Here is a 138941-nt window from a genome sequence, read left to right as displayed (position 1 = left end):
CTCACAACTTTCAACAAATGAACCTAAAAAATAAAAGAAAGAAAAACAATGAAAACAAAAACTAAGCAAACAACTAGAACAGGAACAGAATCAGAGAAATAGACATCACATGGAGGGATTTCAGTGGGGAGGGGGAGGAGAGGAATGGGGAAAGGTACAGGAAAGAAGCAGCATAATTAGTAGGCATAAAATAGATGGGGGGAGGTCAAAAATGGCATAGGAAACAGAGAACTGAAAGAACTTATATGTACAACTCATGGTCATGAACTAAGGAGGGGAATGCTGGAGGGTTAGGGGATACAGGCTGGAGGGGGGATAAAGGGAGAAAAATTGGGAAAACCGTAATAGCACATCAATAAAATATATTTAAAAAAAATACAACTCCCATGTCCCAAGAGCCTGTGTTTTGCCACAGCAGAAAAAAATACAGATTGACATACTTTTAAAAGATGATGAAGACATCTGGCCTAGTTGACACCAGGGTGTGACTTCCACTCATGGGAACAGCAGGCACCAAGGAAGTCCCCATTCAACCTACAACTTCTAAGGCACAGGAAGGTGACGTGACTTGCCCAAGGATAACAATCTGATCTCTTGACTCCAGTTTCCCATGGCTGAATTTTTATAGCACTCCTTTGCCTTTAAATGATATATCTTTATTCTATTTCATTATAACTGTTACCTTATACAATTCAAAGGTACGATATTTTGCGTATTCCAAATGCACCTCTTGTCGGATAATAGCAGTAACTATCGAGCACTTTACTATAAACAAGACACTGTATAAAGCAATTTATGTGCATCATCCTATTTCATCTCATCACAACCCCGCTGGAGTCAATAGTATCATTATCCCCATTTAACAGAGGAGCAAACTGAGGCTCAGAGAGAAAGGTCTGCCCAGAATCATGCACCAAGAACTCAAACCTGGGTCTGTGTGATGCCAAACCCTTTGCTCGTAGCCACTCTGCTACACCGGCATGGTCTTTAGGGTAGATATTCCTCGGAACTGCTCAGAATACAGCTCGCTCTGGAATGGGAGGTGGCCACCCTTCTGAGTCCAGCCCGTCATCAGCTCAGTAAACTTCACACATATTTTTAACTCCTTTTTGAAAGAAAAACTAGCGCACTTGTAGCCCCCTGTGTGGAGGCATTATTTTCAAAAGACTCCTACCCATAAGCGTGGTTCCTATAGTAAAAGCATCCTTCCGGGAGGCAGAAGCTTTGGGAGCTTCTGCAGCAGCGGGCCTGGGAAGAGCATTGCCCGCTGCAAAGGAACCGCAGCCTGGTGAGCTCCTGAGGAGGGCAAGAACCTGCAACGGTGCCCCCCAGACAAAGAAGCAGCTTTAGATAGCATCGAGCCAGGAAAACATGAAGCCATCTGACGAGAGTTCTCCACAAGGAAGCTTCTTGCTCTGCTTTCCTTTATTCCTCCCTGCCTGCAACCCCAGAGGTATTAAAACATGTAGCTAGCCAGAGGCAGAAAGAGGAAGAAGGAAGAACAGAGCATTCAACCCTCGACAACATTCAGCATTCTGATTACTACCTGGACTGGCCAATTTTCATTACTACGTCAGAATTGAGTTTAAAGGTTAAAGCGGCTTCAGGATTCTGTTACCCAAAAGAAAGGCTGACGATGAGAATAAGGACTGGACAGCACGGAGAGCAGGGCCGTCTGGAGCACACTGGCCAGATGCCAGCCCCGCCAAGGGTTACCTGCCACCCCCGTGTTTTCACCCAGCGGCTGGAGAGAAACTATCAGCCCGAGTAGACTTCAAAGAACAATAAGTTCATACAGCTAATAATGAACCATCAAATATATGATGGAAAAAATGGGTAGAATTGAAGGTAGAAATAGGCATTTCTGTTGTAATAATTGGAGGCTTCAATACCCAGCTCTCAGCAACGGATAGAACAAGCAGACAGAGGTAAGGAAACAGTGGACATGCCCAACACAGTGGTCTGCCCGCCCAGACCTAACAGGCACATACAGGACACTCTGCCCGGCAGCGACAGAGCGCCTGCTCTTCTCAAGTGCCCGTGGGACGTTGCCCAGGATAGAACGTGTTTTAGGTCCCAGATTAAGTCTCAAGAGTTTACACATACAGACATTATTCAAAGTGTCTTCTTGACCACAACACGATGAAGTCAAAAATCAAAAACAAAAGGAAAATTCACAAAATTGTGGAGACAACATGCTCTTAAAATTCCGATGGGTCAACGAATCTGTCACAAGGGAGGTTGAAAGGAAAGACTTAGAGATGCGTGAAAACGAAAGCACAACATCCCAAAACCCATGGACTCAGCAAAAGCAGTGTTAATGGGGAAATCGATAGGTACACACATATCGAAAAGTAAGCAAGATCTCAAAACAACAACCTAATTTTACAACTTGAAGGACTAAAAAATGAAGAACCTCGTGAGGGATCCTGAGCCAGAGGACTCAGCTAGGCCGCACCCAGATTTCTGGCATAAAGAAACTATAAGATAATATGCCCTGGCTGGTGTGGCTCAGTGGATTGAGTGCCAGCCTGCAAGCCAACGGGTCACTGGTTCGATTCTGGGTCAGGACATGTGCCTGGGTTGTGGGCTGGGACTCCATTTGGGGGCGTGTGAGAGGCAACCAATGTATCTCTCCCGCATCTTGATGCTTCTCTCCCTTGCTTTTGTCTCTCTAAAAATAAATAAAATCTTAAAAAAAAAAAAAGAAACCATGAGATAATAAATGTTTCTGGTTTAAGCTGCTAAGTTTTGGGATACATTGTTATGCATAAATAAAGAATACAGCTGTTGCTATTTTTATAAAAATGGTTTAATATTGAATATACAATTATATCATCTGCTTACTTGGCAATATATTTCAACATTTATCTATAACAAAATGTACTTTTCTGGAAAAAAAAACCTTGATTTTTTTAAAGCCATAATATGGATGCGTAATTTAGTTATGGGGGCGTGCCTTTTGTGTACATGCATTTATTCCACCAACTCATCAGTATGGTTGAATGAACTGCATACATTCAGTCAAAAGAATGGACTGGCACGTGGGCAGCCAGCTATAAAGGCATCTTCTACGGCATTTCCGGAAGGAAAGCCCCTGTGTACAGGCCCTGTAACTCTTACGTGTCTGATCCTTGGAAAGAAAGGGAGAGAGGGAGGACTCGGGCTCCTTACCCCAGGTAAGGGCTGCCAATGGGAAGACCTTGAGCCACAGGATTTGCGGCACTTGTGGGCCCCAGGGCCTCACTCATGGAGCCGGCTGCCATAGGACTGTTAGATGCCTCAGTTGCTCTCTACTTCATTTCTACTAGAGTGTAGGGACATGTAAGCAAATGTGGCACCTCCTGGCCCAGGCGAGGGAGGCCCTTGCTCTGGGCTCCGCAACTGAGGGCACCCTCCATCACAACTACACGTAAGATAACTTTATTGAATAAGGGATAAAAGTGCAATATCCATCAAATTATAAAAAATAATCATTAAGAATGAAATATGCAACCAGGTGATTTTCATCCCGTCTAGAAATGAATGAATCCAGGAGTGAAAAGCAGACCGTCTCAACAAACCTAATTCAGCCCGCCACGGCCGTTGAGGGATGGTCACATGGGTTGCTCTGCATGCCGAGAACACGGGGGCACTTCCGACACTCGGTGCTGGCACATCACAATCCACTCTTCCCACGGACACTGTTCGGACCCCACGGAAATGCTTCCCCACATCCCTTGCCCCCACGACCTCGAGGCAGACGGCCACTGTATCCAAACGCTGTGAAAGTCTGCAGTTGCTCTTGTCGTTATGAGTGCACATTTGACAAAGAAGAAAAACAGACAGAACATCTCTTATTTAAATGTTTGTTAGTTTGTTCCGTTTAAGTATTTACACAAATGATATGTGGGTAGGTCTTCATTTGTACCACAAGCCTCAGCAAATATAATGATAGGTTGAAAAAGAGGATCCGTCTTTATTTTACTTCTTTTTTCCCAAATTATTTATCTGTTTATCGTGGTGAAATACACATAGCACAAAGTTTAACAGGGTAACCATTTGTAAGTGCGCAGGGTGGTGATTCAGTTCACTCGCACTGCTGTGCCACCGTCGCCACTGCCCGTCTCCAGAACTCTTTTCTTCTCGCAAAACAGAAACTCTGCCCCTTAAACAACCACCCATTCCCCTCCCCCACCCCAGGCACCCACCATCCTGTTTTCTGTTTCTAGGATTCTGATTACTCGAGGAACTTCATGAAATCATTCAATATTTGTCTTTTTGTGACTGGCTGGTTTCACTTAGCATGTTTCATCCATATCTCAGCCTATGTCAAAACCTTCTTTCTTTTTAAGGCTGAATAGTATTCCACTGTGTGCACACGCCACATTTTGCTTATCCATTTACTCAGTGATGGACACTGGATTGCTTCCATGTTTTAGCTATTTTGAATAATGCCACTGTGAACATGAGTGAGTATTCTTGCTCAAAACCCTACTTTAAAGGTTTTAAATTCCTCAGAACCCCCTTTTCAGCAAGTGGGAGCATTACTAGAGAGAAACTCATCAAAGATATAGAATATCTGAATAATACAGCCTAAAGTGGAATTGCAGGGTCGTACGGTAACTCTATTTTTAATTTTCAAGAAACACCACACTGTTTCCCACAGTGGCTGCACCAGTCTCCGTTCCCAGCAACAGTGCACAGGGCTCCGGCTCCTTCACACCCTTGCCAACGATCCTTATTCTCTATTTTTTGCATGGCAGCCATTCTAAGGGGTGTGCGTGAGCCACTAGGTATCGCACTGTGGTTTGGATTTGCTTTTCCCTAGTGATTAGTGACGATGAGCACTTTTTCATGTGCTTATTGGCCATTTGCATATCGCCTTTGGAGAAACGGTTATTGAAGTCCTTTGCCCATTTTTTGAATTGGGTTATTTGGGGGTTTTGTTGGTGGTGGTGGGCTTTAGGAGTTATTTGTTTTTTTCTGCATATTATTCCCTTATCAGATATATAGTCTGTATATATGTTTTTCCATTCCACAGGTCACCTTGTCATTCTATTGATAGTGTCCTCTGATGCACAGAACATTTTCATTTTCATGAAGTCCCGTTGTGCGTTTTGTCTTTTGTTGCCTACCCTTTGGGGTCATAATCCAGCAAATCATCACCAAACCGAATGTGGTGGAGCTTTTGGTCCACATTTTCCTTTTAAAAGTCTTGGCTCCTTCATTTAGGTCTCAGACCCACTTGGGGTTGTTATGGTAAAGGATGGGAGTCCAGCTTCATTCTTTGGCGTGGGGATATCCGGTTTCCTCAGCACCATTTGTTGGAAAGACTCCCCTTTCCCCACAGTCCCGGCACTCTTGTGGAAAACCATCTGACCCTATACGTGAGGGTTTATTTCTGGTCCCTCCACTCCACTGGCCTGTGTATATATATCTTTATGCCAATATTACATTGTTCTGATTACTGTAGGCCTGTAGCAAGTTTTGAAATGTGAGATCTCCAACTTCGTTCTTCTGTTTTCAGGACTGTTTTGGCTACTTGGGGTCCCCAACATCCCGTCACTTTGCTACATTCTGTTTAAACAGTTGGAAGCTGGTCATTGAGTCCAGCCCACAGTCAGGACGAGATTACACCAAGGGCATGAACGCCAGGAGGCAGGGATTACTGAGAGCCAATGGAAGGGCCGCCTACCACCAGCAGCTAACAAACACTTACTGAGGACTCAATGCACTAAACCACTAAATATACACTAAGTGAGTGTGTATACACTCATTTAACACTGACAATAAACTTAGGAGTCTGTGACTACTATTGTACTGAGTTAGTAATAGAGGGAACTGAGGTTTAAAGACACGGCCCCAGCTACTAGATGGCAGAGCTGGGATTCAGACGCAGCCTGCCCAGCTCCAAAGCTGTGTCTGTAATCACTGTGCTAGTGCACACGCTTGGCTGCTTCAGTATTTCGCATGAATATGAAATGCTACTGGTTATAATTAGAGCTTAGCTTTACGGTTGGCAAAAGTCTCAGGTGACTGCTCATGAATGGAAGAATGAGTTTTTTTCAGCTGTGTTTAGCCCTAGTCAAATAAACTTGAGAAATCCCATTTTGGTTCAATGTCAGCTTGTTATAGAAGTTTGCTAGTCACTGTGGAAAAGGGAAAGACAGGCACTAAACACGAACACGTGGAAGAATTCCCCTTCTTGCTACACTGGACACCAGGTTCTCCAGGGCCTAAGAAGGACCTCAGCTCTAGGGAAGCTCCCGGACCCGATTTCACGGGCAGCTGCCTCACAACATCAGACGTCTCTGGAACTTCCCCAGGGTTTCTGGGGAAGGTCACGCACAAGAGAACTTTGTGAAAACAAGTTGGCACAGAACCTCTTGGCCTGTGAGAGTTCTGCTTTCAAACAATCCCGGCCCTGCCTCCTCCCCAGTCAGACTCTGACACTTGTAACGGAAGGCCTCCTTCCCACCCCAGACGGACCGCGTCAGGGAGCATCCGACGGAGTCAAGACTCTGCTTCTCTCCCCGCTCCTTCTGCGACCGCATCTGCGGACTCTCACAAAGAAAAATGCTGGGCTGAGTTTGCAAGGCCCAGGATAGAAAGCTCGGTTTCGAAGTGTTTCAGGGATGCTGAAAATGTTTTTAAATGTGCTTTTTAAAGGTGTCCTTGTTTTCAGTACATTTTTATCAGCAGATATAACTGTCTTAGGGCTTCAGCCACATTCTTCTTTTCTCGGAGCCGTAATTTAGTCCTTGAAGCTGGGTGGGATGCGCTGCAGGTGCAGAGGTGAATTAAGATGTGGATCTCATCGTTAAGGAGCTTGGGCAGTGGGACCCAGACCCATGAGCATCTGGGGACGCTATAATGCAGAACAGGCAGGTGCCACAGGGGAGGTGTAAGTCATAGAGAGGTGGCCCCACCTTTGTGCACAGCACTACTGCCCTTTCACTTACTTTCACAAACTCTCCTCAGCTTTCATGCCACCCGGCTGGGTCAGCACTGTGATAAGAGCACAAGCTCCGGAGCCAGATGGCCTGGCTTTGAACCCCAGCCCTGCCACTCCCACAATGCACAGCTCTAGGCAAGTTACTTAATGTCTCTGGGTCAGTTCACTTATTGACATAATAATATTCTGTGTTTCACAGTGGGTGGTGGGTGAGGATTAAGGGAAGTGGTGTGTTTAAAAGGCTTAGATTACAGAGTGTATAATAAATGTCCGCGGTTATGGCATTTCTGTCTTATAAGTGAGGAGGCTGAGGTTTAGAGAGTCCAACTGACTTGCCCAGAATCTTTCAACTAGTGAGCAGTGGGGCAGGGCCTGAACCCAAGACTCCAAGCCAACAGTCTCTCTGTTGCTCAGCAGCCTGCAAGCTGTGGGAGTTCAGAATCTGATCCAGGGGCTGGGAAAAGCGGGGCAAAGAGGGGGTGGGTAGTGGAGATCCAGGAAGGTTTCTTAAGACAGTGGGGAATGGAAATTCTCCTTGAGCTCCGGAAAGTTTTCATCTGTACATTACTTTCAAGGACAACTCAATCTGATAGTGTATTCTCTTAGGCGTATTAGTACTTTCTTTCTTCATGTAGTAGCATAGGCAACTACCTTTATTTATTTATTTATTTTTAAAGAGAGGGGAAGGCAAGGAGAAAAAGAGGGAGAGAAACATCAGTGTGTGGTTGCCTCTCATGTGGCCCCTACTGGGGACCTGGCCCACAACCCAGGCATGTGCCCTGACTGGGAATCGAACCAGCGACCCTTTGGCTCGAAGTCCATGCTCAATCCACTGAGCTACACTGGCCAGGGTTTATTCAACTACTTTTAATGGCTCTTTCTTCTGTGTTTCAAACACCCAGTATGAAGTTCTATTATAGTGCCCATTGTACGGTATTTGTGTTACCTGCTGTTCCAGTTACTGTTGCTACACAATAAATCCCCCCAAAGCGTAGGGTTTAAAGCAAGAGCAATCATTTTATTATCTCTCAAGGTTTCTGCAGGTCAGGAATTCAGGCTGGTCTGACTTGGGGCCCCTCACGTGGTTGCTGGTGCAAGAAGGCGGTTGGAGCTGGAACAGCTGGGAGCTGGCTGGGCACCCCTCGGTCTTCATGGACTCTCACAGCCTCTCCCTGTGGTCACTCCGCAGGCAAGTGGAGGCTGCCTCAAAGCACGGCAACCTCGGGGCAGGCAGACTCCTTACGTGGTAACTGGAGGCTTCAAGAGCAAGTCTTCCTGGCTTGGAAAGTCACGTATGTCACTTCTGGCATACTCTTTCGGTTGAAATCATCACGAAGTCTTCCTAATTTTAAGGGGAGGTGGCAAAAAGACCTCACCTCTCAATGGGAGAAGCCATATGGAAGGGAGACTTTGTTGAAGTCGTGTTTGGAAAATACAATCTCAGACTTGATTTTGTGTCCACCTTCCCTGCCAGCACACTCATTCATTCACCAGCACGTAGGCATTTGTTCACTCACCAGACATCTGTGGAGTTCCTACAACGCATGCCAAGCGCTAGGCTAGGCCCCCACATGTTCACCTAATTTACTTCACCGATTTTCATGTCAAGCCTTTGAAGTAAATGCATTATCTCCGCTCAACAAGTAAGGAATCTGATAAGGCTCTAATGGTGCAGTATTTCTCAAAGTCACACAGTGGGTAGAGAAGCTGTGATTCGAACCCAGGGCCTATGCCATTCCTTACACCAGGCTACACTTCCAGCTTCCACATCACCTGGTCACCTCTAGGCCCTTTTGGTCTGTACCTTGGTGAACCTCCTTACCCTCCATTCCTCCAGGGCAGGTCAGTGGCGGGGGAAACACTGTCTGGGGCCAATGGGAAGGAACCCCAAGTCCCACACCAGCCACGGGACTTCCATCTGTGGTCCCAGAGGCTCTGGTTGCCCGGTGTGGGTCAGAATTCATGCCAGGTGAATTCAGCTGTTCACGCACGTGGACCCAGACTCGCCTCCACCGTTGCTTCCTCGTCCATCAGGCATCCCCACAGCCCCTCGCTTGTGGGCCGTTTGCTGTGCACTCTCACGGGCCCTGCAGCTACTTGTCAGAGGGAAAATTACTCACGACTGTTGTTGAAGACAGTAAGGGAGACTATAAGGACTGTCTCAGTGTGGTTTTGCAGTGGGAGAGAGATCGGACCCAGTTCTGAATACAGCACAGGCAAGTGGGAAATTACAGCCCAGGAGCCGGGTGGGGGTCAGAGGATGGAAAATTACTGAGGAAACATCCGGAGTTAAGGGGGATTCTGGCCAAACTGACCTACCAGGATTCCTGCTGAGGGCAGGTCATCCCCTGGGGGCAAGGAGAGGGGGACGCTGAGAAACTCAGGTTAGATACCGATGGTGATCAGATATTGAGGATGGGGGATTCCGGCTAAACCAACCCAGCAGGACGTTTTGTTAAAACTAGTCAATGCAGAGATACACATGCAAATCCAAAAATCAAGGCCTGATGGAAAAGCCCCAGGCGGCCTGAGTAGAGTGGCTAAAGAGAAAAGCTTTGTTGTTCCTCAGTTTACAATTTAAAACCATGCAATAAAGTAAACAAATGAATGAAAGAAAAATAAATAAATACAAACATGACACAAGGGATGAAATGTATAGCACGGGGAATATAGTTAATAATGCCGAAATAACTTTGCATAGTAACAGATGATTGATCGACTTAGCGGGTGATCAGCTGTAAGGTATATAAACATCAAATCACTATCTTGTACACCTGAAACTAATATAATATCATACGTCAACTTTACTTAGTTAAAATAAATAAACTAGCCCTGCTGGCTGGGTAGCTCAGTTGGTTAGAGCATCATCCTGATACACCAAGGTTGCAGGTTCGATCCCTAGCCAGAACACTTCGAAGACGCAACCAGTGACCCTGACTGTTGTGGCTCAGTGGGCTGGGTGTCATTCTGCCAACCGAAAGGTCCCCAGTTCAATTCCTGGTCAGGGCACATGCTTGGGTTGCATGCCAGGTCCACAGTTGGGGGCATGTGACAGGCAACCAATCCATGTTCCTTTCACACATAAAAGTTTCTCTCCCTTTTTCTCCCCCGCTTCCCCTCTCTCTAAAAACAAATAAATATTCTAAAAAACAAATAAAATAACTTCAAAAATAAATACAACCATGTAATAGTTCAGTCAGCTGTCTTTTTTGAAGGGGTCACGGTAAACCCAGCCCCAGTTTCTGGGGTCAGGAGTGTCTGGGTCAGGCACGCGCAGCCAGGCGGACCCGCCCAGAGAGGAAGCTGCAGCTGCGGCCCGGCCCCAGAGTGGCTCGCTCACCGGGGACCCAGCCAGTTAGGCGGCAGGAAGCGCCGCCCTCTGACCCGTTTCCCTTGACCCCCGATCTGGAGCCTTGGAAGGCAGCTCGCCTTTGTTTAGGGGTAGTTCTTCCTGCCTCTCCCCTGCTCTTGGCTCGTTTTGCCCTCAGCCCTCACTGGCTCCGCCCTGCCCGCTCTTCCCTGTGTGCTTTCCGCTGGGGAGTGGAGGCTGTGTCACCCCCTCGGCTGCCTTTTCAGGCTCCTTGCTCCCTGCGTCTGGCCGGCCGATCACTCCAGCTCAGCGCCCAGTCCCGGAATGTGTCTTGTGCCTTTTTGACTTTTCCGTTGTCCCAAGCCCCGTTCTACACACATAAGTCTAGACAAATACCCACCAGCTAATTGACAGACGTGGCCATTTAAGGGGGAAAAAAACAGATTGAGAAGTGGGACCTAACAAAGCAGCAGGGACGAATTCCTGTAGGAGAAAGGATTTTAGGAAGCCGAGAAACAGACGAGATCTAGCAGATAAGCAGGAGGAAGAGAGGGCTGCAGCCCTGGAGAACTAACTGCGGAACCGAGAGTGCGGAGGCAGACTGTGCGGGCAGACTGGAATTCCAGACCTAGACAGGAGGCTCTCTAACTAGTGTTTTCACATTTCAGTTTGTGACCCATCAGTGGGCGATAAAAATTATTTCTTTGGCTACAAATATCATTGTTTTAAATTTGTCAATCTTTTTCTCTTGCAGTTTCTAGGGGGTTTTTTTATTTACTTATTGAGAGAGAGGGGAAAGGAGGGAGAAAGAAAGGGAGAGAAACATCAGTGTCTGAGAGATACATTGATCTGTCGCCTCTTGCACCCCCAGAGGGGTACCTGGCCCACGACCCAGGTGTGTGCCCTGACTGAGAATCAAAACAGCAACCTTTTGGTTCACAGGCCAGTACTCAATCCACTGAGCCACACCAGCCAAGGCTACAAATAGCATTTTTTAAAATGAAGTAGAATAGATTAGGAGCATATCTATACAGTAAGGATTATCACTGTTTCATTAAATTGATGTTACAATCTTAAGTGAAGCATGTATCACAAATATACTGGCTCATGATGTAAAATGAATTTGTCACGAATTGCAGTTTTTTAAAAAAGTGTTTTTTTAATCTCCTATCAAACCCAGCCCGTCCATTTCGCAGATGAGGAGACCGGGGCTCACGGGGGGTGGGGGGATACTAGGGCAGAGTGGGAGACCGAACACCCAGCTCCTGACTCCCGGAGCTCCTCTGCAAACAACCCACCTTCCCAAGCTGAGGAGACAGCTGGAACTCAGCTCCTAAACACTGTGGCCCCTGTTATTTTTACCGTCAGAAGGACACTCCATATTTATTGATTCAACAAATGCTTGTTGAGAGCCGACCCTGGGTGTAACATTCGTGCCAAGTACCAGGGGTCTCATGGAGTTCACAACAGGAGTGCGGGATTTACTGCCTGATACTGGTTCCTCTTGGGTTAATGTTGACACTTTTTGTCCAGATCGAGGATGTTAAAGAAGAAGTATTCTGACGCTTGTCAAAACAGTAAGAAAGACTTTATTCAAGAATATTGCAATAGCGGGGAGCGGTGGGGCTCGACGCCCTGCACAGCGAAGACAGCTGGGGGTTCACGGCCAAGGAGCAGGCGGAGGGCGTCTGCCGGTGGGAAGTTACTGAGAAGAGACATCGGGGGTAGGGGAATTCTCGGCGAAGCAACCCAACAGGACTCTCGCTAAAAGCAGGCCAAGGACTTAGACATGGCAAGTGGAGGATCAGGATTTGACCAGATATCAGGAGTGGGAGGAGGACTTAGCCAGGTCCTTCGCTAAGACTGGCCTTGGCAGTTCTAGGGCAGAACAGAGGCCAAGATCAAGGCCTAGTTCAGAAGAGAGTGCAGAAGGGGCCACCTATGGTTTGGGGAGAATTTTTGTCGGTGATGCATCTGCATCTCCCTTATTTACACTTATTTACTCTCTTGTGTTCACACTTTTTCCTGTGTACATGGTGCCTTCAATTTTTTCACACTTAACTTGCTAAGTAGTATTAGTACAAGGAAAAACTGAGGTTCAAGGCTATTAAGGGACTTACCATGATCACATAGCTATTCAATGGCAGGCCTGGGAACAAAGGACCAGGTCCATCTGTCTCCAGAGCCGGGACACTTAACCACTGTGCTGAGCTGAGCCGCTCTGCGTGGCCAGAACCCAGCCTGGAAATCCAAATCCAACCTACTGCGGCTGCGCTGCCCGTTTTGGAGCCTGGACGCTGCTTGTCTTTGCTTGCATGGCTGTCTGAGCTCGAGGGTGAGAGCCAAGGCTATTATTAAACGCTCTCCGGTGCCTGAGTCTGGCAGGCTCGGATGTGCCCTCGGCCCCTGCCCACACTGTTATTTGTAGAGTTGATTGTTTACCGCTGCAGCTGGGCCGTGGCACAGGCGCAAAGACCAGGTCAAAAAACGCACGTGCTTGGCCTGGGCACCAGAGCCCCGGGTTTGGCTCCAAAGTCACATTCTGTTGATCCACCTTCTAATTCATCTCTTCAGCCGTCCCTCTTCCCCATGGCCCCCACAGGCATTTCGGGGGCTAAGAAAGTGAAACTCTTTTGTCCACTCTCTAAGTTCTTCTAGCTGGGCTAATAACCAAATTAACAGACAGATGAACTGGAGAAAATCTAATTTTAATACGTGTGCATGGGGAATTCATGTAAGTGTGAAAATGTCAAGGACAGTGAGGTAAAATGGGTATATATGCTATTTTGGACGAAGGAGAAAGCAGGGTGGGGGTTGACATTTTAAAGGAAATAGGCAACTTACAGGTAGTTGAGGAGGAGGGAGCATGTTTATTGCTGGTGGAAGTAGGGTTCTTCCCCAGAGTCACAATACACAGAAAGATGAAGCGCAGCCGTTAAGATTTATTGGAGCAAGAACAAAGGACTGCTCCGTTGTTCCCTGCTCTTTTGTTAGCATCTAACTAGCTGACAGCCTACCTAATAGATTCACTGATCTAACGAGCTTCTTTTCCCGCCCTTTTTCCCACCCTACCCCACCCACCCCACCCCCACCGCAGCCACAACAGGTAACCCCTCCAGGGCACCTCTTGGATCACTAAGTAACCTTGACTTTAAATGTATCCTTGTCAAATATGCCGTACTGTTCTGTGTTTAGGTATTTCCTAATGTACAAAAATAGTAGTGTGTTAAGTACAAACTGGCAATTACTAATATTCGTAGGGAATAGTCATAGTACACCCTAGGGAATATAGTCGGTATTGCAATATCTTGTACGGTGCCAGGGGGTGGAAACCTCAGGGGGGTCATTTTGTTAGGTATTGTCTTTGTCTAACCACTATGCTGCACCCCTGAAACCACTACAAAACAATATGGAAAGTAAACTGTAATTAAAAAGAAAAATGATAAAATAATAAAATAAAGTGTGCTTCATGTTAATGTTAAAAAATTCTATCTTGACGAAAAAATCCTGGCTTGCTGTCTTCTTCCTCTCTTTTTTTAACTTGGCACACACGTGGCCATTGTTACTTCTGTTTACTTTCCTAATCAGAAAAACATGTCAAACAAATAGCAAAGGTTGGGTCCGATGGATTTCAAGGGTAGCTGTGAGTGAAGTCACTGTTCCCTTCTTTTGAAATACAAAGGTGTTCTTTGGAAAAAGGCGGAATAGGTACCCTTGGGGAAGCACTGTACCGGAGAAGTTTTATTTCGGTAACCCTATCCAGCAGGGGCCGGAGAGGGAGAGAGAGGGACAACTCGGAAATAATGCCGGAACCAGAAGGGTCCTTAGGCAAAGGCCGAGAACTGGAGGCCTACAGGATCCACCCAGCCTGTAGACACGTGTTGTTTGTTCCTCGTAGTGTTTGATTAAAACATCAAATCCAGATTTTTGGCTTTTCTTGAACACTCATGGGGTTTGGCCACTTAAGCTTGTTTCCACAAGGAGCATCAGCAGCGCTGAGAGACAGCGCCCCCTTTAGGCAGGGCACGGGCTCTCTGATGTTGCACACCTAGTTCTTGACCTGTCCCCACACAGTGCTGTTTGCAGTTGCCTTCAGTTTCATCAGTTTTCTTAAAGGGGACCATGACCCCTCCAAGCTTTAAGAACGATATTCCAAGGCTGCCGAAACCTTGCACACAAACCGCTACGGCCCCCCCTCCACCACAGCAGGCCTCACTAATCGACCAGGACACTTTTTCCTACCGAGGTTAGACTCGGCTTCAGAATCCTTCTCAACACTGTTCTCTGTCGACAGTCACCAGAATAGCAGACTCAGCGATCAGGGAAAAAAATTTATCTGCCATTCCTGGAAACCCAATGGTCTCGTTTTTTCAGAGGAGGCGCCTAAGGCCCAGAGAGGGGAAGTGACTTATCCAAGGTCTGCCCAGCTTGATGATGCCATGGCCTGAGGATGACTGTTAGTGCTCATCAAGTCTCCTAATTCCAATTTATCTCCCAAATAAAACTTGAGTGACCTCACCGAACATTTTGGCTTCAGTAGGGCCAGAATGAAGGCCACGTCCCAGAGTTTCTGCTCCATGTTAAAGTACAGCCCAGCACCCGGCGAGCTCAGTGTGTGTTCCAGCTGCAGCCCATTGCTGTGCTGTGGCGTTCAGGTTCCCTCCCAGGGCCTGCGTGCGGAGTCCCCATGGCCGTGGGCCATGTGGCTGCTTAAGGCCACATGGTTATGAAGAGAGGACGTGCAAGTGCATGGAGAGAGTGCAGGTCTTGAATGAGAGACAGAGAGAGAGAGCTCGCAGAAGTGCTTTTCCTTCCTCTGGGGTTATAACCAGGAGTTTGAATTTAGGATGGACCAGGTGCTTTCTCAAAATGACCAGTCAGCTCCCAAGTTTTTGTGGACTTTGGATGGGTCCACACCCTCTAGTGAGACTGACAGGCCTCTATGGTCCAGCACCTCCCCCTGCGGCCCCCAGCAATGCGGTAGCCTACCGGAGGGGAGGAAGGGAGGAGTGTGAATGCCCTTGGAGGAGCAACGCTGTGACCCCCTGGGCTGTACAGCTGTACCTTCCTGGTGAAGCAATGGGCTCATGCTCCCCATTTTATTAAACTCAATGTCTAGTCCCCTCTGCTCCCCTTTCCTATTAGTACTTAGTTAAATACCAATGGTAACAAAGGGATTAAGAAGCGCAAATTGGTAGTTACAGAACAGTCACGAGGATGTAAAACCGCACAGGAAGCAGAGTCAGCAATATTGTAACAACTGTGCGGTGGAGGACCAACATTCTGCCACCCGAAGCTGTTTTGGGGGATATTGATCCCCAAAAGTTCCCCTTAAAGACTCAGCAAGAACTTTGGACCATCCCACCTCTCCTGCCCCAGGATTCGGAGAACACTGCTTCGGGAAGGAGAGTTCAGGGTGCCGCCTCAGCCCAGCCTGAATTAATCACGGTCCAGGAGAGGGCTTCGGCAGTGCCTGCTGGCCAGACCCCTCCGGTCCCATGGTTTCTGAGTCGCCCAGCAGGACCTTGCCTGCCTTGTGTCCTTCCTCAACTGCGAGTGACTCGCCCGGTCTCACGTCTGAACCGTCACACCCGGCTCCCCGCTTTCTCCTTTGTCCGAGATGTCTCACATGCCCCGTGTTGCCTCCCTGTGTTTGGACCTTTCACGGAAGGACCACGCCTCTGTGAATCCCTCATGCACCTGTTTGAAACTGATTTTTCCTGTTAGCCTGTCTCTGTGAATTCGGTTATTGGCCCAGCTTAGAACAACTCAGAAGGTGGGAAGAAAACTATTGATCTTTTACTAGCACCCACGGCGGTGTCAGATGGATACTAGGTTTATCGGGGAGATCATTTCATAAGACACATAAATGTCTAATCACAAGTTGTTTGCCAGGAACAAATATAACATTGCATGTCAACTGTAATTGAAAAATTTAAAAAGTATTTTAAAAAAAGCCTTTCAACTGTGGGAGTTAGGGTTTTTAACAACTCCCATGAAGTGTATAAAAAGTATGTCTATTTCATCATATGCCAACATCACTGTGGTTTTTTTTTGGTTTTGGCCTAATTTGATAAGTGAATTGTCATTTTTTAAAACAAAGCATATCACAGCATCTAAAAAGGGTGCCTACAGTAAAAATTTGTAAAGATATATAAATCCCCTTCCATAAAATATCACCACCGACTTTTGAATTTAGTTAATTATGACTATGTGAGGTTTTTAAAAGCAGAAAACAGCAACGACCTGGTGAAAGGAGGTCACCCCACCTGCGTGCAGGGGCCTTCCTTTCCCCAGTCCCGGGTTGATTCAGGTGCCAGTATCCACAGTGAAGACTGAGTCATCTCAAGGGGTTAGATGGCCTGACCTTACAAAAGCTGCTTCCCTGGAGGTCTGATTGGAAAGACCACCCAGGAATGTTCTTCCTTCAATGAGCCCCTAATCACGGCCTTGCTCTGGGCCCAGCACGGAGTAGATGCATCCAGCAGATGGCAGTGTCTCACAGGCCAAGGGCTGGCGAGGCCGGCTGACGGCGTGAAATGCAGAAAACCAGCCCCGGGACCTCCGGGGCCCCCGCTGCAGATGCGCCTAGCCCTCCCCAGAGAAAAAGACAACAGACTTCCTGTGTGGTGGCCCTATCAGTCCTGCCAGGGTACCCAGGGGACTCGAAGATCCTGGGCCAACAGAGCAGGAAGGGCCCTTAGCCATCACCTTGTCCAGTGCTACCCAAGGTGTGTCCAGGGACAAAGAGCGTCACTGGGGAACTTGTTAAGGATGCATATTCAGCCTGACTTCTGGTCATGATCACAGCAGGGGCAGACATGGCCCACCTCCTCACACAACCACATCAGAATTACAACTAAAATACAGACCAACCATCACTCAGAACCGTCAGAAATTAAATTGAATGGAAATCTGACAACTATGAAGTGGAGTTGAATGGAAGTCTGATAACTACAGAATTAAAGAAACCACATCCATCCAGACTGGTAGGAGGGGCGCAGACACAGAACAGGCTGGCCCCACACCCATGTGTGGTGAATACAAATTCGGGAGGAATATCTTGGAAGCAAGGAGTCCCAGCCCCACACCAGGCCCCCCAGCCCAGGGCTCCAGTGCCAGGAAGATAGGTCCCCACAATTCCTGGCTGCGAAAACCAGTGGGGATTGGTCAGTGGAAGAAATAGCTGGAGCCACAAGCGGTTCCTCTTAAGAGCCCACACCCACACTCACCTGCTCAGACTCACTCCCTCTGAGCTCCAGCACCAGGGCAGCAGCTTGAAAGGCACCAGTGGTGCACAGGGAGGGACTGAAGGATCTGGCATCAAGGTGAGCAGAGGCCATGGTCTCCTTTCCAAACCCTCCCCCCACAGAGCCCTCAAGCTGCTACCATATCCAACACTCCATCAACCTGGCTAACACTGTTTGTCCCACCTTGGAGATGCCCAAAAACTCTGCTGCACCCAATCTACAGGCCCACCCAAGCTGCTTTTCCATAGGAATAGTTGGTTTTGGTTCTGAATTCACAACTTCCTAAATCCTCTCAAACAAGCAACAACTGGCCTCAGTGAGCCCCAGGCCCAGCACTAGTAGCAGCAAGCCTAGATTCACAGCTTGGCATCACTTGGGAATCTCTAAGCTGAGCATGAGTAGCAGCCACCTCAGATTGCTTTGTAGCTCAGGCAGCGTGTCCCAGGCAAAACATAGGTGGGGGCTGACCTTGGCCTGCACCACCCAGGAAACCCCAGGGCCAGCACACCCAGTGGACAGCTACAGACCATGTTGGAGCACCACCACCCTGCCCCTGAACAGCTGATCTCCCACGGAAGGCAGAGGGTTGTGGTCAGTGGTCACAGCCAGTCCTTGCAGCTGACTGGCCTGGGTAAATCCTTCCCATTGACCTGCCAACAGCAACCAAGGCCCAACTCCAAGAGGAGGGTGTACTCAGCCCATGTAAAGGGCACATCTGCAGTACCCAGCTTGGGTGATAGGGGAAGCTGTGCCACTGAACCCTACAGGACACCTACTACCACATTAGGCCACACTACCAAAACAGAATCAAGAGTCAAAGCAGCTCTAGGGGCAAGGAGCTCAGCGCTACTGGCAGGTAGAAACAAGGTGCTGGCTGGATAAAACAAGGCGGAGGGCCGGATTCGGCCCAAGGGCCTGGTGTTTGCCACCTGTGCTCTAGGACACTCAAGGAAGAATAACCCTGCCACCCTCCGCCAGGCCAGCCCGCTCCTAGGCTGCGCCTGGAGTTCTTTCCCATCCAGAATGCCATCCATCGTCCATTGGGAAATGCAGGCGGCCGCAGCACGCTCACCCAGCATCCCAGGAAGACAGCCCAAGAGAGCTCGTTCTCTTTTTACTTCCATGCGCTCTGGAGGCCTGCAGCTTCTCAGCCAATCCCGTCCTAGACTGTGTATGGTCGCCTTGGCAAACTCCTCCCGTGGCCCCTCCCCACTTCTCTCCAGTGATCTGATCAGATCTCTGCATCACTTTGGCTGGGTCGTGCGCTCCCCAGGCCCCAAAGTGCCCACCACTCCCGCTGGCCCTACACCAGCATCCTTCAGCCGTTCACGCCATCCGCCCGGCACCCGCAGTCGTCTGGATTCCGAAGCTCTGGTCTGGCGGGGAAGAGGCGGTGGAGTGGAATGTCCTCTCAGGTGATCTGCATACGGCTGGCACGGCGTCCCCATTTCACACACGCAGAAAGTAAGGTTTAGGGAGCTTCAGTGACCTGCTTGAGGGCATTACATCTGGGCTGGACTGGAGCCCAAATCGCTGGACTCCAGGGCGCACAGCCCAGCCCCACCCTCAGAGTTCCTCCTGAGAAACAGCTCCACTGCCCTGGCAAGAACCTTGTGGCCATGGGGACCCAGAGGGGAAGTGGTGACAGGGACGGAAGACCAGACCTCCCCCAGGCTCACTCATCCGTGATGTGAGAGAGAACAAAAGCAAGAGAAAGCTGGTTGAGGGGCAGCAGCCGACAGCTCTGATTGGGACCCAGGGCCGCATCTCAAACACCAGGTCACCGGGTCTCCTCGGCTCCTGGCAGGCTCGGGCGCTCAGCCGCAGAATCTGTGAGTAGTTCTTTTGTTCTTTTATTTGGGGCTTCTTTATTGTTCCAGCAAACCTGTGTAGTTACCGTACCCCTTCCCTTCTGGGATGCAAGAAGCTGGGTGGGCCTGCCTGGGGTGAGGGACCGATGTCACGTGACGACTCCTGGGGCTTCTAAGGACCCGTCACAGGAAGGGTTAGGGCTGGTGTGGTCCTCGCCGGTGGACACGACAAGAGCCCTGTCCACCAAGGTCAGGGGACAGAAGGTGGTAATCACCAACCCACAGACGGCTTTACTGTGTGCCAGGCACTGCTCCGGGGCATTTCATCGACCGTTGACTGAATCCGCACAACCACCGCGTACAAGTACTATTATTACTCCTCGCTGTACAGAAGGGTGCTAGGCAGCTCACCTGAAGTCGCGCGGGCACTAAATGGCAGTGCTGGGCTTGCACGCAGGCACTCTGGCTCCGTGGTTTGCCCTGTAACCACCAGACACTTCTGCCTTTCAAGGCAGAGGCTCTAATAGCAGATGGGGGCCAGGAAAGATCCCCAAAAGAAGAGGGCTGGGAGAAGACTGAGATCATCTAGTGAGTCCAAGCGCCCTCATTTTACAGGTGGAGAAACTGAGGCACAGAAGGACTTGCACTCCCGACTGGGGCAGCTCAGAAGTGTAGGGTAGCCTAGTGCGCCCGAGACCCAGGAGACCAGGGGTTCCTTCTTGGAGGTTCCGTTCATGGGACAGTGGCATTTATGAGTACGCCCTGGGGTCGGCGCCCTGTGGGGGCAGACCCTGGCGCTGTCTCCCCAACCCCACGGCCTTGGGTAAGCCGCTCACTTCTCTCCCCCTCAGCTTGCGCCTCCGAGAAATTCTGCCCCAAAACATCACAGTGAGGCTTGTGGGTTGACTCAGTGACGTGGGCGCCGGGATGGGGACCTGCGCTGGGCTCAGGACGGCTGTGGTAGAGATTTGGGTCTTCACCCCACCTGTCCTTGCTGTGGGTGAGAGATGAGATGAGGCCACGGCCGCTTTTCCCTCGAATGCGTGGCATGTGGACACCTGGAGCCCCAGGGCTGAGTCGGGGGAGGGACTGGGGAGACCCTGGGAGGTGGCGCCCCAGCAACTCTGGCCCCAGCTCTGAAACCACTTTGCGGCTCCCCCGGAGGGGGCCCCCTCACCTGCCCTGGGGCCCAGCATCGATTTCTGCCAACAAAGCACATCCTCTGCCCTTTGGCTGGCTACGGATATGGAGGTGGTTGAGGGGGCACACTGGCAGCCCAGCTCGGCAGAGCAGAGCCCTTCAGTGCCAGCCTCCCCGCTCCTCACCTGGTTCCACCGCTTCATCTCACTGCCTGCTCTCAGATGTGCGTAGAAATGCTCTTTGATTCATTCTTATTGTGGCACATTTGATAGAACTCTGAGCCCTCATCTTACTGGGCTGGTGGGTGATTAAACCTCAGTGTGCGCTGAGCACCCCCCGCCCCCACCCGCACTTTCCGGCACGGAATGCTGCCTCTGAGGGTCGCACACAGAGCACAGTGTGAGCGAGGCCCCCGGTCTTCGTGGCACGCCAGCTCCTCCTAGGGTGGATGCCCTTTGTCCAAAGGGCCTTGGTCCCCTGAAGTCCAACCCGATCCACTTTCTTGGCTTGCCTGGAGTCCAGATTCTTTGTCAAGATTCAAATTCACTGTGTCTTCGGTCCAACCTCCAAGGGGTGCCACCCTGGCAACCTCCCCAGAGGACCGCCATCTCCTCAAGGCCCTTCCAGGCAACAGAGCCCAGGTCCCCAACTCTCATGGCACCGTGACCTCTGGCCCCTTACCTCTCTGGGCCATCTCTCCTCTCCCCGGCTTTGGCTCATACACGCGGGCTCCTCTCTCTCCGCCTGCCTGGGACACCAGCCTAACCTTCTCGCTGAGCTCAGGTTTTTACAAAGGACAGGAAGAAAGGCTGTCTTCGAATGGCTTCTGCTTTCTACTCTCACCCCCGCAAAAAGTCCCTGAGCCAGGAGATACGTAGGGCGCTCTTTGAAGGGAGGCGCAGCCCTAGCTCCCAGTGAAAAAAACTGAGGCCAGCAGGCGGTGGTGATTTGTGTGGAGCCCAGCTCTGTGGGCGCCCAAACCTGTGCTCTCTCCCCCGAACCCCGCAGAAGACCTAAGCCCCCTCACCAAGTAGGCAGGCAACTTTGGAAGAGTTATATCTCCTTTTCAAAACTCAGTTTCTCCAGTTCTTAAAAATGAAGCTGTAAATAGCATTACCAACCTGCCCCAAACGGGTGCTTCTTTATTTTCATAAATTAACATTTATGGAGCATTCACTACACGCCAGGGCTCTGCCAGCACCGAGAATCCCCTGGTTCAATCGGCGCTACAGCCCTCGAGGGAGATGCTGTCACTGCCCCCACTTGAGAGGTGAGAAACTGAAGCTCACACGGGCGTGCATCCGTGTGAAAGTTCACATGGCTCGCGGTGCACCGCAAAGCCAGCACACAGACCCCGGTGAGCCTGAATCCACAGTGGTGCTCTGTGGCAAGAAAGTGCTAGCATGAGATAGATGCAGGCTCGAAAAATGGCCAGCTCTCTTCCAGCAGAGCTCAGGAAAGGGTAAAACCACTCCCCCTTCCCTCCATCTCCTGAGAAGGGGGGACATCCGCAGAGCATGGTGTGTCCTGCCCCCAACCCCATGCCACAGGAAAGGAGAGCCCGAAGGCCAAGGAAAGAAAACGGCAGACAAAGGCAGATCCTCGGGGTACATGGACCAGATGGGGAGGAGCCCCCAGGCGTGGAAGGGAAGGCTGCTGGAATCCCACCCCAATGGGGAGGATGTTGGCAAGACCTCGGGGCAGAAGTAGGTTGGGTTGGGTGTCCTGTGGGTTTTGCTGTTTCCCTCCTCCCCAGCTGGCTCCCACCCCTACAGGGGAGGCCCCCAATTTTCTGCTCACAAAGCAATTAGAGGTAGCCTGCCCACCAAAGCCCCCCACCCGCCTCTCTCTGGGGATTGGAGCCACCCCGAAGTTCCTCTTTGAGAGCCACAGCTGCGTTCGTGGCGTTGCCTCTGCCAGAATTCAGTGCGTCTGCTTCGGTGCATCTCGTGGACCTGTCTGGGTCCCGGGGGACCCGGCGGAGCTGGAAGCAGGGACGGGTGTCTGCATGGGGCCATTCTTAATAATACTCACTTAATAGGTGAGGCTGCCAAGGTTCAGACACGGCAGGTCAATGGCAGCGACTAGAGTCAAATTCAGGTGTGTCCTTCCACTACTTCACCAGCTTTTCCCAACAGGTAAAGAGGTATTCCAGAAGGTTCACATCATGAGAGGATCATGGTGCCTGTTTCCATTTTTTTTTTAAGATTTTGTTTATTTATTCTCAGAGACAGGATAAGGAAGGAGAAAGAGAGGGAGAGAAACATTGATCAGTTACTTCTCACACGCCCCCAACTGAGAACCTGGCCCGTAACCCAGGCATGTGCCTTGACATGTGAACCGGTGACCTTTTGGTTCGCAAATCGGCACTCAATCCACTGAGCCACACCACCTAGGGCTCTGTTTTTTAATTGATGAATAATTATTTTACTATTTAAAAGCTATTTTTCCCAGCGTGAGAGTTTCTTAGGGTAAATAGAAGGACCAAAAGCAGCAGTTAGGGTATTATTCTAAGGGAAACCAGTCAGACAGAAAAAGGTAAATGCCATATCATTTCACTTACATGTGGAATGTGGAAAAATAAAACAGAGGAGAAACAGATCCACAGACATGGAGCACGAGCTGAGGGTTGCCTAAAGGGAGTGGACAGAGGGGGTGGGTGAAATAAAAAGTATTATTTATGTTAAGGGGAAAATATATATATTAAAAACTTGTGCATTGTGGGAGCTACTGCAGGCCCACTCAAGGTCAGTAATCCATTCCGCTCCATCTATTGAACACCCCCCACCCAGTGTACAAAGTTGGGATGGAAGGCTCCGAGGGCGTGGGGAGGACAAGACAAGGCCCCCTCCTGGGAAGGAGGGAGAACAGACCAATAAACCCACACAGGCAGCAGTGAGAAGTGACCAAGCCAATAACGGTCTCATGGCTCCTGACCTGGCTGCTTAACATTTGGCCCCTGGAGTGGCTTTGGGGGACATGTGGTCTTATCTGGGGGACATGTAATTTATACCCTTAATAAACCAATGATTGAAGACAGGAAGGAAAAGAAACTCTGCCACCCACACCGTGTATTCCCCACAACAGCCCTGGTGGAGACACTGTCACCGTTCCCATTTTACAGATGAAGACACTGAGGCTCAGGGAGGGGTGTCATCTGCCCAAGAGGCTACAGATTTAATGAGGAGCAGAGTCAGAACTCACAACTGGGACCTAGGGCTGCATCTTAAACCTGTGCAAGCGTTTCCTCCTTATCCTTCCCCGTTAGCCGCCTCTCTTCGCCGACGCAGGCGATAGAAATCCAGTCACCCTGCACGTTGGGTGGGATCGGCACGGCCACTGCAGGTCCACCACCAAACCCAGGCCAGAAGGGGTGATGTGCTTTCTTCCTCACAGCCCTACGGCCCAAGAGCCAAACAAATCCACAAATGCATGCAAATTCATTCTACTCTAGTCGGGTAGGTGGAGCGGCCATGAGGATTAGCTCCGCCGACGTCAGCCCCTTCTCCGCCTCTCCTCATGCCTCCGTGGCCTGAGTGCCCACTTATCATCAGCCTCTGTCCAGCGGTCCCTGTGACCCTGCAGCCACTTTGTCACCACTCACAGATCCTGGTGGCCTGGAGCCCCGTGAGTCAGCCACTGGCTTGTGCCAGTTTGCTCCATTACAAAGTGGGAGCGGTAGCAGCCCCTCGTCGGCTTGTCAGGAAGGGTATATGACTCAGCGTGCGGAGCGCGCGGAATGGTGCCGGACGCAGCATGCAGTGAGCACTCACTCAAACCGGCCTGCTGTCATTGTCACGGTCACCAGTGTGTTTCCAGAGCTGAGCCTCCAGGGCTCTTCACACCATCCTCGCCCATCACCCCACCTCTGCTCGGGGAACCCGCTGCATTCCGACCCCCACCCCTCTGCTGCAATGCTAGAAACAACCAGAATCAAGTTTAGAGCAGGGGTGTGGCCAAGCCAGGAGAAGGTGGAACAACCTGGAGGAGGAAAACCACAGGTGATTCAGAATATCCACCCAGAGATGAACCCTTTCTTACTCTCTGCTGTGTAGAGGAGTCACCCTGAAAAGTCCTTGTCATCGTTCAAAAGGCCTCTGTGTCCCCGTGGTTATAAAGCCTTGCTTGTCCTACAGAGAACACTGCATGGGCAGGAGAGGTGCCTACCACTTCCAGGTGTAATTTTAACAGTGTTCCCCAAACCCAACCTCACACACACAGACACACACACACACACACACACTCACACCACACACTTCCGGTGGCCAGTGGCCGAGCTGTCAGCATAGCAAGCTGCCCCGGGTAAGGGAGATCCAGACACTCTTATCAGTCATTCATACTTTAATATGACTGAGTGTCCAAAATTTTCTGTGCTGGGTTTTATTTTTTTCTAAGAGAGGAGCAGGCCTTTTTGTTGCTATTACAACAATAAAAATAAAGGGCAGAGAAATCAGAGCGATGTTCCCTGAATCGCAAAGGACTGAGCACCCTTAAGCCCCTGAACGCTGGGATCTGGTGAAGCAGGAAACAAGGGAATTTGTGTTACTTATAGTAACTATTTCAAGAGGTGCCCCAGACGGGACAGAGGTCCCCAGGAGAAGGTCACAGGAGCCACCTGAGTAGCTGGGAGCAGGAAGTGTGATGATTATGGCCTGGGCCTGGGGTCCAATGGGCTCTGCCCCTTTGTCTGACCTTGGGCAAGTCACTCATCTGCGTGCTCCTGTCTCCCTGTCTGCAAAACTGAGGCCACGGTGATAGCACTGCCCTCCCCGGCTTATTGTGGGGATAAACTGAGTTTACACGCAAGCCATTGGTATTCAGGTACCCTCCCCCCGGGCCCCTCTCCCCCAACCCCCCACATTTACCGAGGGGCAAGTTAGGCTCTAAAAATCTGTTCCTAAGCCCTTGCACCACAGGTCCTTTGAGAGGCCCTTTTGAAATAAATAAGTGTCAGACCGGCCATGCCCTTCTTGCTGCTGTGTTCCCAGCAAGCCCCCTCTCCCCCCATAAATAAGGTCAGTTGTGTCCACTCTGAAAGTCCTGAAGAGCATAACTGTCTTTGAGGATTTTTACAAACATCAGGGAGAACCCCTTCAACCAATTCATTCCACACATGCTGACGTGGCAGCTGCCCTGTGCAGCCAGAGTTCTGGGCCCTAGGGACGCAGCAGTGGGCGGCAAGGCTCTCCCTTAGAGCGGACATTTGAGAGTCCTAGCGGCCACGAGTGGTGCTGGAGGCCTTGGCTGGAAAACTGGGCCAGGGAGGAAAGGATGGCGAGCAGAGACCAGGGCAGAGATAGTTGCTCAGAGTGTTAAAGACCCCTGTGCGCCCCCCCATCTTCCATGGGCAATGTCTGGCACCAGGTGTCCCAGCAGCCTGGGTTGGAGCTCTGACCCTGCCACCTACAAGCCGTGGGACACTGGGCCAGTCCATCCATCTGAGCCTCACCCTCCTCATCTATGAGACGGTGAAACCAAGACATCCACCTGCAAAGGGCAGCGTGGAGGACAAAGGAGACAATGCAGGTAAAAAGCCCTTCAGGGTGCCTGCCACAAAGGAAGCACGAGGGCACAGTGACACATTCATTTTCTTCACATACTGTAACCACAACGATGTGTCACAACAGGTTGGGTACAGAGATGGGTGCAAACCCAGCTGCCAGACAATCAAGAGATTTGCACCCCCCCAAAGTTATTTTTATTGAAAGTGCATTGTTTCTATTAACATGTTTTAGATTTATTAAAGACATTTTTAAGTTGAGAGTTTTATCTTCTAATACAGTAATGACTGGTGGGTGTAACCCCCACCAACCGACACCCGTCAGGGCCTGAGTAACTTTGCGCTGCGGGTTGTGCAGAAACGCTGAGAGCGCCAAGTCTGAGCCGCCGCTCAGGGCTTCCTGAGCTGCTTTTCTCACGCCAGCTCTCGGGCGGCCTGGCAGCACCCACCCCCCGCCTCGTGTGGGTGGCTCATTGCGCAACTTCCAGGTTGAAAGGACCCCCTGAGATCTCGCCAAAAACCCCCTGCAGATGCTGATTTGTCTGAGGTTACCCAGCCTCCAGTTCCACCCAAAACTGGGACTGGAATCCAGATGCCCATCTCCTCGGTCCAGGGCTCTTGCCATGATGGCAGACGGACAGACAGGTGCTGACCTCCTCGCCCCCCGCTGGTGGACAAGCCATCGGGCCCCCCACACGCACACGGCTTCCCGTTCACTCAGCTCTAAAATCCCAAATGGCAACAGGATCCCCTCCCTCTGTTCTGCCAGCTCTGCCCTCCCTCCTGCCTCTCGCCTCCCTCCTCGGCCTCCCTCCTCGGCCACCCCCTCCTCCAGCCCAAAGCACAACAGAGACGACGTTGTCATTCCCATTTGTCACCAACTAGCAAGGAAGCTGGGAAGATGAGGAGAAAGGCATTATAGGTGTATGTATTCTACATGGTCTGCCTACACATACAGTCTGCCATCAATGGAGGGCTTACTGTGTGCCAGGTACTATATTAAGCATGATGCAATTCCATTCATCCTGGTGCCTCGCTCCACTGATGAGATAGTTACAACTCGTTGTTCCCATTTTACAGATGAGGAAACTGAGGAAAAGAAGCGAAGTACTTTATCTGAGGGCACAAAGCTAACACTTTGCTGAGCCAGGACTGGAACTCAGGTCTGTCTGATTCCTAAGCCCACCAGCCGGAATGGTAAATCCTTGGGGGTGAGGAAGTCAGGACTCCATCAGGTTGGGGGCAGGACTAAACTCTAGTCCAGCCAATGGTGGCCATGGCGGCAGTGGTGAGTGCAGCCAATCAGAAGAGTGGAAAAGCCAAAAGGAGAGAGAAAAGAGATGTGATTCCCCCCCACCCCGGGACTAAAGACAAAAGGTTGTGTCCACTGTTCGGGCCCCGCATCCCGCTCAGGGTCACCAAACAGCTCCTGGCCCTAGACCAACCTGACCCTATCCCAGCCCGAGGCCTCGAGTCCTGCCCCTGGCTGTGGAATTTGAGGAAAGTGACCGGCCCTCTCCAAACCTGTTTGCTCAGGGGATGCTGACCCGCCTCAGCGAATAGCCAGGAACCTTCTGTGCAAACGATCAAGTGTGAAAAAATGTGGGCATCGTTAGCACACTCTTTAACAGGGAAGTTGTAGGGGGCATGCGGTCATGGAAAAGAGGAAGAAGGTATCTGAATGCATTCAACAAAACTGCCCTGTGGGCAGATTTCAGGTCAGTGGGATAGTGTGCCGAGTGTTTGCCCGAGGTGGGAACGCCAGTGCAGGGGGAGAGGATGGATGGGGCCCGGTCTTCAGAGCCACGGACAGGAGCACAGGTTCCCAGTGCCCACGGCCAGTCTCTTCACATCCCTGGGCTCCAGTTTCCTCACCCGTGAAAGATGGAAGATAATAATACTAGCCTCACAGGGTGGTTTGGAGGCTTAAATGAGAGAACAATGCCTAGCATGCACTGTCGTTATCGGCCAATCTTTTTTTCATGTGGCAATAAGGGGCTGGAGGAGAGCAAGTGACTTCTCCATAGAACTAACTGGTGCCAGAGCGGGGGCTCATACCCTGCGTACCAGCTTCCCAACTTGGGGCCCTTTTCTTTCCACACCCTGCACACACGTTCTGCAGTTCGACCAGGCAGCCAAGCCACTGCTTAGGTTGCTTTAAATAATGATTTAATGGGCACATCAAGAATGCGAGGATTAGCTTCCCTAGTCACAGAAGAAGCAACTGAGGCTCAGAGAGTTTAAGCAACTTGCTCCAAGGTCACACAGCCTACCAGTGGCAGAGCTGGGATTTGAACCCAAGGGTTAGCGTTTCATTCCTAACCCTTGGTACTTACCCTGCCTACAGTGGAAAGAGGCCTCAGACACCAGCTGGCCCTGTTCCTCCTAGGAGGGAGGCTGGAGGTGATACAGCAGCTGAGGATGGAAGGTCCAGGGAAAATGTGAATCCAGACATCAGGCGGTGACCCTCCAGGCCTCTGGGTGGTGAATGGCCGTGAGAAGCAGGCTTGGGATGGGATCCTTCAGCCCCACGGGGCAGACCCATGGGGACGGGGTTTCAGTGACGACCAACAGACATTTGAGAGAGGAATTATAGAGGAACTTTAGTGATAATCTTTTGCCCTAATTCTGTAAATTATTCACTCTTTCCTGAAAGGAGTGGAGGTAGCCTATAGTATGAATTAGGAAGTTGAAATAAAAGCAAAGCATTTTATTTCAGAAGCCACTAAAAGGAGCAATAAGTGAACCAACCTTCAGTGACCCTGCATTGCATTGAGCTCTGAGCTTCCTGGCAGCAGAGGAAAAAGGAAACAGAAATGTGTCTGAAGAAGCTTCCTTTTTTCCCTGAGAGATGTTTGTTCATTCATTCAATAAGACAATTTTATTTATTTATTTTTAAAGATTGTATGTATTTATTTTTAGAGAGAAGGGAAAGGAGGAAGAAAGAGAGGGAGAGAAACATCCGTGCGTGAGATATTCACAGACCGGTTGTCTCTCGCATGTCCCCAGCTGGGGACCTGGCCCACAACCCAGGCATGTGCCCTGACCAACCAGAGACCTTTCAGTTCACAGGCCGGCACTCAATCCACTGAGCCATACCAGCCGAGGCTCAGGAAGGCAATTTTAAAATATTGAATTTTTCCTGATTGGTGCCAGGCCCCGTGCTCAAGGGCTGGAGATCCCAGGAGTGCATTAAAGAACCAGTTTGGAAAAACCCCCTTTGGCAGCCCTTTGCATGTCTCCCCATAGTTCTCCTGACATCAACAAACTTCTCCTGCGATTGTTATCACCAGAGAGACTTTGAGTCGCTTTCCCCACATGCTGTCCTACCTGCCAAATCCATTTCAGGTAGGACTGTCCTGGTGGTCTGTTCACAAGGTCAAAGAGCCTGGATGTGTGTGCCAGCCTCCTAGGCCATGCCTTAGCTGTGCCGCGGTGGTCCCCATCTTTTTCTGCAAGTCTGGTTGCTTGGGTCAGGAGCAGTCTGGTGAGAAGCTCACGGTCAAGCTTAGTGTGAAGGAGGACTGGGACCGATGAGCAATGTCTGCCCTGGACTTGGGAATGAGGAGTGGTGGCTCGGGGGCCATCCAATGGCCTCACTTTTCTGGGCTGAGTTGCATTTCCATAAGGTCTGCTTTGCTTAGCTCAGGCCCCCCTCACGAAAAGATCTTCACCAACGATCTCATGTGGGCTATTTTTGGTATAAAGGACAGTAGAATACAAAGAGGTGTCCACTCCCTGACCCAGATTCTAGTCTCAAAATTAGAATCTCACAGTCCAGGAAGCAAAATGAGAAATGGGCACAAATAATAGAAGGTAGATAGTGATCTGTGTAGTAGGACTCAGTGAATTTCATCCACCTGGAGAGGTAAGAACAAACCAGAGAATGCTTCCTGGAGGAGGTGGCTTTTCACATAGGCCCTGAAAAAAAAGTAGCTAAGATTTGGGCAAAGGAACATAGTCTACAACTCCAAACTCCAGCAAACTTCCTTGCAACTGCAACCAAGTGCTACCAAGCACAGAAGGCGACTAGGAAAAGAAATGTAGAATGAAGGCCCTGTGACACACCTCTCATGGCTGGACATAGTGCCAAGAGCCCAGCCTTCTAGGAAGCAGGTCAGGAGGGTCACCTTGGTCTATTACTGATGGACTGTTCATGCAGGTCAAATGGGTTTTTTTACTTTTTAATTTTTTTAGATTTTTATTTATTTATTTTTAGAGAAAGGGGAAGGGAGGGAAAAAGAGAAGGAGAGAAACATCAATGTGTGGTTGCCTCTCACATGCCCCAAACTGGGGACCTGGTCTGCAACTCAGACATGTGCCCTGACTGGGAATCAAACCAGCAACCCTTTGGTTCCCAGGCTGGGACTTAATCCACTGAGTCACACCAGCCAGGGCAAACAGGTTTTTTTTAAATGTGATGGTTCAGCCTTCATGGAGGTTAAATGTCCACCGAGGATAAGTGGAGATCTTTCCATCTCTCTGAGCTCTCAGGCAAAGGTCAGACAAGACTCAAGCACAGAATCCTGTAAGAATCCTATAAACTGACTGTTGAGGATTTCCTGCCTTTCATTAGACATGTACTATAAGCCAGGCAGAATGCCATGAATTCAGCAAACATGTAGCACTTTATCTGCACGACACTGTGATATGGGTAGCATTTCTCCAGGTTCACAGATGAATGAAACAGGTGAAGTAACTTGCCCACCGTCATACTTCCCATAAAGTACAGACCTGATTTGAATCCAGAGAGGTCTGGTTGCAAAGCCATTGGAATCCAACACAGTGAGATTCCTGGAGGAGACCTAAGAAATCACTCAGTCAACCCACCTGCTTTAAACTGCTTTAAAAAGAGAGACTTCTAGTCAAGATGGAGGTATAGGTAGATACACATGCCTTCTTGTACAACCAAAAGAAGGACAACAACAAATTTAAAAACAAAAAATAACCAGAACTGCCAGAAAATCGAACTGTATGGAAGTATGACAACCAAGGAGTTACAGAGGAAACTTTTATCCAGACCAGTAGGAGGGGCAGAGATGGGCACCCGGGGTGGAGAGGACCCACAGCAAGGCAGCAGTTGGTGGACCGGGCAAGACAGCAGCTGGCGGAGTGAGTGGTCCCACATTTAGTTGCAGATAAACTGGGAGGAACAACAGGGGAGCTAGACAGACCGTGCAATCCAGGTTTCCGGCATGGGGAAATAAAGCCTCAAAACCTCTGCCTGTAAAAATATGTGGGGGTTGAAGCAGCAGGAGAAACTCCCAGCCTCACAGGGGAGTTTGTTGGAGAGACCCAGAGGGTCCTACAACGTACACAAACCAACTCACCTGGTAATCAGCACCAGAAGAGCCCAATTTGCTTGCGGGTAGCAGAGGAAGTGACTAAAAGCTGGCAGACAGCTGAACAAGCAGCATTATTCCCTCTCGGACCCCTCCCCCCACATATAGCACCACAACACAGTGATGTGGGTTTCCCCACCCTGGGGAATACTTAAGACTCTGCCCTTACTAGGTAACAGGCGAGCCAAGACAAAGAAATATGGCCCAAGTGAAAGAACGGATCAAACTCCAGAAAAAATACAACTAAGTGATGAAGAGATAACCAGCCTATCAGATGCAGAGTTCAAAACACTGGTAATCAGGATGCTCACAGAAATGGTGGTGTGTGGTCACAAAATAGAGGGAAAAAGTGAAGGCTATGCAAAGTGAAATAAAGGAAAATGTACAGGGAACTGACAGTGAAGGGCAGGAAACCAGGACTCAAATCAACAGTTTGGAGCAGAAGGAAGAAATAAACATTCAGAACAGAATGAAGAAATAAGAATTCAAAAAAATGAGGAGAGGCTTAAAAACCTCCAGGACATCTTTAAATGTTCCAACATCCGAATCATAGGGGTGTCAGAAGGGGAAGAACAGTAGCAAGAAGTTGAAAACTTATTTAAAAACAAAATGAAGGAGAATTTCCCCAATCTGGTAAAGGAAACAGACTTCCAGGAAGTCCAGGAAGCTCAGAGAGTCCCAAAGAAGTTGGACCCAAGGAGGAACACACCAAGACACATCATAATTACATTACCTAAGATTAAAGATAAAGAAAGAATCTTTTTTCTAAAGATTTTATTTATTTATTTTTAGACAGAAGGGAAGGGAAGGAGAAAGAGAGGAAGAGAAACATCAGCGTGTGGTTGCCTCTCACGTGGCCCCCACTGGGGACCTGGCCCACAACCCAGGCACGTGCCCTGACTAGGAATCGAAATGGTGACCCTTTGGTTTGCAGCCCATGCTCAATCCACTGAGCTACACTAGCCAGGGCTAAAGAAAGAATCTTAAAAGCAGCAAGAGCAAAGGAGACAGTTAACTACAAAGGAGTTCCCATTAGACTATCAGCTGATTTCTCAAAAGAAATCTTGCAGGCAAGAAGGTGCTGGAAAGAAGTATTCCAAGTCATGAAAGGCAAGGACCTACATCCAAGATTACTCTATCCAGCAAAGCTATCATTTTGAATGGAAGGGCAAATAAAATACTTCCCAGAAAAGGTCAAGTTAAAGGAGTTCATCATTATCAAGCCCTTATTATATGAAATGTTAAAGGGGCTTATCTAAAAAAAAAGAAGATCAAAAATACAAACAATAAAATGACAACAAACTCACAACTATCAACAACTGAACCTAAAATTAAAAAAATATAAACTAAGCAAACAACTAGAACATGAACAGAATCACAGAAATGGAGATCACATGGAGGGTTGTCAGCGGGGAGGGGGAGTAGTGAGAATGCAGGAAAAGGTACAGGGAATAAGAAAAACAAATGGTAGGTGCAAAATAGACAGGGGGAGGGTAAGAACAGTATGGGAAATGGAGAAGCCAAATAACTTATATGTATGACCCATGGACATGAACTAAGGTGGGGGAGGTGGGGTACAGGGCCGAGGGGAATAAAGCAGAGAAAAAAAACAGGACAACTGTAATAACATGATCAATAAAATGTATTTAAAAATTTTTTAAAATAAACAGGAGAAAAGAAAGACCCAGAGAGGTGAAGGGACCTGCCCAAAGTCACTCCGTAGCAGAACAGGGACTGAAAAGCCGGCCTCCGCATTCACCGTCAGAGGTAAAAATAATGGCTCTTGGCCTTGAACCTCAGCTTCCTGTTGCAGCTGTATAGTAGCCTCCAGGGAAGGGACATGTTCCTTCTCACCTAACATGTCCCCGGTGCCTTCAGGCTTTAAACATAGTAGTAATGGTGGGGCCACCTGTGAGTGCGGCGTTGTTTTACTTCACAGTTTCACTTCAGGTCAGAAAAAACCCCAGTGCCCCTTTCTCTGAGCGGTTTCCACAGCCCTCCAAGTTCCCTTCGCAGACACCCAGCCCGAGTCAGGTCTCCGGGCGACGTCCCTGAACACCCATAGCAGTGTGGACCCCTTGTCTGGGAGAGGAGCGTCCGGTAGAACTGTGGCATTTTTCTTAGGTGGGGAAAGCGCTTGGTTGGTAAGTTGGTTGATTCTCTCTGAATCTTACACTTGTAGGGTATCAGGTCACAGAATGTTCCTGCATGCCTCAGTGGCTCTTAATATTTGGCCCTGCAGTGCCGTGGCACACTGATGAAAATGCCTGAGCCCTTTCCACCTAACAAATGCACGGAAATAAAGTCTTACATGCACTTTGGAAGAGACTGCCGTCCCGTCGCAGCCTACCTGTGCACTGGGTTACAAAGCCTTGGTGGAAGAACAGGACAGGTATTGTCATTGTCATTTCACAAATGAGAAAGGGGACTGAGAAAGTTGAAGGGACTTGCCCAAAGTCACGTGACAAGGCCGAGGCGGAACGAGAGCAACCGCGCAGGGCAGCACACAGCCAGTCCCTCTCCGTGCTGGGCATTCAGAGGGGGCTTTGCCCTGAGGAAGACTCTGTCTAGAAGCCAGATGCTCTGACCCCAGAAGCATGTCTGTCTGTCTGCCCAGAGGCAAGGCAGGCAGGGAGCTGGTTTTCTTGTGGCTCTGTGCATTCTGTTGTTGTCTGATGTTGTCTTTTTAGGACCTCCATCCAAATGCCCGGATTTTGTGCCCTGACCTCATTTGGACAATAGCCACAGATTGGTGGCCATGCCAGGGCTGGGGGAGGCACAAACATGGCCGCCCCCACCCCAGGCATCCCTGTTCTAGGCTGGACTCTGCACGAGTAAGCCATTCTCTGATGGGGGGAGGGGCTGTTTTCTAAGGGGAATATGAGAAGAGGGTTGGGGCAGAGGAGGGCAGCAGGGGTGCGGGGAGGAAGCTTCCAGAAGTGTCGGGGTGAAAGTGTGGGAGCTGAGAAAGGCTTACAAGCCTGTCACTCATCCGTGACCAGGGCTGAGAACTCAGTAGCTGTGTTTCCTGTGTCAGGTCAGGTGTGATCTTGCCAGCATTTAGCAAAGAACTTTCGTCTCAGGGAAATGGGCCCTGTCAGCTTGTCTGGGTAAGGTCATCTCCGCGCTTCCTGCGCAAGAGTTCTGTCTTGTGACTTAGGGGCTGTGGAATCTGGTTCCAGCTCTGCCGCTAATTCATCCCCATCGTTGGACTGTTTTCTCAGTGGTACAGTGATGGAGTTGGATTAAATCAGAGGTTTTCCATCTGTTTCTTGGAGCCTGAGAGCTCCACAAAGAAACCTGCCTGGGCTGCCTTCAAGACAGCACAGAGGTGACATGGACTCAGATGTCACCTGATTCATAAACTGGGGTTCCACCAAGTGTAAAAAGCATTCTGCTCTTGCCGTGGTCAATGTGGCTCAGTTGGTTGGAGCATCATCCCATAGACCAAAAGGTTGTGGGTTCAATTCCTGGACAGGGCACATTCCCAGGTTGCTGGTTCCATCCCCAGCCGGGGTGCGTACAAGGGGCAGCTGATTGATATCTCTCTCTCTCTCTCTCTCTCTCAGCAATGAACACATGTCCTTGCTAAGGATAAAATTTTTTTCTAGTTTTAAAAAAGCTCTCTCTAAAATTAAAAAAGCAAACAAGCTGGGTTATAATAAGGGCTGCTGTTTAGCCAGCACTTTGATGCACCAGGTATGTCATTCTTAAGCTCACGGAGAAGGTGCACTATCCCATTTAAAGATGTTCCTGTTAAAAATAATAGGTGCTTCTATGTATTATATTAATTTACTTACATTTTCACAAAAACCCATTTTACAGGTGAGAAATGGGGGAAAACAAGGCATTCGGTGTATGTTGAACAAGGCCACCCGGCTGAGATGTGAGCCTGCAGTGTGCTCCCAGCCCCATACGTGCTCACTCGGGGTCTGCTCCATTTGAGACAGCCCCTTCCAGCTAAATGGTTGCCGCGCATTGCACAGTTACTGCGCGCGCACTGTGCAGCGGGGTTTGTACAGGGCTCCGAAGACCCAGACACAGCGAAGGCTCAGTCCCCGACCTTGGCAAGCTGCGTGGCCTCTGCCAAGCGGTTTAACACCTCTCAGCCTCTGTTATGAAACGACAGTAACCACAGTTCTTATGTCACAGAGTTGTGTGGATGGTGTTTGACTGTGGCTGTGAGAAAATAGTCTGTAGAATTTAAATTACGTACACATGTTGGTCAGTGCAATCATCAGTCTGGTTGGAGACGAGACTAATTGATACAGAACCAGCTACGAGATATGCAGATAAGGCTGGGAGCTTGTGGTGTGACCGGGATCAGGAAAGACTTCCCTGGACAAAAGAGGGGCCCAGAAGGAAGGTGGGGAAGGAAGGTGAGTGCGGGAAAGGAACCTTGGGGCAAAGGTGCAGGAAAGCAGACTACCTGGGGACTGGCAAGGCGCCAGGCGAGCGGACTGCGGCTGCCCGCAGCGGCTGCGGAGGGATTTGTTCTGCCCCGGCTGTCGGTGGCGGCGATGTCCTATAAAGATGGAACACGAGACCATGTCATTTAAGGTTTTCCAGTAACCGCATTAAAAAATAAATAAAAAGAAACAGGCAAGATAAATATTTAGCCCAGTGTATCCAAAATATCATCACTGTGACTTGTAATCAATATAAAACATTATGAATGAGATATTTTACACTGCCTTTTCCATACTGTCTTTGAGATCTGATGTGTATTTTACGCTTAAGGCACATCTCATTGCAGACCGGCCACCTTGACAGCGGTGGCTACAGACAGAACTGGAGTCGAATCCCAGCGTCCAGGCTGAAATAACCAGGCCATCCTGGGCCAGGTCCAAGCGAGGACTAGCTGTCCCCAGGGTCAGGCTCTCATCTAAATATATTTTGTCTATTCATTCACTTAATCCTCCTGAACTGTCTGTAAAAGCGGGTTATCCCCATCTTACAGAGAGGGGGCCCATAGAGCTCCCTGTTCCGGAGCCGCCTTCCTCCCTAGGATGAGGGTAAGCACACCCCGGAGGCCCGAGTGAGGGGAGACTTGAAAACGCTGTGAAGGTCCCCTCACCACACACACCATGAAGCCACCATTGAGGAAGCCACAGGTCTCTCCGGCCCCAACTTCCCCTCCCTGAGCACTCGAGCCAGACAAGGTACAAAATTTAAGTGGGCACCAAAGTAATTACAATAAATTCTGGTTTGCGTGTCAATAAAAGATTCAAACTTTATTAAATAAAGTTGTGAGGTTTTCAAAAATATTTTATTTACTTACTCTTTAGAGAAGGGAAAGGAGGGAGAGGGGGAGAAAATCATCGATGTGCAAGAGATACACATCGATTGATTGCCTCTCACGCGTCCCCAGCTGAGGATCTGGCCTGCAACCCAGGCAGGTGCTCTGACTGGGAATCGAACTAGTGACCTTTCAGTTCACAGGCCAGCACTCAGCCCAGCCCACTGAGCCACACCAGCCAGGGCAAATGTTCAAATTTTATACATCCTGTTAATTAGTATAATGCCTGCTTAATCTGTCAACTTCTGAGGATGGAATGCTAAAATTACTCAAAATTCAGTTTCACTGCAGTTCGACTTCACAAACATTTATCGAGTTGCTGTTGTGTACCAGGTACTATTCTAAGCCCTTATATCCGTGGAGAAGGAGTCAGCTCGTTCACCTTATAGAACTTAAATTCCAGGGGAACAAACAGACAATGAACAATAAACATAATAAATAGGTAAATTATGTAGGGTAAATTATATATTAGAAAGTGATAAATGCTATGAAAAAAAAAAAGAGTGAAGGGGACCACAGGAGCAGGAGGGTGGTAAGCTGCAGTATTTAATAGTGCGGTAGGGTAGATCAGAGAGGTAAACCTTGAGCCCCAACTGAAGAAGGGAAGAGACTGACCTGAGCACGTGTCTAGGGAAAGAGTCCAGGCAGAGGGAACAGCCAGTGCAAGGGCTCTGCGGTAGGAGTTTGGATCCGTCAGAAGGCCAGCGTGGCTCACCTGCCTGACCAGGGGAAACGTGGTAGCACGGGGATCAGAGAGGTGATGGGGCCAGAACACATGAAACCTTCTAGACCACTGTGAGTACTTTGGATTTTACCCTGAATGGAATGGGACCTGTGCAGGGTTGGGACAGTGGTAGGATCTGACCCATTTTTAAAGGATCACTTTGGCTATTGTGTGAAATTAGGCTCAAGATGGGTCTGGCCAAAGGCAGGGAGCCCAGTTAATATGGCAGGCAACTGGGTAAGAGACAATGCCTGATTTTGAAAAGCCTGAATTAGATCAACACCTTGATTCACTTCCTAAATAAAGCCTCAACTCTGTTCATCTCTCTCTCGGCTTGTGTTACTGTCATTCACAATTTTACTCCCACTTTGTTTTTTTTTTAAAGATTTTATTTATTTATTTTTAGAGAGAGGGGAAGGGAGGGAGAAAGAAAGGGAGAGAAACATTGATGTGTGAGAGATACCTCCATCAGTTGCCTCTCATATGCCCCCTGCCGGGGACCTGGCCCACAACCCAGGCACGTGCCCTGACCGGGAATCAAACCTGCAACCTTTTCGTCCGTAGGGTGGCGCTCAACTCACTGAGCCACTCAGTGAGCCAGGGCTCCACTTTGTTTTTATACCCTCCAAATCAGTCAGTTATTATTATTATGGCCTTATACACACATTTTTAAATTTCCTTATATATTTATCAACTTACTTGTTCACAATTTGTTCTTGCCTTTCTGTTCTTCCCTCTGTGAAGAATTTCCCTCTCCTGATGACGTATCTTATAGATAGTCCTTCAGCTAAGGCCTCTTAGTGGACAATTCTATTTCTTTTTTTAAATATAGAATCTATATTATATTTTTTCCATTACCATGTAGTCCCCAATTCTATTTCTATTCCTTTATTCTGAGTGATAGTTTAGGTTTTTTCCCCTTATCTTCTGGCAACTATTGTTGCTATTGGGAAATCTGCTTCTAAATGTAATTATGATTCCTTTGCAGGTATGGCATCTTTCTGATTGCCTTTAATTTTTTCTCTTTGTCTTTGGTACTCTGGAGTTTTATTATGATATCTGTAAGTGATCTGTAAGTGTAGAATTACTTTGTTTTCAAAATTCTGCTTGGAGTTAACTGGTTGCTGAATCTGAAGAGTCACATCCAGGAGAATTCTGGACAATGCTCCACAACCGTCTCTTTGATTACTGCCTCCCCAGTGCCCGCCGCCAGTTCTGTGATTCCCTTTTGAAACTCCAGCTGGATCTATTTAAACTTTTCATTCAATCCTTCATTTCAAGTTTTCCCTCTCTTCACCTCTTTGTGCTGCATCCTGAGAAATCCCTTTGGATCTGCCTTCCAGATCAATGCCTTTCAACCAACGTTTGGTGCTCTTTAACCTGCCCTTAAGGGTTTCCTTTTTCAATGACTTTGTTTTTCACTTCCAACGTTAAACTTGATTCTTTTTCACGTCTGCCCAGTCACTCATTATGTATTCAAGTTTTTGATTCCTTACTGTTTAATAATATTAAACATTTTTAAAAGATTTTATTTATTTAGGCCCTGGATGGTGTGACTCAGTGGATTGGGTGCCGGCCTATGAACTGAAAGATTTTATTTGTTTTTAGAGATGGAGAGAGGGAGACATCCATGTGTGAGTGCCTCTCGCACGCCCCCTACTGGGCACCTGGCCTGCAAGCAGGCATGTGCTCTGACTGGGAATCCAACTGCAAACCCTTTGGTTTGCAGGTCAGCACTCAATCCACTGAGCCACACCGGCCAGGTCTAATATTAAACATTTTGATAACCTATACCCAAGAATTATATGAAGTTCCTGGGAGTCTAATTCTACTGTCTGATATTTCTGCTAATTCTCGTTCATGTTTCCTTATGCGTTTTGTAATTTTGCATTGTGAGCTCAAATTCCATAGGCCTTTATATAGGGTCTTTATGTATATATTGTGGAAATCTTGTGTGACCTGGATAGAAATTATATTCCTCTAGAGAAATGTCGAGTTTGTTTTGTAATAATGATATCTAATAATGTCCCATATAATATTTGGGTGATTTATTTTTTCTCAATATTTAGAATATACTTATACTAAAAAATGACTCATTACCTAACATTCAAATTTATCCGGACTCCTGTACTTTATCTGGCAACCCTACTGGTGCGAAGCCAAAGTCTTGTCTCCCATCTCTAAATAGTCGTTTAAACTTTAGCCACTTACTTACCAAAAGTGGCAAACAAAAAAACAAAACACCAGTGCAAAAAAGCAACAACAAAACCCCTCCACCGTATCCTTCTAGAGTTCATTTTTTCTTGGTTTTGATTTCCTCTTGATTTTTGACCATTGGAAATTTACCTTACTTTCAGAGGGAAGTCTGAGGATTAGTCTTTTTGAAAACAAAAGGCCGAAAAGTTTGCAGGCCACTTCTGCTTCTTGAGTTCCCACACACCTCTCCTAAGGCAACCAGTACAGACCTAGTGCCCCGTTAGAATGGAGAAAAGGCGAGACAGAGAGGAACAAAATACAAATTGCTATTTTAACACATCCATCTCCACAGATAAAAGGTTGGCTAGGGTCAGTGATCCTGTGAGGTCCTAATTGTGCCGGCTGAAAAAAACTCATTTCTTCTTCTTGTTGTACCCCAGTAAAGACTCCTTGGCAAGCCCAGCAGAATCTGAAGGACTCGCTCCATGGAGAGCTGCTCAGCGACGAAGGCAGCCAACAGCTCCAAGAACGGCTCGGACTTCAACCCCATGAAGGATTACATGATTCTGAGCAGACAGCAACAGATCGCCGTCGCGGTGCTGTGCACCCCCCTGGGCCTGCTGAGCGCCCTGGAGAACCTGGCTGTGCTCTACCTGATCCTGTCCTCCCGCCGGCTCCGCAGGAAGCCCTCATACCTGTTCATTAGCAGTTTGGCTGGGGCTGACTTCCTGGCCAGTGTGGTCTTTGCCTGTAACTTTGTGAATTTCCACGTCTTTCAAGGCATGGATTCCAAGGCTGTCTTTCTGCTGAAGATCGGGAGCGTGACCATGACCTTCACAGCCTCTGTAGGCAGCCTGCTGCTGACCGCCATTGACCGCTACTTCTGTCTGCATGACCCACCTGCATACAAAGCCCTAGTCACCCGTGGGAGGGCACTGGTGACCCTGGGCATCATGTGGGTCTTCTCAGCACTGGTCTCCTACCTGCCCCTCATGGGGTGGACTTGCTGTCCCAGTCCCTGCTCTGAGCTTTTCCCTCTGATCCCCAATAACTATCTGCTGGGCTGGCTCCTGTTCATCGCCTTCCTCTTCTCTGGCATCTTCTATACCTATGGGCACGTCCTCTGGAAGGCCCATCATCACGTAGCCAGCCTGGCTGAGCACCAGGATAGGCAGGGGTCAAGAATGGATGGGATGAGGCTGGATATGAGATTGGCCAAGACGCTGGGGGTGGTGCTGGCCGTTCTTTTCATATGCTGGTTCCCAGCACTAACCCTCATGGCCTACAGTCTGGCCAGCACTCTAAGTGACGAGGTCAAGAAGGTCTTTGCCTTTTGTTCCTTGCTTTGCCTTGTCAACTCCCTGGTCAACCCCATCATCTATGCCCTGCGGAGTAAGGAGATCCGTTCCTCTGCCTGCCACTGCCTGGCCTACTGGAAGAAGCACCTGACAGGCCACAGGATGGAAGAAAAAGAGGTCTCAAGGTACTCAGTCACTGACACAGAGGCTGATATGAAAAACACCCCGTGGTCAGATTCTAGGGTTCTGTCTTCTCTGGTTGCTGATGAGGCCTCTTTCATAGTTTTGAACAAATCAGGTCAGAAATCATTTCACTCCCTGGAAGAGAGAGAGCAGTCTTAACCCTCTCATCTCACTGGAACCAGTCCCAGAGGCCTGAACACTTAAACTTCTTTGCTGGTGAGTGTTGGCACCAACCCCTGGAGGGTAGCCTGGTCATGCCTGTCTGTGCACAGTCTGCTGGACAGCTATGTCCTGTGAGGAGTGGCTCGGTGGACAGGAGGACAGACGCCTGGTACAGGCTCAGTGCACATCAGGTCAGGAAAGTCTTCTCAACAAGATGGCCGAGTGCCCACATTCTCCAGAGACCACAAGACCCAGAGGGAGCCTTGAAGCTCAGCAATGAGGGGCTCGGAGAAAATTTGAGAAGAATGGCTTATTCTCCTGGGATCTCAGGGTATGGATGGATGGATGGCCAGCTCTTGTTCCTGCTTAGTTGTCGGGGCCTTCTTGGTTGTGGGTCACCCTTGTCCACCGGGGACCTTTTTAGGTCACCCTACCCTACTGAGGACCAAAAACCGTGATGTGATGAAAACTACGGGTGTTGGTCCACCTCGTTCAGAAGTAACCGATAGCCCTCCAGTTAAAGGCGTCTTGTTATTAGGGTGATCGCCCTTCTCGACCACTGATAATCCCCACTCACAGCTGTGTGACCCCTTAGGTCTCTGGGGAATATGGAGGCTGGGATCACTGTAGACAGAATCTTCAGAGAATGTTATTGGCCATGTGAAGTGCTATTTGGTGGCACCACTGGAAGCAGGCAATGTCCCAGTCTAACCCACCTCCAAGAAAAGGAAGACATTCACAAAGATTTTATACATCCCTCAACTCACTCTCATTTCAAGCCTTTTGTCTCCTCCATGCCTCTAGGACAAATAAGAAACAGAGCAAGGAGGAAGGGGGGGAGTTCCTTTACTATGTGCTAAGCACAGGGCTGACAGCCCATGCTCCATTATCTCCAGAAAGATTACAGCCCCAGTGCTTTTGAAGATCCCAGGACACTGTATTTTACATATCAGGGAGGCCTCAAAACAGTAGGCAAGAGAAATTGTTGGTGGCGGCCAGATTGCGGGAATTCTAATGCAATTATTTGGGACCAAAGACAGAATAAAAAGAAAGAAATGATTAAATACATCTTCATTTAATACTTTGTAAGACAAGGTGTCCACTATTCATTCACTCTTTCCCCCATCTCCTAAATGCACGCCAGGGTGTGTGCCAGGTCCTGGGTGTTCATGAATAAGACTCTGCCCCTGTCTCATGGGGTTGACGTTCTCCATTCTGGTGGGGAGAGAGCCAATAAATGAATAAGTAATTGCGGGCAGTACAATGAAAGGTATCGCGTCAGCATCAAGTGATAGGGATTAATTGAGGCAGGAAAGACCTACTAGGTGCTCTTGAGTCTTTACTATGTGCCAGGCACTGGGCTAAGTGCTATTTTTTTTAAAGAAATATTTTATTTATTTGTTCTTAAAGAGAGGGGAAGAGAGGAAGAAAGAGAGGGAGAGAAACATCGATATGAGAGAATCATCGATCAGTTGTCTCCCACATGCACCCAGGCACTGAACCTGCACCCCAGGCATGTGCCGGACCAGGAATCAAACCAGTGACCTTTCACTTTGTGGAGTGACACCCAACCCACTGATCCACACCGGTCAGAGCATGGGCTATGTACTTTTAAGTGAGGCATTTCACTTGGTCTTTACAATAACCTGACGAAGGTGGTTTGGTAGCCTCATTTTACAGACGAGGAAACCGCTAAGAGGCAAAATCACTTGCCTGAGGCCACATTGCTAATACGCACCCAAAGCTGGGGTTTCTGTCTGACTCCAAAGCCTACCCTCCTGACCACTAACCTCTTGACCTCGCTCAGTCAAATTCGATTTGATTAGAAGTAATGTTCAACTCTGTAACCTCACATTTACAGATTGCACCCTGGCTGGTCTGGCTCACTGGGTTGAGTGCCGGCCTGTGAACCAAAGGGTCACTGGATTGATTCCCAGTCAGGGCACATGCCTGGGTTGAGGACCAGGTCCCCAGTAGGGGATGTGCCAGAGGCAACCACACACTGATGTTTCTCTCCCTCTCTTTCTCCTTCCCTTCCCCACTCTCTAAAAATAATAAATAAAATATTTTTAAAAGGTTATAGATTGCTGCAACCTTAAATCATCATTATTTCTCAATATACTGCTTTTTATGCCCTGTATTACTTTCCTGTAACCATTTTCCATAAACTGAGTGCCTTAAAGCAACAGAAGTTTATTCTTTACAGTTCTAGAGACTAGAAGTCCAAAATCAAGGTGTTCACAGGACCATCCTCCCTCCAGAGGTTCAAGGGGAGGATCTTCTCTTGTCTCTTCCAACTTCTGGCAGCTCCTGGTGTTCCTTGGTTTGTGGCAACATAACTCTGACCTCTGCCTTCATCTTCTCATGGCCTCCGTACCCCCTTTGTCTCTTGGGTCTTCTTCTTTTTTTATATAAAGATTTTATTTACTTATTTTTAGAGAGAGGGGAAAGGAAGGAGAAAGAAAGGGAGAGAAACATCAATGTATGGTTGCCTCTCACACGTCCCCTATGGGGGACCTGGCCTGCAACCCAGGCATGTGCCCCAAGTGGGAATCGAACTGGTGACCCTTTGGTTTGCAGCCCATGCTCAATACACTGAGCTACACCAGCCCAGGCACTTGGGTCTTCTTTTAAGGACACCAATCATTGGATTAAGGCACTTCCTAATCCAGTATGATCTCATTTAATTAAGCAAATTGCATCTACGAAGACTTTGTTTCCAAATAAGGCAACATTCACACGTTCTGGGTGAACATGAAGTTCTAGGGGACACTATTGAACATAGTTGAAATGGCATAATTTTTTAAAGGTAAATTTTTGGTTATTTAAATTTGGGGCATGTGTTTCTTTATTCATTGGTGGGTTCTTTTTTTTTTTTATTTTAGCAAAGGAAATTCCCAAATGCATGGCATAAATTGATACTCAGTTAATATTTCTTTAATAAACACAGAATTTACAGTCCTGGCTGGTGTGGTTCAGTGGATTGAGTGCCAGCCTATGAACCAAAAGGTCATCAGTTCGATTCCCAGTCAGGGCACATGCCTGGGTTGTGGGCCAGGTCGCTGGTTGGGGGTGGCATGCGAGAGGCAACCGATCGATGTTTCTCTCACACATCAGTGTTTCTCTCTCCCTCTTAAAAAGAAAGAAAAAGAATTTAGGAATCATTGAATTAAATGCACTTTCACACTTTCTACCCCTCTCCTGTCCACACTTTCTACCTTTCTCCTTTCATACTGTCTTATCTCGGCTCTAAGTAAAGCACTAGAGTTTATGAAGGAGGAGAGCAAGGGAGCAAGCGACCTTGGATGTCACTGAGAACTACCCGCATTGCTTAGATGAGGAAACCGGCCAAGGCTGTGGACAAGACTTGCCCAAAGAAACGCCACATGGTAGTGTCTGGTGCTAGAAATCCAGGTCTCCCAACTTCAATATTGTCTGCTCTAGCATGCCTTTCACCTGCTCCTGCAGATTTGCATTTTGTTTGCGAGGTTGTTGAGCTTTAACAAATAGACAGCCAGATATTTCTCCAGCAAAATGGGTTTATTCAGGAACAACAAAGAATTGCAATTCAGGACCTGTGGCCTAACGGTAAACCATGCTCAAGTCCAGAGAAACAAAGGAGAGGGCTACTCTTTGATGGACTTCAGAGGGCCTGTTGTAAATGAAGTGTCCACTGGAGGAAACTAGAAGTTTGGAGTACAGTGACTTTTCACTGGCTGAGTTATGGCAGTCTCCCATTGGCTGAGCTGTAACAGGGCAAGGAGGAATCTTTCCTTTCTCATGCTCAGGTAGTAATGTACAATAGTATCACTTCTTATTGTAGATGCAAGGTATGTCTCTTCCTATTGGGGTTAATAGTCTGTGTTCAATGATATGTGAGTAAGAGTTCTCTCTTCTGGCCTCCTATTCCATTTTAAAAGAAGTTTCTCTTTATTAATTTTCACAAGCTTAAGGAGAAATGAAAGTCACAGTGTCCCATTACATCTTCCCTAGTTTCTTTGGGCAAGTCTTGTCCACAGCCTAGGCCCGTTTCCTCATCTAAGCAATGCGGGTAGTTCTCAGTGACATCCAAGGTCGCTTGCTCCCTTTGTATTATCAAAGACCATTATTCTGATCGTTAGAGAGTGTGTGAAGGTGGGGCTTTTTTTTTCTTAAGTGTCTGTGCTTACTGTTTCAGACAATATTTCAGCATAATCTTGCAGAGGGAGGGAGAAGCACAGAAGATTAGAAAAATAGCTGTTTATTCAGCAACTGCCACTGTATTTCCTCACCACTGCTAGGATGAGGAAGTGCTTGCCTCTGTCAACACAGGTTCTGATCCCTCCTGGGGTGCAAGAAGGAAGCAGCATGTAGAGAGGTACAGACTCCACCTCTGAAGACCTGTGTTCTGGTCCCACTTCTGACCGCAACTAGCTGCATGATCTTGAGCACCTGCCATCTCCTCTCTGGGTCTCAGTTTCCTCCTCCCTAAAATGTAAAGAGTAGGAAAGAGGATTGTGTAGAGGATTTCCAAAGTCCCTTTCAACTTGGACGTGCCGCAGTTCTCTCACTGATATGTGGGCACTGGCTATGCCACTTGGGGTCATTATACTTCCCACACCTGATGGCCTCATTTCCTGTCTGACCATGCACAGCACCTATGGATTGTGGGGGATTTGGTGACCAACCACCCTGCCAGACGAGGTTCACACAGGTAGTGCTAGACCCTGGGGCTCTTTGTTTTGTTTTAACTTTTTTTTCCAATTACAGTTGACATTAAATATCATTGCATATTATTTTCAGCAGTATAGCATAGTGGTTAGACAATTATATAATTTACAAAGTAGTCCCCCAATCATTTCAGTACCCACCTGAGGACCATACATAGTTGTTACAATATTATTGACTATATTCCTATGCTGTAGGGCATGGGGCTCCTAATTTTTCTTGCCCTACTACTCTAAAAACGTTCCTTTGTGGTGGCTTGTATGTACATGGGTCTTGTTTTTCCAATTAGATATTAAACTCTTTGAATGGCTCCAGAATTCCCAAAGCAAGTATTAGACAGGCAAAGTGGTCACACCTGCTCTTTCTCTTTCAGCACCCACTGTTCTCCCTCCCCTTCCTTCATAATGCATGTACCATCATTATTCTACTTCGTTATTTCTACATGGACGGCTACAAAGTCATTGCATCTGGTATTCCTGCCTCCAGGCTTACTCTTTTGTACTACAGCTTAAAAAGTGCCCTACGGCTCCCAACAGCAAAATACACTACTCCCAGTTCTCTGCACACACACACATCGGGCCTTCCACAGCCCCACGATTTAACCCCGCCAAAAAGTCTTTTCTGAAGTTTCTCTGAGACCATCAGTGGACCACTGTCAACGCTTCCTTGCGTCTTTCTCTCTTTAAGCGCCGGAGGGCTCGACGGGGACGACGAACTAGAGGCCCGGGGGCGGGGAGGGGGCGGGGGCGGTGAAGGGACTCAGTAGCGGAAAAGGCCAGGGCTGACCCGCCCCTTTTTCCTTCCAAGCCAATCATTAGTTAGAGTGGGCGGGGCCTCGCGCCGGCACTTGCGCATTAAGAGGGGCTGGTGGAGGCGGAGAGGTGGAGAGGCGGAGATGCCGTCTCCCGAAATGAAGTCGCGGGCGGTGGAGACCCAGATTCTGCTGTTGTTGGTTCTCCGAGTGGCCAAGTCGGCGCTCGGGGCTCAGCGCCTCTACACTCCGGACTGGTCGAGTCTGGACTCCCGGCCACTGCCGGATTGGTTCGACAAGGCCAAGTTCGGGGTGTTCGTGCACTGGGGCGTGTTCTCGGTGCCGGCCTGGGGCAGCGAGTGGTTCTGGTGGCACTGGAAGGGTGAGGGATCGTTGCAGTACCAGCTTTTCATGAAAGAAAACTACCCTCCCGGCTTCAGCTACGCTGACTTCGGGCCGCAGTTCACTGCGCGCTTCTTCGACCCAGACGACTGGGCCAACCTCTTCCAGGCCGCCGGGGCCAAGTGAGTGCCGCTGCGGGTGCCGTCGGAGCGCCTCCTCCCGGGATCGGAGCAATGGGACGGGGGTTCGGCGGGTGGGAGCCTAGCTGGGGCGACTTGCCCAGGCTCACACAGCCATCTGTCAGACTTAAGATACCCCCAGGTCATGTGTTTTGTCCCCTGAAGGATGCAGAATTGAATGTGGCATGCCTGATCATAAGGAGAAGGTGCGTCTGGGTTGAGGACTAGAAGAAAATAAAATTTTCAGGGAGGTGGTGGGTGGGAAAGCCTTCAATATCAACGCCTGTGTGTTGAGAGGATGGAGCTAGGTGATGCCCCATTGTCCATTCCAAGCTGACAACACAATCAGGATTTTAAGCAAGTGGTAGGGAGTGTGGTCCTAGTTTATCTGTGAACTTCAACACGTCATTTCACCTCCCTGTGGCCCCCTTCCAAGGCTACAGAAAGGGATTGTGTTAGTTCCTTTCAGTTTTAGTATCTGTGAGCAGGGGAAGGGAAGGGAGTCCTGGTGAGCAGTATTTGGGGCCACAGCACAGATTCTCCTTCATCCGCTCTTCTTATGAAGGGTCCTTGTACATGAAAGCGCTCAAGAGATGTCTGAATTGTCTTGGGAACTATTGGAGCTCTCGTGTGAACGGATGGAGAACTGAAAGTGGAACGAGCTGAGGTGGGGAGGACGGCGACCAGGAGCCCTGAGGTTGTTGAAGGCTGAGGCCAATCTTGAAGAAGTGATCCCTGAGGGCAGTATGTGTCCAGGTGTTAAGCCAGGGAATGGTTACCCTTAGCTTCTAGGAGGAGGATTAGTTTGGTTGCTGGGAGGGTGGTGGGTTGGAGAAGAGGAAGAATGGAGACGGTCAGGTCTTCCAGCTCCTGGCTTAGAGGAGCCTTTGATCCTTGTCTCTTCAGTCATCTTCCAGGTTTCAGTTCCTCTTGGACTTTAAGATTTCTTGTACTAAGCAATTACAGTGACAGTGTATGGGACTATAAGGCTGGAATAAACAGAGGAGGTGTTCTCTATCTTCTAGGAGCCTTAGAGATCCATAATTCAAAATCAGAAAAAAATTAAAATGTGGGAAACATTCTTTGTCCAGGCCTCTTTTCAGGGACCAGGTGACTGGCCTAGGTAGAGGAAGGGAACTGATGTCCCAGACTCCAAACCTCACCGCTCCAAGGTGAAGGTTCTTTCCCCAAACCAGAGGATTTAGACATGGCCAGAGGGATTGGTCCTCTGCCTGTTTTTTGTAAGTTCCATGAGATGAGAATGATTTTTACATTTTTAAGATTTTATTTGTTTATTTTTAGAGAGAGGGGAAAAGAGGGAGAAAGAGAGGGAACGAAACATCCGATGTGTGAGAAATACATGGCTCAGTTGCCCCTCACACTGGGGACTGGGAATAAAACTGGCGACCTTCTGGTTCACAGGCCAATTCGCAGGCTGGCACTCAACCACTGAGCCACACCAGCCAGGGAGATTTTTACATTTTAAAAGAGTTAGGGCCCACAAAGCCTGAAATACTTTCTGGCCCTTAAAGTCTTAGAGCTCCTCCCTCTAGCCAGTGATTAAATTATCTCTGGGATTCCACCCCCCACCCCCTGCCCCCAGCCATAAAAGCAAATGAAATATTGAGTAATTTGGCAGTTATTTCAACCCTTGCCTTTACCCCCAGCTCATTTAGACTTTTGTCGCCTCTGTAAATGAGAGGCAATTCATGTGGGCTTGGTAAAACAAACAGCTTACTTTTTTTATCATCTGCTATTTCCTGTAGAGGTTTCTTTCTTCTTTAGAGCAAAGACTTCAGAAAAGCTAAACAGCTCTGACTGGTGTGGCTGAGTAGGTTAACCGTCATTCACACAAACCAAAAGTGGCAGGTTCGATTCTTAGTCAGGACACATGCCTGGGTTGCAGGCCAGGTCCCTGGTTGGGGGCGTGTGAGAGGCAACCAATGGATGTTTCTCTCCGTTCCATGTTCAGAGAGCCAGTTCCAACCATTTCCAAGGCCTCGGTCATGCTGGGTAGGTTCATGTTCATGGCCCACTGCCCACTTCCTCTCCTCATATGGTTTTGATGTCCACAGGTATGTAGTCCTGACAACGAAGCATCACGAAGGCTTCACAAACTGGCCAAGTCCTGTGTCCTGGAACTGGAACTCTAAGGATGTGGGGCCCCACCGAGATCTGGTTGGTGAGCTGGGAACCGCCATCCGGAAGAGGTGTGTGTCTGCAGACGGGTGATCCGTCATTGCTTCTGATCTAGCAGCCATCCGCTGTGCCCTGCCTTCTCCACTCTTGGGTATTTTTGAAATTTCCATTGAGCACGGAACCTGAGGGGCCTCTGGCCTTGGAATTAGCAGAGTTTGATGCTTGGCAGTTTTTATGTGACCAAACGGGACGGCATTAGAGAAACTCCTGGCTCTGGCTCTGTCTAGCTGGGGGAAGAATGCCCAGCGTAGACCAGAAGGGCCCATTTGTACTCTGAGAAGGATGCTTTTTGGAAAGCCTTCCAATCCAGGCCCTTTTCCAGTGTCTGATGAACTCCAGGGCCTGAGTCTGTCATCTTTGTGTCCCACGGAGTCATCAGCACAGACCCTTGCAGGCACCCAGCGGGGGTTTGGGTAAATGATAGATCGAGAGGGAGCTGAAAGCAGCAAAAAGTAAGGTAAGGAGCCACTGGGTTGATTCTGGTTAATGCTCCCCAATATTTGCCACTAAGGAACTTGCCAAGATAGGAAGTGGCAGCAGCAGGATTTAAAACCAGGGTTTCCGGTTTTGGCCCCCACAGTTCTGAGTGTGTCTGCCTGTAAGGAGGAGAAGTGGTATTTGCCCAGTCTCGGCTCTGTTGTGATTTGGTCAACTCGGTGTCCTGTTTAAGGGGTGGGCCCACTGCCTGTGTGCGTAAATGAAGTTTGATCAGAACATGGCTGTGCCCATTCACTTACGTGCTGTCTATGGCTACCTTCATGTTAACGTTTCGGAGTTAGGACAGAGACCACAGGCCTGCAAAGCCTGAAATACTTCCTGGCCCTTTAGGAAAGCGTGTGCTGACTCCTGCCCCCTGTTCAGTCTTCAGTTTCCCAATGATGTGCGTTGACCATTGTCCTGCTGTAAACCTCTGAGGGGTTGATTAGGTTCAGACTTTAGGGTACTTGATTTTTATCTTCTTTGTATCTCTTTGGTTCCGGAGTCACGTGGTGAAATAACTAACGCCAGCTCTCTCTGCCTTGCCTGTGTCGCAATGCACCTTGCTGCTTACTTGCCTCCCAGGGTTTCCGTTCCTCTCACTAGCCTTAACTCCAGCAAGCTGTACTGTGTATGAAAACAGGTCACTTCAACCACGTTTTGCTTTGGGTATATGGAAAACTCATAGTCAATAGTAGATAAATGAAACAATAAACCTATAATCATTCATTTCAACTACGTGGAAAATGTTACTAATGATTTTTTTTTCTGAGGGATAAGATTTTGGATATGTTATTCTTTATACTTTTCTCTATTTTTCAATGTCTCTATAATATGTATTATAATTGATAGAGAAAATATTTTTTTAGTGGACTCTATATTATTATTGAGATAATTGACTTAAAAGTTAAAAGATGGTTTAAATGACATTTGATGTTAACATATTTGTGTATAGCCCTGGCCAGGTAGCTCTCAGTTGGTTAGAGCATCATCCCAGTATGCCAAGGCTGTGGGTCTGATCTCTGGTCAAGGCACGTACAAGAATCAGCCAATGACATAGAGAGCAGGCTGACAGCTGTGGGGGTGAGGCGGGGAGGTTAGGGGGTGGAGGGATCAAGCAAAAAGGAAAAGACTCATGGACGTGGATACCAGTGTGGGATTGTAGGGGGAGAGGGTATAAGGGGGCTAAATGGTAATGAAAAAATACAATAAAATGTATAAATAAATAAATAACCTCAGGGAAGTGGGGGAAATCAACCAGCAAATGCATAAATAAGTGGAACAACAAATTGATGTTTCTGTCTCAAGTCAATAAATAAAAAGTTTTAAAAAGTACTTATGTATAAAATGTAGTTACGCATACTATCAAAAACACAGTAAACCAATCGTTGTGATTGACTGATCAGAGATAATTGAATGGTTTGGGACCCGCCCCCCCATGCCACGTGCCCTCATGTGGGTGTGTCTCACTGAGGTGTAAAAATGCTGCCGCTGATTTTTCGTAAGATAGACTGTTTTCGCCACGTTACAGCCACTGTCCTGTTCTTCTGTTGCAGGAACATACGCTACGGGCTCTATCACTCGCTCTTCGAATGGTTCCATCCACTCTACCTGCTTGATAAGAAAAATGGCTTCAAAACACAGTATTTTGTCACTGCAAAAACAATGCCAGAGCTGTACGACCTGGTTAACAGGTAAAACACGGGAATATTTGGGGGCTAGGACTTTTGTAAATGAAGTCAGAGCTTTCTGTAGGGTACTGTGCTGTCAGGGGGAGAGGAGCAAAGGTGGAGTACGAGGAAAATCTAGAGGACATCGGAACAGTGAAAGTGGTGGTTGTATTGAGATGACATGTGTTTTTCCTCCCACTCTTCTGAACTTCTGTAATGCGGTCATATTACCTTTATAAATTGAAACAGTCAAACGGAACCCAGGATGGTAGTAAGTCAGATTCCCCAATCAGGTCCCTCCGCACTTGCCATTCTCTTTGTCAGGATCTTAGAGAGGCAATAGCATCTGGTGGGCCCTAAGCCCTGAGTGGGAGTTGGCCTTGGACAGATTTACATTTGAATCCTGACTCCTGTTGCTTAAAAAGCCTTGAGCAATCCCTGGCTGGTGTAGCTCAGTGGATTGAGCGCAGCCTGCGAACCAAAGTATCGCAGGTTCAATTCCCAGTCAGGGCACATGCCTGGGTTGCAGGCCATGACCCCCAGCAACTGCACATTGATGTTTCTCTCTCTCTCTCTCTTTCTCCCTCCCTTCCCTCTCTAAAAATAAATAAATAAATCTTTTTTAAAAAAGCCTTAAGCAGATCACCCTTCTGAGCCCCAGATTCTCACTGTGCAGTGGGGATAATAATGCCTTCTGATAGGGCTCAGAGTAATATGTGAAAAATATCTGTCACTGTGCCTCCTACAGAGTGTTGTTATTATTATCAATATCACTTAAAGTGATCAGTTTTACTTTGGGATTCGTCTCGCCTTGTTTTATTCCTTGCTGGCCCCTCTCACGCCTGGGGGCGGCTAGAGGACAAGGAGCAGCCGTCTCTGCCTGGGCTCTCGCTTAGAGAGGTGCCCGGACCTGGACTTGGACCTGCCTTGCATCCACGTGGTGTCTCTAGGGAAACCGTACGGTTGTAAGAGACCAGCCAAGGCCTGGAGTCAGACAGAACAGGATCTGGAATCCAGTTCCTTTTCCTGCTGGCTGTGTGGCCTTGACCAAACGACTTCATCTTCCCAGACCTCTGTTTTTTACCTGCAAAATGGGGATGATTTACACCATAGGGTCACTGTAAGAACTAATGAGGCAATGAATATAAAATGCCTAGTACAGTTTCTCACACGGAGTGAAATGCAGATGATGTTATATTTTGCCTCTGAAACAGGCAGTCTTTTTCCTGGACATATTTGCTGTCCTGGTTATGGGTACATACAGCATAGGAATTGGCCGGCAGGCAGATTTACATTCGAATTCCAGCTCTTGTTTAGTGACAAGCTTTTTCACCTAAAACAAATTGCCCTGCTGAGCATCAGATTCTCGCTCTCTAAGGTGGGACTAATGATGCGTACCTTACAGGTACACACTCACACTCACACCTCCTAGGACTCAGAGTAATAAGACATGAAAGGTGCAGCTGTGGCTCAGGCGGTTCTACAAATCCTTCGTGGCTGAAGCTCTGGGTAGCTGTCCAAAGGTATGCATTGGACAGAATAGTTCAAGCTCTTCATACATCTCAAAAGTAAAAACCTTAATCCTATAGTTCTGGAGCACCATTTCTTAAAAAAGATTTTACTTATTTACTTTTAGAGAGAGAAAGGAAGGGAGGGACAAAGAGAGGGAGAGAAACATGGATGTGTGAGAGATACATCCATCAGTTGCCTCTTGCATGTCCCTCCAACCAGGGACCTGGCCCACAACCCAGGCATGTGCCCTGACGGGGAATCAAACCAGTGACTCTTTGGTTCACAGGCTGGCACTCAATCCACCGAGCCACACACCAGCCAGGGCTGGAGCAGCATTCTTTTAGTTGGAATTAGTTGCTGGTGGGAGACCAAACTGTATAATACTGATTACAACTCTACTTTTTAAAAAGTCATTCAAAGAAAAAGATGAGGGGGAAAATTTCCAAAATGCTGTGTATTTAACAGTGGTTATGAGAGCAGAGGCTTTTTTGTGTGTAAGTGGTGGTTTTGGTCTCTCGTTTTCCACAATCTCTGCCCTGTGGTAAGTTACGGCACTTCCAAAGTGGAAGAAAGTTAATCTTTAATTATTCTTTGCAGTCCTGACCGCATTGTAAAGAAGGATTCATAAGACGTCACCGCAAATGGGTTCAGGCAGTGACCTTTGTGCTGCTGCGTGTTTTTCAGGTATAAGCCTGACCTGATCTGGTCCGATGGGGACTGGGAAGCTCCCGACGGCTACTGGAACTCAACGGGTTTCCTGTCCTGGCTCTACAATGACAGCCCAGTCAAGGCACGTGGTTGTATGGCTTCTCTCTTACTTATCTGTTGTGATTTTAAAAAATGTAAAGAGGCAAGCTCTGGAGTAACAACAACAGTGACAGCAGCAGCCACAATACAGCGAGTTTCTCTGGGGGCTACAGGGACCCGGGGACTTCACGGATGGTCAAGTCCTTTCACCTTTAATTCTTTCCCCTTCCTCTAAGTAGAGGGACTTCCTTTTCTCCTTTAATTCTTGACTTTGACCACACAGGTTTAAATCTTGTTAAAATTAATATACCAAACCAATAGCATTAAATGATAGGAGTAAAATGCAAATGTCTACAACTTCACCTACTCTTTGTTGATTATGTAGTTTACCTCTCAAGGGGAAGTTTTATTTCCTTTATATCCAGATTCTTGAGGGAACTTTGTCCTCCTCCCCCACCGCCCCCCACCCCCAGTCAACACGGCCACGCCGCACAGGAGTGGTCCGTTCACGGCGTGTGCTGTGGTGCATGTGCAGAGCGGCAGCAGCCTTGGTCCTCACTGTAGGAAGTTTCAGAAATGTTACATGTCCTGGATTCGTTGTGGATCTAGAAAAATCTATGTATAAGAACAGTTTGAATTAAGCTGTCTTGGTAGATTCATAAACCAGAAAGTGGGAAGAAAGGAAAAGAGACCCTATGTGACAAATAGGGACGAAGTGAGAGTGCTTTTCTGGGACTTGACAAATGCGCGGGGACTTTCAGTGGCACGGCATCGTGGTTCCCCGCCAAGGGTCCTCACACAGGGCGGCCTGGCTGTGCACCCTTGGGTGGGATGCCGTGGACCCTGGTTTCCCACTCTTGTTCTGAATGCTTTCTTTTCTTTAAAAAATATTTTTATTGATTGATTGATTCTAAAAGAAAGAGGCAGGATTTGTTGTTCTACTTATTTATGCTTTCATTGGTTGATTCGTGTATGTGCCCTGACCGGGGATTGAACTTCAACCTTCACTTATTCAGACAATGCTCTAAGCAACTGAGCTACCCAGCCAGGACTCTGAATGCTTTCCCATGCATCAGGAAAGACTGTTATTGTGGAGCAATAGTCACTTTAGGAAAGTATTTTTAGGAGAAATAGACCCTTCTCCTTACCATCCCCTCCGTCTGTAGTTCCTGTGCAGTCTGCTTGTCTTCTCTCAGCAGCCCTCAGTGCAGTGCAGCCGCCTCTCCCGCCGCCCCCTCTAGGGTTGCAGCGCGCCCCGGTCGCACTGCACGTCTTTCCCTGCCTTCTCCTTCTGTCAGCGCTCACCTGGTCTAACATATTCCAGATATCATTTACATTGCTTATTATCTGTCTCTCTCACCGAAGTGTCAGCTTTATACTTTATAAGGGCAAGGGTTTGGGGCAGTCCTTGCTATCCCCAACCCTGAGAACAGCTTTGACTTAGTTAGGCACATAATTCATGTCAGTCAAACGTAAACTAAATCTGGCTGCTGACGATTTATATTCTCTCCTAGAAGTGTTAGGAAACATCCTGAGTCAGGTTCTTCCATTTATGTGAATCCCTAGGTAATGAACTCTGATGTAATGTCATAATTGTTCACACACCTGTCTCCTCAGCTACTTTCTGCTGGATCTCGGAGGGCCAGAACGGTGTTTTATTCACCTTAGGTGCCCCAGCATGAGCCTCCTAGTGGGAGGAAACATTTGCATTTATATATTCTGTGTAATGATTTCTCATAGTTCAGCTAAACCTCGAAGGAAGGAAAAGAATGCTTGATTTGTTTACCTGGGTCATGCAGTGGGAAGAGTCCTGGGCTGGGCCCAGATACCTGATTCATAGTCTCAGCTGTCCGAAACTACCTGGGGTTATTACCTCGGGCAGGTCTTCTCTCCATTTCTCCTCTGATGAAATAAGTGGTTTACAAGCTAATCTTTGAAACAGGCTGTGCCAGTTCTATTGTGACAGATCGCTGGAGCAGGGTTCCTCCGCCTCGGCACTGTTGACATTTAGGGCTGCGTATTTATGTCTTTGTTGTGACGAAGCTGTCCTTGACGGTGTAAAAAGTTTAACACATCCCTGGCCTTCCCCCACTAGATGGCAGTAGTACCACCCCCGTCGCCACAGCCCAAAGTCTCCCTTAGGCTTTGCCAAACTCCTCTGGGGCCAAATGGACCCAGCTGAGAACTACAGCTCTCTGGGAGACCAGCAGTTTTCAGCCGGCGGTGCGCTGCAAGAATGTTTAAGCATGCCGTTCCTGACTACTTAGGCAGGGGCACTGACCTCTATTCTCTTAGAGTGTCAAATTTAAAAATGACAACAGCCCACACAACAATAATCATAGGATGTGAATGAACCAAAAGTATACCTATTTTTGTCAGATTGGCAAAAAATATATTTTGTGGCGTGCCGCAGAGTTTTAGTAATTAGCTTATGTGTGCCACGAGATGGAAGAAGTTGAAAACGCTGCTCTAGGCTAAGTCTGCGCCTTGTGTCCCAATAGACTCTTAATGTGTCACGCTGTCTTATGCAGGGAAGGCAAGGCGTCTTACAATGGATGACCCAGTACGCTTCCCTCCTTTAGGATGAGGTGGTAGTGAACGACCGGTGGGGTTTTAACTGTTCCTGTCACCACGGAGGATACTACAACTGTGCAGATAAGTTCCAGCCGTCGAGTTTGCCGGACCACAAGTGGGAGATGTGCACCTCCGTCGACAAGTGGTCCTGGGGCTACCGTCGCACCATGTCCATATCCGACACCTCGAGCGAATCTGAAATCATCGCGGTAAGGCCCCCGTGAGTTAGGTGACCGCTGTCTCAAACGCGCCTTCTAACCGAGCGTGGCGGAAACGCTCTGGGTGAGCGCGCAGGTGGGTGGGACCTTTGGGTTGTCAGACGTACTCGGAGAAACCTGTCCCGAGGGAATCGCTGTAACCGCAGAGGAAAGTTTTATGTACAGAAATGTTCTCCCCAGGGTTATTTTCAGCTGGACGCGTGGGTTGTTTCCATTTCCTGCAACCGTAAAGGGGTGGTTAAGTAGATTCGGGGTTGTCTTTAATCATTAAAATATTTATTAATGTAATACGGGTAAATTCTTAGAGGGTTGAGTGAAAAAATCACTTATACTCACAACTGTATAAAATTAACTACATAGAAAAAAGACTGAAAGGAAACATAAAAAGTTAATGGTGTGGTGTCTTTGGGGTACAGTAACAAATTCTCCTTTTTAGAATTTTCTGTATACAGCCTTCATCTTTCTGGGTTGCCCCAAAGTGCACCTGTTCGAGGTCACAATAAACAAGCAAACACACACACATCCCACTAGAAGCCTTGAAGAATGTACCTTAGTTCCTCCTTATTCTCAGGGACATGATCCAAGACCCGCAGTGGATGCCTGCAGCTAAGGATAGTACCGGACACTCCCTCTCTCCCTCCCCCTCCCCTCCCCCTCCCCCTCCCCCCCCCCCTCTCTCTCTATATATATTTTTTACCCTATACTATACATACCTATGACAAAGTTCAATTTATAAATTAGGCACAGTAAGAGATTAAAAACAATAAATAATAAAATAGGACAATTATAACAATATACTGTAATAAAAGTTACGTGAATTTGGTCTCCCAAAATACCTGGCTGCACATACTCACCCTTCTTCTTGTGATGATGGGAGATGACACAGTGCTTACTTCACGAGATGAGATGAGGGACTTAAAACTGATGAATGGTTGATTTCTGGAATTTTCCACTTAATATTTTTAGACTGCAGTTGACCCTGGATAACCGGAACAGTGGGAAGTAAACCCGCGGATGAGCGGATCTCTTTACAGCCTGTTTCCCGGTGGGGCAGCATACACGATAACACAGCCCCGCACACACAGAGCACCCTGAAAGTCTTCAGATCTCTTCTGTCTCCCCAAAGCCTCCACAGCACCCCCTCAAATCTCTTCTCCCTGATCCCCATAGTCTCTCTGTATGACTCCATGCAATCCTTTCATGGCCAAGTGCTTTGTTCTAGCTTTCCTGCGTGTACTTTGTGGCTTCTGCACATGACCCTTTCCTCCCAGGGGAATGCCCATGACCACTCCCTGGAACTGGAGTTAACATATTTCTCCATCTCATAGCAGGATTTTTCAGTGTGCTTCTTTAATCCTGTCTTGCTTTTATAATGACAAAAATATGTAGTATTTTCAAAAGGGTAAAGGGCATTCACAAAGCAGGGAGAGAAGGTGCCCTAGATTCTTTTTCTTCTCTGAGTACCTGTGTGTTCTAGGCATTATGCCAGGCTTAGAATTCCTAACTGGGTTTCCTTGTTTCTGCTCTCTCCAGGAACTGGTTCAGACAGTCAGTTTGGGAGGAAACTATCTTCTCAACATCGGGCCGACTAAAGACGGACTGATTGTTCCCATCTTCCAAGAAAGGCTGCTTGCCGTTGGGAAGTGGCTGCGCATCAACGGGGAGGCTATCTATTCCTCTAAGCCGTGGAGGGTTCAACTGGAAAAGAACGAATCCGTATGGTGAGCCTTGTCTCCGGTCGTGTGCAGGAACCGGACCGTGGCCCGTCTTGAGCTGGCCGCTCCGCGGGTCCATGATGTTAGAAGCCACACCGGAAGTCATCTTGAAGGATCCCCAAAGCTGTTCTTTCGCTATTAATTTGTACCCCAGTTTATGGTTTAAGCCACCAGGATGTCTGTGACTAGTGAGGGCAGTGATAGGCTTGGTGCAAAAAGCATCGGTCAATTTACTTGACACTTTACCTTGTCTTCCTGAAATTAGTAATAGCTAATGGTTGTGTAGCACCTACAACATGCAAGGCTCCATTCTAACTTCTTTCCACCCATTTAATCCCCTCAACAGGCCCACCAAATAGATACTGTTATTACCCCCACATTACAAGTGAGAAAGGGTCCCAAAGCGGTAACACCACTTGCCTAGGAGCACAAAGCTAGGAAATGGAGAAGTCACGGTTCACACTTGGAATTATGGATCTAGTTACCTGATCCTGGACCTGAGTTTTTGCAACTGCAGCGTGGGGTGATGATGCTTTACTCCCTAAAGCTGCTGTGAGGGTTCACTGAGATAATGGGTGTGAAGCTTCCAGCAGGGTGTCAGGCGCATATGGCACGTTTGATAAGAGACGTCTGCTCGCGTTGTGCCATACAGCACAGGCCCCTGGATCAGGGCGAACACGCCCACCCCTCAGTTCTGGAGGAGCTTCCATTTAGTGGTTTTCGTCCTCTTCCCTAAGCATGGTGAAATCTCAGAATAACAAATTTGTCTTCATTGCACATCTTGCCCTTGTGATATCCTCTGATGTTTTCACATGGATTTGGAGTTGAAAAAATATTGGAATAATAAGGCAGCTGGCTTCAGTGGGAAATAACTAGTATATAAGAGTTAAAAATTTTTTAAGAAAACATAACCCAATAGAGAAGAAAAATAGAAGATATATCAGGAAAAGGCTGCTTTCTTCCCACAGACTTTACCTGGTAACGAGTTATTGTGTCTGTCACTGATGTCAGTGACAGACACAAGGTCTTGGAATTGGTGGTTAATAGAAAGGGAAATGTATGAGGTCACGTGTAATCACCTTAGGGGTCAGGGTAACAAGCCCGTTATCTCTGGTAACGATGCCCTTCTCCCCCAGGTACACCTCGGAAGGAGCAGCTGTGTACGCCATTTTCCTGAAATGGCCAGAAAATGGAGTCTTGAGTCTTAAATCCCCCAAAACTACCTCCAGTACACAGGTGAGGAGCCTCAGTCGGTCCTTGCAGAGATGTGACAGTTTTGAAAGGAACTGGCAGGTCTTCTCCACTTCTCTTTTCCTCCCCAGGCTCCCCCGTGTTTATTCCCCTTTGGACTGTCTTCCCTGCCCTGGCCCGGCTTGGTGGTTTCCTGCCATTTTCAGGCCGTATTCTGTACTCCCTGATGCATTCATGTTTTCTCCATTGCCCTTTTCTTTCCTCAGATAATTATGCTGGGAATTCAAAAAGATCTGGAGTGGTCCAAAAGCCCCCATGAAGATCTCCTCATTCATCTGCCCCAGTTACCACCCTCTGCTCTCCCATCGGAGTTTGCTTGGACCATAAAGATGACGGGAGTGGAGTGATCGTCGGCGTTCAAGAGGAAAGGGACGCCATCTATTGTTCACTGTTTTGATTTTCTTCTTCCAGTACCGTTGTTGCAATAAACTCCTCTTTCCTACCCAGCGATGGCTTTCCAACATATTTTAATCACAGGAACTGAATGCCTTACTCTGCTGTCTCCGTGGCTCAGAGATCTGAGACGCCTCACCAGCATGTCTCTCTCTCTCTCATCAGCAGAAGAAAGAACCGTACAGTTAAGCTTCGAGTTCTTCCTTTCCAACTTTGGAAATTATCTACAGTGCAACCTTCCCTCCATTCCCTGTTTGATGACTGGCTTACTCAATGACTTCAGATAAAGAATAAGCCAATTCACCATGTTGCCTATGGGAGGAGATTTAAAGTTTGTCAAGCTCAACCACCTGCTCTATTGATTTGGCATCAGCTGTCACCAGCACCCCTCACAGAGCGGGAGAGAAAGAGGCTTTCGAGGCTAACGGTCAGCTCTTCAGAACTCTTCAAAGGCAGCTAAGGGCTCTGAAATTCAGTCTGTGTACAATGATACTATGAAGAAAATGGATGTGATTCTGCCCTGCTTTTTAAAATAGAATCAAATAAATTTTAATGTCAGATCATTTCTACCAAAAAATGTGTGATAGCTCTCTTTTCCCAGTTGCCGTATGGACTGCTCACTGCAGCATTGCGTTTCTGTGTTTGAGAAGGGCCGGGCGCGTCTCTTTAAGGCAGAACAAATGAAGTATCTTTGTTTTTCTGTTCCTCACTTCTAGTACCATTCTCCTTTTTTCTTTTTCTTTTTTTAGCATCAAGCAAAAAAAAAAGGGAACTTTATATGGAAAAGCTTTAAAAAACATTTAATCAAAGAAAAAGCATTTACCATGAAGAACTAAGTACATGCAAACACTTCGGTCATGGGTTTTATTTTAGGTCTGGGGAAATGTGGGAATAATTGGTAACAATCATTTCATACATACCACAGGTAAAGAACAGAGAGATGGCTTCTTACATCACAAACATCTTCTTAAGGAAGAAATAAATGACCCATTGTATTGTTTTTACAAGTCACTCTTCACTAAGTGTGACTCATTTTTATACCCATTGCACTTATAAACACATTTTCTATTTGAACAGGGTAAATAAGTAATTTCAGAAGTTCATAGTATGTAATTCCAGGCATTATCGTGGAAAAGTCTACAGGACAGAGAGGAATTTGACATCAAGGCTGGAAGGGCTACCCTGACTGGTGTGGCTTTAGGGGGTTGGTCACTGTCCCACAAACAGAAGGGTCGCTGTTTCCATTTGGGTCAGAGCACATGCCTGGGTTTTGGGCCAGGTGCCCCACTGGGGCATGTGAGAAAACCAATTGATGTTTCTCTCCCTCTCTTTCTCCCCCACTTCCCCTCTCTCTAGAAACAAATAATGGCCCTGGCTGGTGTGGCTCAGTGGGTTGAGTGCCAGCCTGTGAACCAAAGGGTCTCTGGTTCGACTCCCAATCAGGTCACATACCTGGGTTGTGGGCAAGGTTCCCAGCAGGGGGCACATGAGAAGCAACCACACATTGATGTATCTCTCCCGCTCTTTCTCCATCCCTTCCCCTCTCTCTAAAAATAAATAAAATCTTTTTTAAAAATAAAAACAAATAAAAATTTTAAAAAGCTGCAAGGGCCCAGACTTACACTCTCATCCTAGAGAAGGGAAACTGAGGGATATGGTGGGGAAATGGTTTGTCCATTGTCATATAGCTGGACTCCAGCCAAATTTAGTACCATTCTTTTGAGTTAACTACCAGTTCAGCCTCTTAAATTGTGATAGATCTAATCAAATGTTCTACGACTTCTATTTAATAGATGTATTTAGAAATCTCTGCCCAACACTTAAGGAATATTTTTCTGGAATGCATACGGGACATTTACAAATGTAAATACCACAGAAGCAGCATCACGTGGGCTGTATAGTATGTCTGCAACATAATTAAAAGATCATAAAAACCTGAAGAAAACCTGTATGTTTGGAAATGTTAAAACACATTCATAAGTAACTCAATGATCAAAGAAGGCACCTGCTTAAAACCCTTCCAATGTATTACTGTGAAGATAACTTTTATTAATATATCTCTGAAGCCCTGTAGTCTGGTCCCTGCCAATCTCTCCCATCTTAGTGGGAAGGCCCCTTCCTACTCCCTCCCTGCTCTCTCATCATGCTGGCCTTCTTTTCATATTTCCAAAACAATGTTTTACAAACATTTCTAAGTACTGCCTACAGTAAGAAATTTATTTTACATTGCAACCTGGTTGACATTATATATGTGTAACAAACAAAAGTTTTGCAAGTACCTAGTACTTACACAATGCACTCTGATATTTTGTGGGGTTTTTTCTTAAAGTTTATATCCACTAAGTTGATATTATGACCACAACATACATTTTGAAAAATACTGCTCTAAGCATTGAATTTCATTGCCTCAGGATCTTTGCACATGCTGTGCCATCTAAAAAGCTTTCCTTGTATCCTCTTTACCTGGATAGAGCTCACTCATTCTCCCAGGTGTGAAATCAGAGGATGCTTCTCTCTCTGGGGTCAACTGCCTGCATCTGAATCCAGAAGATGGTGATGAAGAAGTTAATATGTGCAAAGAACTCAGAACAGCGTGTGGCAAGTAGCAATGCTCCATCTTACTGTGAAAGGTAGTAATTATACCAGTTTGTGTGATTGTTGTGGACGAAAGGGGGACTACATACTAACCCTGAAAAGCTGGGGGAGGGAGGGGCACGTGGCAGGCCTCACAAACTGGTGACTGAAAGTAACCATTCCCCATGGTCTGCTTTCTAAGGAAAGCAGATCATGGTGGTGAGTGCATCCTAGGCCGGTAGCTTCCTTGAGGAAGGTCAATTTGTGTGTTAATGAGCCTGTACATTGTCTTTGTGTATCTAGGATAACATACCTTTGACTTGTCACAGTAATTTTCTTTCCCAGACCCTCTCCAAGGCACAACTTCCAGCCCCAGAGAACGAGACCACAGAATCCCCCATTGTTATTGTGGGCATACGATCGCCACGTACTGTACATGTTCTTAACTGCCCCCGCCAATGTAAAAGAACTGTCTCTCCGTTTTGCTTTTTATCCAGGACTAGAGATTTTCTCCTGTTCGGCTGTCTCCTGCCCCCTTAATCTACCAACAGATTTCATGTAAACCTCCTTAGAGCTTCTCCTTTGCTTGTAACGTATAAAACAAGCTGCAGAACTGCCATTCTCCAGAGCATTTACTCAACCCATTGAGATTTTGCTTCCTGGCTTGTCCTCAAAATTTGGCTCAAATAAACTCCTATAAGGCTTTTCTATAGACCGGCCATTCTTCCATCGATAGTAATATGTGTCTTCCCACACCTCCCTGACTCTAAACCTATGAAGACAGAAACTTTCGTTAGTTTTTGATCCTCTGTATAGCCCAAGTGTCTCACTTCTCCTGGCAATGAAACGGTGCTCATAAGCACCCCATAATGAGTACGGAAGTACAGGGCGGAGAGAAGGTAAGCTGAGCTGCTGGGGGCGGGGCCATCGTAGGGCGTCACCACGTCGCTGCAGAGGCCCGCCCCACAGGCGAGGCCCTGCCCACCTGGAGGTGGGCAGTCACGTGGGACTCAGTGGGGCCTCCCCCGGGTTAGCCGGACCAAGATGGCGACAGTGAGGGTGCCGCTGCGGCAGAGACTGGTGGGCTTGGCTTCCGTCAGGGCTGTAAGTGCCACGGCCGGCGAGGGGTGGCCATGCAGGCACCGTGACGCTCGGGGTCGGAGTCCCGACTCGTTCGGCTCCTTTGAAAGGCGAAGCCAGAGAGCTGTTCAGTCCCGAGTCAGGTGGACCTTGAAGGCTTAACGTGTGCCTGAGATCCCTTGAGGATTATAGGGAAAACAGTCCCGGAGAGGGGGAGCGACTTGCCCGGGTCATGGAAACCTGGGACGCCATCTCGGGTGTCCTAATTTCCTGTTCAAGGCTCTTTCTGGTGACCCTGGCACCTTTCTCCGTCCAGTTGAGCTTCAGACCTCTCCAAGCTCTTCCTTAGCGAAAAATCAGAAATACCCCTCCAGTTCCCAGCGGGAAAAGCAAAGTCATTCCCCTCTCTTTCCCTAAATGCTCAACTGTTGCGCAGTTGGAAACGAGTTCGGACTTCAGGGAGTTGGAAATGGGCCTGCACTGGGAACAGGAATCTCTTGTTTATTCCTGTTTCTAAGTGGAATATTCTCTCTGCTCTTAATTCTAAAGGAGACCAAATGTGAAGAATTATTATTCTTATGCATTGATTGATTTTTAGAAAGAGGAAGGGGGAGAAAGAGAGAAACATCAATTTGTTGTTCCCTTTATCTGTGTATGTATTTATTGGTTGATTCTTGTGTGTACCCTGACCTGATCAACCTGTAACCTTGGCGTATTAGGACAACCTTGTAACCAACCAACGGAGCTATGGAGGGCCAGGGCCAAATGTGAATTAAGTGGTGAGAACTACTGCTTGTGGTCCCAGCATTAGTGAGGATGGGTCCATTTCTTCAGATCAGCCCCCTGGGGATTTGTGTTTCACATTTCATGGAGCTTATTTGATTTCATTATGTAGTATCTACAGTTCACACACAGAAAGGAATAAAAGAGGAGCGTAAGTTAGGTGTTTAAATTCGTTCAAGTATGACAACAATGAAGTTCCACAATTTACTCCCACAAAGTATGGTAAAGCACCACTATAATAACACAACAAGCTCCATTAGTCACTGTGGGAAATCAAAGTGCTTTAATTCCTTCCAGGGTGTTGGGAAGACGGAGGGGTGGAGCAGTTGAAAGTGCCTTTGTGACAAATGTTACTGTTAACCCATCCAGAAATAAAGGTGGTGCTGGGCTGCGGGGTGGGGGGGGGGGCATTAAAAAGAACAGTTTCTTTGTAACCCTTCCCAACTAGGCCACTGGATGAGTTTCCTACGGCTGCTGTAGCAAATTCTAACAAATTTGGGGGCTTAAAATAACATTCATTTCCTTTCCCACAATTCTGGAGGTCAGAAATCCAAAGTCATTTTCACTGGGCTGATGTCAGTGTTTTAGAAAAGAATCCATTTCTTGTCTCTTGCAGCCTCTGGGCACTGTGGGTATTTCTGTGGCTGGGGCAGCATCACCCCAGTCTCTGCCTCCCTGGTCACATTGCCACCTCCTCTGTGTGTGAATGTGTGTGCACCCCCTGGGGGACTGGGACGATCTGTTCCTGTTACTTTTTGTTTTCTCTTTTAAATCAAAGGTCAGCACCTCATCCTTGAGTACTTTCCCAAAGCAGGTGAAAATTGTGGAAGTTGGTCCCCGAGATGGACTACAAAATGAAAAGGTAAGCCTGGAAATCAACCAAAAAAAAGTTCTTTTGAGCCCTGAGAGTTCCATGTGGTAGACGCAGCAGGGACAGACAGAGCTATGCAAGACATGATCTCTCTGCCCACTGCAGGTCTGGGTCGGGGGGCCAGGTGGGTGCCTGTGACAGTGAGGCGATCTAAGATGGCAGTGCATCGGATGCAGTATCCCCACATGCACTTCAAGGCCGTGGGGTGGCTGGGGTGTGCTGCGGGGCTGGAGCGTGACCGTGAGGGCATGCCTTTGCGTCCAGCAATTCCGTGCAAGGGGTTTTATGTAAACTAAGGCGGCCATGAAGGCCATATGCAAAGATTCAGCCTTGGGGGTGTTCTCACAACCAGTGGTCATAACAGAAAATTGGAATAGCGCTGTCCAGTAGAACTTTCTATGAAGATAGAAATGTTCTAGACTTGGGCTGTCCCATGGGGTAGCCAGTAGACAGATACATGTGGCTATGGAGCACTTGAAGTGTGGCTGAGGAATTTTTATTTTTTTTGTAATCTTGGTTAAAATGTATATGACCACATATGGCTAGCATCTGACATACCAGACTTCACAGACCTGAAGGTTACATATCAGGGAGGTTTTAAGGGTGGTTTTCTTTTGTTTCTGGTGTGTGTTTCGGAAATAATCATGTATTAATTTTTTTTCATTAAAAACGCTTTAAAAAAAAACGCGACAAGCCTAATTTTAATATTGAGCACTTGCTTGGAAGAATAAACCGTGAGCTCCAGGAGGGCAGCATCGTGTCTGTCTTGCTCCCTGTGGTCCCCCCAGCACCGAGCACACTCCCTGGAACATGGAGGGCCCTCAAAAACCATTTGTGTAATGTAACAGATTACATTAAAGCAGTGCAAGAGAAATCGTGGGGGAGCGTATGGAAGGACTTGAAGTTCTTAGGATTTTTTACCTGATCTTATAGGTACTAGGGAGCCATGGAAGGCATTTGAGCAGTGGAGTGAGATAGTGGAAGCTGTTTTAGGAGGATTCCTGTGGGGTGGACTGGCGGAGTGAGGCTGTGTCATAACGTCCCTGGGGAAAATGATGCCAGATTTAGAAAGAGAAATCCATAGAGTCTGCTTGGCAACTGGACATTGTGGGGGAGGGAGAGAAACACTAGGCTGAACAGGTGAGGATGAGACCCTCTGCCACTTGGGAGATGGAAGAGGAGGGTGTAATACTTTGGGGGCCCGGTCTCATAAGACCCAGAGGGTTAGTCATCCCTGCCCTCTCAGGCCATGATCCGTGGCCCTCAGTTTGCTTATGACCAGATCATAAATTAATAAACATTTAGTTAAGAAAAAGCCTATATGGCAGAAAAATACTGTTTCTATGTAGATATTAACTCCTTTTCAGATAATAAGCTGCCTCCAATGCACCACCTTGTGTGCAGAGCCTGAAGACACCTTGTACCCTAACTGTCAGCGGGGGTTACACATTAACTCACATTAGTGAGATAGTGAAGTGTTTGCTGTAGCAAATGCTTAGAACTGACAGCCACTGCTTTCTGAGGCCATTTGCTTCCCAACTTGGCTGACCTGTCTGTTCTGGTGTTCGTCCCTCCATTGCAGAAGATTGTACCTACTGCAGTGAAAATCAGGATGATAGACATGCTTTCTGAAGCAGGACTCCCCGTCATAGAAGCCACCAGCTTTGTGTCTCCCAAGTGGGTCCCTCAGGTGAGCCCCAGCCGTCAGTGAGACGTGTTTTTCAGAAGAGAGGGACGGAAAAGTTTGCATTCGTCCTGGAAGTAAGTAGGCATCAAGAGCATAGGTTTCCGGGTCTCTGACTTGCAGGGGTCTTAGGTGATTCAGAGCAGCATTACTCAGCAAAAAAAAAAAAAAAAAAAGTAACATCACAGGTGGGAGGCTTGGATTCAGCCGGGCTCTGCCTCCGAACTGCTTGGCGACCTTGCTGAGACCGCGCAGAGCTGAGCCCAGGGACCGTGCTCTCCGTGTGTTCTCTGTGAACTGCCGGTAGTGTTGGCACCGCTGTCGCTGCTATGTAAAGCCGACAGTGTTCTCCATGTGGAGAAACGGGCTGTCGCCCACACCCAGGGGCCTTCTGGCCCGTTGGCCGTCACAGGTAGGAACGGCGCCAGGGAGACAGCTCTGCAGAAGAACTCGTTCATTCACCAAGGGTTCTGGAGAACAGAGGTCATGTGATAAAAAGGTTTTCTCTGCCTGAGCTCTCTGCTTGCCCTTGCTGATGACTCCGCAATGTCTCCTCTGGTTCCCAGATGGCTGACCACACCGAAGTCTTGAAGGGCATCCAGAAGTTTCCTGGCATCAACTACCCAGTGCTGACCCCAAATTTCAAAGGCTACCAGGCAGCGGTAAGCTTGTTGGTGGGGGCCCTGCAATGAGACTGATGGCTCTGGTCCCTGCCTTCTCCCTGGGCCTCAGGCCCTGTCCCGGGATGTCTGTCTGAAAGGCTGTCTCCAATGGTGAGGAGCACCGTCAGCCAGACAGATGATAGGCTCGGGCAGTGCTGGCCTGGCCACTCCCAGCTCCCTGGTCTTGACAGGGTTCAGGTCTTGCCCATGTAGTAGGGCTAGTGATAGGGTAATGTTCTGAGGATTTTAGAAGATAAAATGCATATAAATTGCTTAGGGGATAAGTGCTTAATAAATTATAGCTTTTTTGTTCTTACCCATTTCCTCTGTAAAGAAAGATAAGCAAGATCTCAAGAATTTCAACGGGCCCTGGCTGATGTGGCTCAGTGGACTGAGAGCCAGCCTATGAACCAAAGGGTTGCCGGTTTGATTCCCAGTCAGGGCACATGCCAGGGTTGCAGGCCAGGTCCCCAGTAGGGAGGTGTGTGACAGGCAACTGATTGACGTATCTCTCACACATCGATGTTTCTCTCCCTCTCTTTATCCCTCCCTTCCTCTCTCTAAAAATAAATCTTTTTTAAAAAATAAAAGAGTGACCAGCTTCCAGGGCAATGGCAGTGGCAATATTGGTCCCTGGGGGAAAGCCAAGGTTCTTTCTTAATTGAGATATAATCCACTGTATTAATTTTATGGGGTTGCCATAACAAAATAACCACAAATGTCAGAAATGTACCCTCTCATAGGCTGGGGGGCCAGAAGTCCAAGATCAAGGTGTCAGCAGGGCTGGTGCCTTCTGTGTGTTCTGGGGGTGACTCTGGTCCGTGCTTCTGCCCTGGTTCCCAGTGCCAGCCCACAGTCATGGGCATGCCTTGGCGTGTAGGTGTGTGACTGTAATCTCCGCTTCTGCCTTCACTGGCCTCCCCTCCGTGTCTCTGTCTTCACATGGCCGCTGTCTCGTGAGGACACCAGTCACATTAGAGAGAAACCAGTGTGGCCTCGACTTAATAAATTATATCTACGATGATCCTATTTCCAAATAAGAACACAGGCTGAGGCACTCGGGGTTAGGACTTAAACATAACTTTTTCTGGGGGGGACACAGTTTAACCCATAACATTCATAGATCCTAAAATTGACTGTGGGACCAGGGGTTTTTGTTGTTCTGGTGTCCCTCGAGGAGCCAAAGGCTCAAAGGAGTTCCTCTGGCTGTTGGCAGGTGGCTGCTGGAGCCAAGGAGGTGAGCGTCTTTGGAGCTGCCTCCGAGCTCTTCACCAGGAAGAACATCAACTGCTCCATGGACGAAAGTATCCAGCGGTTCAGCCAGGTCTTGCAGGCAGCCCGGGCAGCCAGCATCCCTGTGCGGGGGTGAGTCCAACCACGTCGCAGCTGCCCATCTTTTCCGCACTGCCGTTCTGGACCAGTACCTAACTCTGACCCAGTGACCATCCCCCACAAACTCCTTATCCTGGGGGCAGGCAGCCTAAGCTCCAGACTGCGACATCTTTTCCCAAGTAAAGGTAGTCAGAAGAAACCCTAGCAAGTGCTTTCTCCAAACCTGATTTTGGGGTCGGTTCACCAGAGGCAATCTTAGCAGGATGGGACATGAGGCAGGGTTTGTGGCAGTCGCTTTACTCTTGGCTCCACCACCAGCTCTTCACACGTCCCGGAAGAATCCCCTAAGCCTCTTAAACCTCCAAGACCAACCACACGGTCAATAGCAATAGTGCCGGGGATCATCTTATGTAGCTTCACAACCGGCCAGCAAGGAGGGGAGGAGCCCCACGTACAGACGACAGCACTGAGGCTCAGGAGGGTGGATCGTCCGCTGTAAGGTCCAGGTTGCAGCCAGAGTGCTTTCAGAGGCGTACTCTGACCACATCCCTCCTGGTCAAGAAGCTTACGGTGACTTCCCCACTCCAGACTTTCCCAGTGGGTCAGAAGGCCCTGTGTGATTCAGGCCCTGCCCTCCGTGCAGCCTCAGTGGTCACTGCTCCCTTCCAGCCCAACTGGGACTTCTTTCCCTTTGTCACGTGGTCCCACTCTCTTGCCTCTGGGCCTCTGCACCTGCTTTCCCAAGATGCAGAACTCACTTCCTTCTACATCCTACTTGTCAGGACTAACCGCTGTTCATCCTCCAGGTCCCCTCATGGCTGCCAGTTTGTCCAAGAAGCTTTCTCTGTCCCTCAGCTGGAGTTAGCGCCACCCCCACCCCCACCCCGGCCTCCCTTAGTCCATTACATGTCCTCTAACTTAGCACTCAGCTGCTTGGTCAACTGTCCCTTGCCTCCCACCCCCACTAGACTGAGCCCACATCTCTCTCTTCCTGGTGTACCCCTCTGCCAGCTCAAGGCCCAGCACACAGTAGGTGCCCAGGATCTGATCGGCAGATGGATGCATGGATGGATAGAAGGATGGACGGATGCACGCATGGATGGATGGATGGATGGACAGACGGACGGATGCATGGATGAATAGAAGGATGGACGGACGGACGGACGGATGGACGGATGCATGGATGGATAAAAGGATGGACGGATGCACGCATGGATGGATGGATGGATGGATGGATGGATGGGGAAGCAGGGGCTTATCAGGTCTGCCTGACTCCCAAGCCTGGTCTCCTAACTTTCCCTTGCTCAGCAACAATTGGAAAATAAGAGGGAGAATTAAAATGGAAAAATACACTGAGATCTTTAAGGCTGAAGCAACCGTTTGTCATGCGCAGAATAGTTTGCTAGACTCTGAGAGGTTCCAGTGGAGCCTCGGCTCCAGTGGTGTGGGTGGGAACAGGGGCCACCTACATCCGCGATCCAAACTCCTTACCGTAGGTCGTAGGTCACAGGACCTGTGATGAGGCCCATGCCCGCCTCTCCAGCCTCGGGTCGGGTCGTACTTCTTTGCCCGTCGCTCCCCGTGCCTCAGCTGCTCGGCCTTTGCTCTCTGTCTCAAACACGCCCACTCTCCCAACTCGGGGCCTCTGCACTGGCTCTTCTCTGCCCGAATGCTCTTCCTGTGGCTGCCCCCGCCTCAGCTGCAGCGTATGTGTTCACACGTCTGTCCTGGGCCACCCCAGCCACTCTTGGCCTCCTCTGGTTGCTCCTGTCACACTCCCCAGCCTTTTCTTCACAGCACGTCACCTTCTGAGGTTTCTCCTGGACTTGTCTGATTGCCCTTTAATCAGCTGTCTCCTAATGGCAAATAAGCACCATGGTAGGGGGACATGTCAGCCTTGCTCACGGAGCTACCCTAGTGCCTGGCCTGGAGTGGCCAACTCCGTGAGTATCAGTTGGATAAATGAATCGTCTGACAGCTCACCGGAGCAGGCCAGCCCGGCTCTTAGTCCTGCCTTTGGTTTCATGGGTCCCTGGTCCCGTCCTGAAAGAATGGGCCCCAGCTACCCTGGCCCATGTTCTGCCTTACCACACCTCTGTACGGCTCAGGCACCTGCTCCTGTTACCTTCTCCAGCTCCTCCCTGGCTGGTCTCTGGCTGCCTGTCCAGAGACCTGTGCGACTCCTGCTTCCTGAACTACAGGACTGTTAGTCCCCTTACTTGCCGTGGCTCTCCACTGCCCCCTCCCGGCACTATGCGGCACTGCCTACATTTTGGCTCTGTGTCATTGACTTAGCCTTTCACCCAGATGCTTGGCCTCCTGCCCAGCTCAGGTTGATTGCGAGCTAACCAGGGATGTGTGTCAAAGAGCCCCCCTTGCCTCAGCCTGCTGGCCAAAACTCAGGGGCACTGACTCCCTTCCTCCCCGTCTTCCCACAGGTATGTCTCCTGTGTGCTTGGATGCCCCTATGAAGGGAAGATCTCCCCGGCCAAAGTAGCTGAGGTGTGTGTGAGCATCAGGGCGGGGCTTTTGCGAGGGCTGGCTGCCTTGCCTGCCCCTGCATGCAGAGGTTCCCCTCGCTGCCCTGTCCTGGAGAGTCACTGATTTCCTTCGTTCACACCCCGGCCCTCCAGCCCAGGGTGAACGCCTCCTCTGGAGTTCCCGGTCTGGTCAGTGGGCAGATGGTAATTGAGGCGATAATCCTTTGTGCAGAGGCTCCTCACCCAAGGGTCTCCGAGGTCCCTTGTAGTGGTCAGAGAGGCCACAGGACACCCTCTGAACAACAACCAAGTCTAAGAATAACACACAGCGGGAACTCAGTTTCAGCAACACAAGAGCTCATGGCACTTAGTCCTCAAAACCAGCCTGCAAAGTCGGTGTTGTTTTTGTTAGCCCATTTTCCAGCAGAGGAAACCGAGACTGACTCACTTGCCACGCAGGTTGCCCATGGTGCGACCACATCTCAACCCCCATCTCGTTTACCTCCGGATTCCACTTGCTCTTCCCTCAGCACCATGGCCAAGTCCAAAAGGAGTGGTAACAGTCTTGTCTGCTGACTGAAAGGGAGTGCTACGCTCCAGGTCTCGGCTTCCTGTTGCCGCCACGGCCCTTCAAAGTTCCGTCACCATTTTTTAGAAGCAGAAGCTGAAGCTCAGAAAAGTCACATCCCTTGCCAAGGCCCCACAGCTGGTGAGCAGCAGGACTGGGATTTTAATCCAGCATCACGTCACTCCAGAGCTGCTCCTTCGGCTGCACCCTCCGCCCCTGCAGGCTGCTAGGTGCTGGTCACTGCTCTCAGCACTCTTCTTGTCCGCAAACCATGGCCAAGTGCTGTCCAGTTCCCTGGCCCCAGCACATCCTCCCTCAGCTGCACAGCGTACGGAAGCGTCTCCCTGGGTCGAGCATATACTCTGGTTTTGCAGTGATTTTAGGGGTCTGCCAGTGGGCTTCTAAAAGTTTAAATAGTTTTGTACTTCTGTGAAAAATACAAAGCTAGCACTTCAGACCCAAGATTTCACTGATCAAGGATAAAGCTACAGGAAAGGGGTCCATTTCACTGCTTCTAGTACCTGGGTCTGACGCAGTGTGAGGAGGTGGAAGCTCAGGTGGGAGGAAAGCCCGGGGTTGCAGCCCCAGGGTCTGCCCTGTGGCAGCTCCCTACGCCCTCGTCTCCTGACAAGGAGCATGGGGGCTGGTCCACTCAGAGTTGTCAGGAGCCAGCACCCCTATCCGTGGAGTGCCTGGTTGTGGAGGTGTTCTGCACAGGCCATGGACCCCGCTTCTGAGCTCTAGGCCACTTGGCTTGGGAGCCTGTGTCCTCCAAGCGCCGGCTTGTTTCCCCAGGTCAGTAAGAAGATGTATGCCATGGGCTGCTACGAGATCTCCCTGGGGGACACCATCGGCGTGGGCACCCCTGGACTCATGAAGGAGATGCTGTCTGCTGTCATGCACGAGGTGCCGGTGTCTGCCCTCGCCGTCCACTGTCATGACACCTACGGCCAGGCCCTGGCCAACACCTTGATGGCCCTGCAGGTAATCCGGGCATGTCCTAGGAGAAAGGCACGTGTCCATTCTCATGATGGATACAGACATGTGGTCCTGCCCCAGAAGTTCTTACATCTGTGTGTTAGGGGCAACCGTGAAGGGGTTAGGTGGTCATCCTAACGCATTATGACAGATGCCACGAAGGGAGGAAGCACGGGGCGGAGGGAGGTGCCTGTCCCGGTTGGGAGGGTAGGGGAGTGCTGCCAGAAGAGGCCTGAGCGAGGCCTGAAGATCACGGAGGAGTTCAGGAGCTGAGCAGGGGAAGCAGAAAGGCGGCTCGGCAGCACTGCCCGGCAAGGCCGAGGCAGGGCTCAGGGAGGACTCGTGGGCCCTGGCCCTGGGGTAGCTAGCGTGCCAGGTAGGGAGTGTGCAAACACGTCTCTGTGCGGAGCAGCAGGCCGGGCCAGGCAGTCGGGCGCCAGCAGTGGGCACTCAGAGGGCGAGGCTTTACTGCCACTTCCCGGAGGCTGGACTGAGACCTGAGATCGGGCTCCCCTTGAGGTTTGCTTCTCCTGGGCTGGCTGCCTGCCCCGAAGAAGGGAAGCTCTCAGGATCTCTCCACCGCTGCCTTGCAGTAGCATTAGTCTGATTCCAGCCTGTTGTCTTCAGGTTCTAGAGCAATCTCAGGCCACTTCTTTCTCCCCACTCTCAAGTTACCTCCTGTAGGCCAGTGTCTCAGGTGATTCTATTACTTTCTGGGTCTATTTTCTCAAGGGTGGCGGTTGTCAAGGGTGAGGTCTGTTAGAGCTCTAAGAAGAGACAAGAAAGTCAAACGTAACAAAACACCAAACACAAACCATCCAGGAGAGTGGGAGGTGCCTGACCTAGGGAAGTGGCTGGGTCCCTGGGGTCAGACAGCAGCCCTGGGGGGGGGGGGGGGCAGTGCACAACTGAACAGCAGTAAACAACAGGGGTGTGAGATCTCAACAGTGGGCGGGGCTTGCTTTAGGTCAGTGATCGGGAAGGGCCTCTGAGGAGGTGGCTGGTAGGCTGAGGCCTTCAGGGTGAGGAGGAACCTTGAAACCACTGCAGGGCCCGAGGGTCCTAATCCTGCAGAGCGAACAGTGTCTGCCCGGAGACTCGCGCTGCTCCTGGAGCTGAAGAGAAACACTTTCAGTGGGGCTTTCACTCGAACAGACCACAAACCCGAGGAATGGATGACTGGCAGTGGCATTTCAGGCAGCAGACAACTGGGGGGTTTCTAAGGACCAGCTTGGTAGGCTCTGGTCCCACAGTCAGAGCCATGTGTCACCATCCTCATGTTTCCAGATGGGAGTGAGCGTCGTGGACTCTTCCGTGGCGGGACTCGGAGGCTGTCCCTATGCACAGGGGGCGTCGGGAAACCTGGCCACCGAGGACTTGGTCTATATGCTGGCGGGCTTGGGCATTCACACGGTAAGCCTGTCCGTCCCCTGTCATGACAGCCCTGAACTAACTAGGCTCTGCCTGAAGCCAGGGGACAGAAGCTGCCGGGATCGTTTAGGGTTGTTATTTCGGGGGGAAGGGGAGCAGTTAATAGGGGAAGGGTGCCAGGGGGTTATTGTGTGTTTTTGAGAGAGCAGAGTGTGGGTGATGGAGGCCTTGAGAAGGCCAGGCTCTCCCTCGATTCCCTGCTTTACTTTAGAGAGGCACCAGGAAGTAAGGGGAGTGCCCCAAAAGGGGCGAGGTGCATAACCTGACACGAGTCAGTCCTCTAGACTTTGTTCCCTGTCAGATGAGGGCAGTGGGATGCGGTGGCCCCCAGGGCACTCAGAGTCAGTAGGGGCACTCTGTAAATTGGAAGCATAGCGCCTGTGCTTTAGGCTCAGAAGTCACTGGGTTTAAAACCTGGTTCTGCCACTCACAGGCTGTGTGACCTGACAAAACACTTTACCTCTCAGGGCCTAAGAAATGGGGTAGCAACAACACCTGTCTCATAGGCCGGTATGCGGATGAACTAGGGAAATGTAGGATGCTTAGCCCAGAGCTGAGCACATAGTGCACGTGAGTGAACAGGAGCTGCTGTTGCGAACAGCGGGTTTCCGGAGTGGCCCTTCCAGGTGGTGCTCACGTCCCTCTGCCTCCCAGTTCATCGCTGCGGTGTGCCATGTTTGACCCTGCAGGCCAGGCCCTGGAGATGGAGCACCGGACAAGACTGATGGGGTCCCTTTTGTGGTGGGGGCACTACTAACCATTACACGGGCTGAGGCATCCTGTATCAGGGGAGTCAGAGGGGGACCCAGGGGCCAGAAGGACACGGCCTCAGAGACAGCTAGCTGGTGTCCCCCCACCCCCCGTCGCAGGAACAAGCCCTTTGTCTTCACCCTGACTCTTTCAGTGCCACAGCTGTCCATCAGTGTGCCGTATCCCGGGTGTGGGGGTGCATATCATGACTTCCTTCTTCCTCCTTGTTTCTCAAAGGGCGTGAACCTCCAGAAGCTCCTGGAAGCTGGAACCTTTATATGTCAAGTCCTTAACAGAAAAACCGGTTCCAAAGTGGCTCAGGCTACCTGTAAACTGTGAGCCCCTTGCCCACCAGAAGCTCGGGGACTGTGTGGGACGGGGGCACGCCTGGATGATTCACTGACGGGCTCGTGGAAATGGGAACAAAATGGACAGGAATGGGCACCTCACCACCAGCCCTGCACACAGCTCTCTCCTGGTAGAAGGGCGAGGGACAGGAGTTCCTTGGCCTCAGGCCCTCCCTGCCAGACCTGAGTAGGACTAAGAGGCTTGGGGGCCTCGGGGCCTCCCTTTACCGTGGACCCAACAGCCCAGGAGTTGAATCCCTGGGGCCACTTGGGAACCCAGTTCCCTGGCTTGGGCTGATCCTCAGGTCTTTTCTCTGGATGAAATCTGACAGGTGACTGCACAGCTCAACCCAGCTGTGGCCTTGGTGCCACTGCTGTCTGACTTCAGAGGGCAAAAGGGCATGGAGGGGTTTTTCCCCAAGCTGGCAGAGGGCATTTGCTGAAGGGGTGAAGGCTCAGTTCTGTGTTGGCCACCTGCCAACCCTAGCCTCTATGGAAAACCACTCTGAACATGATTTTTTAAAACAGCTGTGTAATTAAAAGTTTAATGATGCTGAACCATTCCAGGATCCTGCAGATATGTGTATATTTGAGGGGGCGTGGGGGATAAAACGTCTTTATTTGCACTCTGAGAGGTAAACGCAGACTATTCATCTCTGGATTCATTCTCCGTTTCCCCACCTGACCCCCAAATCTACAGTGACTGGAAACTGGTGGCTTTGGGCTTGCTCAGGGCTGGCCAGAATGCCCTGAGAAGGCTGTTTCTGAGGCCCTTGGCTCTGACCAGGGCTGCTGCACAGGCTCTCTCGCAGGCAGCAGGGGCCATCTGCTCCTCTGGGTCTGGGCTGGAGCCGGTGTGCTTGGCTCTTTGTATGTCAGGCTCTGCCAGCCGTCAGTCGTCCTTGGCCATTCCAGGTTTGGGGAAACACTTGTGCATTTATTTACTGGCTCTGGTTTCATCACACAGTATGACATGCCTTTTTATACACATCATTCCCTAGCCATACCTTTATATTAAACTGAAACATGACCATTTTCTAATCCACTGTGGTAGGCAGGGTGCAGGCAAACCATTCTCAGCTCTGTGTGAAGGCTGAGCGCAATCGGCACGGAGTTCCTACTTTAGCTTCCAGTTCTTGGGTAGGTTTTGGAGCTAGACTCCCCAGCACCTGCCGCTTCTAAGGCAACGCACACCGTTCCCTTCGATCAGCGCCGCCCCTTAAAACTGCCTTCGTTCCACACGGTTGTGTGTTCATGCAAGGCTCACCCTGAAGAAAGGGTTTAGCAGATACAAAAAGCTTGAAAAACCTGCGGGTGAGCTAGGAGCCCCATCTCCCGGGGCGCTGCTCTCTGCCTGTTTCCAGGGGTCGGTACGAGCGCTCGATCGTGGCGCGGAAACCCGGAGCACTCTCCATTAGAACGGATCGCCGCCTCTCGGCTCCGGCTCCGAGGCCCGAGTCTGTCCGCGTCTTCTTTCTGCGGGCTACCTTGGCACTGGACTGTGCTGCCCACTGCTGGTCTTTGTAGGGGCGCGCTCTTCAATCCCCAGCTCGTTTTGTCCTCCCGGCGCCCCGTACTGCCGTCTCCCCGAGTGACGCGTCCCCTGAGGGCGTGAGAGGGCGGTACCTTGCGGGCTGTCTGCTCTTAAAGGGACCGAGGCGCCGGAGGCGGCAACGCTAGAGGCAGCGTGGGACGGGCAGTCCCTATCAGGTTCGGGAAGGGAATGTGGGGCCGGACTGTCGGGCTAGCGAGGGGCCGGGTGGTCTACTGGGAGCGGGCGAGAGTTTTGGGGGCCGGGCTGTGTTCTGGGCAGAGTATCGCCAGGGCGGACTGCTCCAGCTGCCACGGCTGGGGCGGCCCGGGGTCATTCATTCCAAGTCCAGGGACGCGTTGCGCGGCCCCCTTCTAGCCACGACCCGAGACCCAGCGCCCCCTCCCACCCATTATGCAGACTGGAAAAACCGAGGAGGCGACAGCTGGGGCCCGGGGCGGGTTCGCTTCACCAACCTTCCTGCCTCGCAGGGCACCCTCGGCGACCACTTTCTGGAGATCCGCACAGTGCGTGGACCTCAGAGGGATGGGGGTAGGAGAGGCTTCGACATCCGGAGCAGAGTCCAGCGGGAAGCAGCTGGGGGAAGGGTGAACCGCTTGGGTTAGGGGCGGGCCTGGGAGCCTGGAGGTCCTGATTCTAGTCCACATATCACTAACTGTGTGACAGCAGGCAAATTACTTTAGTCTAACTTTAGTACTCTGGTCTGTAAAGTGCCAGTGATAATACCTGCCTCATCAGGATACTGGGAGAATTCAGGAAAATAATGCAAAAGTGCCCGGTACACCGAGGGCGCTCCGCCAAATTGGTTGGAGCTGGATGAACCCTGGAGGCAATTGAGGCAGCCTGGAGGAGAGCAGCTTCTAGCAGGGCCGCCCCGAATGAAAGAACTCAGTGTTTGGGGCTTCCACCCCCTCCCCCCACTGCCCGCGGAGTTTGTTCAAGGCGGGGTGCACACCTGGCAGTGGACTAGGCGCCAGGGCCACGTCTACACCGGCCAGCTCAGTGCTGCCTAAAGTTGGGCGGTATCCTAAGCTCCAAACTGCGAGTGCTCCTACTGGGCCAGGCAGGGGCAGAGGCTTGGCCAGCCTGGCTGACCTGGGTCGGGTGGGGCCAATGCCAGGAAAGCAGCGCTGCAGCCTCAGAGCTGGGCTCAGCCTGCCTGGCAAAGGACCCCACCCTGAGGCTGGCTGGTAAGTTTCCTGCTTCCTCCCATTTGACCCTGAAGGGAGAGTAAGGCAGGGGTGTTGTGTACAGCTGGAGCCCAGGAGCCGGTTTATACCTAGTGGCAGAGGGACTGGGAAGGCCTGAGTCTGAGCAGGCAGAATCCCTTCCTGGGCGCTTCGAGTTCCAGTGCTGCTGCCATATCGGCTTCTGCCCAGACTGTTCAGTTCGCAGACTCCTTGGGGAAGAACTGTGGAGCCTTAGATTCCACCTTCCCAACCCAGGGCCAGTTAGGTCTAGAAAACACAGCACGTATGTCAGTCTCCCCACCTGTACCATGTGACAGGCCTTTAAAATCACCTCATTTAACTCTTACACTATCACATGGCATTTGTACAGTAAGTCCCATGTTATAGAGATGGAAACTGAGGCAAAGAGAAGGTAAGTGATCTCTAAGGCCAGAAAGTGATGGTATCCAAGCTTGGACCAGGGCTGACCTCAGAGCCGCCCTGTTAACTGGGACACACCACTGCCTCCCTCCGAGGCCAGATTTCTGTTGGGGGGAGGCCCTGAGTGGCCAGTGCGAGCCACCTCTGAGACTCTGTGTCCTGGACCAGGTGCGATGGCAGAGAAGGTGCTGGTAACGGGTGGGGCTGGCTACATTGGCAGCCACACAGTGTTGGAGCTGCTGGAGGCGGGCTATTCGCCTGTGGTCATCGACAACTTCCATAATGCCATCCGTGGTGAGTGCGGGGGTGGGCCTGGGGCTTCTGGGAGGGTCGGAAGGAAAACCTTGGGTTCCACCTTCAGGGGGTGTGTATCTTGGCTAGTCCCCAGGACCCCACCTCCTCTGACTGTGATGGCCTCCGTGTGCCCAACCAGGAGGGGGTTCCATGCCTGAGAGCCTGCAGAGAGTTCAGGAGCTGACAGGCCGCTCTTTGGAGTTTGAGGAGATGGACATCTTGGACCAGGCAGCCCTGGAACGTCTCTTCAAGAAGGTGGGGAGCTGGCAGGCAGGCATAGGGCACTGCCATGGGCCAGGGCCTGTGCAGCAGCGTCTGACCCGGTTTTGTGCCTGCAGCACAGCTTTACGGCAGTCATCCACTTTGCGGGACTCAAGGCTGTGGGCGAGTCAGTGCAGAAGCCTCTGGACTATTACAGAGTTAACCTGACAGGAACCATCCAGCTCCTGGAGGTGAGATGTGGGGCAAGGACACAGGCACTGGGAGGGCCCCTTGCCAGGTGGGCAGTGCCAAACACAGTGAGTAAGGGGGTCAGGTCAGGCAGGGCCCAAAGTTGTATCACCTTGGACACATGTCTTTCTTTACCTCTCAGCCTCGGTCTCCCCATCTGTAAATGGGAGTGCCCGTACCTCGGCCCCACCCACCGGTGAAGGAGTAAGGGGCTGGGAATAACACGGGAGGCAGAGGCCACTGACACCTCCCCCCCACGGCCAGATCATGAGAGCCCACGGAGTGAAGAGCCTGGTATTCAGCAGCTCAGCCACTGTGTATGGGAACCCCCAGTACCTGCCCCTGGACGAGGCCCACCCCACGGGTGGCTGTACCAACCCCTACGGCAAATCCAAGTTCTTCATCGAGGAAATGATCCGGGACCTGTGCCAGGCAGACAAGGTGAGGGAACCCAGCCCTGGCTCTGCCCCCATGAATCCGAGGATGGGATCCGAGGCAACCCCCACGGAGGAAGCTAGGGTTCAGGAAGCTGCAGCAACTGCCCAAGGTCACAGCGCCTGGGGGAGGACCCAGTCCTCTGGCCCTGTTGTAGGGATAGACAACAGGCATGGGGACGAGAGGTAAAGGGCTCCGGGTTGAGTTGGGACACAGCCTGCACCCTCGCCCCGCCCCCTGACCTGTGTCCCACAGACCTGGAACGCGGTGCTGCTGCGCTACTTCAACCCCACAGGCGCCCACGCCTCGGGCCGCATTGGTGAGGATCCTCAGGGCATCCCCAACAACCTCATGCCCTATGTCTCCCAGGTAAGGAAGAAGGGGAGGGACGGGGGTTGCCCTAGGTTTTAAGGGTACAGCTGGTGCTGAGGGCCTGGGAAGAGCTGACCTGACCTCCACCCCAGGTGGCGATTGGGCGACGGGAAGCACTGAATGTCTTTGGCAATGACTATGACACAGAGGATGGCACAGGTGAGCCTAGGATGAGGGTCCAGGAGTGGGAGCCGCGAGGGAGACTGAGGTGGCATAGACTATACTGAGCCCTCCCACCCAACCAACAACTCTTCCGCAGGCGTCCGGGATTACATCCACGTGGTGGATCTGGCCAAGGGCCACATCGCGGCCCTGAGGAAACTGAAAGAGCAGTGTGGCTGCCGGGTAGGGAGAGAAAGGAGAGCGAGGGAAGGGAGGTGGAGTTCTGGGAAAATGGGGCCCAAAGCAGTGGTTAGGTCAGCCCCTTCCACAGCACCTGTTCTCTCCCGGGCAGATCTACAACCTGGGAACGGGCACGGGCTATTCGGTGCTGCAGATGGTCCACGCCATGGAGAAGGCCTCCGGGAGGAAGGTGGGCGTCTGTGCTGTTCCGCGTTGTCCCACTCCCCTGACTCCCGGCAAGGAGACCGGGCCCCTCCCACTAGCCTACCTGAGGGGGCGCTGCCACTGCTACTCAGCCTGCCTTAGCGCCGTGTGCCTGCACGAGATCCGGCCCTGGTCTCCATGCCTTGAGGGTCTAGTCAGAAGCTGGCTGGGTGAGGCCACAGCTGGCTCAGCCAAGCTACGACTGTCCCCTCTCTTGCAGATCCCATACAAGGTGGTGGCACGGCGGGAAGGGGACGTGGCTGCCTGTTACGCCGACCCGAGCCTGGCCCTCCGGGAGCTGGGCTGGACAGCAGCCTTAGGGCTGGACAGGATGTGTGAGTGCTAGCCCGACCCCCGGGAGACAGCCAGGGGCCAGGAGGGAATGGCTGGGCCTGGATGTGCCCCGAGGTGGTGGCGGCCCTGCATTCGTATGCATCCTGACCACACGCCTCACCCTATCACAGGTGAGGATCTATGGCGCTGGCAGAAGCAGAACCCCTCAGGCTTCAGCACGCAGGTCTGACACCCTCTCCTACCACAAACCAGAAAACAGAAACAACTGCCTGCTCGCCAGCATCTGGCAAGAACGCAGGGGCCTCAGCGCCTGCCCTACCTCAAACCCCAGCAGGCCTGTTCAGCCCACAGGCATGAGGCCACGGGCTCCACGGATCAGGAGGCAGGGGTCTCTGACTCTTCGCCTCTGCAGGGTCTGGGAACACAGGGCCCACCAACATCACCGAGAAGCGAGTGGGGGAGGTGGGGCCCTGAGACGACAACACCCTGCTCCCAGGCACTAATTTATACTGTTACGAAGGCACTCTCCAAAATATTTAAAATAAAAGGTTTTCTTATGCTAGAGCATTTCCTCACACGTGGTCTCTCCCTACCCCTTGGATAGAACCAGCCAGGCCTGAGAGTTGAAGCAATTTCTTTAATTTTATCGGAATCCAGGACACGACAAGAAAAACACCCAAACCCACATGGAGACAGAAGACGAGACACAACTCCTCCCCCACCTCCCCTGGCCCTAGAGTGGGGACAACGTGAGGGCGACACCACTGGGGGAGACCTTGAGCCTCGGTCCAGCCCTGCAGGCTCCAGGCCTGCGGGGAAGGCGGCAGGGAGACAGGGTCCAGCCCCCGAGTCAGAAAGGGCTGAAGGACGGCCCCCTCCTCGGACTCTGCCCCCTCGCCAACACTGCCCAGGGGCAGGCAGCCCACAGCAGCGAGGGGGCCTGGGGTCACAGACACATTCATGATTGAGAAGCAGCTGGAGTGGAGGCGGGAGAGACATACGATTATCTTGGGCAGAATCAGCTGGGAGGGGGTAGATGGGGCCTGGGAGGGCCCCTTGGGCCAAACCCTGAGGTCACAGGAGGGGGCCCAAAGCGGGGCTAGTGAGTGAGGTCCTGAGTGAGTGGGTCAGCGGCTGGGCCCCTTCTCCCGCTGCCTACAACCCCTCCAATACTGCTGCCGGGGGCCCACCTCCAGGGCAATGGAGAAGAAAGCAGCCCAACCCCTACTGCAGGCAGCCAGGCGACTACAGCCAGGAAGGACGGCCTGGCTAGGCCTCGGCCTACCTGCCCCAGAGGCCTGTGGGAAGAGGATAGGTCAGGGAAGGTGGGGACAGGGGCTCGACCGGCTCAGATCCAAGATGGTGCCACGCGTGCTAGGTCCCCTATGAGCTGGGGGAACTGCGCTGGGGGCCAGCAACTCTGGTTAGACGGGAGGCAGGAGCTTCTCAAGGAACTCCTTCACAGCTGCCATCTCCTGGAAGAAGGGGGGACTGTGAGAGGCTCCTGGTTGGAGGGAGGAAGAAGAGGGGCAGGAGCAGGAAGGGGTCTTTCACCACTGACCTGAGGACAGGAGCCGTGCATGACACCTGGGTAAGTCTTGAACTGGACCCTTGCAGGTGTGACAACGGACCGGAGCTTCTCGGCCGTCAGAGCCCCAAACCGTACGGGAACCATGGGGTCCAGCTCCCCGTGGCACTGAAGGATGGCCAGGTCCTTGGCACTGCCGTTGGCTGCCTGCGGGTCAGACACGACTCAGAGGGCAACACCAGTGCGTGAGCACACAATTCCCAGGCCACAAGGAGACTCAAAGGGCAGGAGAGGGGTCACGGAGATGCTCACCTGGGGGAAGGCCCGGTGCAGAGGCAGCCAACAGCTCAACGCCACGATGCCAGCCAGAGGGTGGGGGCAGGTGAGGGCGGTGTAGAGGGACAGGGCCCCACCCTGGAGGGCGGGGACGATGAGAAGTCAGTCAAGAGGGCACAGCTCACCTACCCACCCCCCACCGCCCTCTCTCCCCCCTCACCTGGGAAAAGCCTCCCAGGACAATCCGATTGGCAGGGATCCCATTCTTCATTTCGTGCTCAATCAAGGCCTTTACTGGAGGGGAGGGGGGAGAATGGGTGGGGGAAGCTGCTAGAGGGGCCCCAGGAAGAGAGCAGAGGAAGGTACCGCCCAACGTTTTCCTGGAGGGTGGGGGCGGGAGGAGGGAGCACGCTGAGGAGGAGCTGGGGCCTTACTATTCTCTGCTGCTTTCTTGATGCCAGCCTCGTCCTCAGGGGCATCCGGACTCAGCCCCATCAGGTCAAACCTGGGAGACAGAGGCACTGGCAGCTACAGGAAGACCCCAGCCAGCCCCCTAGAGCTCCCTCAGCTCCCATTCCACCACTCCCCAAACTCACCAGGAGGGCATCACCATCTTCATGTTGAGTGTCACGGGGATCCGAGGCCTGGGGAAGACAGCAACAAGGGCCATCATGCTCCAGAGGGACGAGGAAGCCATAGCAGTGAGCCCAGGAGGGGGCAGAGCAGCCCCTAGGGGCCCCTCCCTCCTCTGCCCCCTCCAGGCAGGCAGTGACTGTGTTTAAGGTGTTGCCAGGCAACCTGCCACGTGGGGCTGGAAGCTGTGGTTAAAGCATCAGCAGTAGAGATAAGAGAAGCACAGCCTAGCACTCAGCTCGCCAGGATTCCAGCTCAGCCGGTGAGTATTTGGGGAAGGGGAACAGGGGGTCCTGGTTCTAGAAGGACTCAGGTCTAGGAGACTTTGGGCTGGGGCTGGACCCCATTCCTGGGGGCTCCACAGGAGTAAAGGCTGAAAATGACACTTCTGACTGCCCTGGGCCCAGGCCCCAGGATGCAGCTGGCAGGAGAGAATAGACATGGGACCACCAGATCACCACCCCCACATCTGATTCCCATCCTCAGCCCCTCCGTCGCTAGGGTGACACTCACGCATGGGGACAGATGTACTTGACGTGAGGGAGCCGGATGGTGGAGAGGGCGTCAGCCCAACTGTGCCTGTAGGAGGGAAGGGAGAAAAGGCACCCTTGTGGAGAGGAAGAAAAGGCGGGCACAGGCCTCGCCAGCCCTGCCCACTGGGCCAGGCCCCACCTCCCAGGGAACACCCACTCCCCAGCTCACTCACCCTGTGTCTCCAAGTCCATGTAAAAAAATAACCTTGGAGAGAACGAAAGATGGAGAAATGGAGAAGAGGGCCACCATCACCATCTTGCTGTAATTTCCCACTGTCCTCTAACTTCTGGCCACCCCTCTCTGTTCCCCACGGATGGACGTGGGGGGAACTCAGGTAGCAGGCGAACAGGTCATTATCCACCCCCCACCCGCTGGCTCTAGGCCGCTCCCTTCTCATCACTACCACAACCATTTTTCCCATACTCCTCTGGCCAGTTCCCCCGCTGGCCTGGGGGCCTCTGTGGGTGGGCGAGGACCCTTACCGCAGCCGTTTCCCGCTCAGCTCCAGACACAGTGGCAGCATCGGTGAGCAGGGGCACAGACATGGTGTTACCACACATACACTGCAGGGCTCCAGGCTGGGGCCTGTGCAAGTTCAGGGGACTGGTCAAGGGCAAGCCGGGGCAGGGGAGAGGCTCCTGACACAAGGGCAGAGCCTCAAACCCAGGGCCCTCGCAGCACCCCAGGTTTTGTCCCGGGCACACAGAAAAGGAAGACAAGAAATCCCCAGCTACAGCAAGTAGAAAGTTTGCCTCTGTTCTAGAGATGAGAAGCAGAGGCTCCCCCTCTAGTGCCCCTGGTACTGGTCACCACACAGCCTGAACTTGCTGGAAATGGGCAAAAGGCAGGGTTTAGGGGCTGTGGGGGAAGGGAGCCAGGACGTCCCCTGCAGCCTTCCCCTCACCTAAGCAGGCAGCTGCCTCCTGCCAGCTCTCTAATCTCGCCCCTTCTCTTGAGCCTCCGGGTCCCTTCCTCCCCAAATCCCAGCCCTACCGGGAAATGAAGGGGAGAAAAATGGCAGAGAAATAAGCTTCCAGCTTCTACTCCCCCATCCCCACCCCACACACATTTTCTCCAACTTCTCACCCATCCAGCCCCCACCCAGCCTTCATAGCAGTCTCTGGCCCAGCCATTCCCAGAGCCCCTGGGCTGCCCGTGTCCGCCTCAGTGGGACTTCAAATGGGTCCCCCAGCTTGACCACACTCTGGGACACCCAAACACACAAAAGAATGTCAGGCTGGCTGGCTCCTCACCATCCTTAGCATCCTTCAAACTACCCAGAAGCTTCTGCTACCTGCCAGTAAGTGCCTACCCTTCCCAGCAGCTCCCACCCTCCCAACTAGCTTCCTCTTTCCATTTCTGATCCCGAGTGCACCTCTCCACAGTGGGACCCCTCACCTCTGACCCTAGGGTCCCTCTTCCTGCAAGAGAATACACTTTTCTTTCTAAGCTGGGATTCCTTTCCTTCCCTACTGAGCGATTTCCACCTCTCACCCGAGTTCCCCACTTCACGGGGAGTGGAACCCCACCCTGACCTAGGGTCTCCCTCCTCATCACAAAAACTTTCCACCCGACCCAGGGTCTCCCACTCCCTATAATGGAAACTTCTGTTCTAAGGGCCGCCCCTCCCTACGGTGACATTTTCTACCTTGACCCAGGACCCGCTCCTGCCCACCGAGTGGCAGTCTACCTTCGACCCTGGGGAGCCCCCGCCCCACAATGAGATCTTCCAGTTTCGATCCAAAAAGTCCCTCTCATCACATCCGGACCCCCACTTCTTACCCCTCTTTACGCCCAAAGTCCCCAAGACTGGCCAGCGCCTCCTTACACCTCACTCCCCACCCCCCCCCCACCTCTCACAATTGCGGTTCCCCCTCCCCATTCGCCGGGACCCTCGTTGTGGTCCAGTCTCTCCCAGGGCCCTTGCTCTGCCTGCGGGTGGGGAACCACGGTACCTTCACTCCGTGCGGCTTTCGAGACCTCTCGGGCGATTCTCCTCTTTCTCCGGCACAGACACACTCTTCCCCCTCCACCGCCCCCGCCGGAACTTCCGTTCGAGTCCCGGGAACCCAGCCATCGCGCTACCGGAAGTGGCCTGGCCAGCGGTACGGAACCCGGAAGGGGGCTTCGGGCTCTCACCAGATAGGAGTTGCCATGTTGGATACTGTGGGGCCACTCCCCATAATTAAGCCCCAGAGTCACCTGCAAAATTCAGACAGTGCATCCGAGATTCCCATTTGCTGCCACCGCCCACGCCCCTCCTGGAGAAAGGCTATCCGGAGCGAGAGGCATTACTCACAAGAGCATGAAGTTTCCCACCTTCCCATCCTCATGATTAGGGTCTTGGGTATCCACCATTGGCTTTCATGCCCTAACCCAGGGTCATGGATGGAATCCTTAAAGATCCCTAGAGACCATCTACTCCTCCAGCCTTATTTTAAAGTTGAGGAAACAGGCCCAGGGAGGGGAAGTAAACAGCAATCTCAGGATTACACTGTAATGCTACCTCTCTGGACCTGCTTTCTGGGCTATAAAATGGTGATAATAACCACCATGCCTACTTCACAGCTTTGCTGGTAGGCGCAAATGAGGTCATGCGGAAATGCTTAATACACATAAAATCAGTGTGAGGCCTTAATGACTCTTAAAAAGAACCCTGGGAAAATAACACAAGCCACGTGGCAGGACAGCTGGACAGGCCTGGGCAGTGTTGTTTCAGCTCTGCCCCGGACAAGCAACGCCAGGAAGGCAGTGCACAAAATACCACTATCGATGAGCTTCAGTTACTGAGAACAAAAAGGGCTTCTGCTGGGCACCAGAGGCACCCTCTGCTCCTTGCTGCACTGGTCAAGTGGAAATGCGGATCGGGGTCCACGGAGAGGCCGAAAGGGGAAGCAGAGTGAGTTGAAGTACCACGTCCCTGGGAGAATGAGTACGTGGGCATCTGCCAACAGGAAATGAATCATGCTCTTCTCCTAGCAGCTCAGGACCCATTCTTTCAGCATAACCTGTACTAGTTTGTCTTCTAGCAGCAGTAAACTTTGAAGTTCAACAGAGCACTTTTTCCCAGGGTAAGAGGCAGTTTGGTGTTAAGTGCTCAACAGGTCAGAGACAAAGGATTCTGAGCAGGAAAGCTTCAGGTCCAGGGGACCACAGCAAGCCAAGGACCCAGGACCCAGGACCCAGGACCAGAAAGGGGATGAGCGGGTGGAGACCACACAGCTGTTCCCACTCTCAACAGAATCCCTGCTGGATCTCTCATGGAAAAATGAACCAGCCCTTCTGCTCATCACCTGACACTTTCAGCAAAGTCTTCAGGGGCTGCCTGTGGTTACTGCTTCAATTAGAAGAATTAAAGAAGGAATATTCTGCTCTGATGTTTTAATTTTTTATTTATTGACTTTTGAGAGAGGAATAGAAACATCGATTTGTTATTCCACTTATGTTTCCCCCCACTCCAAATCAAAAGTTAATCTTTTTATTCTTATCTCAAATAGACCCAATAGAAATAAAGAGGCCGAGAAGTAGGACCCTGAGTGCATCGAGAACTGCATTTACATTCTGGTTGGTTTCAGACCTGAATTTTAGAAAGGCTGAGGCTCCACAAAGCTTGGTGGCGGCAGGCTTTACCTAGGACAGGCTGGACAAAAGTGGGTGGATCCTCCCAACAATGTGGGCCAGACCCTGACGAGTTCTCCCAAGAGGATTAGATTCAAAACTAATGCCTATTACCAACTACTATTTTCTTCGAGGGAGAGAATACCGACTATTTGAAATCCTCTTTGTGGATAACTTATATTCTCTCCAATTTCTGTCCTGACTCCAAATTCAAGCCCAAAGTCTTCAGTCTACCCTCAGACTACAGGTGCTGCTCACTTACTCTCCTCGCTCTCATTTCTTCTGATGAGATCCCAAACCTGTTCCCCCTTATTTACATTTACTGTCTACCTGGTCTAAAACAACAAATTTCAAAGTTACATACAGTTCCCAGTAAAGTAAAAGTCTCACCAGCACTATCAAGAACTCAAAAGAATACACAAATATTAAGTCTGGCAAGGATTTATTAGGAAGCGTATTAATCACAGTGAATAAAAAGCCATGGACAGAAGAACTGAGGTCTCCAGATTCTGGCACTGGGCTTACAAAACTAGAAGCTAATAAACACTGAGGATCTTACCTTGACCAGATACCCACAAACACAGAAATGAGGTGGCCATGTTCTCCCTGGGCTGCTTACCTAGGCAGTAGGAAAAAAGACCTTCTCTTCAAGCTATTAATTAAGCATCATCAGTCCCACTCTTCCAGCTGTAACCATGCGACACTAGTGCATGACAGACAACTCCAAGCTGGGCACCCTGACAAGAGTGCTGAATGACGACAGGGAGAAGAACAAGCAGGGACAAGTATTTCTAGTTGGAGACCCCCTGGTGGCTAATATGAACATAATCTTGAGGCTTCACAGTTTGCTGCAGCCCAGGAGTAGTTTCCATTAAAAAAAAGTCACACAAAAATCCTGCCACAAAACAAGACACCTGGAACCCCATGGCCACACTGACTGGAAAGGCAGGCATTATCCATGACTGCCAGATGCTGAGCAAACCAAGACCCAGTTCCTACAGGGCCCTAGAGAACCATGATTGTCCCTTGGCACCCACACAACCTTCCCGCTGGTGTGGTGTCTTCCACAGGCCAAGTTTCCACAGCAAGCCTCAAAGGCAAAGCTTGGCAAAGGCTGAGGAGCCCCATCTCTTTGTCTTTCCCCACAGGTTGGCATACATCTTCACTGACTCTGGGCCTCGGTGGGAGCCTTGGCCAGCCCTTAGGAAATGAAGTGTGTCTGTGGGGTAACCTGATGGACTTTGTGGTCTGCTGGGTTGGCCGATGCTTCATAATTGCAGATGGTCACCTCGTGTCGGCGAAACTGCAAGAAAATTGAAGGGCTAGGTCAGCTGGCCATTTTCCAGAAGACACACTGGAGTTGTCCTTATTGGGGTCCATTTCTAGAAGTCATCACCTAATCTCTTCCTCCTTCTGACACTTTCAATCTGAGAAGGCTGCAAAGATCATTACCGATCATTCACCCCACAACTTAGAAGACCCACTCCCTCACTACACTGGAGGCACCGTGAGAGGACCTCGTGCATCTTGTCTGTCATTTTATCTCTGATGCCTGCAATAAGACAGGTTATCAAAAATGTTGAGTGAAAAAAAACGTTGACCGAGGACACAATTTTAAAGTGAAAAACTGAACTGATATCACCTGTATTATTTCAAACTCCCTTAAAAAATACTTACAGCCTCTGAAGTGAGAGTTTACAGTGATAAAACCAAAAAAAAGTGTAAGCAGACTGAGAGCAGTTAAGGGCTCAACTCGCTCCTCTTCCTGTCCTCAGAGCCCCCCCCCCCACCACATGCAGATGCACACGCACCCTCACTGAGAGGGCACGGGCGTCTCCAACCCCGTCTCACCTCAGTCCATTCTCCTCTCAGGCCAATATAAAAGACCTTTGTGGTATCTGCTCCAAAGTTTTTTGAAATATGAATCGAGAGATGATAGACATTTGTAAAACGAGATATCCTAGAGGACAAAAAGAGTGGAGAGAGAAGACATAGGTTAGAGTTCAATGAACATCTCACCGTAACGTCAAAAACAACAATTCCTGCTCCAGCTTGTGGTAAAACCCAGGTAAATGTCAGAGGACATTCTTGGGGCATTACTTCTCATTCTTCTCCTTTGAACAAGCAATGGAGTCCATGAACATTTACCAAGCATTTGCCAGATCCTGTCCAAGGCGACAGGGACAGAAAAATGAGTCAACACTGCCCCTGTCCTCAAGGAGCTGGGTTAAGAAATGCTGTATGACCAAGGAGAGATTCTCTGTTGACCTCCCTTAGGAAAAAGAGAAAACTAGTGAAGAAATAAGGGGGTCACATGTAACTTGGCCTGCTATAAGCCAACTATGCACACAGGAATTCTGAAAACATCTTTCCTAAGACCATCCCAGAGGTCATTCAGATCTGCCAACTGCTTACAAGTTAACAAATCTATGGCTTGCATCCAATCTCCGTCTAAAATTGACCAAGCCAAGGATCAAGCTTCCTGCACTGTTTTAACTTGTTTCTGACGCCGAGAGAGCAGGAGACGGCCAAAAATAAATGGCAAGCCCAGCAAGTGCTAATGCACATACTCTGCAAATGAGGGACGACCTGCTCTTCCTCAGGAGTCACGGAACATCTAAAACCTACAAAATTTTATTAACCAATGTCATCCCAATAAATTCAGTTAAAAAATAAATAAATCCTGAAATAAAAACAAAAACAAAAACAAGTCACAGAGCGTGGAAGACAGGCCCAGCGCTTACTTTGTAGCATATTCTAATTCTCCTGTGAGATCTCGGTTCAGACTAAAGGTCTGATCTGGCTCCCTGTCTGTATCATCAAAGGACATCTGTGGAATGTTCTTGTACCTGAGAAAAGGGAAGAAAATAAAGAAACGTGCATATCACATTATTTAGTTTTTCAAACTTCCCACTGACTCAACTGCCTCCACTTCTATCAAAAAGGGATCAAATTTCGGAAATGGCATTTTACTGGCTTTTAAAGACAAATATCTTTAATCCAAGAAGGACTGAAAATTGCAACATAAGCCAATGGCATCTCTGAGTGGGTTAGGATCACATGAGCAGCAATACACAAAGAGAGAGCTCAAACTAGGTCGCACGCAGCCAAAGCATGGAGAAAATAAGCAACTCAGCACATTCAGACCAAGCTGAGGATGTTTAAATAAAGCAGCTTACTCTTGGCAGGAACATATTAAACAGAGTTAAGAGATAAGATTAGGTAACCCCTCACTCAAACATTTTTTTGTGTTCAAAATTATTCCATATACTGAATCATCTTACAATTCTTTAAAAAATACCATTTGGGGAATTTCTGCTTTAAAAAGAGCACAAAAGGCTGCAAACTCACAAAAGGCTTTCGGAAACTCAAGTAAAACTGCTAGTGAAGAAAAAATTGTTCAAAGAAACCACCACCTCCTCTATCTAACCCTAACTCACAAATTCTAAAGGACTGAGCCGCAGCCCTCCCCACAACAATCTCTAGAGTATTTTATTAACACACGCATGTAGGAGGGAGCCTAGAACTTAACTGCAACAAAATGATTTAAGAACTCGAATGTTTGCTTCAAAATGTTTCTAAGAATGAGGCACAGAATAATAATAGTGAACGTTTACGAGCAGCATTCTGAGAAGCAGTACAGCACTGTACAGGGTCCAGCAGAAGTAAGGCCTGCTCGAGTGTGGTTGGTAGGGTAATAATATGGGTGCAATAATTTATAGTTTTAATTTGAACATTTCACCTAAAATGTCACATGGTGTGCTTGAATGTGATATTGTTATGTTACAGAATTACATGCTTATGATTTTGTGATAAAGATTTGTAACAAAAAGGGGGTGTGCTATTTGCGCCGGGCCCTGCAGTTAAAAAGCAGTGTCTCTGGAACCAGACTTCCTAGGTTTAAAGACTGACTCTGTCACTTACCAGCTGTATAATTTTGGGGAAGTGATTTAACCTCTCTGTGTCTGTTTCCTCATCTGTAAAATGGGCACAGTGATGTACATATTCCATATAGTTAATGTAGAGATAAAAACCTAATCAACTCTGAGAAAGGCATCTTTCCAAAAAAATTTTACTGTAAAAAATTTCAAACAATTTCAAAATGTGAAGCATTGGTAATACAGTGGTGGGCATAGCTGCCTTTTAAACACACACCAAAGCAGCCAGAAGAATATAATGAATTTCCATATACTTACTACTCAGCTTCAATAATTCACATTATGCCCATTTTGCCTACCACCCCCATTTTGTTTGTGCTTGATATTTTATTTTATTTTTTAAGATTTTTATTTATTTATTTTGAGAGAGAGAGGGCAAGAGACATCAGTATGTGGTTGCCCCTCGTGGGCCCTCTACTGGGGACCTGGCCCACAATCCAGACATGTGCCCTGACTGGGAATCAAACTGGCGACCATTCCACTCACAGGCTGGCACTCAATCCACTGAGCCACTCCAGCCCGGGTGTGTGCTTGACATTTTAAAGCAATCCCAACATCATTTCTTCATAAATATGTCAGTATGTATCTCTAGAAAAGACTTCTTTTTTAAAAAAAAAGATTTGGCTGCCTCTCATGCGCCCCCTACTGGGGACCTGGCCCACAATCCAAGCATGTGCCCTGACGGGGAATGGAACAGGTGACCCTTTGGTTCACAGGCTGCACTCAATCCACTGAGCTACACCAGCCAGGAAAAAAGACTTCTTAAAAAAATACCTATCTTACCATTTCACAAAAATTAACAAGAATTCTTTAATATCATGTAACATGTAGTCTGTGTTCAAATTTCACTATTTTAATTCTCAGTTTAACTTTTCTAGGTGTTTCAGTGGCATGTCATAGTTAAACAGGCAATATTTTTTCCTTTATTAATGGTAGATAAAATAACAGTGCATTTCACAATCCATGACATCTTAGATTCAAAAAGTATGTGTAAGGTACTTCAAACTGAAGGCTATGTAAGTATTTGCACCTGCTCTCCAAAAATTGGACACTTACTGTGTTCTAGACTCATTCTAAGCTCTTTACATGTTTTTTTTTTTAAGATTTTACTTATTTACTTTTAGAGAGAGGGAAGAGAGGAAGAAAAGGAGAAAAATACCAGTGTGCAACAGATACATGATAGAATGCCTCGCGCACACCACCAACTGGGGCCCTGGCCCGCAACCCAGGCATGTGCCCTGACTGGGAGTCAAAGGGGCAACCTTTGGTTCATAGGCAGGCACTCAATCCACTGAGCCACACCAGCCAGGGCTCTTTACATGTTTTATCTCCTTTAATTCTCTACACAGTCTTTGAGGTTCACACTATTACTATTGCCATTTAACAAGAGAAAATTGAGGTACAGAGAAGACAAAGTCAGCCTCAAAGTCACGCAAGTGGTACAGAGAGAATTTGAACCCAAGCAGTTTATTCAAGAGCCCACTCTTTAAAATGTTTTTAAAGATTTTATTTTTTATTTTTAGAGAGAGGGGAAAGGAGAGATAAAGAGAGGGAGAGAAACATCAATGTGTGGTTGCCTCTTATAGGCCCCCAACTAGGGACCTAGCCTGCAACCCAGGCACATGCCCTGACTGGGAATTGAACCGGTAACCTTTTGGTTAATAGGCCGGCGCTCAATCCACTCAGCCACGCCAGCCAAGGCCCAGAGCCCACTCTTAACCACAAAATTGATGTTCCTAACATTCAAAAAATAATGTCAATTCCTTAAATCTGTTTTATATTGATCAATTTTTCAGAGGAAAAATTTTTATATAAAGTTTTGCTGAGCCCTGGCTGGTGTGGCTCAGTAGATTGAGTGCGGGCCTGTAAACCAAAGGGTCGCTGGTTCAATTCCCAGTGAGGGCACATGCCTGGGTTGTGAGCAAGGTCCCCAGTAAGGGAGCGCATGAGAAGCAACTAATCCATGTATCTCTCTCTCTCCCCCACATTAATGTTTCTCTCCCTCTCTTTCTGCCTGCCTTCCCCCCTCAAAATAAATAAATAAATACAATAAAATCTCTTAAAAAGTAAATAAATAATAGTGGTTTTCCCTTCTTTTAGGCAAATTGTTAAAAAGGGAGCACTAGCCTTGGTGGCAACAAACCCAATGTTGCAAGAGGTATACAGAATTTTGCTAACTAAAGGCCACACAAGCTCAAGCACAATAATTCCATGCCAGCAGAACACACGCAGAGATTAAAACCATATGAAACAGCAAGGGGAAATTTTGATGCTAACCCCAAGACCAGAATCATTTGAGATCTGCAGGTGGGTTCTTAAGAAAACTGCAAAGTCATCAACAAGTGGCAGTTATAGGATGCCCTCTGAATGACTGGTACCACAGAAGCACTTTGAAAAAAGACAAGCTGTTGGTCTCAAAGATACTTAATCTTAAAAACTCGATAATTCAGGAAAGGATAAGTGTATTCTGATGAAGAACAAGGCTGACATTTTTTCAGTGGGGGGGGGGATATTAAGGCCAGTAGAAAGAAAATATTGTGTTATCCTGGAATAAGAAGAAGAGAGAAAGAACTAGCTGCGTCTTGAGGGCACAAGCCCTGGACACTTACAGTCTCATCTCAGAGGGGTGTGAGTCATCATCTTCTCCCATTATAATGATGCCTTTGAGCTTGACGTTGCCTGTAAATCTGCCAGAATGCAAAAGAGATGGCTGTCACCTGGGCATGAACCTCTGCGGACTCTGGGAAAGACCCTTCCCCTTTCTGGGCTCCAGTTTATTCAAGTGTCAACTTATCCTCGATCATTTCTAAGATCTTTTCTGCCTCTGGCATTCTGCAGTTCGAAGAAATTTACTTGAGTTTTCAGTTATCCTTCAACAAATATATCGTTCTTGTCTGCGCCAAGAAATCTCTGATGCTTTCTTCCTCAAACCCACCACAGTAATTTACCTGGTTTCTAGAACAGATGGTTCTTGACACAACCAAGGAATGAGTTCTGATACAGCAACTGGGTACAGTCTATTTAGCCTGAGGCAAGCGCCAAGAAGATACTTACGGAATATTAAACAGAAGCTCTTCATCTGCATCACTTTCAACAAACTGGAGGGGACGGGGAGGAGGGAGGAGAAAGCAACAAATATTTGCTGAGAGCCTACAATTTCAGGTATCTTCTATCCCTGCTCTACAACTGGAGTGCAATGCAAGTAAGAAGTCAACCTCCCTCGGTTTTTAGCACTTACTAACTTGATGTTGGTAAGCTGAGAGCCACCGACCATCCAGACCCAGAGGGTTCTTGATGGGGACCTCATGAACGAACTTCCAGGGCCGACTAAGCCCCTGAAACTGCGTGCAAAGATCTGAGCCTGTGAGGTCCAAAACTTTCACATGGCTCTGCGACCCCGCAATGGTGAATGCTCTAGCTTGGACAAGCTTCATCTCCCTAGGCCGGTGTCCAGGAGATACGATCGGGCAGCCATCGGCACTAGTGGTGAAAAGGTAGGAAAGACGCCCTCATGGCCATCCTCCCCCACTACCCACAGAAGCCCCGGAACAGAACGTTGGCCGTACCCCTTTCCCTCTCTGGGCCTCAGTTCCTTTATCTGCAAAATGAGGAGATTCGATCCTGTTCGGCTCCCGAAGGACGGGCAGGAGATGGGCACGGGAAAGCGCTCGGCAACCGGGCTGTCATTTTTAACTCCAGGAATGAGGTTGTCAGAGCAGACCGGTGGCCCGAGGCCCCGCGCGGATCCCCGCCTCGCCCGCCCCAGGCCCGGGAAGGCCCACCTTGGAGCGGTCGGTCCGCTCCTCCCACGGCTTGAAGACGCCGCGGCCGCTGCCCTCACGGCTCTCGTTGAGGCACTGCAGCCGCTCCAGGTCGATGCGCAGGTACAGGCCGTAGGCCAGGCCGCGCTGCTCCGGTGGCTCCTCACGTTCCGCCGCGCAGCGGCAGCCGCCCCCGCCGTGACTGTGGCCGTGCGACATGGCGCCGCCGACGCCCGCGCGTCTTCTCAGTCCCGTCGCCGCCGCCCGCACCGCGCTCCCTCCGTTCTGGCCGCCAAGCGCACCTTGGCCGACGCGTCGTAAAAGGCGCCCCGATGCGGCGCATGCGTCCAGGGCGGAGGGGGCGGGGCTCGGAGGGGACTGTCGTTTGACGAGTCTTTCCAGTTCCCATGGAATTTGTGTTGACTCTTTCAGCCCTAGAGACACATGCTGCCACCAGCCCAGTTTAAACTGAGAGGGCGGGGAGGTTCAGCCGCTTCTCCGAGTAAGTGGTGGCGCTGGGTTTTGAATTCTCCTCCCGCTTAGGCTCAAGTCTGTGCTCTCCTTTTACAGCCGCCGTTTTGCGGAGCTGGCGGAGGAAAGGGTGCGCAAAGATAAGGGCCTGAAGAGCAGAGAGCAAGACGTTATCACTGCCTCGCAGGTGCACGTTTAGGCGCTTGCACCTTACAAACCCACTTTCATAACCGCTTTCTTCACAGTGGGCTCAGCGGTCACGAGCGTGGGTTTCCTGGACGGCCGGGTCTGAAGACAAGTCCTGGGTCTGCTACTGACGATGTGACACTCTGAATAAGTCATTTCCCCCATCCTGAGACTTCATTTCCTCATCTGCTAAGTGGGAATGATGATATCTGCTTCATAGGATCGCAGTGAGTATTCAATGAAATAATGCACTTAAGGAACTCAACGCAGACTGACACACCGTGAGAATTCAATGGCTGAGTCAGATCTTGATTCGAGTCAAGCGCTGCCACTCACTAGCTGTGCGGCCTTGAGCTCAGTCTCACGTTACCCCAGTAAAGTGGACCAGATGAACTTTCAGTCCCCTCCCCGTGAGCTGTTTCAGAACAGGTTTTTCAAAGGGGCTGGTTTTGTCTTGAAGTCCATTCAGAGGGATATGACCAGCATTCAAAAAATAAAGTAGACTATAATGAGAAATTCAGAGTGTATCACACATTTGAAGTCTCAATTTATGGAACTTCCATTTCAGTTTTGCGTCTGTGTACCTAGGTACAACCTAACATGTTTTTAGAGAGTTGTGGCATGTCCTGAGTTTTCCCTGCCCCTCACTTTTGGCTCTGGAGTGTTCAGACAAGATGAGACTGGTGACATACAATCCAAAATACCATGTGGTCAAGTTTCACTTAGAAATATTTTGATGTCCTTGTTCAATTCTTTGCAAAACAAGCAGACTTCGTTCTGGTTCTGGTATAGAGCTCAGTGTCATGAATTATTACAGCTTTCACATCACAGTTTCAGGCAAGAGGCTTGACGTGTGGTAGAAGCCAGTAAATGTTTAATTGAATGATACACTCAGCAGCCTTTCTTTGAGGAGACCGGGCCGCACGCCAGGACCTGCACAGGCCTTACTCGGGACTTCTGTTCACTTTTGGCTTCTTCATCATTTTCGTCATTGTCATCCTTTACTGATTTATTGAGCACTGTGTGCCAGGCATTGTGTTTAGCACGTTCAATGCAGTTCATGTCAATTATCTGTCACATGAACATTAAGAGATAGATAGTGTTACCATTATCATCTCCAATTTGAAGATGAGAAAAACTGAGGCTGAAACAGGTGAATTAACTTGCCCCAAATCAGATGGACTTAGAACCCAACCAGATTTTGAGCACATCTTATATTCCTGAAGTAAAAGGTGCACGTGAAGTAAATATGTTGTAACAGTTAGCTTATGCTGTGTAACAAATAACCCCAAAACTTAAAAGCTTTAAACAGCAACCATTTATTATTTCTCATGATTTGTAGATTGCCCAAAAAGCTCTTTTCTGGGCCATTTGGCTTGGGCTAAATAGTGGGGAGTGGCCTCACTCACATTTCCAGTTGATGATACCTGAGGTGATGGGCCACATGTTTCCAGCAGGCTACCTGAGCTTAATCACATGCAAGCAGTTGCAGAGTTCCAGGAGCAAAAGAGAAGGGAAGGGAATTGGCGGGAAGATCCAATTACACAAGCACTTTTTGACTCTCGGCTTCTATAACTTTTGCTAATGTCTCTTCAGCCAAAACAAGTTTCTTTTGAAATTCAAATTCAAGGGTGGGTAGACATCCTCTTTTGATTGGAAGAATTGCAAAACACTGTTTCCCCCCACCCAATATACCCGAGTTAGTTAACTTTTGTTGTGTAACAAATTACTCCCAAATTTAATGGCTTATCACATTTATCTCACAATTTCTGGTTTAGCTGGCTGATTCTGGCTCGGTTCTCTCATGAGCCTGAAGGCCTCTGAAAGTTGCTTCCAGGATGGTGCACTCACATGGCTGGCAAGATGCAGGCTGTTGGCAGGAGGCCTCAGTTCCTTGCTAAGTGGACCTCACCATAGGACTGCTTGAGTGTCCTCATGACGTGGTCCCTGGCTTTCAACAGAGCAAGGGACATAAGAGAGAACAAGGGGGAAACCACAATGTCTTTTATGACCTAGCCTTAGAAGTCACATATCATCAGTTCTGCAATATCCCATGGTCCCATAGGTCAGCCACATTCAAGGTGGGAGGGCACCACAGAGAGGTGTGAATACCAGGAGGTAGAACCCGTTAGAGGCAGCTACCGCACCACCATACATTATTAAGTAAATACTAAAAATGTCTATATTCTCTTATGTGAGTATTTATTTGGTTATTTGGCTGAGGCTTGAATTTTCTCCGAAGTTTGAAGATATTTCCCTATGTTCTTCTAGCTTGGAGAAGTACATTGTCATTCTGATTCCTGCTTCTTTCTCTGGGTTTTCCCCCCAGTCCCTTCCTAGAAGGAGCTCTTAAGATCTTCTCTTGGTCCCTTGTGTTACGAAGTGTGATGATGTCATGGCTCTTCTGTCATTTTGTGCTGGATACCTGACGGGCCCTTTCAGTTCAGAAACTCTAGAACAGAACGTGGGCATACAGGTTAGGACATCCGCATACTTGGGCAAAGGCCCCTTGCAGGGAAACATACTTAGGGCTATGAAGAGAAGAGGGGTGGGCAAGGGTCCCGTTCTACCCTCACCCACCACCTTCTAGTGCCGAGTCCGAAGAGACTCAGAAATTTGAATGTGGCTTTCAGGTCATTGTGAAGGTTTACTTGTCAAGGTAGCAGAATAGGCTGTATTTTATTTAATATTTTATTAGCTCCATTTATAACTTAAGTGTGCGTCCTTTTATACTCTCCATCCAGTCCCACAAGTATTAGGAATGGCCTGCTGGGCAAGTTGCTTAGCTTCTCTAAGCCTCAGATTTGTCATATATAAAATGGGAATAAGAGTACCTACTTTTTAGGGTTTTATTATGAGGGTGATATGAGATAATGCAGGAAAAATGTTTGGGTCTATGGGAAAAGGTTCAAGTTCTTCATTGCTATTGCCAAGAGCAAGACTTAAAGCTCAGCGCCCCCGTGTGGTTGGACGGGAAACTGCAATTACTTAGAGGCCTGAAGTTAGAACAAACAGGAGCTTAGCTGGTTTGGGAATGAGCCTCTGCTTAGTCTGGCTGCGCCTTGTCTTGCACCCCTGTATTTGTGTGAGGAAAACTAGGAGAGCTCACTGACTTCTGGGACTACTCTGGGGCAGGTAGGAAAAGCTTTCAATATTTTTTTCTTTCTACTACTACCAGGCACCATCTGTAAACATTTCTGTAGCTCAAGAACTGATGAATTTGTATCTGTTTTCCTTTATCTCCTGTCCAAACTAGGCCATTTCATTTCTCTGTTACTTTTGAATGTTTTCTTTGTGGCAAACTGAGAGTATAGTAACAATAACAACTAACAAGCATATGGCACTAATAATGTGCAAGTACTATCCCAAAGACTTACTTACATTATTATTAAGAGTTTTTTAAAATTTATTTTTACACAGAGGGGAAGGGAGAGAGAAAAAGGAAGGAAACATCAATGTATGGTTGCCTCTTGCCCACCCCCCCACTGGGGACGTGGCCCACAACCTAGGCATGCGCCCTGACCGGGGAATCAAACCAGCGACCTTTCAATTTGCAGGCTGGCACTCAGTCCACTGAGCCACACCAGCCAGGGCTATTTTTTAACCTTTATAACTACAAGTTTCTTATTATTATCTTCATTTTGTAGATGATAAAACGGGCACAGGATGGCTAAATAACTCGCTGGTTAGCAGTGGAGCTAGGATTTGAGCCCAGGCAGTGGGCCTCCAGAGCCTGTGCTCTTACCACATTGAGCTTTCTCCACCTGTTAGCATTTATTGAGTACTTGCTCTGTGCCAAGCTGAGACCCCAGAGTTCAGGCTCTTAACCACCACACTGCGCTTACCAGCTGGGTTACCTTGGACAAGTCTTTTTGCTCAGAGTTTCGGTTCTAACAACAATCCTTTACTAAATGCCCATTCCGTGTTAGGTACTGCAGCTAACTCATCACCAGCATCCTGGCTAACATGTCCTGAGCTCTTTTTATGTGCCACTTTTTAAGCACTTCACATGTTTCATTTAACTCATTAAATCATTACAGGGCAGCTTTATAAGGTTGATGTATTTTTCTCATTTTTGAAGGAAGAAACTGAGACATAGAGACGTTAAATGACTGGTTCAAGGACACACATCTAGGAAGTGTGGGATTCCAGGCTAAGTGGCCTTGTAGATTACCTTGGGCACCATGCTTGCCTTTGGAGTCTTTGGTGCTGTTAGCAAGTATTTCCAGCTCTGTGTCCAGGCACACGGATAAACTGTACTTCCCTGTTCCCTTAAATTTAGGTGCAGCCAATGAAATATGATTGAAATGATGGATGTCACTTCTGGACATAGCTTAGGGGCAACCTGAGATCCTGTGTTTGAGAAACACGGATGAAGCTACATAAAAGTTCAGTGGCCAGCCCTGGCTGGCATAGCTCAGTGGATTGAGTGCGGGCTGCAAACCAAAGCATCGCAGGTTTGATTCCCAGTCAGGGCACGTGCCTGGGTTGCAGGCCACAGCCCCCAGCAACCACACATTGATGTTTCTCTCTCTTTCTTCCTCCTTTCCCTTTCTAAAATGAATAAATAAAATCTTTTTTAAAAATAAGCAAACTTTAGGAAATTATTTTTTCAAAAAGTTCAATGGCCTGAACCGAAAGTGTTGAAACAGTAGGCATCTGTCCTGTGAGGACAAACTGCCTGTTTCACCATTTTGCCAATAACCAGGAGACGCACACGTGGATGCGGAACACTAGCGGAGAAACCCTGTGAAGGGGGCATCTGTCAGGGTAATAAGCCAGGGAGGGGATTCTTCTGGGCATCAGTTACATGCAGCAGAGAAAAAAATCATTCTTAGAAATGATTAGGGCCTTGGCCCGGGCATCTCCGTGTCGGAGTCAGTTTTGCTGCAGAAGTCTAACACTGGGTATGTGTTCCTTTATGAGCTAGTTAAACCTGACTGGGAATGTGTGCTTGGGAGTCAGGCCAACACAGAGCACCACTGCTCAGTGACTGTGTGACCTCAGGCAAGTTCTAGTTCCTCTGTGCTTCAGTTGCTCACTTTTAAAGTGGGGCCATGACCACCTGCTTTGTAGGATCATTGGGATAATGAAGACAAAGTACATGAGACAGAATGGTGCATGGCACATAGTAGGTGCATAACCTGCGGGGCCAGTTACTCTTACCTGAAGGTGAGAGCCAGATCTGACTGTGTTAGTCTGTAGTCCAGGGTCTAATACAGATCCTGGTTCAGCAAGTTGAATTAATAAGGGACAAAGAACTAACAAAACAAACTCTGGGTAAAGTCATCCATCAGATAGCATGTTCCATAATTAACTTCAATGCATAGTAATTTCTAACAGTGAGAATTAGATCCAATAAACACCTGGGAGAAGTAAATCCAGACTGTGTACCAAAAATGCCCTCATTAGGAAAGAAGGGGTAGCACGACTGTGTTGCTCTGAGATGTGGGTTTACAGTAAGCTCCAACCCACTGGCTGTGTGCAGGGGCTGAAACCAAGCCCTCGGCTCCATTGGCAGCTGCTGAAACTCCAGCTGATGAGCCAACACAGCAGGTTCTCATTAATTCCTTGCTGACATGACCTGTCTGCATTGGTGTTCATTATGCTCTCATTAGGAAGCCATTGGAACACGGAGGGACCTACCAGTGTCTTTCACACCCCTCAAGAAGTGACTGAAGGGTGGAGTAGCATCCCTTGCAGTCAGAGAATCTGAGTTTCCTTTGCCACTTACTAGCTGTGTGACTTTGGGCACATTATTTCACTGCCTGGGCCTCAGCTTCTGTCAGTGGATTAACAGCTCAGTCCCAGGGTTCCCAGGAGAACAAAGGACAGTGCCTGGTCCCCACTAGGTGCTCACTTTTATCCCAGTTCCTCCCTTTGCTTACAGGGCTCTTTCCCCTCCCCAAGTCCTGCTGGGCCACAGACAGAACTCCAGCCTCCTCTATGGCCCAGCCCAGGGACTCAGATCTCCGCCTCACAGCCCGGGAACCAGACATTTTGTGACCGACTTCCATTCTGGGACCCAATAAGGAAGAAAAACAACAGTAGTAGGATTTTTGGTTTTTTTTTTATTTAGACATGGAATTTTCTTCCTTTTCATATAACTTATCTAATTAAAATATTCATCTTGGTAGTTACCACAAAAAAGTAACATAGAAAATTGTATTTACATTTTGGGACCAAAATACAAATGAAGAGCAGGAAGATATCTTGCTCCTTTCCCTCCCACTTCCCGGAAAGAGAAAGCCCTAAGGAAACTGCTCATCATACCATCAATCACAAAGGGTTAATTTGTAATTTGGTGATTTGTATATAGTGTTGCACAGAAAACAAAATTGCACAAGTTTTCACAAATGAGACCAAAGGTTCAACATCATCCTATGCCTGCCCTGCAGCCATTTCCATAACCCAGGTGAAGAGGTCGTTTAGAAACTCAGTTTCTCCTCTTCCCTCCTTACAGTCCTCACCAAGTCACATCCCCGACACAGACATGCTTGGGAGGGGCGGGGGAGGTCTGGCTCTGTGTGAACAGAGGTGATTGCAGATCTCCATGGTAGTGATGTTGGGATGAATGTGTACGTGTCTTTTTCCCCCTCCCTGCCTAAGGACTCCTAATAAAGGAAATTAAATCATACACAACTGAATGTGAAATACGAAGAACTGGTTTCAATGACAAAGACTTGAATTCAGAGCTAAGAGACAAATTCAAGGTGGTAGGCACCTTGAGGAAGCTACGGTAGGCACCTGGCCCAGGTGTTCACTTGGCTTTAGGAGGGAGGCTCCTAATGTTAGACTTGGGGATGGGGTGGAATGGCAATACAGTCAATCAAGAGAAATAATGCTTTACCCAATTAAAAAATACAGTATATTAAAACAGAACAATACTTATGCCCCATCGCAGCAGGCACCCCGTACAGCAGTGTGCACTGAACAGCCACTGCTCTGGGTCTTCGACGTTGGCGGAACTGGGTCTCCAGGATGGTTATAAGCAATGGGCTTCCCTATTCTGAGCTTTGAGTGCGCTTATTGAAGGGACAGACTGCCACGGTCCTCAGTCTGCTTAACAGGTTTCTTAAGGACAGGCCCCTCGGTTTATGGCATCTGCTTCCACCAGGGCCACAACCAAGTGGACCAAGTGGGGTCCTCCTAGATTGGTGTTCCTCAGCAGCCAAAAGGGCACTGACACTGCCCTCCCCATTCTGACCTTACCCCCAGGTCACCTCAAAAGTGAGACTCTCCCTTCCCAAACTCATGGATACCCCTGTGGTTCTCCCCCATCTTGACACTACAGCTCAGACACTTTTGCTAAGTTGGCCCTTCCCTCCAAGTTCTGGCTTAAACACTTGAAAGTAGAGAGAGCTTCAGCTGCAAAGCTCTCTACAAAACACAGCAACTTATGGTGCTCTTCCAATCACATGATCGTACCTTTTAAAGAAAGCAAAACCAAACCAATTTCCAGCATAGCATTACAGCTTTTAAAACTATTCACTTCTAGTACTAATTCACAGGGATCAAGAAGTTAAAGTGCTGGCTTTTAAAACTCTAAAGTTGTATTGGGGGTGGGGTGGGGTGCGATAAAAAGCCCTGCCGAGTATTTGTGTTTCCCCCATGCTAATGGGAGCAGGAAAAAGAACCCTAAAGTTTAGAATCAGACACTGGAAATTGGTTCTGTGCAAATTGACTTTCAAGGTTCTGTGTCCTCTAATGAGCCTCAAAAAAAAAAAAGTGGGACCTGGCAAAAAGGATGGGGGAAAGATTCTAGACCTTCACAAATAACCTCCCTTAATAATAAATACTATTTAGTGAATAAAAGAGAGAGTTCCTCCTGCACAGGAACCCAAAGCAACACTGGGGAGGACCTCAGTGGCGGGGCGTCTAACCTGAACGCTTCCTGTCCGCACGGTGAGGGCCCCCTCTAGACAGGTGGCCCCGGACCCACTCCTCGCCCTGTGGAGCAGGCACCACACAGGCTCTGGGGATGCCCAGTCCCCGCTCTGGACCAGAGTCCATTCAGGAGAGCCCAACTGGGATGGGGAATGGCTTTCATTAGGCTGTTGTCTAAGCTGATTAATAAAGGACCCTGAAAATAAAAGGCTAAGTGTATGGTAGAGGACAAAAAACACAAAAACAAAAAACCTGGGGGTAATATAAATACAATCTGGGCAATATTTATTAATTAAAACTATCTTATAGTTTACAAAGAAGCTAAATAACAACAAAAGTATAATTGACCTTAAAACGCTCAGTGAGACTGAGGCTTCACATCTTCTTCAGAACTCTGAAGTATTCTCCAGGCGGGGAGGCAGTGGCTGCGGCACGTGGGTTCACAGATGCGACCCCTGCGGACTGTGCAGGACTCAGAGACCGAAGCTTCCACGACGCAAAAGACTCAGGTCTCCTTTGGAAGTTCCATTCCCCAGCCCCCACTGTCCTTATCTTCCTCACCCCTAAATTCCACCTCCAAGGCAAGTCCTCAGTTTATCGTCGGGAGAATCTGTTCTTGAAAGCTTTAATTGTCTTAGCCATCATGGGGGCAATTTCTGTGAAAAGAAAAATAAGGCCATTGTTTCAAATCCGTGGCACTTCACACGCACACCAACAGTGCTTTACAATCAAAGCCAAAGTCTCGTCACTCTTGGTTCTGCACCACCAGACAAACCGATGCAAGTAGCAGCGGTCTGCTAACAGTGCGGTAAAAGCATCGGCTCAGCACTAACACCTGCTGAACACCCGCAGAGCACCTGCCAGGCCCAGAACAGTCACTATCTCTGAGTCTGACAACCTCACCAAGACTCAGAGAGACTGGCCAACTTGCCCCTGGTTATACATAAGTGACGAACTGGAATTCAGTCCAGACTTTAAAGGCCATGCTGAGCCATAACTTAACTCTGCCTCACCAACATCCAAACAAGCAGAAAGCACTCCCTTCCCAGCCCATCTGTCCACTGTAGCAATCTGTCTGACACGAGCTAAATGCACATACCACCAGAGGGCTGGTTAACCGTAGCTCAGCCAAAGCTTAAGCCAGGGCTCCTACCCTCCAGCGGGCCCTGAAGTGAGTGCAGAATAATGCTTTTAAGTTAGGGCATCTCCTTACAATCCTGGGCATAGCCTAGTAATCAAGTTAATAAAATACAAAACAGACCCAACTAGATATAACAAATAAATATTTGGAAGCTTGGGTTTTAAAGTTATAAAACCTCAGTTAAGACAGACTATCATGTAGCTGTCAATGATAGTGATGAGCCCTATGTTAGTGGTTTGCATTTGGGTAAAATAAAGCAGAGTGCTAAAATGAATATTCACTATGCATTATAGAAGAGATACACATGCTCTGGCTGGTGTGGCTCAGTGGCTTGAGGGCTGGCCTGTGAACTGAAAGGTCGTGGGTTCAATTCCCAGTCAAAACACATGCCTGAGTTGTGGGCCAGGTCCCTGGTTGGGGGTGTGTGAGAGGCCAACTGGTTGATGTTTCACTCCGTCTCTTTCTCCCACCTCTCCCCCTCTCTAAAAGTAGATAAATAAAATCTTTAAAAAGGAAAAAGCCCTGGCTGGTATGGTTCAGTGTATTGAATGCCAGCCTGTGAACCAAAAGGTCGCCGGTTCAATTCCCAGACAGGGCACGTGCCTGGGTTGTGGGCCAAGTCCCCGGTTGAGGGGTGTGCAGGGGCAACCTATCAATGTATCTATCGCACATTAATGTTTCCGCTCCCTCTCTTTATCCTTCCCTTCTCTAAAAATAAATAAAATCTTTAAAAAATAAAGATACACGAGCAGCCCTGACCAGTGTGACTCAGATGGCTGGATGTAGTCCTGCAAAGGGAAAAGGTCACCAGTTCAATTCAGGGCACAGAGCCTGGGTTACAGGTTCGGTCCCCAGTTAGGGTACATCCAAGAGGTAACTGATCGATGTTTCTCTCTCACGTCAGTGTTTCTCACTCTTTCTTCCTCCCTCCCTTCCCCTCTCTCTAAAAACAAAATCTTTAAAAATAAATAAAAGATACATGTGCATTATGCACAAGCAGGGGAAAGGAGGCACTGACATGTAAACGAGCTATATGCATGGCCTCACACGTGTGCTACTCCCAGTACACAAATGATGCAGGGGTAATGACATCAAAGGGGCCCAAATACTAGTTTTGAAATATCTGAGCAGAAACTCCCAAATCACTCACTCTTCACAGGCGGTTTCCTAGGATCGTAGGAAACAGCACTGCTGACGACGGGCATGTAGTGGGCACTTTTGGTGCTCGGGCCATCATAGGCTGACTTCTCAGGGCTGGCGTTAAAGCTGCTGCTGCCACTGCTGGAGGGAGCATGACTGCTTCCTGTGGGGTAAGGGGCTGGCTTAATCCTGCAACACAGAGCAGAGCTGGTCAGTCATCAGCCTGAGAAATGCACCTGCAGCGCCAGCAATCTGAAGCTGGTCTTTTTAAGGAAGACTCAGCTGCATGGATTTGACCAGTGAACACTAGCATCCTAGATTCTGGAAATGAGTCTCAGACGGCCCTTCAGAATGAATGATAACCTCGACTAACTTCACTGTTTAAGTGTAAACCTGCATTTTGAAAATGCTAGTTGATTTAGATTAAATAATTTAGTCATACAGTAAATCCCATTTCTGTTTAAATGGGGAAAGGAAAAGCATAAGTGACAATGTTTCCCAGAAGCCGGGGCCTGTTTTCCACTTAATCTCAATCTCTCTGAGAGGCAGGAATAACTATCCAGGCTGCACTGCAGTCAAGGAAGCTGGGGCTCCAGAACCCACTCTGCATTGTTGTGCTTTCACCCCCAAAATGAACTGCTTCTAGTGCTTGAGCTGCTTTCTCGAGGTGAGTGACAAGCTCTTAGACTCCCTTCCTTGAGCTTGCAGAAACCACAGAGGAGCGGAGATCTTACTTGATTTTCTCGGGCACAGCTGCTCCTCCTGTTCCAAACTTCTCCTGCCTCCTTCGAACATCACGAGGTGGCTTGACCTCAGAGTCGACATAGGCCATTTGTGCTTGTCGGCCTGTGAGAAATATGGAGATTAATACCTGCCTTCTTGAACAGAGACGCCACTGTTATTTCAACAACCTACAGCATTACCAGATAAAGGCTTTTCAAGTGCTCGCAAAGCTGAGGGTTTACCAACCCTGGAAACCACTGTGTAGGGTAGCATGAGCAGTGGCAGGAAAAACCCCACCTCTGCCCCACTTCTGCAAATGCAAGAGATTTAGGGGCCAGAGGCTGGACCCGCCAAGACCCTGCCGTGGACCAGAGCACAGGGCTCAATGATTTGATTTGCCAGGCCCCAGCCCACCCTGCTGCCTGGCCCACCTGCTTACCTTTGGGCTTATTGGCATGTGCAGATTTGATATTCTTTGTCAGTAATTGTAGCCGCTGCTCTCGGGCATCCTGAAGCCGCAGGTACATCTCCCGCCATGACTCATACTCTTCTGGCCTTTCCTCCTTAAAGTCTCGGTGACAATGAACTTTCCATAATTGATCTGTTTCTTCAATTAATACCTAAAACCAGAACCAGGACATCATTTATACACAAACCTTCTTACATATCTCCTTTCCACCCTTAATCACCTAGGCTCTCCTAATGATTTTTTGGTCTGTATAGAATTATATTAAAATACCATGGTTCTTGAAAAAAAATCAAATCACTAAATTAGCCCTGATCGGGTAGCTCAGTTGGCTGGAGCATTGTCTCGATATGCCAAGACTGTGAGTTCAGTCCCTGGTCAGGGTACGTACAAGAACCATCCCATGAATGCACAAATAAGTGGACAATAAATCAGTGTCTGTCTCTCTCCCCGCCCCCAAAATTAATAAATCCATAGTCACTAAAATACAGTTAAATGTGAGGCACTATACTAGCTGCTTTGGGGAGGCTGTGGGGCTAGGAGACAACAGAAACTTAGTTTAAGATCAGTCTTTTCCTGTAGAAAAGTCAGGGAAGGGCAGGATCCAGGCACCTCCAGGGTGCCACACTGAAGTGCATTGGCAAGGGGGCCACCTAACAGATATGCTCTAATCCCCTCGGAATCAGAGGAGCAGCTAATGGAATCAGATGCATATATTCCAGCTTTAGGAGAAGTTTTGGATAGATCTCAATGTTTCTAGGGCACACCCAGTCACTAGTGATCTTTTAAAAATTTACCAGACCCCCGAGTGTCAGTGCAAAGCTGCCCCAGGCCTGGATCCCAGATGCTGTGCTGCCAGAATTCAGCCTTGACTTCTGTGACAGCAAATCCAAGGGAGGTGTGGGAAGTGTTTTCTAGCTCCCATTTTTTTTAAAAGATTTTATTTATTTACTTTTAGAAAGACGGGAAGGGAAGGAGACAGGGAGAGAAACATCAATGTGTGGTTGCCTCCTGTGCACCCCCCACCTGGGGAGAATTTGCAACCCAGGCGTGTGCCCGAACTGAGAATCTAACCCGAGACCCTTTGGTTTGCAGGCCAGCGCTCAATTCACTGAGCCACACCAGCCAGGGCTTCCGGCTTCCTGCTCCCTTCGAATCCCACCTTGATTCTAGCCCAAGAGGCCCACTTAAAAACACCAGAGACAGATGATAAAAATATTCTTGTTTAAAGGCCCACTGGCAAAACAAACATGCCCAGAACAGTGACCCAGCGGTGGCCTGCCCTTCAGCTGCAACAGATTCACAGAGACAGAGCTATTTTTGGAGACACAAGCAAGAAAACTGCCCTCTTCCCACCCCAACAGAATACTTACGTGATTGTATTCCTCTATACGATACAGCTGATCAGGTGTACACCTCTCCAAAACGGGTTCAAGAAGAGAATATGGGACACCTCCCACTTCAAAGATTGCTGCAGAGAACAAAAGGTGAAAGCACTGAGTAGCAGCAGCCAAGCCACCCAGTGATAAGTTCCCGGCTGCTGGAGAGCAAGAGAAAAGCATGTGACTTACAGTCGATGTTGTTTTTAAGTACCCGGATGCACTGCTGGTGCAAGGTCATCATTTTGGGGAGATAGGCACACTTGGAACCAGAATACACCTGCATCTTAGAATTCATTCTCCGTCCAGTGAACCCGGCTTCGTCCTCTTCCTGGGGAGAAGAGTGTGCTGCAGTGCAAGAGGAGCAGGAAGGTCAGTCACAGCGTGCTCCAAGCCGTCCTCACCTCCCACCCTGTTCCTCAGCCTCCCCGTTCCCTTTCTCAGAGGCAACTAGCGTTGCCAGTTTCCTGTGTGTCCTTCCAGAGAGTCTATGCAAAAGTAAGCAAGTATGAATTTTATTCCTTTCTAACCAATTAATAACATACTTACTATCACCATTATTTTTCCTTTACCCACGCATTAGAAATCATGCCATGCCCACACAGAGACTTGCCACAGGTGCACAGGATGCCCCTGGGGGATGTTCGTTTCTTGCTGAGAAACACTTAAATGGCTTTTGATTCTTTTGCTATTAAGACTAGACTTTTTTTTTTTAAAGATAAAAAGCTCATGTTCATCATATATAGAAGAAAAGGTTGCTAAAATTAACAGCAGCAGCTAAGATTTACTGAACACTAACTAACTATGTGGGAAAACTGGGAGGTAAAAGCTTTATCAGCTTTCAATCCACTTAACAGCCCTATGAGGCAGAAACCATTACTATTCCCATTTACAGAATATGAGACTGAAGTCCATAATTTGTTAAGTTATAACCCAAACTTGTAGAAGCCAGAGCTGGATTCAAACCCAAGAGCCTGTGCGATTAGGTTTGACGTGCACCAAAATCTGATGACAGATTCTGAATTACTTTTTTAAATCTTTATTCCATTTAAAAAAGACACAGAAAATCACCTTTTCGCTTTGGTTGGAAGGAGGACACCAATTCAAGGGAAGGAAGTGGCCGGTAATTGGCCTGTATCATAGGTAACGGGAGGTCCGGCAACACGGGCAACGCCTCGGGCGGGACCTGCAGAGAAGAGACCAGTGAGTGACTGGGGGCCCCGCACAGGCGCGGCTTCCCTCCCGCAGTCCGTTCCCGGCAGTGCTGCCGGGGCAGACAAGCCGCGGGCAGGTCCAGGCTGGAGGAGGGCGGCAGTCAGGCCTGACCACCTGAGTCAGGACACCCGTACAGACGGGCCCGGCCCGACGGGACACCTCAGCTAATGCTTTCTCTGGGTGCTCCCTACCCCGGCAGCTACACAGGCCCCGAGGAAACGACTCCGGACCGAGCTTCAACAGGCCACCTCAAAGCCAGCCGAGCAGAGAACAGCAGTGGGGTGGGCCCCGGGAGCCCCGCAAAGCCAGACACCCCGAACGGGAAGCCACCAGAGGGCGGACGGGTTACCTTTCTCGGCTTGGCTGCGTCAGCCCTAGCCGGCTGGAGTTTCTCTGACTTGTTTTCGTTCACCTTAGGTAGTTTCTGAACTGGGTCTGAGTTTTTACTAGTGCTTTTCGAGTCACTTTTTTTAAGTCCTTTCTCTCCGACGGTCGTGGCGGAGGTTTTCACCACCTTTTTCTTTTTCTTCCGGGGCTGGTCATAGCTGAGGTATGACTCAAAGGACATGGTGGGCTGCTCAAATTCATCATCCACGTCTGCCTCCTCACCTTTAGGGAGGGAGGCCGCCGGCTTCCTATTTGAATGAGTTTTCACTTTCCCCTCTTGCGTCTTTAGGTTGTTAGAAACCTTCTCTTTTGCCTTGGGCGGCAGGTCTCTGGCCCCCTTCCCTGTGCCTAAGCTGTCCAGACTTTGCTTGCTTTTGTCCGATTTGGTTTTCTCTGAGTCTTTGTGCTTTTGCTTTTTGGGGTGGTTATCTGAAGCAGTCTCCAAGGGGGACGAAAACTTCTTGGTGCTGCCCTCTCTCTCCTTCTCCCTCCTGGTGCCACCAGAGGGCGGTTTCTCCTTTGTGCCGTCCGCTGCGAGGGGCCTCCGGCTCTCCTCTCTGGAGACGGCCTTGTGGGGTTTCTCTCTGCTCAAAGGCAGCCTGTCCTCTCCCCGGTCGTCCACCGGACGCTTCTCTTTATGGGAAGATTTGTGCTCCTTGTTGTGGCTCACAACCCCCTTCCCCTGGGGCTCACCCAGCTGTCTTTCTTGACTGAAGCCCCGTCTGTCCTGAAAGGCATTACTGTGGCCCTTTCCGGGCTTCTGGTGCGGAGCAAAGGGCTCGTGGTCCTCATCGGGGGATCTGTAATGGTCCGCGGACACCTGATGAGGGTTGCCAGACGATGGAGGGGACTGAACGTGGCCATAATCGGAAGACTCGTGGTCTGAGGAGTAAATTGGTGAGACCCGGTGGCCCCTCTTCCGCTCCTCTCTCCTCTCCTGACCGTGAGACACTTTGTGAGGTCTTTCGAGCTCGGAGAGTTTCCTGTGCTTTTTCTGTCTGTGATCAGGACTACACTGTTGGCTGCTGGAGGCGTTCCAGTTTTCTTGGTAGTCCCCCTTGAGCTCCTCCTCCTTCCGGAGAGCATCCCTGGGGCGCTTTCGGGAATTGTTCTTCTCGAAGTCCTGTTCCTCGGGGTCAGTGTTTCTAAATAAAAGAAAATGCAGATAAAGCAGTTTGAAATCCAGTGTTATCCTTGTTTAGAGGACAAAGTCGAGGAAAATACAGAGCTGAAGAGAATACAGAGCTAGAAATAAGGTCTTGGGAAGAAGGTAAGTGTGTTCTGCTAAAAGATACGCAACTAAGTTTTAAAGCTGGGAACTCAAGTAATAAAATGGAAAATGATGAGTTTAACTACAGAACTGAAAGATCAAATATCTTGTGGACATGGAAGTGATTAACAGGAGGGATATTTAATTGTTACGTAAAAGGGGGGCTGTTATATATACAGTTTGTGTGCAACTACATGAAAAGCCTTTTAAGAAAAGGTTAGAAAGGAATGTACTAAAATGCTAATAATACTTGTCTTTGATGGTATGTTTATAAGAAGTTTTGATACTTTTAAAAACATTTATTTCTTAAAAAAAAGTTATTTTTTATTCTCACCCAAGAACAATTTTTCACTGCTTCTAGAGACAGGGGAAGGGAGAAAGAAACACTGATGCAGAGAGAAGCACAGATTGGCCGCCTTCCCATACACGCCCTGCCCGGGTTCAGCACTGTGACCTTTCAGTTTACAGGACGCTCCAACCATCTGAGCCACACAGGCCGAAGCAAAAATAAGTATTTTAAATAAAAAGGCAGAGAAAAAATCATAAAGAAAAAGTTTTGTCTGTAAACACTCCAAATGTCAGATTTAACCATGAACTTAAACAAACCTACAGAGCAATGTTTTTACCGTTCCACAGGAACCAACTTCTTCCACTGGGCCACGAGGTCCCTGGCAAAGCTCCCAACGTGCTCGTGTTTTCGTAAACTGTTTACTGTTTTCCCAACACCGGTCTCCTAAAAATTGGACAAAGGAATTGTTAGACGGTTGAGGAAACAGGTTCACAATATTCAAAGAAGTCAGACCTGCTGATTTCAACAAACCAATAACGGCCTTCCTAAAATATACCATGCAAGTCTCAGTATAAAGTTACTTTGTTTCTATACCCCAAACTTCTAATGACACACAGTAGCAAAGCATACTGAAGAGGAAATGCTGAACTAAACACTTCTACAATAATAACTAGGGTGACTCTGGCAGGTTCAGGCACTGAACTAAGAGCTTTGCATGCAATACCTGAATGGCCTTTACAACAACTCCGTGAAGTAGGAATCTACCCCATTTTAGAAAGTACAACTAAAGTCACAAAACTTGGATTTGGACCCAGGACTAGTTCATGCCAAAACCGATGTTCTTTTAATTTTCAGAAAAACTTTTTGAGATAAAATTCACATAACAACAAACTCAACATTTTGCCCATTTAAAGATTGTACTTGTTTACTTTTAGAGAGGGGAAAGGAGGGAGGGAGAGGGAGAGAAACACTGATGTGAGAGAGAAACATCAATTGGTTGCCTCTTGCATGTGCCCCAACCGGGACCAGCCGCAACCCAGGCCTGTGCCCTGACCAGGAACCGAACTTGGGACCTTTCACTTTGTGGGATGATGACACCCAACTGAGCCACAGTGGTCAGGGCCCATTTTAACCATTTTAAAGTACACAGTTCAGTGGCTTGGAGCACACTCACAAAACTGTGCAGCCACCACCACTATCTAATTCCAGAACATACCTGTCACCCTAGAAAAAAGTCTTGTTGCTCCCAATTCCTCCCCACCCCACCCCCTGGCAACCACAGTCTATTTTCTGTCTATGATCTGCCTATTTTGAACATTTCATATAAATGAAGTAACTCCATATGTGGCCCCCTGTCTCGTTTCTTTCACTTGCAAAGCCCATGCTCTCTATCTTGCTGCACAACCTCTGCCAGTGGGAAGGGGAAGGGATCTAAAGCTGTACAGTTCTTACCGCAAGGATGTCCACTGTAATAGGCAAGGCGGAGAGTTTCTTCAGATATTTTAATAACTGCAGAGAGAATAAAATAAACATCAATTTCTATAAAGTCATAATCATTCACTGGAACAAACAAGAATAATATGGGTAAATACTTATCTAAGTATTATACAGTAACAAGTATGGTTATCATCCCTATTTTACAAGAATAAAAACAGACCCAGAAAAGGTAAGTTATTTGTAAAAAGTGTAACAAAAAATTTTGAAGTTGTTTTTCCCCTAGTATATATCCTATAATCTTTTTCTATCATATACATTTTGTAGCCTATCATAGTTCATTTTTTTCAGATGTCTTACAATTTTTTTAAGTGTGGAGAAAATAAATAATGCCTGCTGATTTTTTTAAAGGTAAGTCATTTGCCCTAGGATGCAAGCAGGGCAAGAGTCACTCAGGTCTGTGGCTGTAGATTCCCTGTGTGCAGCCACCGTGCTGCACCAGCGGAAGCGAGACTTAGAGAAGGGCACCAAACCTATCGCCTCCACAGAAAGTCACCAACTGTCATTTCCCCCCAGTTTTGAGAAAGGTACCAATCTTAGGAAAATTACCTGTGGACCTGACACCAAAAAAAAATAGAAAACGTCTCTCTTTTTAAAAGATTCTATTTATTTATGTTTAGAGAGAGCGGGAGGGAGGGAGGGAGGGAGAAAGAGAAGGGAGAAGAACAGCTGGTTCCCTCTCAAGCTCCCCTCACCAGGGACCCGGCCCACAACCCAGGCATGTGGCCCAACTGGGAATGGAACCGGTGCCCCTTCAGTTCGTGGGCCTGGGCTCAGTTCACGGAGCTACACCAGCTGGGCAGGAGAAGAAGTCTCTATAAGAAAAGGGTATCGTGTTTCCAGGCAGAGTCAGCAGTGCTTCACAGAATTGTTTTTTGGACACAATGGAAAGCCAGGACTAATTTCAAGTTGCCAGAATCAGAGCTTTGCCCTTAATGGTGAACACAAAATGTCTGGGCAGATGAGCGAAGCGATCTGAGTTTGGCCACACTTCCTTCCTGTAGTCCCTAAAACTAGGTCAAAATCAGGATCGTATGGCTGTTAAGACAGAGTTCCGGAGTCAGGGACGGGCTTCAGTTTGGCTCTGTCACCTCCTTGCCAGGCGATCTTGTGCAAGTCAGCGACCTCTCTGAACCTCATTTACTTCATCTGCCAAATAAGAACCAGATCCTGTTTCTACTTCACAAGTGTGGGAATTCACTGGGATAAACCATGCGTAGCCCTTAGCCATGGGGCCTGGAATCCTGCAGAAGCTCAATAAATGTCCACTACTAATCATTTCGTCTATCAACAAACAGATCTTTAAACATCTAGCCTTGTTCCTCAGACAGATACTCACCAGCCAATTCCTACTTGCTCCATTTCCACTTGAAGTCGTGGCTGGCCACACCTTTCTCTAGAACGTGTGCATGTACATGAAGCAGAGGCTTCAAAGTACAAGGAGTCCAATATAGGTAACTGTGCCCTGGCTGGTGTGGCTCAGTGGACTGAGGGCCTGCCTGTGAACCCAAAGGTCACTGGTTCGCCTGAGTTGCTGGCCAGGTCCGCCGTTGGGAGCATGCGAGAGGCAACTGATAGGTGTATCTCTGGCACATTGCTGTTTCTCTCCCTCCCTTCTCCCTCCTCTTAAAAAGTAAATAAATAAAATCTTTGAAAAGATAAATAAAATCTTTAAAAAAAAAACAGATAACTGTGACGACCTTCACATTTAAACGTTGGATAACACGCTCTGTGCTTTCCCGTGCGGGACCCAGCCTGTCAGCGGTGTGTCTCAGTGCTGTAGGTGGGGCAGCGGGTGTGTTTTTTCTGGTCATTCTGCTCCAGCAATGACTGCACGTGGCCACTAGGCAAGCACCTGGATCACGAATGGTGATGCTGCTTGACTAGGAGCAAATGAAAAGCCAAGCGGTGGATCTAGGAGTTTCACCTTCACAGCCGAGTGAAAATTCGCCTCCACATCAGATTTGATCGCCACCAACATCCAACTTAGGAGAGAGCTTGTGTGTATTTCTTGTCAGCCAAGCTCTGGGTACAAAGGTTACTGCCAACTCCTTTTCTTAAAGGAAAATTCAGAATTGTTGTACACATTAAAAATAGGTCGTCTCCCTAATTACATTAAATACCATCTACTATGTGTTGGCTACTGTGCTAAGTTGTTACATGTTACCTTATTTCATCTTCATTAACCACCTCTATAAAGTGGATATTTTTCTTCCCGTTTCACAGATATTTGAGCCGAGCTCGGTGAGGTTAGGTAAACTTGTCTATTGTGCTAGTTCATCAAGTACATCCACCACCAAGTGCACTACAAAGCCAGGAGAAACATCCAACATAGTAACACTGTTCTTAGGAAATAGAGCTGTAGCTCATGCGCCTCTTAGCATACCCCAAGCAAAACGGAAGCTCCTTAGTGTAATGTTATTAGACAGTTTAGAGTCCACACCATACAGGAGGTCACCGTGGGGACAAAGGGTACTTGGGACTTCTACAAAGCCAACCTTAAGGATGGGCCTCAAAGTCACTGGGGGTATGTTCTACCTCAAAGCCTAGCACTAGCTCCGGTGTCAAACTCATTCTCACCAGCGGCCACATCAGCCTGGCGGTTGCCTTCAAAGGGCCAAATATAATTTCAACTCCTTAACAGTTAAGGAACAGTTATGTTTATACAGCTCTAAAATTATTTTGGCCCTTTGAAGGCAACCGTGAGGCTGCTGTGGCCCCCCTGTGAAAATGAGTTTGACATCCCTGCGCCAGCTGGAGTAAATGCCACCTTTCTGGTTTGCTTTGAGTTAGTAGAAGTGACTTAAAGCAAACAAAACTAAAACCCTGGAGATTTTCTAAATGATTTAAGCCCAATGTAAAAGAAAAAGGGCTTCAAAGCCCCTCTATTTTCAATGAAGTTCAAGGAAAAAAAAAAAAGCAGTAACAAGGAAAAAGCACTTTGGGCATCCTCAGGTAGATGGAAGCTTGTTGTTAAACCAACAGACCAATTGTAGAGTTTGCAAGAACTGGTCACTGAGAAATATCAAACATTTGCACAATACATGCTTAGAAATTTCAGTTGTCCTTTGCAAACACCTTCAACCCAAAGAGCAAAAGATGTTCATGATGTTGACTCCCTACTCTCCCCACTTGCCATCAAACTGTGTTCTGAGTAGTTTTCACATTCAACTTGCAACAAATGTAATGAAATTAATGAAATGTAACACGGACAGGTAACTTTTCGAACGATTAGAATTGTTTCCCACACAATAGCAGGAACTAAGTGACCCTGGTCTCTGCCTGTTACCTTTCCCCGACTAAGCCTCAACCATAAGACAGACTTAAAAGTGAAAACAGTTACAGTTAAATACCAATGCTTAACGCCAGGAAACCCATGAACATTGGTGTGGAATTCACTCTTTGGCTAATAATGGTTTGAAATCAAGATTTAGTTGCAAATCCAGTGCCGCTGTATAATCTTCTTGCAATTTCCAGAACAACCTGTGGGAGCTTGCTGGGCTAACAGAAGGCCGAGGAGGGGGCCAGCGTGCCAGCTTGCAGTTTCCCCCTGCAGTTAGCGCATTTCTGAACAGCAACCAGCGTGCCCTTCGCAGGAGTGATCTCCCAACATTTTCTCATCTCTGCATGCACACAGAGCCAGCAGTTCCCCGTGATTCCTGTCTGGTGAGAGAAAGCCCAAGTACTGGCAACAGTCACTAGTACTTCAAATAGGATGAGAAGTCAAATCGTTTCCTAATTTGAAATTTCATGCACATCGACTACTAGAAAAGCTACTTCAAAGTTTAAATTCTAGGGGTGGGTAGACATAGGATACGGTATAAGGGGAGTAAATGATAATGGAAAAAGTACAATAAAAAATTAAAGTTAAAAATTTTTAAATTAAATTTAAATCCCAGTGGAAGAATGACTACAGATAATGCACGGTGCATTTTTATAAACCGGGTAAAAAGACCAAAACCGGGGTTGGGGATGGATTCGCACGGCACTGCTTTAGGGTTTCCAGACCAGTCACAGACACGCAGCGCTCAGGAAAACGCGCCAGCACCCAGAAATAATGAACACGCCTTAGATGTCCAGAAAGGGTTCTTGTAAGGAGAAACTTGTAAGTATGCCTGGCCACTAGGTACTGAGGCCACAGCAGAAAACGTAACAGACAACAGTGGGAAGGGTTTAAGTTTTCACAGATTTAAAACTAAAATGGCTTCCTAAATAAGTGGATCTGGGAGCTGGGGATGGACGTGGAAGTTACGAGGCGGCCTGAGGGCGAGAGGCCGTGAGCCGCCTGCAGACACGGGGAGAACCCCCGCCTACGGCCGGCCGGGAACGGGGCGACGCGGGGAGAGGGGCCTCCGGGACGAACGGGGACGGGCCGCGACCGACACCCGCCGCGCGCGCGGGCTTCCCGCGGGCCGGGCACCCCCGCCTCGCCGCCCCGTCTCGGGGCGAAAGCAGCGGAGACGCAGACTCGGCAGAGCCGCCCGCCCCCGGCGTCCGAGGCCCGGGTCTCGCCGCCGCGCGTCCCGAGCACCGAGCGGGTCACCTCCGCTCCGAGGCGCGCCGGGCGGCCGGGACCCGGTGCTCGGACACGGCGGGGCGGGGGCGCCGGCGGGGAACGTCGGGCCCCGGGGTTTCCACCCGTGCGCCGCGGCTTTAGACACTCCAGCCTCGCCCCTCTCCCGGCCCGAGAAGCTGGGAACAGACAGCAAGTGGCAGGGAGAAGAACCAGGCAACTTGCGAACGCGGTTTCGGAGACAGAACGGAGCTGGCCGAGCACGTAAAAATGGTCGCCCGCCGCTCGCTGCAAACCGGGGAAGGGCAGCTCCCGCCGCCCAGTCGGGGCCAGGAACCTACCCGCAACTTCCAGCCTCTTTTCCTCCGTCCGACCGCACACCAAGTTTCCAGGCTCGCTCGGCCGGGGGTCGGGGTCGGGGGGCTCGCCTCCTCTCGCCCTCGGGGGCTTTACCGAGGGCGTGAAGGCGCTCGTCCCGGCGTCCGGCCCGAAAGCAGCACCAGCGCCCGGGAGACGCCGCACCGCGCGCGAGCCAGACTCCCCCGCGCTCCCCGCCGCCGCCGCCGCCGCCGCCGCCCCGCGAACGAGCGAGCAGCGGGCGACGCGGGGCGCCCAGAGCCGCTCCGCGGGCCGGCGCCGCTCCGGGCGAGCCCTCCCGACGGCGAACAGCCGGCCCGGGACGCCGCCGACACGCGGGGTCCGCGCCGCGCGCGCCCCTGCCCGCCCCGGGCCCGGCCGCGGAGGCCCCGCTCCGCCGAGCCCCGCCGCCCGCCGGGGGAGGGCAGTCCCCGCGCGGGCAGCGGCCGCCGGCCCGAACTTCCCGAGTCCCGGCGGCGGGCGCGCCCGGGCCTGGCCCCGGGTCCGACCCCAACGGCCCCGGGCGCTGGGGGCGGCGCGCCGGGGCCCGCGACCGTTACTGGGCAGCGCCCGCCGCCGCCCGCCCGCCCGCCCTGCGCGCCCGCCCGCTCTCACCTTCTTCGGGTCCGGGTTCGCCGCCAGCCGCGCCTGCAGCTTCTCCACAACTTGGAGCGCCGACTCCGCCGCCATCGCTGTCACTGGCGCGGCCTCCTCGCCGGAACTGGGCTCGCGTCGCGTCCGCGGGCCGCGGCTCCGCCCTCCGAGCATCCCCGGCGGAGACGGAAGCGCCACCGGCCCCTTCCGGGCCTCGGCGGGGCGGGCAGGTGCGGGGCGCGGGCGCGGGGCCCGGGCGGCGCAGGCCCCGCCCCCAGGAGCCGCCGGCCCGGGCCGCAGGCCCACTCGGCGGCCGCGCGGCCCCGGCGCCCTGGCTCCGCGCGGGCGGCTCCGAGCAGCCGCGCTCGCGGCCTCGGTGTGCGGAGCCGAATCCGGGGAGGAGCTGCGGGGTCTGCTCCGGACCGACCGGGGCGGCAGGGCCGGAGCCCGGCCCTTTAACCCCGATCCCACCCCTGGGGGCCGTGAGCCACGCCCCGAGTCACACCTGTCAGCGCTGCCGGCCCGCCCGCCGCTCCGGGAACGCGCGGGGAGTGCGGCCTCGGCCTCCGGGGTCGGGCGCTACGGCGGCTCCGCCCTCAGCGCAGCCCGAGGCGGCGGGTCCTCTTACCCCACTTCGCCGGTGCGGAAACCGAGGCTCGCGAAGACCGAGTGAAGTTGCGTGTGGTCAAGTAGCAGGAGAGGGACGAGGCTGGAATTTGAATCTAAATAGTCTAGGTCCACTGGGAAGGCACGGCTCTGAGCAGGTCGGGGAACTGAGGCCCAGAGGAAAAGGGATTGGTGTCAAGTCAAACAGCTTAGCTGCAAGAAGAGGTCATGACGTGCGTCTGGATTTCCCCCACACCGTGCCTGGTACTTAGGCATGAAACAAACAAACAAACAAACAAACAAACAAACAAATACAGACTCTTCCAGGTCCCTGCCCTGGAAAAAGAAACAATGTAAGCTGTTTCTTCAAACGCAGTTCCGTCCCCTCGCGGTGCTGAGAAGCCCTCCCTACTGCGTTCCCTCCCCTCTGCTTAGTGCCACTCCCCCTGCAGCTGACCCTTTTCGCGGTAAGTTGTCGATTTATTTTTCTGACTTGTCACTGGGCTGTCTATCAAATGCAGTGACTGAGCTGCCCAACATTAAGTCTCTGCTGGCGGAACAACCCAGTTGAAATTATCAGCCGTGGACAGAAGTCCACACAAGACTGACGACCACCCACCTGGTGTCCTAAGACGCCATAGCGGGTGTGATGGAAAAGGCATCGCACTGGGCCACGGGGGAGCGGGTTCCAGCCCTGCCTCTCGAGTCTCCCTCCTCTACATAGCGAGTGCGTTTACATTCTAAGTTCCTTCCGTGTTGAAAATGTAGCACTGGAGCAAAGGAAAATGAACCTATTATTGAAGCAGAATTGCTGACTAACTGACCTGGCATATACTCAGGACACATGGAACATTTTGCGCATGGTGCCCAGGGAGAGCTCAGCAACCAGAATGAGAAAAAACAGTGCATGCTGCTAGGGCCTTCCAGACACAGCCCGCCCCACCCCTCCCCTGCATCTATGGCAGCCTCACCTGCAAAGTGAAGAACTCTTACACTTGAACAGAAGGTATGACTGCCCTCCGAGCTAATTATGTCTGTGTCTTTCGGATTAAAAAGAAAGTTTTTAACCATTTCTTCAATTATTGGTTTTAGAGAGAAAGAGAAATACTGATTTGTTGTTCCACTTATTCTATGCATTCATTGGTTCTTTTTAAAAATTTTTTTGAAGATTTTATGTATTTATTTTTAGAGAGAGGGGAAGGAAAGGAGAGAGAAAGATCCATGTGTGAGAGAAACATTGGTTGACTCTCACATGCCCCCAACTGGGGACCTGGCCAGCAACCCAGGCATGTGCCCTGACCAGGAATCGAACCAGCGACCTTTTGGATTGCAGACTAGTGCTCAGTCCACTGAGCCACACCAGCCAGGGCTCACAGGTTGATTCTCATCTTGTCTGTGCCCTGACTGGGAATCAAACTCACAATCTTGATGTATCAGGATGTCACTAATCAAATGAGCTAGGCAGCCAGGGCTTTAACCACTTCTTAAAATGATACAGTGTATATGCTCATTGGGAACTGCCATGGCAATCTTTGATTTACACAATGGTGCTCAACACCCTAGGTCAGAGGCTGGTTTGTCCATTTTGGATTGACATCTCACACACATTGCATGAAGGTTTGTTAAAAACTGGATTCAGTATTAAATTTAAGGCTAGCCCAGAGTATTATCTGAAAACCCGAGGACTCCCTAGTTCTTCTGCCAGCACAATAGTGCCCCGTGAGAGGCATTAAAAGCTCCACCTTGTGCGGCTCAGAAGGTATGTCTAAGGCTACACTCGGGGAGAAAGTGGCAGGGAAGCTCTCCTAGTCTGCTATACACACTTCTGGGTGTTTGCGACAAACACGGGTTACTTATTTTAATTTTGGAAAAGAGCGATCCCAGGTTGCCTGGTACTAGAGTCATTTTTTTAAAAAAACTGAAAGACACCCTGGTATGGCTCAGTGGATTGAGCGCCAGCCCATGAACCAAAGGGTCGCCGGTTCCATGCCCACTCAGGGCACATGCCTGGGCTGTGGGCCAGGTCCCTGGTAAGGGGTGTGTGAGAGGCAACCACACATTGATGTTTCTCTCTCTTTCTCGCCCTCTTCCCTTCTGCCTAAAAATAAAATAAATAAAATCTTTAAATAAGAAAAAGTTTTTCTTAAAAAAGAAAGACAAGTAAGAAAACAAACCCACCCACCACCTTGTCCTCAATACAACAAGGAGCCCTTGCCTTTCTCGGAAGAGTCAAGTGGGAGTTGGGGGCTGGACGGTGTGCTGAGGGGCGCGGGTGGGCGGAGGCTTCCCCTCGGCCCTCTCCTGGCCGGGCTCTGCCACTCCGCTCTCTTACCAAGCAGGCCGCACCTGAGATTGGAGGGAAGGCGGGGGGTAAGGGACACGGGGCTGGGGAATCAGAGGCCACCTGAGCTCCGCGCCCCTGCTCTATTACCAGTGCTGACTGTGGCTCCAGGTCCAGCTATTGGGACTCACTGACACTCTTTCCTCCTACTTTACAGAATCCCCCTGAGGCTGTTCATGTGTCATATAAAGTAACTGGCATCCAGTAGTTTGCTTTATTTTCCTTTTAGGGCAGCAGTTATTAGGGAAAGTTCATGCCCCCCGCAGAGGGAGGGAGTGTTGTGCTCCACCGTAAAGGAGGACCCGGAACGCTCCATCTGGGCGGTTGGCGCTGCACAGCTGCAGCCACTGTTCTCCTCCCCGACGGGCTCGTTCTTCTGAATTGACATATTCATCTTTGTTTCACGTCCTTCAGACACGTTCAGTTGGCTATTTACTCAGGGATGGCATCTTTCCGGGTTTCACGGGCTGGATTCGTTTGCCGTCCTCAAATATGATCATACGAGTGCAGACTGCCAGCTCCAGGGAACGGTGTCTGAGGTTCAAAATCCACACCTTTCACGGACTGCCTTGCCGCTGGAGTAAATCCCCGCAGACAATCTAACCCTAGAAACCCTCTGAGGCCCTTTGTCTAAAGAGGCCAGATAGCAGCAGCCCCTGGAGAATCTGTATTTACCAGGAAAAAAGTTACCATAAAAACCAAAGAGTAACAAGTAAATACTTTGATACTTTATGAATTTATATAAATTGTATCCAGGTAATAATCTAAACCAGCAAGTTTTAACTGGTGTGGCCCAAGAAGTTTCAAAATATACCACACCTGCCCTGAATGGTGTGGCTCAATGGGTTAGGCATCATCCCACAAACCAATAGGTGGCCGGTTCAATTCCCAGTCAGCACGCATGCCCGGGTTGCAGGCCAGGTCCCTGGATGCAGGTGTGCGAGAGGCAGCCCATCAAGGTTTCTCTCAAACATGGATGTTTCTCTCCCTCTCTTTCTCCCTCCCTTCCCCTCTCCCTAAAAATAAATAAATAAAATCTCTCTCTCTCTCTCTCTCTCTCTCTCTCTCTCTCTCTCTCTCTCTTTTTTAATGCAACACCTGACTATTCAGTCAGGGGCACTGACCTCTTTTCCCTCAGGTTGTCAAATAAAAAAATGACAAGCCAACACAATAGCCATCCTGTGTGAATGAACTGAAATTACACCTACTTTTGTCATATTGGCAAAAAACATAACTTTTGGTGTGCCACATACTTTTAGTAATCAGTTTATGTGTGTCACGAAATGAAAAAGTTTGAGAATTGCTCACCTAAATGATTTCCCTTAGCTCTTTATCTTGTTTTTGTTTCAGCATTTATCACAATTTGAAATGATGCTAGTGTTCTTGTTTTTAATCCTCTTTTCCCATTACTAAGAAATCACTGTGGCTAAAACTGCCTAGAACATAGCAGATAATGATCTACCTCACCTTGTTGTTTTGTGGATGAAATGAGATTAGATGTGTTGACAGCGAAGCGTTACCAACCAATAAGATTATCTTAATTCATCTGAGGAAATTGGTGATTAGGAAACTCCAGTGATGCCCTGCCCTCAGCTCCAGAAACCGAGAGTATGGACGTGGTCTTTGCTGCGAATGCCCTTGGGACGAGGTTGTTAGAAAAAGTATAAGCTAAAGGGAGGTAGCTGGGAGCTGATGGGGCTGGACAGGTAAGAGAAAGGGGGAGGAGGGAGAGGGGGGAAACGTGGATTGACTGGATTAAGTCTGGACCGATTAGCTTTCCACCCCCAAGGTCAGAACAGGTCTGTGAACCGTCTCAGTTTGGGTGTCCACAAATGACAGATTCTCAAAGAGGCCCACACCTCCCTCCTCTCATCGAGGTGGGGGGGGGGATTAAAAACCACTGAGTTCAGTAGAAAAGATTAAGAAAGCGCCGTGTGGGAGTGAGAATAACTACCACTTGTCCAGTGCCTTCCAGAAGGCCCGGTTCTGTGCCACGTTTCTAAGTGTCTCTCCACCTTCCAACCATCTCTGGGGCATTTGAAGGATGAGGACCCAAGGCTCAGAGAGGCTGGGCCACTAGCTCTAATGTGGTAAATGACAAATCAAAAATGAGAAACCTGGTTCCTCATTTGTTAGCTGAGGAGGGTTAATTGGGCAAAGTAATGATAACAATAACAATGACGTAAGATTTCCTTTTAAAGTAAATTTATTTAGTCCTGGCTGGGGAGCTCCGTTGGTTAGAGTGTCATCCAGATATGCCAAGGTTGTGAGTTCGATCCCCCATCAGGGCACATACAAAAATCAACCAATGAGTGCATAAGTAAGTGGAACAACAAATGGACGTTGCTCTCTTTCTCTCTCTCTCCCCCCTCCCTCCCTCCCTGCCTCCCTCTCTAAAATTAATTTTTTTAAAGATTTTATTTATTTATTTTTAGAGGGAAGGGAGGGAGAGAGAGAAAGAAAGAGAGAGAGAGAGAAACATCAATGTGCGGTTGCTGGGGGTTATGGCCTGCAACCCAGGAATGTACCCTGGCTGGGAATCGAACCTGGGACACTTTGGTTCCCAGCCTGTGCTCAATCCACTGAGCTACGCCAGCCAGGGCTTAAAATTAATTTTTAAAAATTTTAAGTAAATAGAATAAAATTTACTTAAGTAAAAAAAGTCAGTCTTTTTAAATAAAAATTAAGTGGATGCTTAGTGGTAGAAACTCATATAAGGTAAAAATAATCTTTAAGGCAGTTCAAGAAAGACAGAAGTTTGGGAAACACTACGATCCAAGCACCTGAGGGTGACCTATTAGCTTGAACCATAGGAAATGGATGATACCGATTACTTCACTTCGACCTTCAAAAATGACAACTTCCTGTGGTGCAGCCAACTAGAAAGTCTTCTGTTTTCCGGCCCCTGCCTGTGTTCCTGCAAAACCAACGGCTGGCCTTTGCCCTGCACGCACCACACTGTTTCTCTCCTTCCTGCCTCTGCCCAAGCCCCGGTCCCTCCACCGGACACCCGCACACTCTAAGGATGCAGGTGTCCCCGCCTTCGAGAACCGTCCTTGTCCTCTGACTCCCAAAGCAAGGGAGGTGCTTCTCCTCAGGGCTCCCCTGCATAGTCAGCACGTCTGTCTGCATGCTCGGCTCTGTCTCTCCCACAAGCCTACGAACTGCTCCAGGGAAAGGACACTTTGTTCATTGTTCATGAATCCCAGGAGCCTCTGCCCGGTGCAGAGGGGGACCCTCCAGCTTAGCTGACGGAGTGAGTGAGAGAAGGAAGACCTGCGAAGAAGCAAGGCCCCATTCAGCCTGGAGGGCCAGAGGACAGCAGGCAGGTGACCCACCTGAACACAGATGCAAGACCAGCCACACAGAACCGATGCGTTCAAAGCTGCATGACCTTAGCCACACAGAACCCCTGTGATCAGAGGGCGTGACCTCCCTCAAGGAACTTACTCTCTAGAGAAGCCGCTGTGTCACCAAGAATCAGAGGAACTGTTGCCACAGGTGAAGACCGGGCAAACCCACAGGAAGACCACTCTGGGGAGCACAGCTGCCGCAGGCGGGCAGACACGGTGTTAGATCCCTCTGCACCAGGCAGGAAGCTCCGCTAACCTGGCGTGAAGGCCCGGGAGTCACAGCAGCAGCAGCAGCAGCAGCAGCAGCAGGAATCCGATGGGGGGCCTAAGCAGGAGTGGGTGCTTTAAATGTTTTCTCATTCAAAGAAGAACCTTGCGAGTGGGGTATTAGGACTGTCCTCGTTTTACAGAACAGGAGACTGAGGCTCGCTGAGGGCACGGCAGCCACTAGGACCGGAACCCGGATCGCTGGCTGGGAAAGCGACGCTCTCCCCGCTTCCCCGCGAGGGGCTTCACTTCGTGATTTCCTGCGGAAGGGGGGACGACTCTCCGTCGCGGGACAGAGGGCACACTCAGTTCCCGGTATTCACGCGGCGGGCGCAAACCAGCAAGAGGCCACTCGCGTCTTGGGCTTATCAGCGCTGCCCTCGCGCGAGGACAGTCTCCGTGCACTTGGCCGTGGGAGCTCCAGCCCTGCCCTCTCCCGCACCCCAGTACCCGCGCCCCTTCGGCGGGCACTTCCCCCACCACCTAACACAATCACTGCTCCCGCACGGGCCGGCCGGTTCCCCTTTTCACTTCCCGGTTTTAGTGGGGTGAGTGAGGCCCAGACAAAACTCTCTTTCCTCATCAAAGGAGGGGAGCTGTGCTGGTTAAGCAAGTTCATAGCTAAATCAATAGGACTTGTGCCGAGAACTGCGAAATAAAGAAACAGCAGGCCCTGGAAACAGCACTCAATTCATTCAAACGCGTGTTTATTGCCGGGCCTCCTAAGACGTGCAGACGGCCCCAGACCTGAACAAGACGTCCAGTCTAGGGGTGGGGGTGTTACTCAAAAGAAAATTTCCACTGGGGGAGCCCTGAATCTGTCAGTAATTAGAGGATGAGCCAAAGACTGGAAACAAAAACTCTGCTGAGGAAGAGGAGACTTCTATAGATACATAAAAAGATATTCCATCACAGTAGTACCCAGGGAAATGAAAATAAAAACCACGGCGAAGTGGCATTTCACACCCACCAGGGTGAATTAGTACCTGTGAGGCAGGCACACCGGGCCAGCGGGCCCGAGGCTGCAGAGCGATAAGCCTGGCCGCGCGGAAGGGGCGCCGACAGGTACAGCAGGTACAACATTGTGCCACCCCCAAGCATAGGAAGGCCGAGCCGAGCGGAGATAGCAAACGGCAGCTCCCGGGCTGGAAACGGCCTGCTGCCACGTTTTGTTTGCCCTCACCGTGTTTACAAAACTGAAGTCAGTGCCAAACGTTAAAAATCAAGAGATTTCACAACTTCTCTGGGAAAACAGTAAAATCTGTTGACCCAAGCTCATGACCCAGCCTGCCTGGGGCAACACGTGGCCGGGGCCCAGCGGCAGCGCTGCGGCCCTCCGCGCTGCGACCTCCACCGTCTCCCTAGGCCCAGGCGGTGACGTGTGCTCCCCTCAGCTGGAGATTTCTGGGGTCCACAGGCAGGGAGACACCCAGAGTCTGGCATTACCCAGCTCGACGACAATTGGGCCAGGAACTACAGCCAAAAACAATTCCTTCGGCGATATGTTTACATACCACCATCCCAAATCCTTACAACCCTGCAGGAAACCAAGGCTCAGAGAAGTTCAGAATTTTTTTTTAATTTACCACTTTAGCCATTTTTTAAAAGATTTTATTTATTTATTTATTTATTATTTTTAGAGAGAGGGGAAGGGAGGAAGAGACAAAGAAACATCCATGTGAGAGAGAAACAGTGATCGGCTGCCTTTCCCACGCCCCCACCCATCAGGAATCTGGGGCCAACCCAGGCACGTGCCCTGACAGGGAATTGAACAGGGACCCTTCGCTTTGCGGGAGGGCGCCCAACCCGCTGGGCCGCCCCAGTCAGGGCAGAAGTTAAGAAAGTTGCCTAGTGAGTGGCAAGGTTGGAATGGAGCTCACAAATCTCAGACTCAGCTAATACTGATTCAACGCATTCATATGCTTAAGCACTGCTGAGTGTTGTAGACGAAATTATAGGATTCCTGACTCCAACCCTGTGACACAAACAATTATTTCCACGTCACCTGGGAGAAAACGAAGGCACAAAGGTTAACGGCCTGTGGGAGGTCACAGGCCAGGAAGAGACTGGAAGGCGGCAGTCCCCTGGCGGAGCCTGCACCTCCGTGCAGCACAGGCCGCCTCGGAGCCTCTGCAGCTCGGCCCCCGCCTCCCGCGCCTGGTCGATGGCCTCCTGTGGTCACCGGTTCGCAATTCAGGGCCGCTCTTGCATGTCGCACACGCTGTGTTCGCCTTCAACACCAAAGTGGAAACCCACACACCGCCGTGCACTGTGCCTCCCCACACGGCAACACGCCGTCCGGCGCCTTCCACTCCAGCACGGCGGTCCAGGTCTGCGGACGTACCGTCGTTTATTTAACTCATCTCTCGCAGACATTCAGGTTGCCTCCTGCTTTTCTTTGTTTCATTAAAAAATCGATGCATCACGCCGACTGGTGCGGCTCAGTGGGTTGGATGTCACCCTACAAAGCGGAAGTTCGCCGGTCTGATTCCCTGCTGGGGCGCACGCCTGGGTTGCGGAGTCCATCCCGGGCCGGGGTGTATACGACAGGCAACAGATCAATGTATCTCTCTCACATGGATGTTTCTCTGCCTCTCTTTCTCCATCCCTTCCCCCCTCTCTGAAAATAAGTAAAATCTTTTTTAAAAGTTGATGCATCAAACATCCTTGTTCACCTAAATTTGTGCACTTGAATATTTCTTTCATCCTGTAGAATAATTTGAGGTAGAATTAAGGGGTCAAGGTCCTGCATATATAAGGTTTTGAGGTCGTGCAAGCGGCCCTCCAGAAGGGCTCTTCCAATGTACAGGCCCACCAGCACTGCAGGGGGGGCCAGTTCCCCCCCCTTGCCTCCACTGGGTATGTTTTTCTATTGCTTTCTCTGTACTACATTTGAGCTGTCTCCCTTTGAGCTGCCTGCCTTGTTATTTTTATAATCAGTTCACTTTCAGTATGATTACAACCATAAAAGGAACAAAATAATCTGTGTCTAGTTTTAAAAGGGGGAGGGGAACAGGAAGCACACCAGAATAATGTCACTGATTGGATGTACGTGGATGTGATATCAGTGATTCTTTTTTTTTTTTCAGTATTTTTCTAAAGATTTTATTTATTTATTTTTAGAGAGAGGGGAAGGGAGGGAGAGAGGGAAAGAAACGTGTGTGAGAAACATCGATTGGTTGCCTGTCACACACCCTCAACTGGGGACCTGGCCCACAACCCAGTCAGACATGTGCCCTGACTGGGAATTGAACCAACGACCTCTCATTTCACAGGCTGACACGCAATACACTCATCCATACCAGCCAGGGTTCAGTATTTTCCAAATGTTCTTACTTTAACAGTAGGGAAAACTTTCTCCCTGCTGACCCTTACTCCTATACTCCTTTTTTTATTTTTTAAAAAAGGAAATAGACCCAGAGTGTACCATTGAGACAGCATAGAGGAAAGAGTTATCTGCCTGCAGCCAGATTTTGTGGGAGAAGTGCCCCCCACCCCAAGCGGATGGAAAGAAGAAAAAAAAGCTAGAATGACTCAGGGCCTGAGGCAGGGTGAAAGAGATTAGGGAAAACCTGGAGTTTAGCAGTGAGAAGGCCAGTAAGACAGCAGCCAGCCAGGAACCTGCCTCTGTCCAGTATTACCGATTTCAGGAGACAGCACCACTGTTCACCTAGGTCGCACATGCCTGAAGCCAGGGGCCCATCCTAGAGTCCTGCCTGTGCATCTGCCACCAGATCCTCTTGACTGTGTCTTTCTAAGTCTCTCAAAGCCCACTTGCCTCTCCACTCCTTAGCTGGGGCCCTCCTTCTCTCACCTGGATCACTCAAGCCACCAGCCCTCTGCACCCAGCCCCACTTATTTCCCACAGATTATCAGTTCAGAGTGCTTCTAACACACAAATCTGATTTTGGGCAAACCCCTCCCAGGGTCTCATGTGGCCTGCAGCCCTGGCTGCGAATTAGAATCACCCAGGGGGGTTTTAAAGGTGATACCAATGCACCAAATCCCCACAGATTCAGACTAAACTGGCCTGGGGTGTGGCCCAGATTTCTAGATTCCCTCAAGTTACCCTAATGTGCAGCCAGGGACCACTGGCCTCCAGGATTTAGAGTATGGGTTCCTCTGTATGGTGTTCAGGTACTCTAGGTCATTCAATCTCCCAGCAAATATTTCCTGAGCACCTGCTATGTACTGGATACCTTGACAGCAAAGGGGCTAAGCAAAGAATAGCATTTAGGCCCCTCATGAAGCCGGTGGGTCTATCAGGATCAACCTGACTTTTAGTACTTGAAGCCTCATGCCTGCCTCCTCCCACATCCCACTCTGTTGCAGTCATCATGACCGACTTGGGATTCCCCAGCCTTGCACTGCTACAGCCTCCGGGCCTATAAATATGCCACTGCCTCAGCCCAAAATTCCAGCCCTTGGCCTCTCAGTTAAGACTCAGCTTGAGAACCACTTCCTCTGAAAAGTCTCTACCAAACCCCCACCTGTCCCAGATCTGCCCAGATTAGCACCATACCCATCGTTCTATCCATTGCCTCCACCGTCCATTTCATTGTCTGGCACCTCCTGAGAGCTCCCGAGGGCAGGGACAGTGACCGACCACTCCTGTGTGCCCAGTGGAGGCGCTGTTGCTTGATGGATCCATACGGGAGCAACCTTGAATGAACCCCAGTGAGACAGAGGAGGGTCTAGATAAGAGGCACTATTTGGTATGAGCCAGGGAGGAGCAGATCAGAAACTACTTAGAGGAGAATTGCAGCTTTAGAAGCTTCAAGAAGCCAGGTTCTGGAGAGGAGGTTCAAAACCCCAGCCCTGTAACCACCGGGGAGGCACACAGGTAAACACCGCATCAGAATGAGTAAAACAGTGGTAGCAGCCTGTCATCTCACTTCTCTTTGCAGACGTGGCCTTGGGTGGTGGAAACGACAGAGGATCCATGCTCTAATCTGTGTGTTCTAATTTGGGCACTCGCTTGCGTGTGACTTTGGATTAGGTTTACTCCTGATATTTGCAAGGCTGATGGGAGGAACAGAAATGGAGGCCCATATATATGTCTAAATATCTAAAAGTTAAAGGAACGATATAAATGAACAAACAAAACAGAAACATGCCCTGGCTGGTGTGGTTAAGTGGATTAAGTGCTGGCCTGCAAACCAAAGAGCCATCGGTTCAATTCCCAGTCAGGGCACATGCCTGGGTTGTGGGCCAGGTCCCCAGTAGGGGGCACATGAGAGGCAACCACACATTGATGTTTCTGTCCCTCTCTTAAAAAAAAAAAAAAAAAAAGACCGCCTAGCTGGTGTAGCTCAGTAAATTGAGCATGGGCTGCGAACCAAGGTGTCGCAGGTTCGATTCCCAGTCAGGGTACATGCCTGGGTTGCAGGCCATGACCCCCAGCAACCGCACATTGATGTTTCTCTCTCTCTCTCTCTCTTTCTCCCTCCCTTCTTTCTCTAAAAAATAAATAAGTAAAATCTAAAAAAAAAAGAAAGAAAAGGAAAAAGGAACAGAAACAGACTCATAGATACAGAGAACAGACTGATAGTTGCCAGAGGGGAGGAGGATTGGACCAGGCTAGATAAATAAATAAATAAATAAATAAATAAATAAATAAATAAATAAAAGTTTAAAATTAAAGTAAGAAACCTATCACTTCTATCCTATTTTCTTACCTTGACAAATATATCTCCATAATGACCTGGAGGGCACGGCGAATTTAGAATTCTCAGAGTTCTTGGGAATGTGGTGGCACAAGGAAAACCAGCCCCTGATCTACACACCCTTTTCCTCCCACCTGTGGAAGGCGGAGCCACACCCCTTTCCCCAGGATCCACAGCCTAATCCCTGGGGCCTATGAGTGTGCTATTTTACATGGGAAGGGACCTCGGGATAAAGAGGTTATCCTGGATGATCTGGGTGCACCCAATGCAATCTCAAGCATCCTTGTAAGTGAAAGAGGGAGGCAGAGGAATCAGTCAGAGGTGGGACACAGAAGCAGAGGCTGGGGTGCTATGATCACTGGCAGGAGAGGAAGGAGAGGAAGGGGGCCAGGAGCTAGGGAACAGGAGTGGCCTCTAGAAGTGGGAAAAGGCCAAGTAAATGGGTTCCCCACTAAGCCTCCAGAAAGGAGCACAGCCCTGCGACACGTAGATTTATAGCCCACTGAGACCCATTTCGAACTTCTGATACCCAGAAATGTCTGAGAGGAAACTTGTGATCATTCTTTACAGGAGCATAAGAAACTAGGGAACTGCCCTAGGCTCTGCCTTGCATCACAAGGGCCTCAGGGTCACCTGTGGGGCCATATCCATCACAAATCCAAAGTCGTACTCACAGACAGGTGCCCCTCTGCCACACCTTGAGCCTAGGAGTGCACACCCCAGCACTCTCGGGAGGAGGGACCCAGGGAAAAGGTTCTGTCTGGAAGGGAGGCTGGAGCCATTTGCACAAGGACACGTGGGGTTTTAGCACTGATGGTCTGGTCTGACAGTGGGTGTGGGCTCTGGCGGGCAACAGCTCCTGGGCCACATGGCCTCCCCCGTAGGTGTTGCACAGCAACTAAAGGAGGTCCGAGGAAGGACCTTTAAAACACAGAACCCAGGATCCCACGTGTAGCACTGTCTTGGGTCAAATGGATTGACCTCTCTGAGCCTCATCTATAATGTCAACCACTAGGGTCATTATTGAGCACCATGTGGATGCCAAGCGTTGTGCTTGGTGACAGCTGAATGGTAGGTATAGCAGCTGGCTAGCACACAGTACTCCCTCAGTAAACTTTAATCTCCTTTTCTTTCTCCTTATTCTCAATGAAGTCAATGGGACTTGCAAATTAGAAATAAAAATCCCTTGCTCAAACTGTTTGATGCATTCCACTTACCCCTGGGAGGAGCCTGAAATCCCTTGAAAGGCCCTGCAAGCCTAACCTCCCCTCCCAACCTGCTCCCACCCCCTTGGTGCTGCGCACACAAACCTCACGATTCCTCGACTGCACCAAGGGCCCATCCTGCTCGTGGCCTTCCCTCGCAGTTCCTTCCATCTGCCGCGGCCTGTCCTTCTCACACGCCCACCCTGCTTTCCCCAGCCCGCCTCTTCAGGGCTTAGTTTAAATGTCAATGTCCGGAGGAAGCCCTTCCTGGTTCCCTAATCCCCACTCACCAGAGCAAGTGTGGCACTTGCTCTGTGTGGCACTCACCATGGTGGCCATCATGTGACTATTTATATTGCCTTTTCCTGGTTAAATATAAGTTAAATCTTGTTTTGTAATTCTTAACTACTTCATTTTCTTCTTCAAGATAGGGTCTCAAGTTCTGGCTAGGTAGCTCAGTTGGTTAGAGCATCCTCCCAATATGCCAAGGTTGCAGGTTCGATCCCTGGTCAGGGCACGTACAAGAATCAACCAATGAATGCATAAAGAAGTGGAACAACAAACCGATGTTTCTATTTCCTTTCCTCTCTCAAAAAATTCTTTTTAAAAATACGGGGTCTGAAATGTATTACTTTTCAAAATTGTGGTGAAATATAGGTACCACGAAACCCCTGATTTGCCGTCCTTAAAGCTCCTCCTTCTGTGGTCTTTCCACACTGGGAACTAGCGCAGCCATTTGCCCAGCTGTTTGCCCAGCTGTTCAAGCCCAGAACTCAGGTGGCCGTCTGGATGCCCTTCTCTCAGATCCCTTTCCAACCCACCCACAAATCTCGTCAATCCGCTCTTCGAAAGGACGCGGAATCACCTGCCCAGGACTCCACCCTGCTCACCACGTTTTCACTGCTACCAACCGAGTCCCAGTCGCTCACTCTCACTTCCTCATCCATTCTCTGCCCTGCTGCCTGCTCTCCTCACAACTAACCTTTTAAGAACATGCATCATGCTCTGGCTGGAGGGGCTAAGTGGGTTGAGCACCAGTCTATGAACCAAGAAGTCGCCGGTTCAATTCCCAGTCGAAACACATGCCTGGGTTGCAGGCCAGGCCCCTGGTTGGGGTTCGGGGCTTGTGAGAGGCCTTTCTCTTGCATATCAATGTTTCTCTCCCTTTTTTCCTTCCTTGCCCTCTTTCTAGAAAATAAATTTTTTTCAACGAAGAAATAAATAAAACATAAAAACGGACATCATGATGTCAGTGTGTCTTGTCACTGGTGATGTTAATCCTGATCAATCGCTTGGCTAAAGTGGTGATCCGCGGTGTCTGGTGGAGTTCCTGGGCCTCGCCAACAGAAAGAGCTAGGAAATGTATGTATTTACACTAACCTACACACACACACACTCATCTCTGTATCAAGTTCCAACCAATACTGCAACTTTCGTCCAGCACCACCAGGTTCACTCTGACATTTCTTTCCCCTTTGCATGCTGGTAATTCTCTGGTGAACCTGTTTTTCAATGCTAGGAAACATGGTTCTCATTACCCACAATATATTTACTTATCGTTCAATAACCAGGATAAACAAAAAGTAATTTCAGAATTTCTAACTTAGACTCCTCCTCCTCTCTTCCCTGCCCCCACCGTCATCAACAAATTTACCAACTAGAACACAGTGTTTGGGCGCAGCTCCTTTCGTCTTTAGCCTTACAGTTCCCAACCAAACGCTGTTGTCCAAAGTCGCTGAGGTCAGGTCCTTCCTCCTCCTCCCACTCTCCAGTAACGTATCAGCATCGCATGCCCTCCCCCGCATAATGATGCCCTGTGAAGGCACATCGCCTCTGTGTTCTTCCCCCAAATGCACTAACTCAACCTAAATGCGAGGAAACACCACACAAACCCCAACTGAGGGGCCTTCTACAAAGCAACGGATTGTATTCTTCCGAAGTACCCGTGTCACGAAAGAAAAGGAAGGACCGAAAGCTACTGCAAAGTGGATGAGGCTGAGGCTAAGTGCAATGCGGGATCTGGACTGGATCCTGGGACAGAAAAGGGCCATTAGTGGAAAAGCCGGTGCAGTCCAAAAGTCTGTCGTGTTGTATCAATACCAGCTTCTCGGTTGGGATCATCATATTATGGTTACGAAAGACGTCACTATCAAGGGGATATGGGTGAAAGGTATACAAGAGCTCTCTATTTTTTTAATTGAAAATTTTATTGAATAATTGTAGACTCACATGTGGTTGCAAAAAAAAAATAGATTCCTGTACACTCTGCCCAGTTTTCCCTGATGCTAATACATATTTTTTAAGATTATTTATTTATGCCCTGACTAGCGTAGCTCAGTGGATTGAGCTCGGGCTGCGAACCAAAGTGTCACAGGTTCGATTCCCAGTCAGGGCACATGCCTGGGTTGCAGGCCATGACCCCCAGCAACCGCACATTGATGTTTCTCTCTCTCTTTCTCCCTCCCTTCCCTCTCTAAAGATAAATAAATAAGATCTTAAAAAAAGAATTATAATTATAAAAAAAGAAAAGGTTTAAAAAAAGATTATTTATTTATTTTCAGAGAGAAAGGAAGGAAGAAAGAGAGGGAGAGAAACATCAATGTGCAAGAGAAACATCAATTGGTTGCATCTTGCACATCCCCAGTTGGGGGACCTGGCCCACAACCCAGGCATGTGCCCTGACCAGGAATCCAACCAGTGACCTTTTGGTTTGCGGGACAATGCCCAACCCACTGAGGTACACCAGTGAGGGCACCAATGGTAATGTTTTTGAAAAAGTATAGTATAATATCATAACCAAGATGCCAGTATTGACACCATCAATCTATAGAAAATACTTAATATTCTGGAGGGATAGGAGACTTTTTGAGAATTGTACTTCCATATAATTATGTCCAAAATATGAAATAAAAATAAGAAAAAGAAAAAAGGACAAAAAAAGAGAAAGAGCAAAATATGAAATAGATTATAACTGGGGTGGAGGCGAGATTTAGATACTCACTGATCATATAAATCCAGGACTACAGCACTTTATAGAGCTATTACATTCTCTTTTCAATTTTTGCCTGACCTTTCCCTTCTCCTTGGCTGAGTAATTCCCACAGCGGATGAAGACGGAAACAAGCGGCCCTCCCTCCCCGCCGCAGAGAACACAGTGCTCTGCCCACGGAGGCCACCTCACACCAGGGACCCGAGTCTGCAGAACCTGACCTCCGCGCTGTAGCCGAAGTTGGTTTCTGCCTCGGAAACCATTTTCCTTGGACTGCATCCTTTTCTCTTTGCCTCCATCACCCCCCCTAGCAAATGATCTCCACAAAAGACACCAGCCAGGGTGTCTCAGCAAAACCACAAATGAAAATCTGCTGTAAACTTTCGGGGCTGCTTGCAAACAGCAGTCATTTTGACTAAAATTTGCAAAATCCAGGTTATCACTCAGCTAGCTCAACTCGCCATCCCCTCTCCAACTCCCTCACTCCCAGCCCCGTCCTCTCGAGTCAGGAACACGGCAGAAAGCCCTGTCTCTGTCCCGTCTTGATGCCCGCTGGGCGCCGCTGCTAGGGTGACCTTCCTGAATACAGGGGGGACCGGCAACAACGCCCGCTGGTCTCATGATGTCTCTCACCTTGTTTGTACTGCTCACACTAACCAAGTCAGGTAGGAACGTGCATCCCTGATTACCAGATAGAAAGGAGACTGAGTTCAGAGAAATCAAGAAATTCACCAAGATGAGAAGGTTATTAAGAGCCAGGACTCGGGCTCCACCCCACATCTCCGTGGCCCCAGAGCCTGTGGGCATGACAGAGGACAGATGCCTTAGGCGCTCATGAACTTAAACCCAGCAGATGTGTGCAGTCTAGTTCTATGGTTCTCAAAGCCTTGCTCTTGAAGTCACGGTTTCAGCATCACCTGATGGACTTGTTAGAAATGCACCTTCTCAGACGCCACCCCAGATCTACTGAGTCAGAAACTCCGAGGTGGGGTCCCAGCAATCCAGTGTCAACCAGTTTTGTGGGAGATTCTAATGCTCCCTTAAGTTTGATCACCGCTGACCCACAAGACGAAGGTGCAGGTGGACTCCAGAGAGCGAGAGCAGGGACGAGAGAGAGCTGCCTACGTGACAGCTCGCTGTCAGAAAAGACTGCGCGGTGAGACCCTGCCCGGAAGCCCCAAGAGGACTCTGTCTGGGAAAAGATTAGCTCCACGTGGGTCTGTCCAGTACCAGGGGGGCCAGGGCACGAGGTGGTCTGGGCTAGGCTGGGCTCTGCCATGAACCAGCTGTGTGACCTTGGACACAGCCCTTCACCTCTCAAACCTGTTTCTTCGCCCCTGGGAGCTTCGCCGAGAAGGTCTCACCCCTGTATTCAATGCCGGGCTCTCCCAGATGATTTTCACTCCTCTGATGCCTAAAACCTCTTCTCCAGGATCACTCCACGGCTTCACGGAGGAAACCACTCAGGAGAGAACACCCACAGAGCTCCGACCCACCTCCCCCACCTACCACCCCTGCTCTCATGCTCCGCCTCTCGATGTACCTGCCTCCCCACGCCCACCCAAACCCACCCCCACGTGTTCGTGTGCGCTAAGAGCCCGTCCCTCTCACTTGCTCAAGAATATTGCCTCGGCAAGCCCGAGTTCTCACAGCCGTTTTCCTCTCCACTGCGTCTTTCCAGTCACCAGAATAAAGGTACTTCCCCCATCTCAGCTCCCTTTGACAGCAAACTTCTCACAGCAGCTCACTCTCCTCCCATTCTGCCTTCAGCCCGCTCTGCTCAGCCTCCTGTCCCTGTCCGCCTGCCAGCTCCGGCGTGGGCTGGGTCTCCAGTGCCGTCCGCACCGTGAAATCCACTGGCCGGTTCTCAGTCCGCATTTCACTTGACCCGCCGGCAGCAGCCTCCTCAGTGCATCGTGCCTTCCCCCTCCGCACACTCGCACATGACTTCCCAGAGGACGAACTCTTGTTTTCTCTCCAACTTTCCTGGTCCCTGTTTCTTAGTCTCTGCCCATTCCTTTCTCTTTACCCAGACTTCTTACTGCTGAAACACCCCTTATGATTTTGTCCAGTCTCAAGATATATCTATGTTGATGGCCCCCCAAACATGTATCTGCAGCCCAAACTGCAGACTGCGGGCTGCCTGCTCGACACCCTCCCTTGAGTGATGGATAGACGTCTTACATTAACCGTGCCCAAAATAGGGTCCTAGTTTCCTGCCGAACCTGCTTTACATACTTCCTTCCCCATCTGAACTAACAGCAACTTCCTATTGCTTATTGCTTAGGCTAAAACTTCAAGTTATTCTCGGCTTTCCTTTTTCTTATACCCGTCATGCATTCATTCAAAGAAATCCTACTGGTTTACTTACCTTCAGAACATACCCATCATCTGACCATGCTTCACTATCTCCAATGCTTCTACCCATGCCTCCCCACCCCATTCCAACCTCAACAGAGCAGAGTTGGTTTTCTTTTTTAAAGGTTTTATTTATTTTCAGAGAAATGGGAAGGGAGAGAGAAAGAGAGGGAGAGAAATACTGATGTGTGAGAGATACGTCAGTCAGTTGCCTCTCCCACGGCCCCTACTGGGGACCTGGCCCGCAACCCAGGCATGTGCCCTGACTGGGAATCGAACCAGCAATCCTTCGGTTCACAGGCCGGCATTCAGTTCACTGTGCCACACCAGCCAGGGACAGAGTGGGTTTTAAAATGTAAGTCAGATTATGGGATGCCTCTGCTCATAATTTTCCAGTGATTCGTTTTGCTCACACTAGAAGCCAGTCTTTGTAGGGGCCTACACAAAGTCCAACCTAAGCAGCTTTCCCACCCCGTGCCTCTGACCTCACCCCCGCCTACTCTGCTCCTCAGCTGCCTGTGCGCCACACTGGGCTCTGCGCTACACGCTCCTTAACAAAGGGCCCTCGCTCCAGCTGTTCCCTTTCTGGAAAGCTCTTCCTCATGGGTCCATTGGGCCAACTTTTGCCTCCTTGGGTCCATTCAGATCTCACCTTTTCAGAGGCCTACCCTGACCAGCCCTCCACAGGCTCCCTACTCCAGCCTGTGTTTTCGTTTCTCCCCGGCACACCCCATCTCATACGTCACCATTCACTTGTGAATTGTTTATTGTCCTTCTCCCTCCACTAGTCCGCAAGCTCCAGGAAGGCAGGGACCTTTGTGCACTGATGTGGTCTAAGAACCTCGGACAGTGCTGAACACTAGGGGGCACTCTAATTAGAGTAATTGCAGGAATGACTTCAGCAGGACACATTTTTAAAGAGTTGTATACCTACTTTTATTACAAATATAGTATGCCAAACCTGTAACTTCAGTGGTGACATGTTCTTCTATGTCTTTTAGAGAAAACAGCTACCATTCTAGAGAGTCTTCTCAGTGGAAGGGCCGCATCTCCGGTGTTTCAAACCTGGCTGCACATACAAAGCATCCAGGAAGATCTCGAAAACATAGATTCCTGTGCTCTGCTCTACGCTCTCTGGCGTTGGGCCTGGGATCTATTGTTTTAAATAAATGTCTCAGGTGACCCTCCTGTAACAAGGCCAGTACTAGTCCTACTAGGAGTAGGACTTAGGGACTCCTAGATCAGATGACCTCGGAGGGCTTTTCTAGCTAAGATGTTCTACCTTTGTGACTGCAACGACTGACTACGTCACAGGTGGCAAACACAAGCCCTGTAGGCCGAATCCAGCCCTCCACCTTGTTTTAACCCGGCAGCAG

At 49.5% G+C, this 138941-nt stretch overlaps 7 protein-coding genes and 2 long non-coding RNA genes across 14 annotated transcripts; 5 read left to right on the top strand and 4 right to left on the bottom strand.

The window, feature by feature from the left end:
- The first annotated feature begins 18744 nt into the window (after positions 1-18744).
- CNR2 (cannabinoid receptor 2) lies at positions 18745-42231 on the top strand. 4 transcript variants are annotated; one of them, XM_045859345.1, is made up of 4 exons: positions 18745-19329; positions 32961-33057; positions 33473-33682; positions 39950-42231. In XM_045859345.1, the coding sequence occupies exon 4, from the start codon at positions 39995-39997 to the stop codon at positions 41147-41149; it is 1155 nt and encodes a 384-aa protein (XP_045715301.1). In that variant the 5' UTR covers positions 18745-19329; positions 32961-33057; positions 33473-33682; positions 39950-39994; the 3' UTR covers positions 41150-42231. The 4 variants fall into 4 exon arrangements, with proteins under 4 accessions (XP_045715301.1, XP_045715303.1, XP_045715300.1 ...); XM_045859344.1 differs by lacking the exon at positions 33473-33682 and having other exon boundaries at positions 18747-19329; XM_045859347.1 differs by lacking the exons at positions 32961-33057; positions 33473-33682 and having other exon boundaries at positions 18746-19329.
- A 4484-nt stretch (positions 42232-46715) lies between these two features.
- Positions 46716-60464, top strand: FUCA1 (alpha-L-fucosidase 1). The gene is made up of 8 exons (XM_045859037.1): positions 46716-47134; positions 49207-49341; positions 51364-51501; positions 53674-53779; positions 56319-56519; positions 58062-58249; positions 59380-59479; positions 59701-60464. The coding sequence occupies exons 1-8, from the start codon at positions 46755-46757 to the stop codon at positions 59839-59841; spliced, it is 1389 nt and encodes a 462-aa protein (XP_045714993.1). The 5' UTR covers positions 46716-46754; the 3' UTR covers positions 59842-60464.
- A 3006-nt stretch (positions 60465-63470) lies between these two features.
- On the top strand, positions 63471-75988 carry HMGCL (3-hydroxy-3-methylglutaryl-CoA lyase). 2 transcript variants are annotated; one of them, XM_045858959.1, is made up of 9 exons: positions 63471-63565; positions 65103-65186; positions 66778-66885; positions 67446-67541; positions 68758-68906; positions 71312-71375; positions 72717-72905; positions 74187-74312; positions 75318-75988. In XM_045858959.1, exons 1-9 carry the CDS (start codon positions 63506-63508, stop codon positions 75417-75419), a joined length of 978 nt encoding a protein of 325 aa, XP_045714915.1. In that variant the 5' UTR covers positions 63471-63505; the 3' UTR covers positions 75420-75988. The 2 variants fall into 2 exon arrangements, with proteins under 2 accessions (XP_045714915.1, XP_045714916.1); XM_045858960.1 differs by lacking the exons at positions 63471-63565; positions 65103-65186 and having other exon boundaries at positions 66828-66956.
- Positions 75989-76027: 39 nt separating this feature from the next.
- Positions 76028-77512, bottom strand: LOC123831773. Its single transcript, XR_006787961.1, has 2 exons — positions 77435-77512; positions 76028-77030 (listed from the first exon to the last, which is right to left on the bottom strand). It is a non-coding gene; the product is annotated as an uncharacterized LOC123831773 (long non-coding RNA).
- On the top strand, positions 77072-81544 carry GALE (UDP-galactose-4-epimerase). The gene is made up of 11 exons (XM_045858958.1): positions 77072-77137; positions 78758-78883; positions 79023-79138; positions 79222-79335; positions 79598-79774; positions 80024-80137; positions 80233-80299; positions 80400-80485; positions 80595-80672; positions 80907-81021; positions 81151-81544. Exons 2-11 carry the CDS (start codon positions 78763-78765, stop codon positions 81207-81209), a joined length of 1047 nt encoding a protein of 348 aa, XP_045714914.1. The 5' UTR covers positions 77072-77137; positions 78758-78762; the 3' UTR covers positions 81210-81544.
- Positions 81545-81597: 53 nt separating this feature from the next.
- LYPLA2 (lysophospholipase 2) lies at positions 81598-86044 on the bottom strand. Its single transcript, XM_045859038.1, has 10 exons — positions 85907-86044; positions 84434-84536; positions 84124-84155; positions 83931-83996; positions 83381-83428; positions 83219-83289; positions 83005-83078; positions 82821-82922; positions 82542-82715; positions 81598-82455 (listed from the first exon to the last, which is right to left on the bottom strand). Exons 2-10 carry the CDS (start codon positions 84509-84511, stop codon positions 82405-82407), a joined length of 696 nt encoding a protein of 231 aa, XP_045714994.1. The 5' UTR covers positions 84512-84536; positions 85907-86044; the 3' UTR covers positions 81598-82404.
- Positions 86045-87994: 1950 nt separating this feature from the next.
- Positions 87995-95591, bottom strand: PITHD1 (PITH domain containing 1). The gene is made up of 6 exons (XM_045860019.1): positions 95290-95591; positions 94562-94605; positions 94117-94194; positions 90314-90418; positions 89421-89529; positions 87995-88872 (listed from the first exon to the last, which is right to left on the bottom strand). Exons 1-6 carry the CDS (start codon positions 95485-95487, stop codon positions 88771-88773), a joined length of 636 nt encoding a protein of 211 aa, XP_045715975.1. The 5' UTR covers positions 95488-95591; the 3' UTR covers positions 87995-88770.
- A 39-nt stretch (positions 95592-95630) lies between these two features.
- LOC123831596 lies at positions 95631-112112 on the top strand. The gene is made up of 3 exons (XR_006787937.1): positions 95631-95770; positions 95985-96152; positions 111895-112112. It is a non-coding gene; the product is annotated as an uncharacterized LOC123831596 (long non-coding RNA).
- ELOA (elongin A) lies at positions 104065-119094 on the bottom strand. 2 transcript variants are annotated; one of them, XM_045858583.1, is made up of 11 exons: positions 118802-119094; positions 113275-113331; positions 112160-112266; positions 110226-111408; positions 109733-109847; positions 108854-109009; positions 108656-108753; positions 107256-107436; positions 106828-106939; positions 106104-106282; positions 104065-104468 (listed from the first exon to the last, which is right to left on the bottom strand). In XM_045858583.1, the coding sequence occupies exons 1-11, from the start codon at positions 118952-118954 to the stop codon at positions 104407-104409; spliced, it is 2403 nt and encodes an 800-aa protein (XP_045714539.1). In that variant the 5' UTR covers positions 118955-119094; the 3' UTR covers positions 104065-104406. The 2 variants fall into 2 exon arrangements, with proteins under 2 accessions (XP_045714539.1, XP_045714540.1); XM_045858584.1 differs by lacking the exon at positions 118802-119094 and adding an exon at positions 115244-115314.
- Between the last annotated feature and the right edge of the window lie 19847 nt (positions 119095-138941).

Source organism: Phyllostomus hastatus, unplaced genomic scaffold (assembly GCF_019186645.2).
Source record: "Phyllostomus hastatus isolate PE091 unplaced genomic scaffold, TTU_PhHast_1.1 phas_scaffold_182, whole genome shotgun sequence".
NCBI classification, from domain to species: domain Eukaryota; kingdom Metazoa; phylum Chordata; class Mammalia; order Chiroptera; family Phyllostomidae; genus Phyllostomus; species Phyllostomus hastatus.
This window is presented reverse-complemented; position numbering and strand designations above follow the sequence as displayed.

Excerpts from the sequence above, each read along its gene's own strand:
- CNR2 (XM_045859345.1), top strand. The coding sequence starts at position 39,995 with ATGGAGAGCTGCTCAGCGACGAAGGCAGCCAACAGCTCCAAGAACGGC.
- FUCA1 (XM_045859037.1), top strand. The coding sequence starts at position 46,755 with ATGCCGTCTCCCGAAATGAAGTCGCGGGCGGTGGAGACCCAGATTCTG. Across the intron at positions 56,520-58,061 it reads GCGAATCTGAAATCATCGCG|GAACTGGTTCAGACAGTCAG; the intron begins GTAAGGCCCCCG and ends TGCTCTCTCCAG. Across the intron at positions 59,480-59,700 it reads AAACTACCTCCAGTACACAG|ATAATTATGCTGGGAATTCA; the intron begins GTGAGGAGCCTC and ends TTCTTTCCTCAG.
- HMGCL (XM_045858959.1), top strand. The coding sequence starts at position 63,506 with ATGGCGACAGTGAGGGTGCCGCTGCGGCAGAGACTGGTGGGCTTGGCT. Across the intron at positions 65,187-66,777 it reads ATGGACTACAAAATGAAAAG|AAGATTGTACCTACTGCAGT; the intron begins GTAAGCCTGGAA and ends CCTCCATTGCAG. Across the intron at positions 74,313-75,317 it reads CGGGCTTGGGCATTCACACG|GGCGTGAACCTCCAGAAGCT; the intron begins GTAAGCCTGTCC and ends TGTTTCTCAAAG.
- GALE (XM_045858958.1), top strand. The coding sequence starts at position 78,763 with ATGGCAGAGAAGGTGCTGGTAACGGGTGGGGCTGGCTACATTGGCAGC. Across the intron at positions 79,336-79,597 it reads GAACCATCCAGCTCCTGGAG|ATCATGAGAGCCCACGGAGT; the intron begins GTGAGATGTGGG and ends CCCCACGGCCAG. Across the intron at positions 80,673-80,906 it reads AGAAGGCCTCCGGGAGGAAG|ATCCCATACAAGGTGGTGGC; the intron begins GTGGGCGTCTGT and ends CCTCTCTTGCAG.
- LYPLA2 (XM_045859038.1), bottom strand. The coding sequence starts at position 84,511 with ATGTGTGGTAACACCATGTCTGTGCCCCTGCTCACCGATGCTGCCACT. Across the intron at positions 83,290-83,380 it reads AAGATGGTGATGCCCTCCTG|GTTTGACCTGATGGGGCTGA; the intron begins GTGAGTTTGGGG and ends TCTGTCTCCCAG. Across the intron at positions 83,079-83,218 it reads CAAGAAAGCAGCAGAGAATA|TAAAGGCCTTGATTGAGCAC; the intron begins GTAAGGCCCCAG and ends CCTCCCCTCCAG.
- PITHD1 (XM_045860019.1), bottom strand. The coding sequence starts at position 95,487 with ATGTCGCACGGCCACAGTCACGGCGGGGGCGGCTGCCGCTGCGCGGCG. Across the intron at positions 94,606-95,289 it reads AGCGGACCGACCGCTCCAAG|TTTGTTGAAAGTGATGCAGA; the intron begins GTGGGCCTTCCC and ends CGTCCCCTCCAG. Across the intron at positions 88,873-89,420 it reads TGAGAGGAGAATGGACTGAG|TTTCGCCGACACGAGGTGAC; the intron begins GTGAGACGGGGT and ends ATTTTCTTGCAG.
- ELOA (XM_045858583.1), bottom strand. The coding sequence starts at position 118,954 with ATGCTCGGAGGGCGGAGCCGCGGCCCGCGGACGCGACGCGAGCCCAGT. Across the intron at positions 108,754-108,853 it reads ACTTAAAAACAACATCGACT|CAATCTTTGAAGTGGGAGGT; the intron begins GTAAGTCACATG and ends TGTTCTCTGCAG. Across the intron at positions 106,940-107,255 it reads ACATGCCAATAAGCCCAAAG|GCCGACAAGCACAAATGGCC; the intron begins GTAAGCAGGTGG and ends TATTTCTCACAG.